Source organism: Megalops cyprinoides, chromosome 4 (assembly GCF_013368585.1).
Source record: "Megalops cyprinoides isolate fMegCyp1 chromosome 4, fMegCyp1.pri, whole genome shotgun sequence".
Lineage (NCBI taxonomy): Eukaryota > Metazoa > Chordata > Actinopteri > Elopiformes > Megalopidae > Megalops > Megalops cyprinoides.
The window spans coordinates 6,590,776-6,728,444 of record NC_050586.1 but is presented as its reverse complement, the minus strand read 5'-3'; the positions used below and the strand labels follow the sequence as shown (position 1 = coordinate 6,728,444).

At 43.1% G+C, this 137,669-nt stretch overlaps 12 protein-coding genes and 1 non-coding gene across 14 annotated transcripts; 7 read left to right on the top strand and 6 right to left on the bottom strand.

The window, feature by feature from the left end:
• The first annotated feature begins 13,133 nt into the window (after nucleotides 1-13,133).
• Nucleotides 13,134-19,539, top strand: adora2aa (adenosine A2a receptor a). The gene is made up of 2 exons (XM_036526144.1): nucleotides 13,134-13,468; nucleotides 18,474-19,539. The coding sequence occupies exons 1-2, from the start codon at nucleotides 13,134-13,136 to the stop codon at nucleotides 19,537-19,539; spliced, it is 1,401 nt and encodes a 466-aa protein (XP_036382037.1).
• Nucleotides 19,540-36,069: 16,530 nt separating this feature from the next.
• On the top strand, nucleotides 36,070-38,643 carry LOC118776068 (uncharacterized protein C22orf15). The gene is made up of 4 exons (XM_036526143.1): nucleotides 36,070-36,139; nucleotides 36,922-37,044; nucleotides 37,469-37,543; nucleotides 38,489-38,643. The coding sequence occupies exons 2-4, from the start codon at nucleotides 36,984-36,986 to the stop codon at nucleotides 38,641-38,643; spliced, it is 291 nt and encodes a 96-aa protein (XP_036382036.1). The 5' UTR covers nucleotides 36,070-36,139; nucleotides 36,922-36,983.
• A 3,674-nt stretch (nucleotides 38,644-42,317) lies between these two features.
• upb1 (ureidopropionase, beta) lies at nucleotides 42,318-57,071 on the top strand. Its single transcript, XM_036527770.1, has 10 exons — nucleotides 42,318-42,421; nucleotides 43,473-43,644; nucleotides 45,049-45,136; nucleotides 47,422-47,516; nucleotides 47,899-48,060; nucleotides 52,084-52,253; nucleotides 52,612-52,693; nucleotides 53,519-53,561; nucleotides 55,116-55,270; nucleotides 55,795-57,071. Exons 1-10 carry the CDS (start codon nucleotides 42,318-42,320, stop codon nucleotides 55,876-55,878), a joined length of 1,155 nt encoding a protein of 384 aa, XP_036383663.1. The 3' UTR covers nucleotides 55,879-57,071.
• Nucleotides 57,072-58,721: 1,650 nt separating this feature from the next.
• On the bottom strand, nucleotides 58,722-63,552 carry gucd1 (guanylyl cyclase domain containing 1). Its single transcript, XM_036527210.1, has 6 exons — nucleotides 63,270-63,552; nucleotides 62,415-62,499; nucleotides 61,710-61,875; nucleotides 60,625-60,716; nucleotides 59,921-60,162; nucleotides 58,722-59,400 (listed from the first exon to the last, which is right to left on the bottom strand). The coding sequence occupies exons 1-6, from the start codon at nucleotides 63,274-63,276 to the stop codon at nucleotides 59,309-59,311; spliced, it is 684 nt and encodes a 227-aa protein (XP_036383103.1). The 5' UTR covers nucleotides 63,277-63,552; the 3' UTR covers nucleotides 58,722-59,308.
• A 561-nt stretch (nucleotides 63,553-64,113) lies between these two features.
• snrpd3 (small nuclear ribonucleoprotein D3 polypeptide) lies at nucleotides 64,114-66,288 on the top strand. The gene is made up of 4 exons (XM_036527734.1): nucleotides 64,114-64,230; nucleotides 65,127-65,267; nucleotides 65,503-65,695; nucleotides 66,080-66,288. The coding sequence occupies exons 2-4, from the start codon at nucleotides 65,142-65,144 to the stop codon at nucleotides 66,142-66,144; spliced, it is 384 nt and encodes a 127-aa protein (XP_036383627.1). The 5' UTR covers nucleotides 64,114-64,230; nucleotides 65,127-65,141; the 3' UTR covers nucleotides 66,145-66,288.
• Nucleotides 66,289-68,507: 2,219 nt separating this feature from the next.
• Nucleotides 68,508-88,844, top strand: LOC118776262 (calcium/calmodulin-dependent protein kinase kinase 2-like). Of its 2 annotated transcripts, XM_036526454.1 has the most exons (17): nucleotides 68,508-69,025; nucleotides 75,959-76,540; nucleotides 78,586-78,633; nucleotides 79,689-79,742; nucleotides 80,237-80,288; nucleotides 80,450-80,583; nucleotides 80,780-80,816; nucleotides 81,057-81,078; nucleotides 81,190-81,278; nucleotides 81,506-81,705; nucleotides 81,922-81,975; nucleotides 82,226-82,299; nucleotides 83,007-83,094; nucleotides 83,339-83,467; nucleotides 83,754-83,857; nucleotides 84,612-84,662; nucleotides 86,122-88,844. In XM_036526454.1, the coding sequence occupies exons 2-17, from the start codon at nucleotides 76,016-76,018 to the stop codon at nucleotides 86,192-86,194; spliced, it is 1,734 nt and encodes a 577-aa protein (XP_036382347.1). In that variant the 5' UTR covers nucleotides 68,508-69,025; nucleotides 75,959-76,015; the 3' UTR covers nucleotides 86,195-88,844. The 2 variants fall into 2 exon arrangements, with proteins under 2 accessions (XP_036382347.1, XP_036382348.1); XM_036526455.1 differs by lacking the exon at nucleotides 84,612-84,662 and having other exon boundaries at nucleotides 68,509-69,025.
• Nucleotides 88,845-89,205: 361 nt separating this feature from the next.
• Nucleotides 89,206-97,865, bottom strand: p2rx4b (purinergic receptor P2X, ligand-gated ion channel, 4b). Its single transcript, XM_036526142.1, has 12 exons — nucleotides 97,723-97,865; nucleotides 96,251-96,398; nucleotides 95,511-95,582; nucleotides 94,845-94,917; nucleotides 94,296-94,392; nucleotides 92,972-93,052; nucleotides 92,671-92,812; nucleotides 91,032-91,168; nucleotides 90,552-90,645; nucleotides 89,771-89,836; nucleotides 89,369-89,519; nucleotides 89,206-89,213 (listed from the first exon to the last, which is right to left on the bottom strand). The coding sequence occupies exons 1-12, from the start codon at nucleotides 97,863-97,865 to the stop codon at nucleotides 89,206-89,208; spliced, it is 1,212 nt and encodes a 403-aa protein (XP_036382035.1).
• A 389-nt stretch (nucleotides 97,866-98,254) lies between these two features.
• Nucleotides 98,255-107,700, bottom strand: p2rx7 (purinergic receptor P2X, ligand-gated ion channel, 7). The gene is made up of 13 exons (XM_036527286.1): nucleotides 107,553-107,700; nucleotides 107,038-107,185; nucleotides 106,850-106,921; nucleotides 106,663-106,735; nucleotides 106,086-106,182; nucleotides 104,787-104,867; nucleotides 104,037-104,178; nucleotides 101,434-101,570; nucleotides 100,748-100,838; nucleotides 100,282-100,347; nucleotides 100,071-100,175; nucleotides 99,800-99,907; nucleotides 98,255-99,040 (listed from the first exon to the last, which is right to left on the bottom strand). Exons 1-13 carry the CDS (start codon nucleotides 107,669-107,671, stop codon nucleotides 98,555-98,557), a joined length of 1,725 nt encoding a protein of 574 aa, XP_036383179.1. The 5' UTR covers nucleotides 107,672-107,700; the 3' UTR covers nucleotides 98,255-98,554.
• trnai-aau lies at nucleotides 101,298-101,371 on the bottom strand. The gene has a single exon. It is a non-coding gene; the product is annotated as a tRNA-Ile (tRNA).
• Nucleotides 107,701-111,182: 3,482 nt separating the features above from the next.
• Nucleotides 111,183-112,151, top strand: LOC118776066 (taste receptor type 2 member 40-like). Its single transcript, XM_036526141.1, has one exon. The coding sequence runs from the start codon at nucleotides 111,183-111,185 to the stop codon at nucleotides 112,149-112,151; it is 969 nt and encodes a 322-aa protein (XP_036382034.1).
• Nucleotides 112,152-115,551: 3,400 nt separating this feature from the next.
• On the top strand, nucleotides 115,552-116,523 carry LOC118776065 (taste receptor type 2 member 40-like). Its single transcript, XM_036526140.1, has one exon. The coding sequence runs from the start codon at nucleotides 115,552-115,554 to the stop codon at nucleotides 116,521-116,523; it is 972 nt and encodes a 323-aa protein (XP_036382033.1).
• Nucleotides 116,524-119,226: 2,703 nt separating this feature from the next.
• gstt1a (glutathione S-transferase theta 1a) lies at nucleotides 119,227-123,201 on the bottom strand. Its single transcript, XM_036527083.1, has 5 exons — nucleotides 123,059-123,201; nucleotides 121,128-121,215; nucleotides 120,894-121,044; nucleotides 120,068-120,244; nucleotides 119,227-119,551 (listed from the first exon to the last, which is right to left on the bottom strand). Exons 1-5 carry the CDS (start codon nucleotides 123,168-123,170, stop codon nucleotides 119,351-119,353), a joined length of 729 nt encoding a protein of 242 aa, XP_036382976.1. The 5' UTR covers nucleotides 123,171-123,201; the 3' UTR covers nucleotides 119,227-119,350.
• A 2,006-nt stretch (nucleotides 123,202-125,207) lies between these two features.
• LOC118776064 (coiled-coil-helix-coiled-coil-helix domain-containing protein 10, mitochondrial-like) lies at nucleotides 125,208-128,268 on the bottom strand. Its single transcript, XM_036526138.1, has 4 exons — nucleotides 128,110-128,268; nucleotides 127,340-127,565; nucleotides 125,742-125,865; nucleotides 125,208-125,215 (listed from the first exon to the last, which is right to left on the bottom strand). The coding sequence occupies exons 1-4, from the start codon at nucleotides 128,145-128,147 to the stop codon at nucleotides 125,208-125,210; spliced, it is 396 nt and encodes a 131-aa protein (XP_036382031.1). The 5' UTR covers nucleotides 128,148-128,268.
• Nucleotides 128,269-137,669: the final 9,401 nt, after the last annotated feature.

The window sequence follows — 137,669 nt, the reverse complement described above, 5'->3', positions numbered from 1 at the left end:
AAAGTCTGTTTCAGGGTCATAAGAGAAGTTTCATTGAGTTTATGAGGAATCTTTTTGAAGTCGTTGAGTGAACAGGCCAAAAGCTCTACTGTATGTCAGACGGGGAAACCAGTCATGCTCATAAGCTTTGTCGGAGGTCACTTCTTGAGGCATTTAACTTTCAAGTTTGCAGCAATTTAATTTCTCCATTTGATTGTTGTCTGCAATTGCTGATCTATTTTTTTCTTTCTTTTTTGATAATTGAATGGTGACTGAACTAAAGAAAATAATGTTTTCCTATCTTTCTTGTTAGGGTTTTCCTATAGGGTAATCCTGAGAAAGCAAGAGATACTGTTGTCCTTGTATCTAAAACCAAAAAATAGTCCAAGCTTAGGTATCCTCACATGGCATTGGAAGGAGTGTTTGATAAGCTAAACAATATCTCTGAAAACCACTCTGTGCCCAAAATCTGGGAAGGTGATGTTTGGTCAGCATGTTCTGTCTCAGGGTTGGAGGTTCTGAATAATCATTGTTAGAGGGCTGGTTCACCAAGAAGGATTACTCCACCATCTCGCATTAAACGAAAACCGATAAAATGCTTATTACTTTAGATGCACATTGAATTCTCTGCATTGCATACATGTAAGCACATTTTTTTGCGTGTTTGTCTGGAATATTCCAAGCACAATACAAACAAAAAACAATAGCTGGTTCTAAAGAGTTTGGTGAGTCTTAGATTTCACCTTGAGAATTTACAGCATTCCAATGCCTTATACAAACATTTTTTCTAAGCTCATGAACCCAAGCTACTGAAATGTCTATACTAAAAATTGTGTTCCAGATGTGTTGAGAGAGCCTTGTTCCTGCAGTTAATGTTGTAGTGAAACAAGCGCTCCACTAAATTACACAATTATTTTATGTGTAACTTCTTCTGTGTAAAAATTTGTAGGCATCCTTTCTCTTGTTGCAGATGGATCCCAGCAACCTTGGAACCAAAATGATTCGCCACTGTGTGGGTGATATGGAACTACTTGTGGTGCAGTGCATTGCGGGATAGACTTAACCATGAAGTGCACTGCTCATTAGATTACCTGGATAGTAAAATGTCCTTTTGATAGATGAATGCATGGATGGTATCACAAACTGGTTGACCTGCAAAGCCCGCTAGGTTGTGTCAAACCTCCCACCTAGCAATTGAATGCCTTTAAAGATTGAACGGGCAACATTTTCGTTCATATTGTGTTTTTTTGAGAATTTTTTTTGTTGTTGTTGAATCACCTGGATCCATTCCCAGCATTCACAGAAGGATACCTATTATTTCCCAGATAGGAAACACAAACTAATCTTAACTCTTTTTTGGAGTGCCTCGAGACATAAAAGAATAATATTTTCTGATGGTGTGGAGACATGTGGCTTTGTCCTCAGCTAATGAGCTTTAAATGCCTTTGCAGAGGATCTCCTGATTCCTCTCTGCTACAACAACTGCACAACAATTACACAACGATTTAAAAGTGCACACAGCATTTGCTTCGACCAGGCTATGAACATGTGTTGGGCTTATGTGGGTGATTTATGTACACCTTTGAGAGGTGTGTTTTTTATTTTGTTATTTTGTGTTTTTTTTTTTTTTTTTTTTTTTTAAGAAAATATGATTCTGATACCTGCCTTTGTAATTAGATAAACAATTTATTAGTTTTATTAGTTAATTACTTATTTTTTACAGATATTTTTGCAGCATTGGCACATCTTTTTCGGTTACCAAATAAAAAAAATATATGAATTATTGCCATAGCTTTAATTTTAAATTTAAATTTGTTGTGAAATCACCCAGCTGGAATGGTCATTATAGTGCTTTCATTTATTTATTTCCAAATAAGAATAAGACTTTTAGTTGTTCTGGGTACAGAAAACCTAGGGGTGACAAAACCAACACCAATCCAAACAATTGTGGTAGATTCTCAAAATTCTGGATTGGAGGCCTAAATATTGTGCATGCAGATTGCAGTACTGGTATTGCGATGTTTGATATCATAGGGGAACTGTGGTCAGAACCTCTAATTTGATATGATTAATGAGGTAGGTGGATATGCATATGAAATGTGCATCTTACGGATGTGTAAGTCATTCCTCGTGTGCTGGGAAAATGCTGTACAAGCCGTAGCCCCAACACTGGTTTGCATCCTTTGGCATCACTGGGTTGTTTGTACTTTGCATACATGTTGAAGTCAATTACTATTTCTTTCTGAAACATGAAAAAACTCTTTCTTCCTCTGTGCTGAAGTCTGATCGCTTAAATAAGGACTGTGGTGGCTGGCTGAATTGCTAGCGCGTTATTGGTGTGTTTAAGCCATCGCAGAGAAGGAAAGGGGTCATCAGATTTTAGGCCGGAAGAGTCACTGGCTTCCATTGGTCTTACCAAGAGGTTCTGATGATCCAGTGGTGTCATCAGGGCTGACTTGGTGTCTGAGTCTTGGCCAATAGCTGTGTTTTCCAAGCAGGCAGGGAATGACCTTCAGACCTAATACATCCCTCCACAGAGCCTCATTCCGATCCTGAGGTTAGGCCCCTCTTTAAGGGCAGGGCATTGTTACCCCCCCACACACACACCGCCTTTGTTGTGTGGTCACTTTGTTCTTTTCCCACAGAAGGGCTTTTAGCAAATAAGGCTTTGTGGATGCTGGGCCACTACCTCTGAGGAGCAGCTAGGCTGTCAGAGCAGAGTTTTTTTCTTTTTTTTTTCCCTCCCTTTCTCCCCTTGGCGTTTTGTTTGACCCAGTGGGACAGGAGGAGTAAGGAGCTGGCATGTCGATTACTGCCTTATTAGCTTTGAATCACTCTGCAGAAAGCACAGGACGCCATTTTGTGTCTAATTGAGGGGTTCGACTCCCTCGGCCGTGGAAAAATGTGCGGAAAAAACAGGATTTTGTAAAGAAGCACACAGTCACCTCTGACTGCTTGCCAAGCTACATTCCCATCCATTGTTCAAGGTGGAAGGTGGAAGCTATTTTTAAACCACCTGGTTCTTGCACAATTATGAGAATCTATATTCAATATGTATTCTTTTTTTTAATTATTATTGTTCAACGGCAGCTCCTTTTTGTATGCAGTTACAGAAGGAGGAGGTCAGCATAGCTTCGGCAGGGGAGGCTTGACGGTCAGCGGTTCCTGTTTGGCTCCGTAAACCATGGACCGCTGTCTCGTAGGACAGAGCGGGTACGTTCTCTAATCGAATCGGTGTTTACCATCTTTTCACCCACCCTGTTATTTCCGGTGTCCTAACACTCAGTGTTCTGCCCTCTGTGCTCAGTGAGACTACAAGGGGTCCAGTCACTAAATCAAAACCGCATAAAACCGCTAGCCTCTGAAGCTACTTTGTTACGCCGCGTCAGCTACTAAAAATGAATGCCTGTAGGCTGTCATCACTGGGAGGTTTTTAATGTTTGGCAGCAGTTTGCACACACTTTGTTCTGTGTGCAAGTATGGTTTGGGGTTTTTTTTTTTTTGTCTCATACCATGGGCAGAATGTAACGTTGGCATATAACATGGAAACTGAGAAAATATATAGTGATAGAGGAATGTGAAACAGAGACCATCTTGAAATGATAACACTACCATCTTGAAATGATAACAGAAAAAAATGTGAATCGTGCGGATGTCAGTATCCAAGCAAAGGAGCCCTTGAGTTTGGTTGATAAACTGACATTTACCATGTCTTGCTGTACAATATAGACAGCCGACTTCCAGGAAAGTGAGAAAGCTAATGAAATAAATATTTTGTTCATCCTCTTCCAATATACCATTGTGAATGTATAAGAAAATGTAAAGCTTTTTTTTTTTACTTTGAGTTCACTACATTTTGTGTTATTCTGTGTTATAAAGGCATGAATATGACTGCAAGATTCACTGTTTAAATTATGTATTGCCTTTGTATTTTATTTCTGCTCATAATGCTTATGAATCCTTATTTTTTGTTCTTGCAGTTGTTTTTAGCCTGTATTATTTGAAAAGACATTTATTCAGCCTTGTTGCCTATTCCTATTTTTAATTAAAAAAAAGGTGTTTGCTGAATGATACAGAAAGTGGTGTGATTTTTTTTTTTTTACATCATAATGCTCAGCTGTGAAGTCATTCTTTGGTTTGTAATTGCAAATACCTCAATAATGGGATCTGCAAACAGCAATTTAATAGGTCACTCAAGGACATGTGTAGTCCACTGAATAGGCCTGTCAGTCAAACCACAAACACATAACTAGAAGGATGCAATCCTTGGCATCATAATCGATATCAAATTTATTTCGGGAATGATGCCGAAAAAAAAATAAACTCCTGTTGAACAGGACAAGAGGCTACATAAGATTTTTTGTTTGTATATTTTTTTTCCTCCTTGGTCTTAACTGTTGAATACAATCAGTGATTGTAACACTTTGGCATTCCCCTGGTCTAATTCTGGAACATGATCTATGATTTCCTGCATTGTTGGGACATGTGGGGGAGTTTGGGTTAAATCAGGATGGTGGCACTCCTCAAGGATTAGATTAGTTTTAGACGTCAGCGATTTTAATTGAGGAATTATGTTTTCTGTTTAATTCTGCCTAGGCCTGTTAACTGCTGGGGTTTTGAACACAGGGTGCCATTGTCTGAATAATTATTGACTCAGTTATACAGTGTAGAGGCGATAGATTAAGCTGAATGTGTATGGGATGATGTGAGGATGGGTACTGAAAGCCAGAGCACTTCCTTTGTCTTTGATTCTGTGGCTTAAAACTTAAAACTGTGTAAATGTGAAGGTATTTTAAAAGTGTTCAAGAATGCATTGGTTCACCGGCAGTTCACACATTACAAAAGAAAATGTACAGTGACCCCTAAATTAAAGGAATATTTGACAGAAATATGATGAAAGGACTTGTCAGCTAGCTGTCATTACACAGTCTTTTCAAACGAATTCACAGGAAGCTATACTCAGTTGAAAGGCTAAGAGCATCACATTGATGGTAATGTAACGGTTCTAGGCTCTGAAATTTGCAAACTAAAATCTCCCACGTTTTGTCATTGACATATCCAGGCCAAAGGGGGTTCAGTTACTGCGTACCATTGATAAACTCGAGCAATACAAATGTCAAAGAAATAATTGCAGTATAACTAATTGTAATGTAAGCCTGGGTGTGGCGTGCTTTCCAATAAGCATGCTTTGCTGAAGTATTCGGCCTGGAAATCGAGGTCAGCAATACTGCAAACACTGAAGTGAGCAGGCTCAGTCTGCGTGGTAAGGAAAAAGGGACCTGTGGAATGTCACCTATTAAAAATACATGACATAAATCATGAGTGTGGTTAGTCTACTGGCATAAAGGTAAGCACACGCTCATAATTTATTTTTGAGACAATTGAGCTGTGGCTAAATCGCTTTGTGAAGTTTTCTCCCGCTGACATGTATGACTAACGTGTGTTAACACGTTATGTTTGTGAATGTTAACCATCGGTTTAGAGATTACAGTATTTGGTCCTATTTAATACCGTGACTTTGGTAGCTCTGTAATACACTGTAAATATGTGCTAAACAACATAGATGTATATACAGTGTATTGCACTATTGCACTAAAGTATCCAGTGCAGATATAAATGTGTAACAATCTGTTGCACATCCTTATTTTCACCAGTTGTTTCAGTATAATGCAATAATATGTGGTTAGATATTGATAATTGTGCTTAAATGCATTTATGATCAGGGTGTGTTTAATGGGTTTGAGTTAGGGTAGTTCTAGGCAATAACCAGGAAGAAAATGCAGTTCTCTGCGCGTGTCAAGGTCATTTTTTTGTAAGGTGGGAACTATACAGTACATTAAAATGTAAATTCAGCCATGTTTTAGTCCTACGAGGCAAGTATGTAAGTGCAAAAAAAATAATTGAATTTTAATACGAGACTTCTGTTGGCGTACACGCCTTATGCACGCCGTATGTAATTATTCTTGCTGCTAATTTGCTGAAATATTTTGCACGGTGAAAATGTTCTGTCGCAGCTCTCAACAGGTGCCTCGTGACGGATTGGCTCTACAGCTCCAAAAAAAGGTAGGTACGGTTACCCGTCTAAATACAAATGGACAAAGAGAGAGTATTAGGAAGGGGCCTATTCGCAATTAAAAGGATTTTTTAAATATTTGTTTTATTATGTATTTCATGGTCCTCTTTTGTAAACTTTAGCATGGCAGCTTTCATTGCGCGTGCCTTTCCCTCAGACTATTTGATGTGCAAAATTAACCCCCTATCGTTTAGAGTTAAGATTATTTATGTACTACAGTTCAGCTGCACACAGCACACGCTCCAACACTGCACGTAAATGACCAAACATGATCTGGATGTTAATTCAATTGTCCGAGCTCTGCATCACGTCGGCAGCTGTGTCCTTCGCGTAACCAAAGTCACGTGGGCCTGCGCAACGTTTGATTGGTCGGCTGCGCTTTCCTCAAGCACTGTGGATTGCAATGCTCGAAACTTGGAAAGCGCTCCGGCAGCCGGGAGAGTATTCCTCCGAGCGCCACTGTGCCACATGTAGGCTGGCGTATGCTGGTCAGTGCGTAGCGCTGATGGACGGCGATCGCTGTTTGAAACGAGGACAACGGGAGCCATCGCAAGACGGCGCACTGACTCGGTCTTCATCAATGACTCAGACATCCGCGAAGGAAATACTGTAATTTCATCTGTTTTGCACGTACCTTATTTGCATTGACTGCATCTCAGTGACGGATTACCTACTAAAATGACTGAAGTGAAGGCTACGTGCTGTCTGGAACCGAACATGAGGCATGCAATCATTTTTCTTATGTAGTCAAACTTATAAGTGAACTGGCAACTATCAAGGCAATTTAACGGTATCTGTCACGTTTTGATTCGGCTTTTCATTTTTTTTTTCTAAACTCAGCGAACGGAGACAGAAAAACAGAAGGAACCAGCTTGTTCATATGATTAGGGACGTCTGACGTTGAACTCAACATGTAAAATATTTAATTCCTTTTTTCTGGGATGAAAATGTGAACGTTGTAGAATATTACAGTATCGCATAAACTTATTGTAAAACCTGGACGTGATTGCATTTGGATGGGTAACGGCAAATAACTTTTAACTGTTTTAAAAAGGTAAGTTGTCTCTTCTTTCAGTTCAGTACATACATATTTGGGTTGTGTCTTGACTGCTTTCAGAGGACATCCCCTGACATATTATGCTTGTTTTCCTTGAGTAGTAGCTCTACAGGTGTAATTCGCATCCGATCGAATTGTAGGCATTTATGCTATCGCAGGTCGTTGAAAGCAGATGTGGCGTGTGATAGGTACCTCAGTGTACCAGTGCACTTTACATTGTATTGGTGTTTCTGAAAGACACGATAACCCACATGCTGTTTTTTATACACAATTTCCAGATTTCTCTGTGTAACCTGCTACCGTGGAAAACACCTACAATCCGCACAGCCGTTCTTCGCAGTCGGTTACTTCAGTAGTGTGTAAGGTATTATACCTTCACTTTACAAAAATAAACTTTGGTAACCTCTAAAATAGGAAGAATGTGCAACATGTCCGACGGCATTTTACAATGGGTAAAAAAACAGTAAAATTAATGGGTCTTGTAGCCTGCTCGGTGTACGTGTACTAAGTCCGTCCTGAGGAGATCGACCAGACTGTTTGTCGATGATTTCCCAAGTCATCGGAGACTTCTCCCTACATTTTACATCGTTCTCCCTACATTTTACCTGTATCGTACTGTATTCCTAACGCTTTTAAAAATACGATAGCAACAAGGCAAACGCTTGTCTCACAAGGTAATAAACAGTCAGGGGGCAGTCATATGAATTATTTTGAATGTATCCGATTATCGCCGCCTTTAAAATCAAAAGGTCAGCATTTATTACTCTATAAATGTAATCTAGAACACTTCTCCCGCCGCCTAGTCCAAGAACAGTGGCTAGCGCCAACAGTACAAACTGCAACTTCTGTCGGAGCCCTCAGATAAGCATCATTACAGTGTATTTTACTTATTTTTATATTTTTAAATATACATTTTTAGCTGAGACGTTAAATCGTAACAATGTATAGGATATATATTAATAAAACCCGTCTTCCTTTTGCACAAGAACAGGGCAATATATCGTTGGCTCACACGTGGTTTACATATTACATGTCCTCCAGAATGGATTTTGCGAGTATACTTGGTGTTTACGTCCTGTCAGTGGCACATCCATACTGAACCGTTTTCATGTCTGTGCTGTTCCTGCGCGTTGACGTTTGTCCAGAAAAATCTTTAAGTGTATCTGTCCGGTTGGACGTAACTGCTTTTTTTTTTTTTTTTTTTTTTAGAATTTTTTTAGAAATGATGAAGAATGCACCCCATTTTTACCCAGCCAAATACCAAATGAATCAGTTCGTTAATTTACTTAAAACAAATAAATAATGAGATTCCAGTCACGAGACTGTTTTCCTTTTGAAAATGATACTTCCTTTCTCTCGGGTTCTGTAAATGATAAATATCTGGCCGGACAATGGGGTTTTAAATATAGTTAACAGAAAGACGTTTTAGTTCTCCTAACTCCCCCCAAAAAAAAAAAAAAAAATTTAATTAATTAATTAATAAAAGGAAGTGATTTTCGATTGAAAACCTGTTGAGGGCTTTCATAAACAGCGTGTCCAATAATCTTGTTCACCTCCGTGTGAATGCAGTGGTCTGCAGTATGAATCTTGAACACATCTGACCTTGTCTGATTGAGCTTTGAGGGAAGGGGGCAAAGCCTATCTGATCAAAGGTTCCAGCAAGCGTTTACACAAAACCTCAAAACAACAGTGGATTATAAACTCTGTGGAGCTGATGTTTAGGCGTTCACGGCTCTTGTTTCTCCTGCAAACAAACTTGTGAGAGTAGGGGGCTGTTTTACCCCCTGACTCGTGCCCCACACATGCAGGTGATTGACAGTTATTTAAACCTTATGCCCACAAGATGTTTCTGGGTCTGGTGACAGCAAAGGGTGAGAACTGTGGTTAAGCAATGTGAAACTATAGTGTATTCAAGCAGGGCTCACTGTAGGGCAGATAACCTGTTTTCAAATGCCCTTGTTTTTAAATCCAATTAAATATAGGCCTTATAAAAATGGCAGGTGTTACAAAAAAGATGCATCACATACTTCAAACGTGCCTCAGAAGCAAGAGACCAAATATGCATGGACACTACAGGAACAACTTATTTTGTAGGCCTACCAAAGATTCTGTCATGGTTGTGCATGCTCGCAAAGGTAGGGCTGTTTTCCCTTCACAGGTACAGGACGCTAAGGTCGTTCAGTGTCAGCCAGTCCGAACCTGGTCTTTGTGCCCTAAAGAATATTTTGTTGTCTTGGTGTTATTTAAAAGAGAGTGCCTGTTTTTTTTTTTTTTGGTATGCGTGAATCAGTGTCCCTGCAAAGACTATGCAAGACCCCTCACAAGGGCTTTCAGACTAATACAGGCGCGGGAGCAGGAGGGAGCTCAGTCGCTGCCTTGATTGATGTGAGATTGGCTCCTGGTTCCAGAGCGATGACACCTAATCACTCTGTTGCGGGGCTCTGGGTGGTGCTCCATCTCTGCAGAGTCCCGGAGGGTCTTCACACCTGTGTCCCGTCATTATCTCAGGCAATCAGCCTCGGCTGTGTAATCATAAGGTGATAGAAACAAATGTCACGTATGTCACGAGTGCATCTTCTGTGTTTTGTTTTTCTTTTATTTTTTTTTTAAAGACATGAGCTGCTGGTTCACAAGGGAAGCTTTGAACAGCCACCCCGCTTTAGTGTTTATGTACTGTTTCACAGCTGCTTCGCACCGGGCTGCTGCATCACTTCCTGTCTGAGGCTTCATGGGCGATGATTGATTCTCTCTGTTTTAATTCCGTACCGGGTGAGGTCATGTTAGGGCGCCGGTCAGAGGCCTGGGCTTCTGGATTCCTGGAGTCTGCTTCTCACACACATGTGGCATCTATTTGCTCCCCACCTGCTCCGCCCCTGGGTGATGTTGATGGGAGCTGGCAGCTGTTTATTTTCCTATGATTTAATTAAATCGGGTATTATTTATTTGATTACAGAAACCATCTTTCCTCCAGAAAGCATCTCTGAAAGGTGACACGTTTCTATGTGCCACTCTGAAATGTTCAGGGCTCAGATGCAAGATAAGTCTGACATGTAACGTATCTGACAGTTACCTACTATGGTAAAAGAAAAGGAAAAAAAAGTATGGTCAGAATGAAGCAGATGCAATCGGCTAGCGAAACAAGCTACACAGCAAAAGCAAAAACAAAAACAGCTGGATCTTGTGGTAAGTTATTGTACTACATATGAGCTATATTGTCTCCCCCCTGTCCTTTTGCTCCTGTGCTATCTCCTCAAACAACCTAGAGACAACAACTTAATCATACTGTCTTGTGATTTCTTTGGGTAGTGAGCGTATGCTGAAGACTACTGTGAGAGGATACAGTGTTACTGTATAGTGTGATTGAGCTACCTATTAATGTTTTACTCTTAAACAAAACTTTCAGTTCACTTGTGCTGCTTCGTTTTACTCCTGTAAGGAAGCCATCATCGTATGCATGATCTCGGTTGCCAGCACCCTCTTTTGGGGACAGCAGACTGAAGGCAAACTCTGCATAAACAGCTGATGTGTTTACTGTACTTGCCTCTTTAGTAGGCCCCGAAGATTTCCAGGACATTGGCATGCAGATCATGTCTGACAGTGTGCATCTGTGGGCTATTGAGTTTGTGGTGAAGTATGACTCTTTACGATGTAGGATCAGCCATGCAGTAATTCCCTTTAGGTCAAAAAAAAAACAAAACAAACAAAGTTGTCAGTAACAACAAAAACAACAAATGTCCGTGGTGATTAGCGGTTAAGAGGACCGAGCAACTGGCCGGGCTGTGTGTCTCCTTTCGCGGCGTCAGATAAACCGCCGTTTTGAGTGACAAGCGTTTGACACGCACAGCGTGTCCCCCCCATTCCTGGGAAGCTTTCGGGAGCCGTTGTATCTCACGGACATATTGATAACCAATCCTATCCCAAATGCCGGGAGTGCGGTTATCAGAACCACACAGGCACACACAGTTTAGACCCTCTTCCCTCCCAATCAGGATTCTTCAAATTTCTGGGAAAAAACGAAAAAAAAAATTTAGAAGCGTTCTCTCCCACAAGAGCGAAACATGGTCGAGCGGGAAGGCTCCTATCTTCGGATGCAGCTGCTATCTCTTAAAACCGCAAGTAGCCTCCTCAGGCGTCCCAGGGAATTCTCTGTAAATACGTCCTCTGCTCGGAAATCGCTCCGGCCACTCTCAGCTCGCCGTCGGAGCAACAGGAGGTCTTGATCTGAGTGGTGCATTCTGGGATGCGTTAAAGCCACCCCACTTCACCTCAGACTCCATGCCCCGACAACAGGGGTGTACTGGCACCTCCTCTTCGCCTGCCCATTCCTCTTTCTCTCAGTCTCTGGACATGTGGATGCCGACAAATTTGATTGCCCCAGAACAACAATGATGGTGTTTATCAAGTTGCTCCAGATAATCCTTTTTTTTTTTTTTGCAATGGGAAGGAATTCTTTCTGTGAGGAGACCTAAGATTCCCCTCTCCTTATCATGTAACCCCAGAAGAACTCTGAGAGGTTCCAGATGGTTGCAGTATCACAAGAACTGTCGCCTTATTTCTTTTAGGTGACAGCTAAATGTCGAGGTGTTCTCACTCAAGATCCGGTTGCCACAACAGGGGAATCTAGTCACCATGGGAACAGTAATCTAATTACATTACAGCTGACAGAACTTTCCCACACCAATGGCATGTTCCTCTGGAAGCAGCTCTTGATGATGGGTGTGGATGGTGGCCACATCGATGTCTGTATCGTCACTTTGGGCACCCTTTGCGTTTCCAGCCGATCTGGGTGACTGCATCTACAGAGTACAAAAGACCGCCACTAATGTAATCTCCCTTGATGTACACATGCACTGTGCCCCACAGTTGCCCCAAGTCCATTTTAATGTGGCCTGACGATTAACCCCCTCCCTTTTGTCACTTTTGAAGAGAGAGAGTTGTGGAAAACGCCCGCTCAGATGTGTACGCCGGGCAGTTCTTTTTCCGGTTCTTCACACATTCCTTGGGCAGGCACGGAGGACCCCTTTTCGGTGACCTCCATTAACCCCAGGGTCACGTGACCACCAGTGCAGTACCCTGCCTTCCAGACGAAAACAACAATCTTTAGAAGGCAAGACCTCGCCACCTGGCCAGCTGCTAACCGGATTAGGCGGGCCTCGGCAGCGCTTGAGCCGGGCCCGTAATGACAAAAAACAACACTGACAAAGCCAATAAAAGCCCAATCTTTGTTATACACCAAGGACAATATTAAATTGCTGGATCTTTCTGTGGCCCAGGGCAGCAGTGTGGCAGAGTGGTAAGGAGCAGGGTCATGCAAGCGAAAAGTTGCAAGCCCAGTTCCCAGGTGGGGTCTTGTTGTTTTACCCTTGGGCAAGGTGCTTAACCTGAATTGTCTCAGTAAATAGCTAGCTGCAAGAAGGATAGCGTGTCTTAATGTCAGCTGTATCAGTCGCTCTGCATGAAAGTGTCCATTACTCTAATGTAGTAGATCATGAGTCATTCTGAGCTGTTGAGACAATTCACTGTACAGCATCTGCTCTGTTCTTATTTACCTAAATTCGGTTTGACCTGCAGGAAGTATTGCTGTAAACTTGCATTTCTGACCCAGAGTGTGGTTTTCTGTTTGCCTTGCCTGCAGATAAGTTTTACAGTGTGATATTTTCCTTTTCATTTTTTTTTCTTTTTTTAATGCAGGATTGTGACCTCCTTGTGATTTCTGCCGGGTGCTGCTCCAGGTCCGCTGGCATCTCGTGGAAAGGGTTTTCAGTGTGGCATTGTAGGAGGGAGCCAAGGAAAGAGGACCCAACTATAGCTCCGGAGAAACATCACCCTTATCTGACATCACCTGCTTTGTGGGAGGGGCTAGAGGATAGAGGCTGTGACTTGGCGGATTTGGTGGGAGGAGCCCTCAGTTGTGATTGGGCGAGGTGTCCCCTCCCCGCATGGCATTGCTGGCTGAGCCGCAGCTATGGACGCTGAGGCGAGGCCCCATCCCTCATGCCTGGTGAGCCCGCTGCCTGCCCCACCATGCTGAGTGATGCATCTGCAGTCATCTACATCGTGCTTGAGCTGGTGATCGCCGTGCTGGCCGTGCTGGGCAACGTGCTGGTCTGCTGGGCGGTGTGCCTCAACAGCAACCTGCAGAGCATCACCAACTTCTTCGTGGTGTCGCTGGCCGTGGCCGACATTGCCGTGGGCGTGCTGGCCATCCCCTTCGCCATCACCATCAGCACGGGTTTCTGTGCCCACTTCTACGGCTGCCTCTTCATCGCCTGCTTCGTCCTGGTGCTCACCCAGAGCTCCATCTTCAGCCTCCTCGCCATCGCCATCGACCGCTACATCGCCATCAAGATCCCCCTCCGGTAAGGCAACCATGGGCATTGTGGGAATTGTAGTTCTGGCAAGGGTTCAGTTAACCCTTTAGTGCGTACGGTCACACAGATGTGATTAGCCCTTTCACGTGTACGGTCAAACCGGTGTGAACAGAACACTAGATTGGAAAAATTGTAGCTAGCATTAGTTTTGAGGAAACAGTGATTTAACATTACAAAGTATAGCAAATGCGGCAGTGAAAACTTTGAGAAGCTTAATAACGCTAACGAACCATGTAACCTAACAGGCGCAATACATAGCATAAAATAAGTCACGTACGAAAGGGTTAAAGCACTTGTAGGCATAATATGTAGTGGCAGTGTTCCTCAATCCCACTGGTTCCACTGGTGTGCCGGTTTTAATTCCAGCTGGGGTTCAGTGAATCAGGTTTGATTGAGCTGTAACTTGTAATTTAATAGTAATAATAACTGTAATTTGGATTGACATCTTTGGACACTTACCCGCTAGATTTGCCACTGGAGTTGGGACCGTGGAGATACAAGTAAAGGCATAACTCACCATGTTTTTGTTACTCTTTGTGCCTCTCAGATTAGCAGCACAGGTCACACTCAGGATGACTGATTAGGTTAATTAGCTGTTCAAGTGATTAATGGTTACAGGGAAGACATAAACAGAAGATGGGGAAATGGCATTGCAGTGCTGTGCTAATACTGTTTTATATATTTCTCTTCAAAGAGGACTTTTGTATCACTATACCTCTTGTAACAGAATCAAGCTTAGTAGCCTTTGAAATATTTAGCATCACCGGGCAGCTGCAGGATTCACGATTTATCGCTGGAAAACTAGAGTAGGGTTCGTGCCTTTGTTAAAACAGAGAATGATTAACTAATTGCCCCGTGGTCAGGGAGATGCATTTGAACATCTCTCAGCACTAAGAAGCATGTGATTTATTAGCGTTGCATGCTAGTGGAGGAATCATAATGACTACAGCAAATGTGCTGTTTTGATCTTTATCATTACCATTAATCAGAGTGGCGCAGTGTGCTTAGCGCGACCCGCAAGATGTTGAACTTTTTTTTGCTTCTATTAAGCACGGAAGAATCCCGAAGCATTATAATTCACAGTGTTCCGAGAAGGCCGGCAATTATTCACCTTGAAAGATATAGCACAGCGCCGAGGCCGGGTGCTCGGGGCCGTGGACCGCATTGCGAGCAGCGGGCGGAAGCTTCCGGCACCTGCGATCTTCGGGTGCCTGAATCGGACCCTAGCTCTATTCCGGAATGTTCCGGGGGCCTCGGCGATGCCGGCTGTCCCCTTTCTGCGGGAGACCATGGCAGTGCCAGTTACTACAGCCTCGGGTATCAGTCTGTAGTCTGTATTGATTTATGAATCTCCCAGAGGCAGCAGTGTTTGATCCTTCTGTTCACAAACAGCAAGACATCTGCTGCGTGTTCCTTTCAGCCTCTTGAACAACATTCTCCAGTGCAAAAAGGTTGACAGTCTGACCTATATATGGGAGAAGTATTTCCAGGAAGGAAGGGGTATTCACTCTGGTTTTTATTTATTTATTTTTTTTATTTTTGGGGGAACTTTAGGTTACAGGACATAACCACTGTAGTAAATGGCAAGCTAAAGTTTAGATATTCATTGGTGAGAATAGATTTTTCCCACAAGGCTGGCTCACCCAGGAACAATAAATCAGGCACTCTGTGGGACTAATAGATTAAGCAGACCACAGCTCCTCCAGCCCATGGCCAGCTCCTCGTTAAAGACGCCCGCCTCTGTACAGAGCCTCGTCGGTCTGTTGGATTGGACCGTTTAAGAGTTCACAGCAGGAGGAAGGCGACTTCCTCCTGGACGGCAGAAATCAGTCTGGAGAGGGATGTGTGGCCATGATTGCAGTAAATTGCGTCTCCAGTCGAGTAGACACTCATATTTAAGATGGTGTGAAGGTGCGTTTCCATTTCCATAGTGATGTATTTGTGTTTTTTTTTTTTTTGATAGATGTGTAATGAACTTTCCTCTCTGTTCACTGTGGCGGTTTTATTTATTTTTGAAGAGCATTATGGAAAGTGTACTGTCTAGACTGAAGGTCATTTCACATCTCCATCCTTTCTCATTTTTGCGTGTCTCTTCCACACATCCTCCTCAAAATTAAACCAAGGGCAATGCAGGGACAAAAAAAATCCCACAACTCCTGGGTCTTTTTTGCGCTCAGATAGTTTGTCCTTTTCCTTCCCTCGGATGTGTTAAAGGTTTTTGTCCACATCTCTAATTATGTATCCCCGAGGCACGGGTTTGTTTACTTAAGGGTGACCTTTGAACTTTAACATCTCGAGAATGTGGCAGAAGCCGGCCAAAACACTCAGCTGCTCTCCCACACTGACCAAAAGGCAGACTGAAAATAGATCCTCCTTCCAAACACTGACATTTAGCTTTTTTCTTGTTTATTCTTTTTATTTATTTAATTTTTCAGAAGTGCTTATTTTCCATCAATGATTCAGTGAGTAGGTACTCTTTTTAATAGGCTCTGTGAAAGTTGGTTACCTCTCAAAGCATGTCCTCCTCGGGGTATTGGACTGCTTCCCCTCTGTTGCCCATGTTTTTGCCTGTCATCCCTTTTGTCTAGTCATTACTACCGCCCACTTGAAGGCTCCCTTAGCTCTTCGCTTATCTGTGACACGACAGTGTGACACATTCAAGCACACGTGAAAGCAAGTTATTGATCTGAAAATAACATCATAAATAGAAAACACAAAGTAAAACAAAAGAGGTTAACAGGTTAACAAGATTGTCTGGTATGTGTTTGTATTTCTGACCGTGTGTATATATATATATATATATATATATATATATATATATATATATATATATATATATATATCCATGCACAGAACCATAGCAACAGTGGAGCCAGTCTCCGCTGATATGATCAACACTGTAATCTCCTTTGTTGAGTTCTGGGAAGCCGGATTCAGAAGCGAGGTTGAGGGTGGCGACGACCCATCGACAGGTGTTGATTGCACAAAGGCCTGGGGGCCTGGTGCCTGTGAGTGGGGGCATTAGCGTTGCCAAAGCCAAGGAGCAGAGGCACTAAATCCAGGGTCAAATAACCCCCACCGCCCCTGTCAGGATCCGGAAGCGGGGGTATGAGTCACCACGGCACCTTTAGCGGGCGAGTTCTCAGAGCGGGGACGATTGGCGGATTACGCCAGCGCTGCCTGGCTGCCCTCGGCCAGACGTGGGCACGCGCTCCTCTGTTTAAATTGGGTTACACAAGCTGAGATAAGCCAGAGTTCGGTCAAATCCAGCCACCTATTTAGAGCAGTCACACATATTACAGCGGCCCTCTCTCACAGTGATGTCATGGAGATATTTTTTTACCACTCACTCTCTGTTTCAGACGTTCCAGTTCCATTGTAAATATCTACATAATACAAATACATGCTACAGTGGTTTTGTCCACAAATGGAACCGCACTGTCAGAAACAGGAGGTGTGTGTATATGTATTTATTTTGGTTATACAGAGAGAGCCAGAATTTGAGTTTGAGTTTTAACCCCACTTTATCACATCTTTACAGATTCCGGGAACTGAAAAAGATTCAACCTTTTCTTCAGCTTCATCTTTCAGCAACACTTCCATACTTGAAACAGACTTAGGGATTGTGTGGTGCATGTATAAAATTGTGACAAGACACTAAATCTGACTTAACAGAACCAGCCCCCTTTTTTTATCCATATATAACCCTGCGTGTCAGGTCATTTGCTGGTTCCGTCGAAGTCAGACAGTGATGAATAAATCACCCTTGATTTCTGTTTCATCAGAGTGATGCATAAGAGGCATTAAGTAGGTGGAGAGCGTGGTGTGGTGAGAAAACAGTTGATTATCTGTCGAATCTAAGCGACGCATCTCTGCAGATTCTGAAGATCGTTTGAAGTAAAAACCACACGGAAACTGTAATAAATAAACCACATAAGAACCCTCAGTAGAACGGCTAGCCTTTTAGCCTCAGCGGAGCTCGGAGCAGGTGACTCACCAAGAGACTTTGGGACTCTTTGACTCTTCTTTGCTCCAACATTGGTCGTCTGGTCATCTGTACTCACGCCAATTGCATACTCAGTTTCATATGTGTGAGAGGCATATATCATTGGGCAGATTCCCTCCGTCTGTGGATGTGCTGTGTTAATAAGGTTCAATTGTTAATATTATTCTTAATAAGCCACATGAAATCTGGTCTGTTTTATGTATGTACTCCAACGACTCTCTTCTGTAGATTTTTCACAGAAAATTTGCTTTATACTTACTATATTGCTCTTATTTACTTTATTATTTTGCAGGATATAGGAGTATGAATGAGAGCCTTCTCATGAAAGCCTGTAATAAACTCATGAGATGTCTGCTACTGTTTAAGGATACAAGAGCGAGTGCTTGTAGGCTTTGTACAGTCGGTAAATGTCAAATGAAAATGGAGCTGTGTAATTCCCTGTTGAAAAAACCTGTAAGCACTCAAGCTGTGATCTTGACAACAACAGAGATCAGTTGTCCAAAGTGATACGATTCAGGAGCTCCTTGCCTGAATTCATGGGACAGGTTGGAGCTGCTCTCTGTCATTGCCTGGTGTTGACAGCTTAGTACGTGTGTGTCAGCTCCACTCAGCAATACACATCCTTGAAGAAATTATAGGATGTCTTCCATTGGGGAGGGAGAGGAGGGCTCGTACTGTAAAAGCCTGCTTGTCCTCAAATGCCTGCCAATAAATTCTTTAAGCTGTCCACTGGCATCCGCGCACTCGAACGTACACAGCGGAGAGTTTTCGGTTCTCAGGATGTCGGCTGTGAGTCCTTGGCCGGGAAGTCCGGGCGCACTTCACTTCATAAGTGGGAAAAAAAGAGACCTTGTGACTTTGTTTTCTAATAATAGGTTCCGCTGTCATCCCAAGAGCATGCCATATGGACTCATCGCTGAATGGAAAAAAACTCCATCCGGATTCCTCCGTCCTTTCTTATTTATTTATTTGTTTGCGTTTTCCCAGGTACAACAGCCTAGTGACAGGCCCCCGCGCCAGAGGGATCATCGCCATCTGCTGGGTGCTGTCGGTGGTGATCGGCCTGACGCCCATGCTGGGCTGGAACAAGCACACGGAGCCCACCAACAGCTCCTGCCCTGCGGGCATGATGGCCTGCCTCTTCGAGGAGGTGGTGGTCATGGACTACATGGTCTACTTCAACTTCTTCGCCTGCGTGCTGGTGCCCCTGCTGCTGATGCTGGCCATCTACCTGCGCATCTTCATGGCGGCGCGGCACCAGCTGAAGCTGATCGAGCTGAAGGCGGTGCACGGGGAGAAGTCGCGCTCCACGCTGCAGAAGGAGGTCCACGCCGCCAAGTCGCTGGCCATCATTGTGGGGCTGTTCGCCGTCTGCTGGCTGCCCCTGCACATCATCAACTGCTTCACCCTCTTCTGCCCCCGCTGCGCCCGGCCGCCGGTCTGGATCATGTACCTGGCCATCATCCTCTCGCACGCCAACTCGGTGGTCAACCCCTTCATCTACGCCTACCGCATCCGCGAGTTCCGCCACACCTTCCGCAAGATCATACAGCGCCACCTGCTGGGCCGGCCGGAGCACTTCGAGGCAGGCGGCGGGAGCACCCGCACGTCCACCCGCACCAGCATGGCGGACTCCTGCAGCACCAAGGTGAATGGCTTCGCGCTGGACTCGTATGCCGAGCACAGCAGCAACAGCAGCAGCGGTGGCGGGGGAGGGGGAGCGGCGGCCTCCGACCCCTGTGCCAGCCACAAAGCCGCCAGGGGGCCCCTGGCCAAGGGGGCAACGCCCGGCACCCCCTGCCCCCCATCAGGGTTCATCCCCAACGCTCACTTTGTGGACGTCCCCCTGACCCCCCAAATGAGGCAGCCGCTCCCGCCCCCACCCCCACCGCACGTCGCAGGACGTCCCATGCAGAACGGAGACAAGCGCCACGCCCCCCTGGCGGCAGAGGTCACGGAGGTGAAGGAGAGCAAGGAGTTCTCTCCCATCCAGGTGAAATCGCTGTTCTTCACACAGACAGGCCGCTGTCCGGAGCTCACGCAGGTGTCCTGATGGCTCAGAAAATGCCTGCCAGCGCCCTAGGCACTGCTGTATGCCTGTAGTATTTATTTACTTTGCCAATTGGAAGGAGGGACCAAAAAAAACAGTCAAGTCTACAGACATAGTGAAATTGGCAGGGTTGTCTTTTACGTTCACACCCCAGCTTGAAGGAACAGGAGGGGCGTAAAATTCACCAGACCCTCATTCCTATCTGGACATATGCCCCCCTGAGTGGGGAGAGTGAGTTGGGGGGGGGGGGGGGGGGCTGACTGAATGAATGACAGGTATGAATGTTAAGGCTCAGAGCCACTTCTTTTCAAAGTGTTTTAATCTTTCCTATGTCAGAGCTGTTTGGGTGGATCTTAATATGTGGGGCCAAAGGGTGGGGGGGGTGGCTGCAGTGGGGCCCCAGGCCAGTGTGTTATCTGTCTCATGTCAGTTAACACCCCCCCACTTCCCTCAGGAGGAATTCCAACAAAATGCTCAAGGTCTTAATTACTCCTACAGGCTACCCCCCATCAAAGGACCAACCCACACCACCAGCGGGGACACAAACCCTCACCAAAGCATCATAACGAACAGGCTGAGATGCTCTGGGATCCAGCAAATTCGCAACAGGAATGTCCATTTAATTAGCCTGTTCTATTTGACGTATTTGTAAGGGAAACGCAGTTCTGAAAGTGTGGCAGAAACGTCAGAGTGGACATTGTTGAGTGTGATTGTATGATTGTTTTATAATAATTGTGCTGTTGTTGTTGTTGTTGTTGTTGTTGTTATGGTTGTTTTTTTTTTTATTTATGTGTTGTGTCAGGTGTTGAAACGTTTAAGGGCCTGACGCAGTTCTGAATGTGATGTCACAATACTATTCTCTACCAAGCTGGTTAGCAGGTTTGGAAGGTGTTCCATTGCAGCTAAATGAGCCAATAGAGTTCATAATATCAAAGGAAAATGTGAAACTGTTGAAAGTCACTGTGCCTTTGGCTGCTCAGACAGGTAAAAGAAAGCAAATGTCAGGTAATTTTTATCAATTCTCTGATGAAAAAAGGAGGGATGTGTGGATTTCATCTGGTTGCTGTGGAAACTGGTGCACATTTCATCAAAGATTCCACGCTAATAGTGCTTATTGTACCCCTTCTTAGCTAAACCTAATTATGTTGCCATCAGCAAACTAATGTCATTTTCATTTTGTGATGAGAGGATGCTTTTTTTATGTAGGTAGGGACAAAGTCATTTTATGATAAAGGTGGAAAACTAGTCAGCTGGCTAGCCAGATAATCTAACTAAACTGCCAAGCTAGCCAGTCAGTATTAGTGGTCTACTGTGCCTAAAATACACAACTTTTGATTTCAAAGTCAGGGTAAAAAAAAAAACGGTTTTGGGGGGGGGGGGGATTATAGCTTGCTTACATTTTAGTCAATGGCAAAACACACAGAACTGCATTCAGCAAGGCCACAAATGCTTCTGTGAGACTAGTGCTGAACCGTAATGAGGAGGTCCCTAACGTGGCCTGTAGCTTACCTGTAAGAATTTTAATTATGTGCCAATTTCACCTGCCTTTCAGAGTGGTGGCTTGCGGCATAGTCGAGGAGACAGACGATTTACCTTTTAATGAACCACGTTAAAGTATGAAAGCAATGGTGTAATCTGTGGTCAGAAAACCAAAATGATAACTGAAGTGCATAAGACATAACATGATGGGGCCTGGATTTTGGATATTTGCATTCAGTAGTGTCTCTTAATTATCACAAACAGAACACGGGATCAACTATCAGTTTGCTAGACCACCTATCTGTGTTTGGCCTGGAATCTGCCATTGCATGTTAGAAGGGCAGACAGATTGCTCTCAACGCTTTGAAGAGGGGTAATAGCTCTTTCAGAAGAGAATACCTTGTCAGTAATGAAGATAGAACGTTCTGGTCAAAACACTTAAAAGTCTGTACTTTCATGTCATTGTTGCCTCTGGTTTCCTAATGACTCTATTTTTCAATCAGCACCTTCTTAAACTGAATAACTGGTCATCGTTGCTTTTGCTTTTAAGTCTATAAAACAACAAAAAAACCACAATTAATATTGATAAATTAGGTATTTTTGTTTGTGCCTCTTCAGAAATATGTTCACCCACTTCTGTGTGAGCTTATGGTGTACAGTGTTTCTCAGACTTTGGGGGGCGGGGGGGAAAGAGATGTTGTTGAATACCTCCATTTTTTCAATATAATTGTTTTTATTTAATAAAAAAAAATGTGTGTACTTGATCTTTGTCAGTTGATTACACACCTTTCTTAACTAGTAACTACTGCTACAACCATTCACTACTTGGACGAAAAAAAAATCCTGGAAGGCCCACAATGGATGTTCCTCAGAAAATGATAAGCAAAAGGCCAGAGTAGAATGCTGTCTCTCGGGGCGATGCGGTCGCATTCCGTGGCCTGGGTTTGTGTGTGACATCATCAGCTGAGAGTTCTCCTGAGCTTCTCTCCTCTTTCCCAGCCTGTCCCCAAATCACATCCCAGGTTGGTGGCACGCTGGATTTTAAAATGTGTCCCCTGAGGGTTTTGCGAATAAAACAACACTAAAATTATAAGGCTTTTTTTTTTTTTCCTTTCCCAGCCGGGCCAGAGGCCTCTGAGAGCTGTGCACGCTGCTCTTTTCGACAAAACATTGCAAACATGAACATGGCCTGGTGATATTAATCTCTCAGCTGCGTCAGGCTGTGGTAGTGCACACGGGTCCCCTTCAGTAAGGCCTGGCGTTGTTGTCTGTGCCCACAGAGCAGTGTTAAATCAGTGGCTGTATTCAGGCTCGGCGCCAGGAGAAAATACAGAGGGGTGCAATTGCAATCCACAGGGGGGCAGAGAAAGTCATATCTTAAAAAAAAAAAAACAAACATGATAAATACTATGTAGGCATTGGGATTTAAGGAGACAACTAGGGGTGCACTGAGGTCCGTCCCCTAAGCACCCCCATAGCGCCGGGCCTGACTGTATTTACATACAGAGCAGTGGCAGCCCATCCAGACACCCCAATCAGGTTAAATTACGTTACATTATTGTCAACAGACTATTGGAGGAGTTGTATGTTTTTGAAAAATCCTTTTTTCCCCTGTTTTTTTTTTTTTTTACATTTCATACAAAGCATTTTTTAAAATTTTGTGATAACATGAAAAGAATTCATCTTGTGGAATAAGACCAGCAATAAGAGTGAGACAAGCAATTTCAAAGTCATTTTTCAATAACCGTCTACTCAATACAACATACCAATGGATATAGGGTGGGGATTTAAATGTCTTTACTAGAATTCCTTGGTATTTTTTACATAGATGTTGTTGTGACTTTTGATATACTTGTATACCTGTTTGTAGAAGGCACTTATTTAAAAATCTGAAGAATGAAATTTTCTCATTCGGTGGCTATGTAGCCATACTCTTCAGTTGTATACTTAACTATATATATTTACCCTAGCCCCAGAGGCTATTGCATTGGCCTCCTCTGTCTGTATATTTGACTGTCCATTTGTGCACTGGTATACCTCAGAATCAAGCGGTCATTTAAAATCCTCACCCTAGGAGTGCTGTGTCAATGTGAGCAATGATTTGCTCCTCAGTGACAGACTAGAAATCAGCTACTGGGGTCTTCCCATTCCCTTTTGTAGCGTACGTGAAGCTGAGGGGCTTTAAAAATGCCCACTAGAGGGAGCCTGCAAAGATTTGAGTTACACGGCAGCAATGAAGGTCTGCAGTGTAAGATTGAACATGTTACATGTCACTTTGGCTAGGGTAATACAGCCTGGTTATAGCCTGGTATCAATTGTAAGCAGATGTATGACATGTACAAGCTATTGTTGTTTTGAGTAGCGGTGTGGTATAATGGTTGGAGGACTACACTCACAACCAGACTGTGTCATGTTCAGACCTTGGTTGACATGCTACTGTTATGCCATTAAGTGAGGTACTTTTCATGACATTTTGACTTTTTATCAAGGCAATTTCATTAAGATTTTCATGGCAAAAAAAAATTGAGTTAAGAAATGAAGAACATGCATTGGCTTGGCAGTTCTCCAGTAAGACTATAATCACACCTTGCAACTGAAAGAAAGCGCAGATAGTTTTTTTTCTGGGTGTTGGGTACATGATGTCCATTTCCCTCCCCCTTGCCAATGGTGTGCATGCTAATCTCTCTAATGAACACTGATCACAAGGGCCTCCAGTGGCTGTGAATTGTATCAGACCGCATTGGAACGCTGCCAAAATGCCGTTTCATTTAATTACCCAGACTACCCTGCTGCCTCTTGATTAGACGAGTCTACGCCGAAGACAAAAATGTCGAAGAGAACATTGCGCGGGGAGCTCTTAAAAGCAGACCTCCGAGCTGCATGCGGTGTGTGCACGGGGCTATAATAATAAAAAAAAAATAACAAAAGAAAAGAAGCAGGGACGCACTTGAGAAGTGAAGCATGCGTCCTCAGGAACGTCCCATATCCACGGTGACTCCGTTTAGGTTCTAGCCCCCGTGTACACCCAGAGCACCCAGAGAGTAATTTCGTCCCACGCTATTTATTCCTTTGGCAGATGCTTTTATCCAAAGCGACTTACAAGTGAGGTAGAGTACAACCCAAGCAAAAAACCATAAGGAGTCAGCAATATCAGAAGCACTGCATGACCAGGTTTCAATGGTTGGCCAGACAAGGTACAAGCTAGAGTGGCAGGGCAGTATGATTTCGTTAAAGGGCCGCGTGCCGTCTCCTTAACAGTAGAAACAGCCGGGGTTGTACTTTGTGCTTCTTGTGTCTCACCACAGTTTCTGCCTGACCGTTCGCACCTAGTGCGGAAGCCACAGCCTCTCCTGGCTGGCGTGGATGGGATGTTTTGATCCGACAGCCAGGTGGTCAGAATCTGAAACCATCAGTGTTCGCAGGGTGAGCCGGGGTGTGGCGCTGGTAGGGCAGAGGGCCGTGTTTTTCAGAGGCATCACCCCTCGTTAACTGTGAACCCCTCATTCAGGTCTGAGGGGTGCCACCAGAATGTTGTTGCGCGCGTAACAGTGCCGGGCTTGTGAAAAAATAGCTATACGTGGGAAAAGCAGTCTTTTCTCAACAGGGTTTCGTATCTCTCATCGGCTCCTGTGAAAAGCTTGGGCTGATATTCGGCTTGCACCATTAACGAGAGGAGGACAGGCTGGTCCGAGTCTTGCAAGACACGGTTCAGAGTGTTCAGTCGTGCATGTACATACTTGATATGTATCATAAAACATATTTTGACGGGAGCCTCAGGTGTCGTAAAACATATTTTGACGGCAGCTTCTCATAATCATAAAACGCGTATTGACGGAGGCCCTCCTGTAAGACTGTTCCAATGAACAATGAGTAACTGCTACTGTTTGATGAGATTCCTCCCACTCTGCGAAAACTAATACCATTGGGAAAACATACACACACACACAGACAATATCAGACAGAAAAACAATGATTACTGCCCCTACATCCCATCGAGACCATTATTCCTGCTCTTTCCGACAACACCGCAGCGGGGGGTCTCAGAATGACCCAGACAGCAATCGCAGAAAACTGCAGCTGAATAAAATCAGTGTGTTTAAGCGCTTAAGTGCTATATTTAATCCCTTGTAGAAGCGAGGATGTCAGTCGACAAACATCACGGTTGTTCTTTATTTGTCTCCTTTGGTCTTTTTTTTTTCTTTCAGGGGTTGGTAATGGATTTACATTTTGTTTCTTCCCGAGGTCTGTGCCCCTCTGAAAGCCGGGCTGTGAAAATGTTCCCTCACAGTCAAGGCTGTACGTGTTGCTGTGAGAAATATTTGTTGCCGCCGTGCAGTTCAGATTTACAGTGTTCAGTGTTGGCAATGAGAACATCAATAAAACTAATGAGTACGTAAAAAAAAATGAATGAGAACCGTCTCTCCCTGTGGTGAAGATAAAATTCCTTTGACTAACTGTCACCCAGGAGAGAAAGAGAGAAAGACTGAGAGAAAGAGAGAGGATAGAAGCTTCTCCCATCTATACCCCCCCTCCCCCAGAGCGTGTCATATACCTGTTCAAACAAGAGTTGTAGCTTCCTCTTTGGGGAAAACACACACATATAGGGTGTATAAAGTGGCATGTTATTGGTCCAGGCGGAGGGCTGTTTACGCCAGTTGTTAGGCTTAATGCATTGGAAATCAAATGAAGGTGCATTTGATGATCGCTTTTATTACGCCATTAGGTCTGTCCCTCTTGCCATTACGTCCTCCTCTGGGGGGTAAGGTCCTCTTGTAGGGCTGCAGAGCACTGCTCACTAACAGCATCACAGCCAGGTCCTCCTTGTCAAAACGGAACGAGAGCTAATGTCCATTAACCTTTAACTCGCTTTTCCAATGTCAGTCTTATCAAACAGACCTCAGGATCTGAATGTGGCATTCCCAAAGAGGCCCAGCAAAACAACAAGAAGATAAAACTAAGGGGGTGGAAGGGAGGGCGGGGGCTGGGGGACCAGATGTCCTCGCGTGTACCCTGCAACGCCATGTGATAATGTCAAACATGCACTGGCCCGGTTCCAGTTCATTGAATTTCTACTAATGCTGGCTTGTTGACCTAGGCGGGGTTTTCAGCAGGAGAACAATGAATGACACAGAGGAAGGAAAACCGCAATAAGCAAAAACAATGACTCTAATGAGATGGACCAAAATCAGAGAAAAAAAACATTCGCTTTGATTGTCCTGCCAATCAGCAGCCGCACGGGGGAGAGAAGGATTCGCAAAATACTCAGAGGAAGTTCTCGACACGTGACTTCCTCCTCAGTAAACAGGCAGGCAAGAGCGGGTTGTGTGGATGTTTGGGTGGGGCGGGGAGAGAGATGGGATGCTGACACCCCCCACCTAACCCCGCCACCCCCCCACCCAGCCGCCTGCTGTGAGAGATGAGAGGAAAAGGAGGAGCAGACCCATCCTCTTATTGTGACTACATGATTACATTCTGAGGGAATTTTATAATGGGATATTCTTGTGCCAAATTAGCATCTTGGGCCACTTGCTAACAGACTTGTTTATTTTGTGATACTTGATATTTTTTGATCTGCATCTGCCCAATTAAACAGGATATGCTAAGTGAGGCGATAGAGTAGGATTGTGACTTCTCATTGCACCAGCTGTTCCTAAATACATATTCTCTTGATATACTCTCCTTCCCTCATACCTTTTTTGTGTTATATATTTTCAGCGTTATTTCCAGATAGCGAAACTTTTTTGCAGCAGCGATTATTTTTACAGCAGCTGAACGCAGAGCCACGCACTGTTGGCCGCGCAGCGCGCAGCCCTGTTTGATGCCACTTGCGCGGAGTCCTTTAAAGTCCTCCTCAGCTGTTGTCCTGGGGGTTATTTTTACCTCCACGTTTTTTCCCATCTGCCCCCCCAAGGCGCAGCTGCACTGAGCTCCGGAGCTGCAGCGTGAGACGGCCCATTATTCCCCCACGGGAGCACATGTTCGGCATGCGCCGCAGGAAGTGGGCACGGTTACAGCTACCGGGCGGACAAGTTCCGACAGGTGCTGCTATACTTAGCGTTGTGTTTTTGTCTTTGTCTGCTTCTTTTTTGTGGTTTTCGCGGGCTCTGGTGAGATTTGTAACGGTGGTAATGCGTGCGGAATCTGGGGTGCACAGAAGTCATGTCTAACTCACGTGTTTGTGCGCTGCGTTGGTTTGGGTTGTGAGTGTGTTTTAACTCTGTGGGTGGTGATTTTTTTCATACGGATATTACATGCTACCTTGTAGAAGCAGGGAAGGAGAATGAACAGAGGGAAGAAATTAGTCTGTTCACCAATTTAACATCAGACAGTTATAAATGAGTGATGATTTCTTTCCCTGTAATCTGTGCGACTCATTTCACCCCGTAACAGAAAACCCTTATTAATCCTTCTCAGGACCACACAAACAGCTTATTTACTTTCATATAGGAGATATGTCGCTCTGCACGTAGCAGCTAGCTCGTCAAAGGCCCAAGCAAAAGGCTCCCCCTCTGTTCCCATGGAACTTCAAGAGCCATTTCTGGGGAACTCTCAGGCCCGAATGCGATGAGATGAAGTTGCACAGGAGCAATGTTCCGCCGCTCATTTGAGGGACCTGTAAAGAGGGTTCGAGAACTCCTGAGAGACTCGGCTAGCAAGGTGCTCATCCAGCTTCCAGCTTCCAGCTGAGCCCTGAGGCCCGGGTTTGAAGCTGTCAAATGTCACCTGCCAACAATGGCCAGGATCCCACGGCAGTGGAACAAATTTGCTTCGTACTGCCAAGGATAGGTTCTGGGTAGGTCAGCCAGGGGTTCCCCGTCTCCCGGCTCTCAGGCACCCTGTGAATAATCGGCTGTCTGGGAGTTGCTCAGATGAGGTCAGCAGAGCGGCGCCTATCCTCCAATTGGCACCCAATTCACTGTGATTCACTTTATGAGTTGTAATGTGAAAAATAGCTGCGGGTTGCGTGCGAGTGTGTTGGAGGATTGCATTCGTCTCGCTCCAGGTTGTCGCAGTAAGACGAGCCAGATGTGCAGTTGGCAATTCCAAAAGAGGGCTGTGAGAAGTGGAAAAAAAAACATTAAAAAGAGGACCCCTCCGACCACCCATACAGAATGCTATCATCTGCTGGACTGACACACGCAGCCCACATGCGGCAAAATATTATTGCAACCGGACTGATCGTGGTGCAATTTCACATCTGCAGCGTTCTGTCCAATAAAAACTGTCCAGTCTCTTATCACACAATTTTGAAAAACAGCATCAAATTTCTGGTGTCGGAATACAGAGATAAACAGACAAAAAGTGACAAAAAACACACACACACACACACACACACACAGAGGCATCCCTGCTTGTTGATAAGATGGCTTTTGTCTCTGAACTACGTGTAAATAAAATGCAAAAAACTGCAAATAACTGAATTTTCGTTGATTGGTTTTTGAGCGCCCAAGTCCCACGTTTGCAAAATATGGGAGTCTGGATTTGGCACTAACACTTGCCAAAACAGAAAGGTCCTTGTGGGGGCAAAAGCAGCTGTCTGGCCACCTGCTGACTGTCAAGGCCCTTTATTCCAGGGCAGAAGCACTTTGCATTCGATTTCAGGAATTAATTCAGTCCCCACAAATTATGAGGGCTTCTCAGACAGATTGAGACACGATAATAATTGCAGTGATGATAAAACAACAATGGTTAAATGAGGACTTAAAGTTCTGTGTGTGTTGCCGTAGCTTCAGAATGTAGATTATATACAAATATAATTGTTGAATTATAATAATATTATCATACAAATATATACAATATTGCAGAAATATGAAAACATCAATTCGTTCATGTACTTAAATACACACGTCCTTTAACGAAAACCAAGCACGGATCTGCTAATTGGGGATTTGGTCTGTGGTCACTGCTTTCTGGTTCAGTCTCAATCCACAATGTCAGCCACCAGTCCCACACTTTCATGCTCATCTGTAAGTGTGTAATTTAGAATTGGCAACAGAATTTTGCCCCTCTGTCAGTTTTTTTTCCTTTTCTTCCACAGCTTAACCACTGTGACTGAACTTCTGTGTAAGTCTAATTTATTCCTTCCCTTCCAAGAGAGAATACAGAAAACACGGTCAAACGCAGAGTCGACGGTTTCCGTTGAAAACGGAGGTCTTCTTTAATGACCCATTTTATTGCAGGGGAGCACAGAACATTCCTTGGATGTATCTCTTTGCCATTTTTCATGGTGTAAATCTGACCAGTTTAAGGACAGAGGAAGAAAAGAGAACAGGAAGGGGAAATGGAAAAGGGAATTCATCAGAACTGGATGGCAGGTTTATTTTCTTGCTGCAGAAGACTTAACAGAGGACCTCAAAAAAAGGGTCCAAAGGAGCCCAGAATTTACAGGTGCACTATCTTGCCTTTTTTAGGTACTGGGCTTCATATTATTTAGGCAATATTTAATTTTTATACCCTCTCTTCGATGGAATATTGTTTGCGAGGCTCATAGGCTTTGTTCTGGTGGTTATTCTGGTATATGAAAAGACAGGTAGAATGGCACTAAAGTTTTCAAATACAGAAATAAACCTGGCAGGATATAGACCAGAAATACAATGTGGGTGAATCAGATTGTTCCTTGAGTTTTTATTCCTGAGATATTACATTATAAAGGTACACACAGTCTCCTGTTTGTTGTAAAAAATAATAATGTTTAGTGGATTGATGGGGTTATACATTTATTCATAATCAACAAGTCTCCTAATTTCAAAGCTGTGGCAGGGAAGCATTAGTTGGCCACACAGTATCCTGCTTTCCTTTAGATGTGCAGAACAGCAGAATGACAGTATCTGTAGACAGATCCATCTGAGACCTGAAGTGTTGATGATACATATTTGTCACCCTAACACATTTGGAAGGTGTGCGACGTTCGTGTAATGCAAAAAAGCGGCTGCGTTTGAAAAGGTCGGAGTTTTGAAGAGCACCGAGACTTCCAATTCATCTAATGCAAAACAAACGCGCTTGCAAAACACGATGTACCTTTTTTTTTTTTTCTAGCAAATCAATGGCAGCACAAAAAAAAAACAACAGTGTTTTACAGAACGGACTGAATCTTTTTTTGTGTTGCAGAAACTTGCTGTGTGTGTAGTTTTCTCTCCAACAAACTGTACCCAGCCCAGTTACTCAAAGGACAGAATCTGCTCTCTGTTCTGATCAATGTCACAGATGGAGAACCCTTCTCTGAGTGCCCAGTAATGCCTCCTGCCTGGTTAATGTTACTCCAGTGCTTTGTACGATCTCTGTCCTGAGGGCTGGGGGTAGGGGGGAGCAATGATAATAAATAAACATACGGATGAATCCAATACCAGTAGCTAAACCAATGAAGGTGATTAAATCCTTCTTCCATGAAGCCATGTCACAGTATAATGCAATCTGCGGCCAATCGGATTTTGTCCTCATGCGCTTACACTTTGTGTCTCTGAGAAGCAGAGTTATGCTATCATTACCGAAAATGACCAAACGTCTTTGAGAGAGAGGGAGAAGCGTCCCCTGTTTATTGAAATGACCGATGCAATAATGCCATAATGGCGTTCGTTTATCTGTTGATTGAAGCTGTGATGAGTCAGTGAGTCCCTCGTCGACCACTAGTTAGATATGGAGGCATAAGGTGTGAACATAAACGCCTTCACATGAGGTCTGCAAAGTGGCATAGTGGTAAGGAGCAGGGCTCGTAACCCCAAAGGTGGCAGTTCGACTCCTGGGAGCGTGTAGGGGTGGGGTCACTGCCCTTGCCCCTTTGGACGAGGTCATTCAACCCAAATTGCCTCAGTAAATGTCCAGCTGCGTGAATGGATGACATGTAGAAACTGTAAACTATGTAGCTTACTCTGGATGAGAGCACCTGCAAAGCAAGAGTATTGCAGTATGTAATGTTACTCAGCGGTAGAACGTTTGTCCTTCCACTGCGGGAGCAAGTCTCCCTCATCCCCAGAGAACACCACACTGACGATCTGTGAAACGCCCAGCAGTGAATGAGGGTGCTACATCAACTAAAACGTGATTGACCGATTGATTGATTGATTGATTAATTGGTTGACTGATGACTGCGCAGCCTGACAGTCAGGGCACACTGCCCTGACACTTGAGTCAGTTTAGTATTAATGTAAATAGGATACAGGAGCCTTCATCTTTTACAAATTTGCAATTCATCAATTTTAATATTCCTGCCAAGCAGATCTTCCTGTTTCCAGGCTGCAGATCGCTACATTTACCCATGCTCGGTTAAATGTATTTAAGTTGTTACATATGGACCTAACATTATTACATAACTATACATGTTAATCACCTCTTTGTGGTGTTATTCGCATCATTTTAATACTGGTAACGTGGTTATTTCTTGTTGGGAAGAAATCCTTGTTTGAGTACAGGTCTCTGTTATCGTCCTAGCCCAGTGTTTTGCTGATTTCCCCATCTGGAAGGATATCTAGAATGTTTTGTCCCATTTAAAGTCAGGGTCTCTGGGAACATCTTCACAGTTTGGATGAAAATTATATTTATCCTCTCAGTGTCTGTGACCATTCTTGACTCCTTGGCTCCATGTAGACTTTCCGTCTGGTGAGGTCCCATCCTCAGAAGATCACAGACTCCTCCCAGGATTACAAAAACAGAGCCTTATGAATCTGCTTTGAAAGGCATCTTCGGGAGGGTGGTCCCCTGAAAAAAGTTCAGTACATTGTTGGCAGCTGTTTGCAGTTATCCTTTAATTTGCTCATCAAATCTGAGCAAGCTTTAGGCTTGCTGGAAGACGTCAAAAGAAGACTACTTGAAAACGACACCAAAAGCGTTTCCCAGTTGGATGCAACCACCGAGTCAATTAATCTCACAGGGATAATTTACACTGTATCTCATTGGTTCGTCTAACCAAATACTATCCATGGGGTTCACTTTTGTGTGCAACCAAAGACCCCAGATCAGAGATAAAAACCCACACTAAATTTGTCTCCCAACTTCTCTGCTCCCATGCCAGCGTCCACCCTCTAATTTGTTCTGCATATTTAATAGTTCATTGCATTAGTAAATAAATCCACATATTAATCACTTCTGTTTTGCATTAATTAATCGCATTAAATGTGTTCACTTGTGAGTTGGGAACAAACCCTCCTTTGTGTATAAATCTGTTATCAGTACAGTATTTTCCTTTTCCCAGGGATTTCAAGAACACATCCCTGTGAATGCTGAGGGTCTCCTGTCGGATGACTAAAGCAGAGACTCTTCTCTGTATGTGGTGAGTGACGACTGGCAAGGTGAATGCAGGTGGAGTGGTATAATATTTAACAGCTATTAGAACTCAGGAGGTCCAGGGGAAGCCATTACACGCGAGAAGAATTATAACGACACGCCAGTGCAGTAATCTGCATAAAGTATGGTGGTCTCTTTTTTTTAAATCAAGTTTAATACATGTGCATACATTAATGCACAGCGGTGAGGATCAAAAATTCCAAAATCCAAAATGATGGGCTGATGGAATCTTCCTTGTTGTGATGCAGCTGGGAAAGCTTGAGAGGAGACAGAGTATTTCCCAGAGAATTGTATTTCTCACTGACTCAGTGGCCCTTGATCACCGCCCACATGTATGGTGGATTCCAAAAATCCATGGCATATCAGCACATCGTCATCCAGAGAAACAGTAACTTATTGGGAGGCTTCTTCTTAAATCTCATGCTATATTACATGTAATTTAGCAGACAGTCCTGTCTAGACTAACTTCCATAGGTTACAATTTTCAGATGTTTTCCATTTATTCAGCTGGATGGTAACTAAAGCGATTCTGGGTTAAGTAACTTGCCCAAGGCAGCGGTGCCCCAGCAGCAATCAAACCAACAAGCTTTCGGTTACGAGTCCCCTGCTCCTTACCACAATGCTGCAGCCTAGCACTGAATTGTCCGTCCTGTTTATCATTAGCTGTGCACTTATTTACAGTGTTTTTCAATTGGTTAAACTCTAATTCTACAAAGTCACTTGAATGGCTGTTGTATTTTTTTCTCGTTTATTTGTATGCTGGTGGTGAATCTATCTCTTTCGGATTTATAAGTGATTCTGCTCCGTTCTGTTCAGTTCCATTTTGTTACACTCCTATCATCATACACAGTTTACAGATGTATGCTGTCGGTTCTTATATCGCGCACCAATATATTGTCTTGAGTAGCCGTAAAGTCAGCGATTGTTATCATGTCATGACATGCCTTGATGAAGCTCTAAACTCTCGTCCATTTCACTGCGTCTTGTGTTTCACATTAGCTCTGGGGGAAAAAAATCCTCCCGACAGAAAATAGCGGAGAGCCGAGGCGGAGCAGACCGTTACAAAGAGGTATTATAATGTCAGTTGAAATTCGGAGGCGCTCTGGCTACAGGGGGAGTTTATATTGCTTTATCGTGACACTTATCCGGCATTAGATCTTATCAGCCGTGAGTGGTCATGCATCTCCGCGGCCAAGAAAACGTCATTCGGCTTTGAATATTTATAAACAGTGCATAAAATATAATCCCATAATGCAGGCGAGGCCAGATGCTTTATTGACTGATTTGAAAAGTGATTTAAGAGAAATGTGATTGATATATAACTATTTATGGATAATGTGCACCGAAAACATTTGATAAAGATGCACATTCAGTTTTTTCTCCCTACAGACGCACTTATAGAATTGATTTTATCTCACCATCCACGGGACTTTCTGTTAGATACAGCTGTGTATAATTCATTTGTCACTCCTCCAAAACAATTACTGTGTATCGTTAGAGTCAACAAACATTCTAGGGAAAACACGCTACTGAGCAGGGTACACAACCCCCCCCCAGCATCACGCAAGCACGAGTCGAACGTCCTCTTGCAGCTTCGTGCGGTAAATGTGTTTTGCGCTCCCTTTGCCGTTCGGCTGCGCGCACGCAAACACCGTAAAAGCGTTGCTAAGTGTGCGCGGGGCTAAATCACACATGTGACAAGGGAGCAAAGCGGATCGGTAATGCAGTTACACCCATCTCCGTTGTCATGGCGATTGAACCAGAAAACGATCTTGGTGTCTGTTCAGAGAAAGCTTCCCGGGTGGCACGGGATAATCAGGTCAACACAATGGAAATTGGTCTCATCATCGTTATTAACCAGGCGCTAGCCGTTACCGCGGCCTCTCCTTGGGAACGCACTGTAACCGTAAACATTAAGCGGGCAAAAGCAGAACATAGTTCTGCCGTCACCCGTCGCTTGTGATAATGTGAATGTTTTAATAAAACAGTGAACATGATAATAACAATGATAAAACATGACAGCCGCAATATATTAAAACGGATAATGCATTTTTATTAGCACTCGGAAGAAATGAAGCTTCTCTTACTGGCATTTAATTTGGAAAACGGCTCAGGTGCTGGTGTACGACAGCACGTCTCAGTTTCAGGAATGGCATTAAAAAGCAGGCAGAAACAGTACCACTTCCCAAACCTTCAATTTGAAGTAGTTTGAACTTGAAATATGAGACAACACTTGCAAGTTTTCATTTACGGGCTATTGCTGATTTGGATAATTGAAACACAGTGTGACTGTTTCTGTTATTAGTTCGGCCATATTGGTCGACAGACGCCAGGGTGCATGTAGAGATGACCTCAGCACTCAAACAGCTGGTGTTGGAGAAACAATTAGTTTTTCCAATTTGTCCCAAAAGGACACAGATTAATCACATCATCAAAAAATAACTAGAAAGTTTCTAGTAGAAACATAACTGCAGATATGCTGAGTTTTAAAATTGAGTAAGGGTGAACTTTTCATCAGCAATATTTTTAACAAAACAGTAAAAAAAAAAAAAAAACGGAAACAAAAAACATAAATTCCATAACTGTTTGTATGCACAGGTAAATGTGCCTGCTTATGACTTTGTTTACATCATAAATATTAATAAACCTCAAGAGGAACGGAAGATGCATGTCAAAGAAAGGCCACACCATTATGGCCCTTGCACGAAGCAGGCGCTGTAATGCATTTCACACAATGAAAAGGTTTGGCTGTCTCCACGCAGCTAGAATTCAGAGTACTAAGTGAAGCAGTAAAAACCAGAGGACTACTCTGTCTGTGTGCCGACTCCATGGAGACAAACGAGACACAGCAAAACGGGCCTTTCTCTCTCAAAGGAAGAAAGAGAGGGAATGAATAAACAGAATGAGCTTCTTGGATTTTTTTGTTTGTATTCCTCTCTATTGCTTTTAAGAGCTGCGTAAACTATCCTGTAGATAAGTATAACGTCCTGCATATCCCACTCAACCACAAGTGTAATTTAATGGACATCCATGTCACGGTTTAAGCATTCTGCTACTCCCTGGGTTTTTAGGCGAGACCTTATTCCAACAGCAGTCTGACTTCATGTTTATGAGCAGATAATGAAAACCTCAGCCAATGTGTCTTGGGCGTGCTGTTTGTGCTCAGGGCGCTGTCCATTGTTAAGGGGCTCAGAGCGACAAAGCTTTGTCACTAAGTATGGCTGTAGTCAACAACACAGATTGAAAGCCCCCTATTGTGGCAGCGTTTGCACAGTTGGCTCATTACGTTTCTTTTTCCAAAGACGGGGCAAGTGTTGGCACCTACTTGCTGCACCGCCATTGCTCTGGAGGCGCTCAGAACATTGTTTACTCTGGAGTAACGGGAGTATGTTTGTCTCAGTGCAGTTTGGAGGTGAGTTAAAAAATTGCGTGGCTTTTGTTGTGGGCATAGCCTGACGTGTGCTTCATCATCTTTGTGAACAAATTCCAGTCTGGCTCTCGTGCTGGGTGGCCAGGCTGTGCTACTCCTCTCTCATTTCTCTGTGCCACGCAAAGCCACCCAAAGGTTTGCTTTGAAATGGCATTATGGACAGAGAACCTTTTTTCCTCTCGTGTTGGTGAACAACAGTTGTGCAGAGAATGGTTTTAGAATTAAAATTTAAAGTGAGCAATCCACAACGTGTAACAAGAATGGACTGAAATAAACTGCTGGTATAAAGGCAAAACATCTGTATTTTTGTTTTTTTTTTTCCATCCACAGAGGGTCAGTTGGAAATATTTAACACAAACTGCAGAATTATAAACTTCATCCACTGCTTGAAGGAACGATGCAATCTGGACCCTGAAGGTACGTTTCATTTGATCATTTGGTTTTTCTCTGAACATCGCTTGCAGTCTGTGCTTCTGTGTTTTATCTCCTGAACCTCAACCTAACAGAAGTTGCTGGATTTTTCCCCCTCAACAAACCACTTTTGTTGTTATTTAAATGATGTGACTTCGAAGTCAATCATAACATGGCTGACATAGCTGTAAGTAAGCAGCTGTAAGTCTTCAATATCGATGCCGCATTGGTACCAATGATCCCAAGCGGTGCCCAGCTGTATGTGTTTTACTGTGGCTTGCAGAAAGAAGGTGGGTTAGCCCCTTGATCATCTCAGGGCTACTTGGACGATTTTAACCATCCCAGACGCAGCTGCATGGTGTCACACACCATGTGTTCTCCCTGGAGTGGGAGTAGCCAGTGAATAACACCAACACTAACATCAGCTGACAGTGGTTGCGAAGCACCATCCCTCAGGTGAATGCAGACCAGATAATATAACAACACTGCCACCACCTGTGGGGAAAAAAAAGAGGCTGAATATTCGGGCCCCACCTGTGATTTGATGTTGTGTAATGAAGTAGTTGTAGCATAGCTATAAAGAAAGGTGTTCCAGGACAATCATCTATTAATTAACAAAGCGGCAAGAGGTTTTTAGAAACGGGTGTGTGGAGGAAAGTGTGACACATTTACATAAGACATACTGAGGAGGATTTTACAGACTCCACGGGTCATATATCTGCCAGTGGGAACAGCACGGTGCCTTTCCTTCCTAACTGGGTGTCCATCTACATCTTGTGTCTGTCCAGAGTGTGTCGACCTGGTGGACAAGACAGGTGAGCTGGCGAACCTGTGGGCCAGGGAGCACGCAATGGAGAGGGCCAGCAGTCTGCTGAGGGACAGGCAAAGCTACATCCTCATTCGGGTCATCAGTGAGTCTCTCTCACATCTTTTGGGTGGGGTTGTTCCTGGTGTGTCCTAGTGCCCTTGACATAAGCCGTTTCCTGTCCAAAACTGTTAAAATGCTTTATCGCAATTTGAAAAGAAAAAGCACTTAATGCACTAGTGGCCATAAATGACTTAAAATGATCCCGATGACTTTGATTATAGTACAGTTACAACTCATCAGGTTTTATTGTAAATTCAGTTGAATTAAGGACATCGGTTTGGGAACTTTGAGAATGTACTGTCATACTAAGAGCCTAACAACCCCGCAAGTATTTTTCAGGCACACGCCTAAGTTCATTTCAAATCTGTGCGCAAAGTAACATGACTCTTCATGCTAATCTGCTGTATTTATTCCTTTTGTCTCACCTTGCAAATTTTACTTGAATGTGGATTTCCATGTCATTCAAGGGGGTGATGGGATCGAGGGCCCCAAGTATGAACCTCTCCTGAGTGATCCAGGGAAGAGCCATCGTGAGCTAGCGGGTAAAGGATCAATCTCAACCAAATGAGGCTGGTGTAGACAGACTCCCTCCATCTCTGTCTTATCCCAACACATTTCTCACGGGGGAGATTGCAATCCGTTAATGGATGACTGCAGACTCAGTCGTTTCAGAGATGGGAAAACGAATAATGTAGTCCCTGCTCTAACAACTGCCACACCCAAGGGATTTTTATTCTGTCCTGACAGGATAGGGTTGATTTGGTTAAAAAAAAAACAGTGTTGTCATACTATGCACAAAATGAAAAGTGGATATTTGTGGTGCGCTTGCAATCCACGGAACTTTAGTGTTATGTTGATCTTTTTGATTCGGATTTGGAGACATAATGTGGGTGGCCCCCTACTGATCATATTGAGGACCTGCAGCACATTTTGGACTTGGAAGCTGGCTTTGGTTTGCCTGCCTGTCATTCAGAAAACAGTTGGCATTATTAAAGGCAGATTCTTTACTTTGAGAGCAATCCTGATTACAGTATTAAACAACGCTACCTGCTGATGATGTGTTTCATTAGGTAAAATTTCAGTATTTTTATTATTCAGCGTGCCTGTAAGCACAATGAGAATGACAATGGTCAGGATCAGGAATAGCCTTGAAATACTGCTCCAAATTTAAAGTGTTATACAGTATAACTGTTACTGCCTCTACGTAAATAAAAGTAACTTTTCATCATAATTATAAATGTATAACATACCATGTGCAATATGAGAAAACACAACAGAGAATTTAGTTTCAGAAGAAAATAAGCACAGTGCTCAGTTTATCATGAAGGTTTCATGTGAACAGGACACAGACACGCACACCAACACACACGTAGGTAGTAGTCTCACAGTCTGACACTTCAGGCTCACTTGCCAAACTGCTAAAAGCAGCGTGGCAGGTTAAACTCGGAATGCGGCTGGTGTCAGATGTCGACAATCTTTTCCCGCAGAGCTCCTGAAGAAGCTGTCCAACCCCCACAAAGACAGGGACAAGAAGAATCCGTTCAGGAGGGCGTGGCCACAGAGGGACGTCCCCACCAATCACACAGCCAGGAGCAAACGTGCCGCCACCCCCAAGAAGAGCGCCGCCACACTGCGGAACTGATGGCCTGCTGTGACATCACAGTACTGAAGAGTGCAGGACAACAGACTCTGAGCTCAAGATAATCAATGCCTGTGAGATCAGGCTTAAAGCAGGAACTATGGGGGTGGGAAGTAGATCCTGTGTCCTCCGCTGTCTCTGTGAGTTGAGGGTGTCACGGCGGCGATTGGCTCATTGTGCTCAGTGAATAAGGCACACAGCTTTTTGCCCTCCTGTCCCATTCCATCAATATGCATTGTCTCGCACAAAGACGATCTTGTGACCCTCTCCATAGTCCATTACTTCCTGAACAATTCATGTCATAAAAGGCTATTTCTGGCCCTGTTAAAATTTCCTGACTTCTTACATTTGTGCATTTGCTCATGTGTGACGGTGACCTATCTCAGTCTATTCCCCTCTTCAGCTAATTATTTACTGGCCCCGTTCCTTATTTTACCATGGTTGTGGTAATAATACTTTCTCTCTCATCATGTGCTGTTAGGCATCCAGAAAAACTTGACTTGTGGATTTTTGTTCTTATGAAGAATTCTTTTTCAACCTGCTGCCAAAGTGAATCAAAATCAAGTGCCTTGTTTCAAAGCCATTATTAATAAGACAAGGATAATTTATGGCTTTTCGCAGCTGAACTTTCTATTACCACTCTTCAGGGGTGACTTCATTTTCCTCACAGCTGCCATCTAGGATTTCATGAATTTCTCAACTGCTTAAGAACTGTGTCAACCAAAAACCATTCTTATTTGAATTCTGATCCTCTAACCAAAACCTGAGCCATAATCCCAACAGGATTGACACAAGGCACTGAATTTAACTTGCATGTGACTTTTGGGGATAAACCACAAAAGTGCACCTCCATTGATCCTCAATATCAGACAGAGCGTGGAGTTTAACTTGAATGGAAGATCATAAAATCCATTCTCTGCACATTTTTCCCTCCTGATCCAGCTGGAATTCTCTGTGTCTGTAGAGAGATACTTTTGTTTTTTTTTCAGCAATTTTAATTTAAAAATAACTACTACCCAGCTCCATAAGAATTTGACCAAATGAATAAATAAAACCCTCCTACACTTGGTTCAAGAGTTCATGGTATAAACAGGAAATGTTGGACCACTTAGAAATAAAAGCAGAATGAATGGCATATTTTTGTGGACGTTACACTGTAACCGTTTTTCAGGATTTATGGAAATGATTACATTGTTATTTTTCCCAATGGGTTCCTCAATAAATCCATTGACGTGAATTGTAACAGTATACTCATATATCTCCAGTGACTTATTTGCTTAAAAAAACAAATTCGACATGCCACTGACTTTGGGTTGGAGTTATAACTGTGGCATACAGGTGTAACAACTAATAGCACACAGATATAGCAAGGCTATTGTCAATCAGAGAAGTTAAAAAGTCAAAAAGGGACAAAACAAAGTCTTAGAAAGCAAAGCAAAATTACACATTCAGCTTCTTCATGCTGTTGGATTCATATAACACTGACATACAACCAAAAAACAGGACAAACATTGTTTTCACTGCCTGACTGGAAGCAAGAGTATGGCTGTTTACCGTTACATGAGATGGACTTTCTCTGAGGTCAGGTATAGGGGCTTTTTATTATTACTGTTCTGTCCTTTGTTTGAAGAGCACTAAAAAAATGGAAAGTTTGACCTTACTGTTAATGTGACTTCCACCTGCCTAATTTAAAGCTTTCAGTTACATATTGTGAAGGGATTTATGAGATAATTATTCCGAAATGATGGTGATTCGCACATTAGTAATGCAGAGAAGAGAAGAGGAGTGGAATTTTACATTATGCAGGATGTTTTGCAGAGTATCCCTGTATCCCAGGTAATCTTGGCAGCTACATTACCAGTCATTTTACATTAGTCATTTGTGCAGTTAATAGCTTAATTGTGCCCTGCAGGAACAGAAGCAGTGGTTTTGGTAATTATCGTCTCACCAGTTTGGTGTATTGACTTACAGTACCTGGTGGGCAACAGACACCTTCATCAAATGTTGAGAGGACAAGAGAGAGGAAGAGGGATGCCTGAGAATCAGTCAGTCTGTGGAAGAAGAGGAAAGAAGACATCATGTATCATTCCATCAACAGATGGGAGTTGTGTTTTAAGTTTACATAGTGGGTTCAGAAGATGACTCAAATGCACAATGTGATGATAGTATGAGTGTTATAAATTTGTGTGTTTGGCTCATCTGGAATATGGAATTTTTTTTCCCAGATGGGTTCGACTACAGAAATAAGCATTCAGGTGGCAGAGCTGAGAGGCATGATAAAGTCTCAACAGGCATGCTGTTGGTCTGCATGGCTAGTGACCTGAATCTTCACCTCATGAGCAAGAGGGATCTCTTTGTGTGCTGTGAGGAGGGCCTGCAGTTGTCAAGACAGGAATAATTGGCTACCGTCCTGGCTGTACAGCTTAGGGAACTGAGCTAAATGGATATCTTGATTTGCAAAGTGAATAGCTGGGACTACAATTTAAAACCTGCAGCAGATCATAATGCTTATATCATATCTTATGTCACATTACATTTGCATAGCAGATGCTCTTTCCCAGAGCAACTTATGTGGTGTATTTATTTTACATTTTATCCCCATACACAGGTGGACATAAACTAAGGCAATTCCAGTTAAGTGCCTTGCCCAAGGGTAGAACAGCAGGAGCCAACCTGGGAGTTGAACAGGTGACCATTGGGTTACGAGCCCTGCTCCTTACCACCACACCACGGTGATGAATGCTTCAGAGCTTAATAAATGAGTTTGGAACTGATTGTATAAAAAAAAAAAAAAAAAAAAAAAACAAGGTCAATATGAGTGCAAGACACTTTTATGCAAGACAAGACACTTTTACACAGTTATGTGTGTAGCTTGTGTTTTGTGTGTTTTTCAAATGTAGAAACCTGTCTTCTGTGAGAGCGCAAGCTTTTGGGTGTGACACTACAGCAACATTATGCCATTATAATTGTTGCAAATGTAAGAGTAAAGCTGGGTTTTACGAATGAATTGATTTAAATACATTTTCATTTATTTGTAATTTATTTATATTATTTAAATAGGTAGTACAGAGTCATTGACTTATAAATTACATTTCAAATGTAAATATTTTAAATGAGTAATGGTCTATGTGTTATTATGGTTATGTGTTATTATTATTCACCAAACGTATTCAGCCTACTTCAATATTCACTTGTGCTGTTGAACATGGAGGCGATATTAAATAAGAATACCAAAATCTTGTTTGATAATTTCTCTGTACAAGTATCAGCGTTGAAAAGGTGAGGATACAATGTTTTCACCTCCCCAAGAGGACGAAGGTCAGCACAAAAAATGTGAATAATACTTCTTGAGACCGTGCAGTATGAGATTTTCACGTAGACGTTAACATGTGATTTGGAACTTTTTTGAAAGACGAAGACTGCCGTAGAGTGCTCCTATACAACTTCGCAATGGTGACATTTTCATAGATTTGCCATAGATATTCAAGTTTATGCAACCGCGGGGAAAGGTTCGCTGGTAGATGTCCTTAACCAATAGTTAGAGGGGGAGGTAAAACTGCTGATACTGAGATGAGGTTGCACATGCCAAGACGCCCCTCCTGATTAGCCCGTGAGAGACGTACGGTTTAGCTAGCAAATCCATTTACCTCCTCCGGTAAAATCGAAGAGGTTTGGAAATGTCTGCGGCACAGTTTGAAACTTTGGAAAAGACGTTGGAAACGCATCTCCCTCCCGAAGAGCTGAAGGAAGTCAGGAGGATATTGTTCGGGAATGGCGCGAAGTAAGTAGTAACAAGAAGGTCAGTTGAACACTCCGCTCAGCGCGTGTATTGCATACACTACAAGTCCCAGAGTGCCATACGCTAAACTTGTGTCATAAATACGCCGAGATAACTGTACTATATTAAGATGGTGGTGTTATGGCTAACCTACAAGTGAACTACTAAAAGTGCTCAGAGAATCCACATAAGTAGGTCACGTACAGTAGGCCTAATTTGTTCAGTTTGCCAACTAATAGCAAAACACGTAACAATAGCAGGGAAACTATATTGAAAATAGTAGCGTTAACTCTAAAAATATAAATGAAGGCCCAGTAGCTAGCAAATTATTTGTACAGAATCAGTTTAGTTAAACTCTGATACCTTGTCGTTCTTTGTGGAGTCAATTATTTATACCAACGGACTTTGATCCGTGTCAGATCTCACAAAGGCCATTCAACTGTGTTAACCTGTGTTGTGTAGCGACAATTGGATTTACCCTGGTTGTCAGTGATTCAGGGTTGCGGAGTGCTCTCGCAGATCTCGCGTATTTGCTGTAAAATCACTTCTCTCTCAGCATGGCTAGAGTGTTTACGACTGAATAACGTCAGATATTGTATATTTTTGTTTTTATATTTTATCCAGATCAGTTTATCTTAAAATATTCGTTATCCATTTATACTGCTGGATATTTACTGAAACAATTCAGGCTGAGCACCTTGGCCAAGGACACAACAACACGGAGCTGCTTAGGAGTGGGCTCTAACCGTGTAACCTTTGAATTATAAGACCAACGCCTTGACCACTACACCACGCTGCGAGTGTCATCCCCGAGTTGAACCTGTGATAACGTTTGTTATTTACCTTGTCTGCAAGAGAGAACGGATGACCTCAAACCTCAAGAAAGAATAACCTTTGTTTCAACAACAGTTGTTTTATATTTATCAAACCAGGACCCACTTTAAAAAGCAGCAACTAAAATCGTTGCATAAAAGACACCAGCATCTCAGTTCTACCCTTTGCCAGCGCAGTGCCCGTTGCGGGGGGAGGTGAAAGTTGCTCTCCCTCGTTACAGGAAGCTGGAGCTGCCGCAGTCCGCAGTGGAGGCTGCAGCGGAGCGCAACTTCGAGCTGCAGGGGTGCGCGTTCGAGGCTGCGCGCGAACAGCTCAGGCAGCCACGCGCCGTCCGCGTGGGTCTCATCCAGAACGCCATCGTCCTGCCCACTGATGCCCCTGTTATGGAGCAGGTAGCATAAGAAGGATGGGTGGCCGCAGCCTTGATAGGAGTTTTTTTTTTTTTTATAACTGTTAGTGGGTCTGCTGTTACAGGACATGAGGGGCTTCCTGGCAGTGCGTTTAAGTCAGTGATTAAGTACCCTGAACAAGTTTAATACTCACTGAAGTATAGTTTAATATTGAATAGTTAAATAATGCTTAAGCCCAAATTTTGGTGTATTATGCTGGATTTCTGGGCATATTTCAAATGATTCACTACTGTATATGGTTGAATGGTTAGATTTAGTGCTCTGTAAAGGACAGAAGAAGGTTTATTATACAGCCCTCTGTGCTCTGTATTCTGTTAATGTGTGATCACCTGAAAGCACAGTAATGGAGACTACTGCATTCTCAAACACCAGGGTTTCTGTGGCCCATGCCAAAATGCTGGGGCGAGGTTTTTGGGGGTCTGTGACACGTGGTTGTTAGCGCACATAAAGAAGCACACAACCTGCAAAACCCCTGTTCCTCATGCCTTGAGTTCTCATGTTGTGTACAGAACGCGTTAACGTTCTCATTTTGCAACTGAAAGCAAATCCGCGGCATTTAATGTCGTGACCATGATAGAAATCAACCTATTGAATTTCACGGATGGGGGGGCCTTATTTTCTGAGCAAAAAGGAACAGTCAGATAATAGCTAATAGACAAAATGGGTAGGTAAAGAGGTAGCTGTGTTGTTGGGTTTTGTGAGGTGAGATGCACCTTGTGTGTCAGCTTGTTCCAAACAAACTCTTAGGTAACCATGTTCCCAACACCATGTAATGGCGCTTTCCAGGGGGGATGTTACCCTATCGTGATCTCGGTTTAATGGAAAATGGGAGCCCTACAGCCCTGTCCCCACGCCCTTCAGCTCGGAGACTCCGTCCTCAGCTGTCCTGTGTAATTGCTGGTTTTCAAAGCATGCAGTGGTGGTGGATGTGTTTCGTTCAAAAATGACTTGGCCAGTTCAGTCCCTCGTAAAGTAAGGTGATTCTTTCTGCTTGGACACAGTAGCATGACAGTCTTATTACGGTTTGTAGTGTGACCCGGTAAGAATGAGTGCTTTTCTCCTCTGATCTCATGAATATTCTTTGTTGTTGGAGCGTTTCATATTTGGCTCCATGGCAATGACTCAGTTATCAGTCCTGTTTGGTAGCCCAACATTTGGTTGTGAGTATAACGTTCAGTTACTCCGAACCCTGTCGTAGCGCCGATGTGGCGTCCCTGAAGGGTCTGCCAGCAGAGGCAATTTGCAGTTTTCTGTCTAAATGCAAAAGAGTGGCCTTTGATTAGCCTCTGCTGCAGTCAGACGGAGTGCGACAGAGGAGAGAGGGAGACGTGTGCGGTTATGAGGTCACTGAGATGGATGGCTCACTGCGGCATCTCCTCCGTGCAGATCTCCGCCCTGCACAGACGGGTGGCCGACATGGTGGAGGTGGCTGCCCTTTGCGGGGTGAACATTGTCTGCTTTCAGGAGGCTTGGAGTGAGTAACCCCCCCCCCCCCGTCTCTCTGTGCCTTTCCTTCGAATAAACCAATCACACGTTCGGTTTTTTCTAGTAAAGCAACATTAATTATCAGCTTGTCACACACAAATTCAGAGTTGGCATTATTCAGAAGGAATAAAAAATGACTCCCTGATTCTGTTCTTTAAGATACAGAGGCAAGGTGAAGAGCATGGTCATTCAATTAACACATAAACAGGTTATATAAAGTAACCTCCCCCCTTCCCCAAGAAGGAGATACTTTACATTCAAGCAAGACAAGGAGATTAGTCACATACATGGCTTAAATCACAGATCATCCGTTAACACAACAAACACATGAACACATTCGATAAGTTATCTCACCCCCAACCCCCCCCCCCCGCCATTTAAACATCACAGTCCAGGAGATGCCTTATGTTTTAACACCCCAAACAAGGATATGTCACACATTCAAAAGACCCAAACAAGGAAATTCTTGACATTCAAACACCACTCAAATATGTAGTTTAATTCCCATGCCATCCTGGCTCACTAAGGTAGCAGCTGGGAACATGCAGTTTCGGTGATTTCCTAGAACGTGTTCCTCTACTTTCAGATAGACCACTATGCTGCCATAGGGCTTCATCAGGCAATTAGGATGCACTTTACACTTGCTGAGCTGTACAGCCCTGCTATGAAAATTTATTCCAATCTATTTTGATCGACTATAAATAATATCATTGCTTCATTTAATATTGCCATTTTAAAAACAGCACCCTGTTTGCCAGGAATCGCTAATAATTGTATACCCTTGTTTTCAGTTGGGGGTGGGGGAGGGATGGGAACATTTCATGATCTAGTATGCATTGCCCTGGGTGTGCATCACAGCAGAATGTTTCTGTCTCCAAAAGTGGTGTCAGACACGTCCGTGTAAGCAGGCCAGATCCGTTCTCTTGTTTGCTTTGGCTTTTTGAAGACATTTTTAGCCTACCCTGACGAAATGGGGACCTGTGCTCCTCTTGCTCTGTCCCAGCAACCCCCACCCCCCCACCCCCAATCCGAACCAAAATTCCCACTGCAGAGGCCTGCAACCCCACCACCCTTGAGAAATGGAGCAGCAAGCGTGTGTGGATGCTCCGTGTCACGGCCGTCATGAAACGTCTGCTGTCTCTGGAGACGTACGGGGCTGGCTGAAGTTATGGACGTGAGAGCTATATTTCAGAGCTGATTTTATAGCCGGGGTTTGGAAGGCAGCTCTGTTTGTGAGTGTGTATTGGATGGTGAATTGTTGTTTTCTAGGGCTTAAATATCTGATGTTAACAGACAAGTGAGGTATTCTGGTGGTGAATGTGGTCAGCATGAGCAGTTTTTGATGTGTTCTTTCATCAGCACAATGTAGAATAAGTTGGACACTGTCTTTGATAAGAGTGGAACATTACTAAAATGGCAGCTACTCTTAGGGCACAGGTTAGACTAAAATGGAGATGCTCAAGATGAAATCTACATTATTACCCTAAAATACTCTCACATTTAGGTTGCTATATTGGTCCAGCCCAATCATGGAGCAGTGTTTTGTGCACGATAGTGGTGTTGCAAAAATGGAGTATAGTCAAAATGTTAAACAAGAGATAATTGAATAATTGCATCGTATATAAAAAGTAAATAGTGAGACAGAGAGACCACCAGTATGAAACCTTTATGAAATGTTAAATTGGTTTAACATCTTAAATCTGACATCCTGCCAAATACTGTACTGTTCAGACAAATTACATCTAATTCTCAGATGACATTCTCAGAAATATTTACCCAATTTGTGCTAGTTTTTGTTGGCCATAATCACATGAGGTCTGCTGTATGACAAAAACACAACTTTGGATCAGGGATCTGGAGGATGTAGGGGTGGACTGGAGTGATTTGGAGGGTTCAGGGATGGATTTGAGTTATCTGTAGGGTTCAGGGATGGATTGGAGTGATCATGGGGTTTTAGAGGTGGATTAGGGTGATCTGGTGGGTGTAGAGGTGGATTGGGGTGATCTGGGGGGTTCAGGAGTGGATTGGAGTGATCTGGAGGGTTCAGGGATGGATTGGAGTGATCATGGGGTTTTAGAGGTGGATTAGAGTGACCTGGAGTGTTCAGGGATGGATTGGAGTGATCCTGGGGTTTTAGAGGTGGATTAGGGTGATCTGGTGGGTGTAGATGTGGATAGGAGTTATCTGGGGGGTTCGGCAGGAGATTGGAGTTATCTGGGGTGTTCAGGGATGGATTGGAGTTATCTGGAGGTGGATTCACTTTGCCGCCCACAGCCATGCCCTTTGCATTCTGTACCCGGGAGAAGGCACCCTGGACAGAGTTTGCAGAGTCCGCCGAAGAGGGGCTGACCACCCGCTTCTGCCAAGAGGTGAGAGTTTAGGGTTCAAAGGGTCATGTTAGGTAGAGTACAACAATGAAAGAACATGGTGGGTGGCCTGTTCACCATTTTACAAATGAATATACTGCTTTATTATTAATGTTATGTTATTATATTGTATCATAGTTGTAATAAAGTATAATTGAATGTAGTTGTGTAATACATTATATTATTGTCATTTACCAGATACTGTTACATAGGTTACAATTTGATCCATTTATACAGCTGGATATTCACTGAGGCAGTTGTGGGTTAAGTACCTTTTCCAAGGGTACAGCCGCAGTCTTCCACCAGGGAATCGAACCAGCAACCTTAACCTTACCACTATGCTACACTGCTGCCCTTTACATAACTGTCTGCCTGTACTTTGTAGCTGGCGAAGAAGTACAACATGGTGGTGGTGTCGCCCATTCTGGAGCGGGACGAGGTCCACGGGGGCACGCTGTGGAACACGGCAGTCGTGGTCTCAAACTCGGGGACCGTGCTGGGCAAGACCCGCAAGAACCACATTCCCCGGGTGGGCGACTTCAACGAGGTTTGTGTAGTGTTGATGGCCTCAGTGTGCTGCCTTCTGTTTGCTTCAGAAACCACAGAACACTCACATACGCTGGGTGCAGCAGACGTGATGTATTTCTCTCAAGGCTGCACTGTACCAGCTTTGGCTGCTGTGAGGTGTATCTGCATTGCCAGGGCACTTGCTTAGCAGACGCTCTTCTCCTGGGTGGCTTATATAGCTTATCGCTTTCATGTTATCTATACAGCTGGATGTATACTGAGGCCATTCAGGTTAAGTACCCTTGACCAAGGGTACAACAGCAGTGGCCTTCGCTGGAATTGAACCTGCAACCTTTAAGTTATGAGCCTAGCTTCTTACCACAACAGCAGAGAGTAAGTGCAGACAACAGGTAACAGCACAGCCTTGGCTCATTCAAACCTGCTTGCATGCTAAGTGAGGTAAGGGCTTCCTTTCACTGGCAATCAGACATAGGTCGACTGATAGGCAGATCTGTAGTACAGGGCTTTCAGTATGGACTCGCTGTGTTGTAAAATGTATGGCCTGGGTTTGAAGCCAGCCATGTCGTTCACTGACAATGACTGGGAGCCCGCAGCAGCAGAGGAAATTGGCTTTGTTCCTTTGGGGACAGGGGTGCGTAGGTCAGCCAGGGCCTCCTCATTGCACCGGGTGGCGTGCGAATGTATCAGAGGATTGCACTAGCTGTGCCCTGTCTTTCTGCACAGAGGTTTCCATGGTGACGCGAGCTTAATGTACGATTGATTCCACATGAAAAATGGGAAAAACCATACAGAAAAAAAACAAACAAAAAAAAAAAAAAAATCAAATGTCCACGCATGCTGTGAGACCAGAGGGGTCAGTGACTACCCTTAGCGCTGTGCGTGCTCTGCTGCCTCCCTCCATTCATCCGGTGCCGCTTCGTGCCTGTGATGCTCTGACATAAACACACCATCTGGGAAAAGTCCGGTCCCCCGCCTTTCCAGGAAAAGCTGGCCTGCTGTGGATCACGGAATTACAGCAGCGGCAACAGCATTGGCCGCAAAGCCCCTAATTCATAAAAGATGCCAAAGGGTTAATCAAAGGTGTATGACAAAGCATAATTCCACTAATGCTGTCACTGTCAGTATTTATCTGGCCCGTGACACCAGGCTGCTGTCAGCTTATTCCTTGCCTATTCCTTTGTTGTAAATAATTTGTTGTGATGATAATTACCGTGACATCTAAAACTACCACCTGTAGATTAATTTTAGACGTATCACTATCCTGCATGAAATTGGATCTGGGGCTTATTGTAAGGCTGTTCCCGGCTTGGAGTTAATCCTGTAACCATGTGCACAACTGGCCTCTGGTTAAGGTTGTCAGACTTGATGCTCCTGTGGTTGTTTTTGAAGAGGCATGCGCCTCCTTGTGCTGTAAGTGTTAATGGCCTTTCATGTCTGTAAGGTCAGTGTTAGAGATTTGTTGGCCGTTAGCACATCTCACAACATTGAGTCCCCAGAGAGTGCTTTGGGTGATTGACAAAGCATGTCCCAACTACAGTTATAATCTATGCATGAAAGGTTGGTACATTGTGACCACACAGGTGCATTTTATACCCTGATACTGTTCAGATTGCCTTATGCGCCCGCCCTCTTGGTCGAGATAATTTTCTTCTTTACCTTCTCAGTCCTTTGTATTATTAGAGCATTTGTCAATCACTTGTTTTTAATTTTAACAAATACATGCCAGGTATTACTTTCTCTCACACTAAAAACAGGATTTAATTAAATTTTGTGATTGCTTAACTCCCCACACTGTTTGCAAAGAATGAAATTAAAGCTTCAATATTTTAATTGTGAGTGGAAGTTAATAAAGTTAATAAATTACTTTCCCTCACATACTAACAGGATTTATTGAATTAATTTTTGTGATTCCTGAACCCCCCATACTGTGTTTGGGAAGAATGAAATTAAAACTTTACTGTTTAATTATGAGTCACAGTTAATGACAAATGTTGTCTGAATACCGCCTTTTGTGATATTTGTATTTTGAAACTCTTAATTGTTGTCCAGCACAAACTCCCATTCATTCATGGCACTACAAAAGAGATCAAAAGAGACTGACTCCGGACATGTGGTCTGGGAATCTAATGAGGATTTCCTGTGTCACTCATGCTTGTTTTATTCCAGTTTGAGAAAAACATGCTGTCTAAATTGTGCAGAGAAGTAATTGTTTCTATTTAAAATACCATTATGGCAATCTGCTGTGAGCCAGATTCTCTCAGGCACTGAACAGGTTATCAGGTCTTCACAAACCAGATGGCCTTGCAGTGAATATGATGTGTATCTCCTTCGGATGGACAGTCTTGTGTAGACAGCAACATAATCGATGACCTGTACATTTTTGTCCTGTTTGGATTGAATATACAGGTCATGGTGAGTTATGTAAGTGTACAACTCAGAAATGATGGAAGAACGCAGTATACAATCAAATGAATAGTGTCCTCTTCAGCCTTTGAATAGTAAGTAGTCATGGTCCTCGGTTCCAGACTGATGACCCATTAAAGGTAATAGTTTGAAGCGGTCTTGCTTTTTTTAGACAGAGAGGGGGAGAAAGGCGCAAGAATTGTGTTTTATTGAGTGTGGCCGCATCTACAATGAACAATGGGAAAAGCCCTTATTAAGATGCCTGCGCTGCCTGTTTTTCCATAAATATATTTATTTCAGCCTTCAGCCTAACTAACTATGACAAATCCATGATGCCCTGTTCTTGAACTCACAACTTCACCTCACAAAACACAGAGTTTTCTGCCAGGCCAACGAGACCCTTGTCAATATAGCAAGGCCTCCCGTATCCTTTATGAACACGACACAGTTCTAATTGGACCATTCAGAGCCGTCCTCTTCTCTTCCGCCCCGACCGTGCATTCATTTGTTCATACAATGACACACAGCTCCTGGTCACAGTACCGCAGTTATTACCGAGTGTTCTGGATGCAAATCAAAGACCCTGAAACCCTGAGAGAGATGGCTAAAAAAAAAGTTTGTATGTATCCAATGATCCGTATGTGATTCTTACTGTATTGTACATGTACATGTTTTTCACTGAGATATTTTTATCTCATGCTACATGACAATACATTTGGAATGATAAATTTATGAACACATAAATCCTATGTGCTGACCACTTTTATTGCTCTACACTGATATGTATCAGTCAACAATTACGGTATGGCTATTTTTGAGACTAGCATGAGAAAGGCTCACTATGCCATATTTTGTTATAGAAAATGTGTGTGCATTTGTGTGTGTGTGTGTGCATGCACATGCTCATTATTGTGTGGTTGATATGTCCAAATTCTGGACATCCGTCATCAATGCGTACTAAATAGAATAAAACATTGGTGTTGTCTTGGTTGTAGTTATCGCCCCCACACTCTGTATAAATTCCGCTTCTTCCCAGCTCAATGATAACTTTGGCAGTGCCTGTCGTAAATATTTCTGATGAATAAGGTACCTCACTTTGACAGCGTCCACGCGACACTGAGAAATAGGCAAGCGAGCATTTCTCAAACTCGCAGCTGCAAAACATTTATTTTCCTCCTATCAGCTGTAGTGCCATTTGTAGACTTTCTGACATTTAGTGATCATCCTTCAAGTGCCAAAGATTGCAAGCTCGTGCCTTTATTTTGATTAATTTGCCAATACTTAGGTAAAATGACATAGAAGATTTACACAAAGGCCTCCATTCAATCTAACCACAATGATGATGTCTGAATGTAACTTGCTTTTGTTTTATCTGCTTTACACCAGTAGTATAACATCTGCAGTGGATCTAACTACCCTCCCCCCATGAAAAAAAACATTACAGTTAATTAAATTTATTCACAAAGATAAGGATAAATGGCAACGTACACTGCATATACTGAATAGAGGCCTTAGTTTTATTCCTTATTTATTCCCAAGGTTAGAGGGCAGGAAGATGGTCATGTACGTGATTACTGACATGTAATCTTTCTCGTGATGCCAGTATCAGCCCGTGTTATTTCTCACGTCTGCAAAACAGTCCACCTACTACATGGAGGGAAACACGGGTCACCGAGTGTTCCAGACCCAATTCGGCAAGATCGCGGTCAACATCTGCTACGGGCGCCATCACCCCCTCAACTGGTTCATGTACAGCATGAACGGAGCCGAGATCATCTTCAACCCCTCTGCCACCGTGGGAGAGCTCAGGTGGGCAAACTGCATTTCTCAGCGATGATCATATTCATGGAAATGAGTGTGTCATTCCTAAACGTTTCATCTAGATTATTCGAAAATCCACATGAATAAACATCCTGTTTATGTCAGCTGCGTGTCTGCAACTTTTGAAAAATTCATGCTTCGGCTGAATTGTTTGTTTTCAAAATTTACCCTCGTGACAGTAACGTACGTGCTGAAAGCCTGGGCATATGTGTGATATACTGAGAGAGAGAACATTCAGACTAAGTAATTTCAGCACTGTGCTTTGACAGTACTGAGTTTGGGAGTGGACCCTGGCTCGCGGGGGCTAATTTGGCTAATTTGTGGTCGCGTGTGGTTGACTTTGCAGTGAACCCATGTGGCCCATCGAGGCGAGGAACGCAGCCATTGCCAACCACTGCTTCACCTGCGCCATCAACCGGGTTGGAATGGTGGGTAGGGGCTCGGTGCTGGGACCAGGCCCAAACCCCCCCCCCCCCCCCCCCGGCGCTGTTTTAGTCCTCCTCCACAGATCTCTGACACAGTCCCTGGCATGGTCCGGTTCCTGGCTTCCCTCAAAGGGCTGCAAATATGCATATTTTGCATCTGGGAAAGTCATTTTAAGATAACGAAGACTCCCAATCATATCCTTAAATAGACATGAAGGGTAGCCCTGTGAGAAAATAAAACCCGGGGAAAATGTTTTGTTGGACAGACCAAGCATTTATGAATGAGATTTGTAAGGGCCACTGACTTGTTGTGTGCTTAGTATGTCCAGCTGAAGGCTCTCCCAGCGTAAATGCAAAACATAAAAATTAGGTCCATAAAATTAGTTCCACGTTATGCTCAGCTGCTACAGTAGTCAAATGAAGTTAGTACTCTTCAAGTTCCATTCTAAAGCAACCCTGCAAAGGACTAACTCAAAATGTTTAGCAAAACAGCAAAACAAAACTGAGTTCTTGTGTGACCCTACCATGGAGGTAGCCATTAGGCAGTGATTCTTTTCTGGCAGACGGCAAAGTAATTGTGAGAATATGGAAGATGAAAAAGGTGCAGTTGTGAATATAAGGAGGAATTAGGAAATGAATGTAGAATGCTGCATTCAATACTGCCCTCTGCTGCTCTCTCTATCATATGGTCTTCTGCCTTTGCCAGGTCAAATCATCTTTCAGAACCAGTTTAATCCAGGAAGGAAATGCCACAAAGGTCACAGTGAAATGAGTGTAGAAATGCATTCCTTATGAATTTTGTTCTTATATGCCTTGTTCTATCGTCAGGAACATTTCAAGAATGAGTTCACCTCTGGGGATGGTAAGAAAGGTAAGCGTTGCCTGACACAGTCAGGTATTCCATAGTTATGCATGAACAACAACAGTCTGTAATATGAAGCATTTTCATGTTTTGCCCATCTCTCGAAAGCACCATCACCTCACCTGTGGAGCACCTTTCTAAACATCCACACAGCAGACAGTGCAAGACAGCTGGAAGCAGTAGATATTTCTACACATCTCAAGAATTTACTGCTGTTAAAGGCCATGATATGCATAAAAGCAGTAATAGAACAACAAATTCATCCCATTACCTTTTGTAATGTTTGCCATTGAATGATAAAATGAGTTCATAAGCTTAATGTTTGGAGTGGATATGTAATAACAGCAGTCCAAACAGTTAGTATTCTGGATAAAATAGTTTAGGAATACTAGCAAAATATTACATCAGGACCCTGTTAAAATATCATCACTAAACCTCAAGTTCTTCCACTTTTTTTACTTTCTCTTTCTTGACCCTCTGTTAATACATCAACTACAAAAGACAAAAGCACTATGCACTAGCACTATGCTTCTACACGTGATTCATGTGTGCACTTCAGACATTTACTGAAGCAATTCAGGTTTAGTGCCCTCACTAAAGCACACAACAGATGACCTTGGGAATCCAAGCTCATTTCCTTGACTGCAGTGGCCCTGCCTACATTTTTAGCATAAGGCTGCGAGTTAAAAAGTTGGCCAGGAGACGAACAGATTGGTCCGTTCATCGATGAGAGAGCACGGGCCATTCCCGGACAGGGAGTAGCCCCGGGAGCCAATCAGGACGCGCCGTACCGGGTGTTGGCTGTCAGGAATATCCCCCCTGTCTGTCTGCTGTTTACTTATTGATGGCGACTCTCTCGGTGCTTGAAACAAGGTGGATGCCAGCTCCTGTCTCACCCTCCCCCAGCCCCCCAATCACCGTCGCCACCACCACCTGTGACAACAGGTGTCATGCTGTTGAAAACAACATCGGCTCAGCCCACACAGGGCTCATTACCATTGCATAAGGCGGAGTGTAGAACATGCAGCCTACAGCTATAGAGTTACATTTCCGGGGAATCTGTGCAGCTATACCCACTACCGCACACCACAACTGTGGGAAGGACTTATGAATACTGTGGGGTTCAAATATCTTTTCCAGGAGTCAGTGCAGGAGATTTACAGAACAGGAAATGCAGCCTCATGTACAATTTTAAGTCTGTTCAACACTGCCAGGATGTAATTTCCATATGACAAAAAATCTGAAAATGTGTAAATACATCATACATTTATTTCATAATCCTCCTTGAACTTGAGAATCATACTGAGTAGTTTATCCATGAATCATACTTTAAGACAGATGACAGGGATATATCTGGCTGTTAGGATATGCAGAACAGCACAGCTGCCTGCCCACAAAGAAATGTAGTGATTGTTGATAATTTACAATTTAAAAACACGTACAGAGTAAAAAATTTTATATCACCATTCCTAAACTTCTGCCTTCTTGAAGGGGGTTGTTGCTGTCTGGAGCTACACGTGGATCTACGAGAACCTTGTGACCTCTCGTCTCGGTTTCTTGCAGCTCACAACGACTTCGGCTACTTCTACGGCTCCAGCTATGTGGCCGCGCCAGACGGCAGCCGTTCCCCGGGCCTCTCCAGAACCCATGACGGACTTCTGGTGGCGGAACTGGACCTGAACCTGAACCGGCAGATCAGTGACAAGTGGAGCTTCAAGGTTAGCAGTCGCTTGTTTTTCCATTGCGGTTGCTGCGCCGGAGGTTGACTTTGCTGTGGTACGACCTGGTCACGGTACAGCATCCCTGCTGTGCTTTTTTTGTCCTTTCAAAAAACATGGTCTGTCTATTTTGGGCACGTAACAGATGAACTGTACACATTTGCACATGAGCGCTGTATTAGGCTAAAATCTATTACCACAGGAGACCCGTCTGGGTTTTCATAACATTTTCTACCTCATCTTGCACTCCATTCTGGTGCTCAGTGTATTTCAGACATTGAATGACCACAACTTGACCAGAGTTGTATTCATAGGTTTTGAATGCATTATTTGGGTTTGACCACAACCCACCTGGTCCAATTGTGGCAATTCGGCAATCAGTTACAGGTCACTCGGACTAAATGAATGTAACGACTGATCTGAACAGGGAGCGGATGTGGAGCTAGTGATGTCTGGGTGATGCTGCGTCTCTCAGCCTCAGCTGTAGGTTCCACTGACTTGCCTTCTCTGTGCACGCTTTGCAGATGACAGGGAGGTACGACATGTACGCTCAGGAACTCGCCGAAGCCGTCCGGCATGACTTCAAACCCAACATTGTGACGGAGTAACAGTTCATTATCGCGCTTTAGTGCAGCCGGTGTCCCAACAGACCACAGAATGGGGAAAAGTGTCTGGAGAACAGGAATGGCTGCATAGACTGTTCTTCCTCTGACTGAAATTGACATGAATATTTTTCATAGGTTTATATAATAATGCAGAAGTTGCACCCCCCCCCCCCCCCCACACACACACACACACACACACACACACACAGGCAATGAACAAAACCACTCTTGCCAAAGCAATGTACATAACATACTTCTTTATTGATTACATAAATGTAATTTCATATTTCATAAAAATAAAGTTTACCATTTTAAAACATCCCTTGTGTGCTTAACAAAAATGCACAAGCTGGAATCGTTTGAAAGTAAACAACACCACTAGATTATTATGGGGGAAAAAAAGAATTTCATCTCAGTTAAACTCAACATTGAATAATACTTCATTATGGATGGCATTTAAAAAAATGTAGTGCAATACCTTTACCCATGGTATCTTATTTCTTTTGAAGAACTGCAGCACTGTAAACAGCATGAAATTATGTCCACAAAATGCAGTTTTTAAAAGGGGCCTTATCAGATGATTAAAGGTTTTTAAACAGCAGTAGTGGTCTTCCTCATCCAGAAGCTTTTATGTTTTGTCTACAGTTTGCATGTATCTTGTGTTTGTTGCGAACCACACGGGTTGAAACCATTCCTAACTGATCATATGAGCTGATGCTAACGCATTAGCCTCCTACATCAATACGTACAAGTAGTCTTCCAGGTATTTAATGTGTTCCTTAGTTGACCTGATCTGACCCTGGCCAGCAAAGATCATGAATGGTGCATACTGTGGTAAAAAGCTTTCCTACTAGTGACATTTAAAAATGATGGCCACCACCTCCAGACGAATATGATACTGCAAGTGTCGATACCACCAAAATACAACCAGTTATTTTCCTAGCTTTCTGTTGTAATACTAAGCCCTGGAATAAGTCCCAAACCTATTTGCAAGTCTGCAGCCTGCACCCAGACACTTGCATCAGCCTTGAACTTATTGCATGTGAACAAACACCACATTTAAGACATTCATTTTTAACCAACATTGGCAATATGCATCTATTATATTCAGGTTTTATTTTAATTTATACAACATGAATATAATGACAGCAATCTGATACTTTAATGGATGAATATGAATTTGATAGTGTTTAGCTTTCATCTAGAAAACCACTATAAATATTGATTTTTTTGTTTTTATTCCTTACAATTCTAAATCTGATACATGTGTGGGAATTTAATTACAGCCATGATAATTACGTTTGGCAATTCTAGAATCAGTTAGGAAAAAATATGGAATTGTGAAGTGAAATAAAAGTTAACTGTAACAAAAGAAAAATAAACCACGCCAAAAGAACATGTAAAAAGGTATTTCAGGTTACTGTTAGGTTTTAGCTGCTTCTCAGGCATAGCGCAATGTGTAGGGAGTTCAGTGCTGGTGGATGCTCAATGGAAACGAAAGCCTGGGCAATACAGAGAGCTTGACTTCTACATTCATTATTGCAGACGGACAATAGATGACGGGTCATAGCACGTCCAGGTTAGAGTGGTGTTTCAAAAACCCAGTCCTGAGGACCCACTTTGTCCTCCCGTTTTAGTTCCAGCTGAACATTGTTTTTTTTTTTTCTTAATTTTTGGGCTTTGCTGAGCCATAAACTGAATATTATGTGGCATCTCTACATCTGATGCACTTGCAAACTCTCAGCGAAATGCACAAGCTGTTAGAGGTATGTTCGTGCCAGTGTACAGATAAATTAAAGCTGATTATTGAATCCATTTTGCTTGTGTGTGGCCCTTAGACATATTCAGTGCAGCTGCCTCAATCGAGATTAATTAGTTGTTCAATTACTCGTTCCCAGCCCCATTGACGAACTAATTAGTCTTAGCCGAATACCTGTATGTATTACTAATTTCCTGTAGGGTGCTCAGATGGATTCATTTGCATCCCTCTGTTAAAATAAACACACTGTCAACAACCTGTGTCTGTAACCAAGAGCAGTCAGCTAATATGCGCAATTGATAAGTGATGTCCGGTCCACATCAGCGGTCAGCCTGATCAAACCTATTAACCAGCTCGATCACCTGGAACAAAACTGAGCCCGCATTCTGGATGGCCACATCTAGGCTTGAGAAACGCTGGGCCTAACTCCTATCATACTTGCACTGCCACAGATACATACAGTAAGCTGTAGTAGTGACTTGTATTTTTGAGACAATTTCATCGGCGTGCAACAGTGCTGAGTTTCATGCTTATCACCAGTGTCTTATCTGCAGCTTGTAAGAATTACTGATTCAGCATCAGCATCTACTGAATGTTTTTTGTTTTAAGCGGAAAACACTGTTGAGTCCTTGATGACCGGGTTTGCCCTTTCCCTTTTCATTTATGCACCATAACAGACATTCAGCACTGAGGGATGGACATGTGTCCTGGGTCCACTGCCGTGCAAGTGTGATGATGTGTCTGTGAGAGGTATTGTCCTGTTCTGAGTACAGGGTGCCCATTTTTTTTCTTTTACTTAAGCTGCAAGTCCAGGTATATTGCATTGAAAGACCACCGATAGCTCTGACCTTGATTTCTTAACAGTTGTCTCAAGGGAAAAGACTTCAAGTATGGTACCTGAGGCATTGAACAAACTACAGCTCCCTCTTTTCCTAAAGTTATTAGAATCATCCTGGTGAATACCCAAAGAACGCAATGAGTCGAAAAGACTCGTTTCCGGAAAATAAAAGCAGCACAGATAGCCCATGTTACCATTTTACAGAACTGCATCAAGAATAGTTCACACCCCCCCCCCCCCCCCCCCCCCCCATCATTAATACAAATAAAATCATTCAGGACACAAACCCATGATGGATGTGCCTCACACCTGCCACCTGCTTCCAGGAAAGCGATGACAAAGTTTTGCCATAGAGAGTCAATAAGCATTGTTCCTTCCCCACATCTATGGCCGTTCCTTATACTAATTAATGTGCAGGGAAAGGACGTCTACATCTGGTACACATCACACTTTGCATTGTCAGTTAATGGTTTCCACTAATTAAACACTTACAAACATATAATAAAAAAAATCTCAATGATGACAATTCTGTCACGTCCGCCTTTTTTTTTGTCCTACATTCAGTTCATTCACAAAACAAAGTTTGCTTTAACCTTTCGATCTGTTATCCCTTAATTTCACCTAAACAACATGGCTTGTGTTTGAAGGGGAAACAGGAGAGGTGAGGAATTGCACAGTGACGTGTTCCCGGTGTCTGCCCACCGTGACGGGGACAGCCGAAGGAGGATCACGCTACCTGGCCGTAACGTCTGTGGGTCCGCTGCCGTGGGCCGACTGCCGCTCTGTCACAGTGAAGATGGGGAGGTCTGACGTGGAACTGGGGCGTTCCCGCAAAATCAGCTCTCCTTGTAGACGAAAAGAATGTCCTCGTCTGTCCCGTAGCTCATTCGCGCCTCCTCAAAGTTACTGACGCTGGTGGAGCACACCCCTGTCAAACATAAAAGGACCTGTGAAAAGGGCCTTGTGATAAAATGAAATAACCTGCTGGGTGGCAGTACTCTTTAACTTTGTTATTGCTATTTTATTCCTTTTCATCCAGCTTTTAGTGCTAACCAATTATGCATTTAAGATCATCACCACCACCATGACAACTGCTGAACCTAGGGCATCGAAGGTGGAGCAATAGGGGGGATCCAGCCTGACCTGTTCACCCCTATCCCTGGCACAATGAAGCCAATCTGTTCTGCTGATATGGACTCATGGTCAATGTCAGCAAATGACATGACAGGTGTTGAACCCAGGTCATAGGGCTCAGACTTTGCCATTTGAGCCACCTAGGAGCCCCCCAGTGCTGTCTAGCTTTATGAAACTGGACACTGCATGAATATGGGCTGAGGTCACCAAGTGTTATGAACCGTGTAATGTGCAAAGATCAGATATGTCAAGTATCTTGTTTTCCCCGTGATGCAAGGCCAGCGAGTCTTGGGCAGGGGGATTGAACTACTCACGGTCGGAGTAGGCGGGGTTGTTGTAGAAGATGCACCCGGTGCTGCGGTTGAAGCCGACCACCACCACGAAGTGGCCCTGGTACTCCGGTTTCCTGCAGAAGCACTTCTGACCCACGGGGAGGAAGCAGCAGTACTTTACGGGGGTCGAGCAGTGCTCGCACACCAGCACCACGGCGTTGACCAGCACAATGGCCACATGCCCCTGATCCAAGTGGTTCTGAATCTCCTGGATAGTCACAGAGCTTGGGAAAGGGAGGAGGAAGAAGAGGGCAGGACGGTCACGAAACAATGCCTTTTTAAACGACATCTATTTAAGATGATTATTACATTTTAAAGAATTTCAAAATACATGAGATGACCACACCTGACATTAATTTCAACATGCATGCAATTTAGTCTCCATCTTTCAGGGTGAGTTACCTGGGAAAGGCTGTCTTTGCTTTGGGTGAGGATAAGAGCCACACACCTCCTCAAACTTCCCTTTCTGGACAACCAAAATTTGGAGTGGCTACAGAGCAGGTCTGTTAAGTAACCTATTCAGATCCTCATATACTTAGTTCATTGTGCATTATTCATTGTTGGACCGAATGTAGGTGCCCTTGTAACAGTAAGAAGGGTATAGGATAGAAATTCATTTTATCTTTTCATCTCTTACTATAAAATTAAACAGGACAACAACAGGAGAAAGGAAAACGGTGCCATACCATTTCTTGACCACCACTCCCTTGCTCTCAGCTTTCAGAAAGAGTTCATTAACTCTGTCCTCTTCCGTATCAAAATGCTTTTTGTAGAATGACTAAAAAAAGAAGGATAAATGGTTAGATTGCATTTCCAACTGACAGACAACATGGATGTTTCATCCCCTGCAGTTAAAAGTACAAGCTGCAAAAACTGCATACTGCTAAGAACACACTGACCTCCAAAACTGTAAAGTCGTCACGACTGTTTTTAGGTGTGGAGCTGAGCTTCTGTCTTGATGAAAGTTAAAATAAAGCCCAACTTCTCTAATATTACAGTTATGCCCGTTTCAGTCTGTCTTCATCTCAGTAGGGCCAATTCAAACAGACCCCCATGTCAATCCTGACACAAAATGGATATAACAAATCATCAGAGTTCTTCACTGCTGTTTAAAATGACTACTTTAAAATACCCAAAAGTCTACATGCATGTCACGCAGGAATATTCTGAGTTGGTAAACACAGGCGTAATATTAATCTTTCTATCAATCAATCTCGGGATTGCTCTTACCGATAGTCAATGATACACTGCATCACATTTTTAAAGATAGGCTGTGAAGGCTTTGCGTTATTAAACTGCTCAGCAGACATGCTTACACCTTAGCTTACATTTCATTTATTGCACACTCGTGACATTTAGAAGAGCAGGTTAAGTATTTTGTTAAAGGTCACAACCCCAGTGTCACATCCAGGCAGTGTCCTTATTTGCTGTCATGGTAACCAATGATGGAAGCAAACTGAGATCTACCAAATTATCACGCACCTCAAATAGCTAGTGAGCTGTGTATTTGGGAAGGGTCACTGAGGGTCTTATCTGCAACCTCCCAGGGCACAGGGGTTGAATTAGGGGATGTGTATTCTCAAGATAAAGGGCATCAAAATGAAAAAATGCCACAATGCCCCAGGATCTTTGCACCCTCTGTAACCACTGCTCCACCAGCACAGCTCTGGTGCTGCAACTATGATTCAAGCCCATAACCTGCTGGTTATGGGCCTCATTCCACTCCCACTATACCACACCTGTCACCCTAGGTGTGCCCAGAAACGGCTACCTGGTTCCTGAAGCCCTTGTCCACGCCCAGAGTCTGTGTGCAGAAGCAGTGTTTGACTCCAAGATGAGACATGAGGTAGGCCAGGTCGATTGTCCAAACGCTCTCTGTCAACTTCAGTTCCCAGCATGCATTCTGGAAGTCCTCTTCACTCACTGGGTGAAGGTACCTGCAAAGGACAATCCAGGGTGATCAAAACCGTCTACAAATTACCATTTCCAGGTCTTGGACAAAAGGGACTACTACTACTACTTCTACTACTACTACTAATACTTATGATAATAATAACAATAATAATAATAATAATAATAATAATAATAATAGTTATATTTTAAAAATCTATGTTTGACAACAAAATTAATCTGAAGTACCTGAATGGCATAGAATACCCAAACAATATTCACCCAGCACAAAGACCAAATATTCTTGCACTTTGAGACTATAATCCCAACTTTCTGAGAATCATGATTTAGACCAATGGTGTGCAATCTTTAGCAGCTACTTCTGAGAAGAAACACCGAAATCCACCCAGCAACAGAAAAGACGCCAATACCAGTTTGATGGGGACAGTCTTGGTTAATTAACCAGCTGTCAGTTGTCAAGATGACCGTTAAACCGCATATTAAATTGTGTCGTAAAGGTAGTGAGTGATGGTTTGTGCATTTTTCATTTGTCTCGCTAAGTGTGAGGAAGGCGGCTCTCACTTACTTGAGGACCATTCTGGAACACGCCAATCCACAGTCCCAGTGGTACAACTGTCGGATGACAGGTACGTTCAACAGAACGACATCATCTGTCGAAGTCAAGAAAGCACGAAAATCGTTAAAATGACCAAAGCTGCCGCTGAGACATCTTGAACCTTCTTTATGAAAGACGGTCGGACACGCTAAAATGTCATACGGGGGAACTGCAGACATCGTTCCGACACCGTGCTTCCTACCAAGCTACAATATTCTAAAATGTGTTGGAATATTGTCGTGTGAATTTATAGCTATAAGTGTATGACTTCAGAGAGGATTGGAATATGCTCGGGTACCTACTAAGGTTACAGTCTTTGGCAATCCGCAACGTGTTGCGCTTGTTTATTTTAGCTAGCGACCTAACCAGAATGCAAGCGTAGTCACGCAGCTGTCACCTATTTAAGTTGGCTAGCTAGGTAGCTAGTTGAACAGCTGACAACGTTATTAACTGCATTTAGTCAGTTTGTAACGAGCTAAATCGTATGGGTACAGCTAACCAGTGGCCAACTAGCAAGTTGGTTCGCTAGCTGGCTAGCAAGAGAATAGTGGGTATACAACAAGACGTGTATATATTATCTAGATCACCCACCGGCAAGATTTGACATCCTTAACTGCCTACCTGTCCATATACATTGATTAAATCCTGGTTGGCTAGCTACAGTTGCAACTTAGCAACTGCAAATTAGCAGGTTAGCTCGTTAGCTTGTAATGAAGACTGGTTTTCCTGGAATATTTTAATTGTTTCACTGCTCACTAAACAACTGGAAAATCTATCTAGGTGGCTAGCTAAGTCAATGTTGATTCAATCAGTCTGGAGTCCTACCTGTCATTCTGTGGTGTTTTTGCTGGTCGTTTGTTTAATCCTGGTCAACCTTCTAGTTTTCCCCGCTAATTCCGTAGAGTACCTCATGAAGTCTATGGGCGAAAGAGCTGGTCGGCTTGTAAACGAGCTACATCGTCTGTCCTTGTTGATTGGTCACAAATCCCATTTTCATTGTCACAAACTGTACAGCAGCTGTTTTCTGCTTCTTGTAACTGGGGTGACTAGCCAGCTACTAATGTTGTCCTCTGCGAGAATATGCGCAACTTCCTCTTTCGAAGGTGAATTTCGGCAACACTGCCCCCAAACAGAAATCTGGTTGAACGACCTCGCCCCATTATGGGCGTGTTTGGCAGCTCACAGAGAATTTTTCAAGGTCTGCAAATAATTAAATAAAATGATCATGATTCGAGATTTCGGTCAGGGAGCACAATTACATCGACCACAACATCTGAGAAAGGGGTTCCTGTTTCTTTTACGACCACTCTGTAAAACGTTCATTCACATCTAGCTAGCATACCAGCTTATGTTACCCTATCTGCATTAGATTTCCGTTTATTCAGCGAGGAACACTAGCTAGCTAGCAAGCAGCTAGCACCACAACGGAAAACAATTCACAGGATTTGTTTGACATGGCCTTGATTGAATACCTTTCGTGGCCAGATTATTTATACATAACTTGCTAGGTAATCAAGGAGTGGATTTTTGGCCACCCAACTTTTCAACACTGTGCAGACCCCTGCTCATATTCTCTAAGATTCAGACAGGATCCAGTAGAGAAAAACACCAATCCCAGAATGCACCGGTTCATGTCGGAAGCACTTCTTCACTTCCGCCGCGACGAGTGCATTGTGGGTGGCGGAAAATACGCTTTTGTGGACGAGTTTGCACGCTATTCCGCCGACTTGATAGCAGTGGCTTCTTTGCCATAAGATAGCTAACCCATCCTGTGAAGTCGCCAGGGGTAAGAACTGTGCTGAATATATAATGTGGTGTAATATTTTTATCAGACAGCAGTGGATCGCTAGATTCATATTATGATGGTCGCTCCTACCGGCGGAACTGTTGCTAGCTAAGTGATGGTGGCTACTACGGTTTTACAGGCTGTGCATGTAGCCAGCTAGCTATCAATCTACCCTAGTGTCGTTAACATTTACGTATTTTTTTCATTACCCGGCATCACATCTGTGATGCTCAGAACGATTTGTTGAATTCAGTCTTACATGAGCTCGTTAGATTGCTTAGCTACTCAAAACTTCGCGCATATTACATATTGCATATTGCGTCTGTGCCCGTCTCGGGGCCAGAAAGCCTGTGTTTGAATGCTATACAGGACTCCATTCCTGCAAAACAACTGCCAAAACCTTTATTCATTTAGGCAGTTGTCTGCGTCCACAGGCCAATCGTTTCACGGGTTGCATGGATACCTCGGTATAATGTACATATTCGAAGTGGTTATTTGTATTCCGTTTCATTAAGTAACTTTGGGAAATCGGCAAGCATCCCATTAAATCGGAGATTTACAAAGCGTTTCCACCAGCTATGCAACTTATCTCAACAGGAAGGAAAGCGTTAAAAACAAAGACGATGAAAATGTTTTAGATTTAATAGAGTTGTGCAGACTCTGCAGAGTTACCCACATTCTTGCAAACAACCGACCCACGTCTTATCATATGAGGCCGCGTCAGTATGCTCCCTAACCGCTTGTGAAAACGAATAAAGTCTGAAATTTATCAGCACTTAAATTGACACTTGCCTGAAAGCTACTTTTTTGTAAATTTAAGTAGAAAATGCCTTTCTATGCGCGCTGAACTGCAAATTTACCCACCCGTGTCCTATTGCTCTCTCCTCTTTCTTTAGAATTGCCTGTGAAAAATGTCCATCGGCGTGCCAATCAAAGTCCTCCACGAGGCAGAGGGACACATAGTGACCTGTGAAACCAACACAGGCGAAGTGTACAGAGGGAAACTGATAGAGGCAGAGGACAACATGAACTGCCAGGTGTTGTGGCCGCACACCATTACGAGTTACTTATATAAACATCAGTAATATTTAACCTGTCTGTCTGATGCATTGTATCAAAGGTGTGCTTCAGCATCATTTTAATTTGTCTTGAGAGTTTGGGTATGCGGTAGATTTGCATAGATTAAAATAGACTAAGTGCAAGTTTTTGTCACTGATAGATAATCTGTTCGTGTTGTGTTTTTTAAGCAAAACCCTTTTTTTTTCTTCCAAGATGTCGAACATCACAGTCACATACAGAGATGGACGCGTGGCCCAGCTCGAGCAGGTCTACATCCGGGGAAGCAAGATCCGTTTCCTGATCTTGCCAGACATGCTGAAGAATGCACCCATGCTAAAGAGCATGAAGAACAAAAACCAGGGATCTGGAGCAGGAAGGGGCAAAGCAGCCATTCTCAAAGCGCAAGGTAAGTTCTCACCTGTGCTGCAAATCAGATTGTCAGGTTCCTCTCTTGAAAGGTTGATGCTGTATGTTGGCTGTAGCTGTTTGGATGTGGTGTGGACTTGTCTGGACCAGTTTTTGATAAGTGGTGAAGCAGATCATAATGTTATTTTGCAAATGTGGAAGTACAGAAAGACTTGAATCTCCCTGCCTTTCACAGTGAATATTGGTGATCAAGTGACCTTGAAAACTTTCCAGCACATGGCCATATGTTGCTAGGATACATTAGTTTCAATACAGATATTAGTTTTGGTTGTCTGTTTTGTCTTTTTTTCCTTTGCCAACAGAACTTTTGCCTACCTGTACATAACATGTTGCATAGTAATTATTTCTGTTTCCTTCCTTGTAGTGGCTGCAAGAGGGCGTGGACGTGGAGGCATTGGACGAGGAAATATTTTCCAGAAAAGACGATAGTTTTTACATTTGAACCCTTTCCATTGTACAGCTGTCTAAAACCCCCTCTCTTGCAAGGAAGAGGACATTCGTTTAGAGTATCAGGTGAAAGTCTTTGAATTTAGGCTAAGCAGCCAGTCATGTTTTATAACAGATTTGAATTTGTTTTGACGTCTCAATAAATTTGTTTCTTATACAAACTTGCATTTTGCTTAAGCTGTGTCATTTGACAGTGTATTACTACTGTATTTGCATAGATGCTGGAATGCATATATCCTCCAGTATGCTGCTTTGTGTCTGGGTTTGTATGTTAATGAGAAGACAGCCAGAGTTTTGGATCCCTTACTATTGAAGTATGTAAAATAAGTGTGTATGCCTTTGTGAGCATGCCAGCAAAGTAAACACAAAGTATGTTCTGCTATCACAAGAGGCAAGAACTTGACCTGTCAACCCAGGAAATAAGTGAACAAGGTAAATGGCACAGTGGTGGATCTCTTGGACTTTGAGTCAATCATCTACTTCAGGGCTGTAAAGTAATTAAATATATTACTATTATTATAAGTAATATTATATTTGCTTAGCTAACGCCCATACCCAAGGTAACCTGTATAGTGCATACTGTACATTTCACCTTTTAATTGAGCTGGATATGTGCTTGAGCAATTCAGCTTAAGTATCCTGCTGAAGGGTACAACAGCAGTGCTTCACCTGGGAGTCATACCTGTGCATTATCTAAGCAGCACATCATGCTGTGACTCTCACATTTACATATACACTCCAGCTTTCAAGAAGAGGACATTTACATTTGATGGTTTGGGAATTTTTAACCCCAGTCTGAATGAATTTAATGAACAAATGCATATTAGAAAATTGAGAGCACAGAAAGTGATGGTAAAATGATATTAAATACCAAAATCTAAACCTAAATTAAATCTACCCAGTTATGTGGATGGAATGGATTTGTAGACTAGTGTTTTTGGGCAGCAATGTGGCGTCATGGTAAGGAACCAGGCTTGTAACTGAAAGGTTGCTGGTTTGATGCCCTTCTGGGGTGTTGCTGTTGTACTCTTGGGTAAGGTCCTTAAATGAAATTTGCCTTAGTAAATACCCTGCTGTATGAATGGATAACGTGAAACAATGGAAAAAAATGTCATCCTATGTCACTCTGGAGACGATCATCTACTAAGCAACTAAACATAAATGTAAATCTTTTAAGATGTGAGCGTGGCAAACTGCTTAAGCAGCAGGCCTTAACTCAAACTCAAAATTTTGCCAGTTTGATTCCCAGTGGGTGACTGTTGTTGTACCGTTGGATAAGGTAATTACCTCAATAAATATCCAATTGTGTTAGTGGATCACGTTAGTAGAGCACAATAATAGTTGCTGCGGATAAGAAAGGGCTATTTCTAGTAGGCACATGCTTGTGTGTCATTTATGGTCTTAATCCATGGCCATCTTAGTACTACGTTTTCTAAAAAGGTGGCGTACGACACTACATTCGTGGAGATAGCAAAGTAAGTTCCGCAAAGCACCTGGCAAGGCACGCTGAACAGTCTCAGGTCTGCGCCTAACCCCTCGCAACTGAGTAATGTTTTATACGTGAACCACGCGATGGCGATATTGAGCCACAAACCATGCCTTTCCGTTTTTGGTTTCACATTTGACAATTCTGTCTCCCGAATAACTGACAAGTTTTATACAGGGACTTTTTGATTTTTTCATCGTAGCAAAACTCGCGGCCAAGATAAACGCTATGCTGTCTAAAAAGCAAAAGTACTTGAATTGTGGGCTGGGAAGCATATTGTTTTCGTTCTGTTTTTTTTAATTAGTTTTTAATCACTAAATCTGTGATTCAACGATCGTCTGTCGTTGAAAATTGCAATTTAAATTGCCTTAACACTGAAAGCGCTAATGGAACTATGGAATCCTGTCGTGCAGAAAAACCGTTTGTGTACATAATGTTTAGACAAGCAGGCCTACTTAACCCATTTTTTATGATGTATTGTTTTTCAAATGTAAGTTTACACATCATTTAAATGTCTGTTTGAACGAATCTTATGACTGTCACTATAAAATACACCTTTGGGGCTTGGAAGCATTTGAGGTAGCTTACAACCTCTAGTTTCTCCTTTTTTTTACAGTCAGTCATACAGAATTGTTATTCAGTAAGGTATAGACGAGGAATAATGATAATTAACGTTTTCTGTATTTGGCTGCTACTGACACTCATATTCACAAACTATAATTTATAATATTCAGTAATTTAACAGTGTGATTTTATTTTTATTCTACACTGTATAACACACACACACACACACGCACACAATTGTCATTATAATTTTAAAATGATCTTACCGGTCTGGTCAGATGGAACCCCCTGACAGAGTAAAAGACAAACGCTTATAAAAACCCGCATTCTGCTCCGATTGCGCTGGTGATCGTGGTATTTCAGGTGCGACACTTCGGAAAATGTAAAGTGTAAAGTTTCGCATCAGGTAAGGAAGTGTCATCGCGTTTACATGGGAGGGGAACGCAATTTGACTAATTTTAGCTGCGATAGCAAGTTTGCAGATGTGACGAACTTGGTCGCGTCAATGTGCTTTTAGCTTTCCGGTTGAAAATTGTGGACATATTTGCCCCGGGAGGTGTGCTAGCCCTGGGTGCGGTCCCGTGTCTTACAATACTGAAGACAATCCCTGCAGACCCGAACGCCCCCGGGTTACGGGAGGGTGATCTGCCGTTTGGTTTGCTGGATTGGTCCTCTCGGAGGTTTTCGCCACCTATCAGAGCTGCGCTCCCCTCCATTCTGACTGAATGCAGCTGAATATGCGGGGAAATACGCCGTGAGAGAACTGGCCTGTGAGGTGAGGGAACCACATCACTATCATCGCTAAACGGAAAGGTAAGAATACGATAATCTGCGCGTCTGTCGCTGCAAATAACCCGTGTTTTCTGATTTTGTTTTCTTGTAAATTGTTCTCAGAACAGACACTATTTTGATAACGGCTCTTCCGTGGGAAGACGGAGCCAGCTAGCTAACAGCTAACATCGAGGCTCAGGCTGGCATGTCTTCTCCTGAGAATGTATAAATTGCCAAATATTATTTCACATGTCGCTAACGTTAGCTTGGTAAGCAGCGCACACTTGCACAGTGTTGGACTTTTAAGACATTTAAGACTTGGATAGCCGTTAGACATAGCTATTTGACTAGCTAACTCGCTATATGTAATATGACTGTACTTAAATATTCATGTCATATAATACATATTCATGTGTATGTGTGTATGAGAGAAGGCGAGTGATGCACTACATGACATGGAGATGCAAGTATATACCTTCCTGTTAATGTTTCAGATCAGACCAGGTAGCGGATCATATTAACGCAGTAAAAATAATGTTTTATAACGCAACCCTTTTGGCGCATGGAAATAACCACATCTGGTTTGTCAGAGCAGTCTCACACCGTGGCTTGTGTTTTGCGTGTGGGTTTTGTATTATTAATAATGTACTGACCGCTTTATACTCCTTTGACGGTAAACAGATTTCCATATGAAAGCGCACAGATAAACCAAGGGACACCAACAATTTGCATCTCACACGGATTGTTTTGGTGCGCTAAGTGTACTACGGCGACACAAAAGTCCGTTGGGTCCTAAGGTCCCGAATGTTTCTGTTACACTGACAGAACCAGGTCAAACGAAAGCGCTCCTTTCTCCGGAAGGGTCCGAAGTGCCCTACGAAATGGTGCTCTTGGGCAGTCGCGTACACGTAGTGGTGAATTAGGCACAGGGTTATTTAAGCGTTTTTTTTTGCTGTTCTGTTCTGAGACCCAAATGCGTTTATCTGAAATTAATGACGCGTAATGAATGGTCTCGGGGTACAGCTAAATGACGAGATCAAGGGCAATGTGGCCCGCGCTGGATGTGTTCATTTTGTGCTCTCTGACTTACATTATTTACTAACATTATCAGAACATACACGCCTGTACCATTTGAATCGATTTGTTTAAGGTCTCCTATCAAATTTCCTGACTAGATAAAAGGGTTACCGTGTCATATTTTAATGTTGACAGGCTACAGTGTAATTCCTATGTGATTATCAGCGCCCTTTTGCCCTTTGATCTTATGGAATAGAAGCCTCTTTCAGATGGTGGTCATAGCTGCGCATAAGGTTTTTTGATTTAAAATTGTTAGATAGGACAACCTTGTAAAATGTAAAAGTTAGACTTTTGGGGAAAAAATTCAATCATGTCAGTATATGTAAGATAAAGTATTAAAAATAAAGGACATTTAGTTACCAAACTTGATGAGGCTTAGCTAAAAATAGTCTATACTTTGTTTTAACCCAAGCTGTACATTAAAGTCATATGTTCTCTGTTATAAATAGTTCATTTTTACATAATGCTTTTATCTCCATAAGCGAGCTTGTCTATACTGATCCTTTACAAATTACAGTACTAGTCAAACCATGTTCTTAGCTCATGATCCAATTCCCCAAAATGGCAATAAATAACTCTAAAACCGCTAGCTGGTCAGTTACCAAGTAAAACTCTGGATGCAGGTTGAATTCAACAGTGCTGTTACCGAAATGCTAATTTACATAACAGCCAAATTGCCTTTGAGATCCCCATAGGGAATTTGATGTTGGTTGACTGTTGGTTTGATTATACAAGATGTAAGATGCACAAAATCAGTACAGACCCAGTATTGTGTTTTCTTTGGTGTCACAGCAGTCCTGAAAGGTTTGAAAGATGCATCTTACTCTGCTTAAAATAGCATGATAGCTAGCTAGATTAGCCAGGTAAAGTGGAAACATATCTTTACTCATAGTTTTATGTTAAACCTGTATAGCTAGTTAGGTAGCTAGTTGTATTTTCCTGCATACTTGTTTATAACAACTTTGCTACTTGTGGACAGTGTACTGTAGGGCCTACCTTTAGCTAGTTTTTGCTAGCTAGCCGCTTGCTTCTCTTGTAATATAATTTAGCTACCTGCCTACACCCGACAGGCATAAGGGGGTTCACTAGGATCCCTGTCATTATACCGCCTTTCATGTGCACATGGTGTTATAATAATTTATTTATTTATTAAACCAGATCAATCTTTTGAGGAAAAGAATTAGTCGTCAACTAAAGTGTTTCTTGATTATTTTGTCCCATGAATCAATTAATCACTACAGCTCGATTAAAAAAACAAAGGGAATTAAGTTTCTTTATTTTTTACATCACAGTTGGAAAGTCAATATAACAGTTGGTGTCCAAGACCTGCCAGAGAGAAGTCACTCCTTCTGAATGCAGTGTCCACACCAGTAACAGGAAAATAACAGGTCCTCTCCCTCAGTAGGAGATGAAACATACCTTCTATACATGGCCCCACCCCCTCTCTCGGCCATGAAATATTTCCCTATATTAGTATTTTTTTTTATCAACTGGTTTTGCTCAGCTGGGTTCCCATGCCCCAGAGAACCTTGTGGCAAAACAGAGGCCATCTCTCCGCATGGACACTGGTAATGCCTTGATAGCAAGCAACGCATATGGCCAGTCATTAAAGCTTCCCATAGCAAATCCTCTGGCCGATTATGGAGTTAGACTGTTTGTTGAATGTGGAGCAGCAAAGCTATGCTGGGGAGAGGCACCTTTGCTTGATTCCTCCTCGCTGTGGTGTTTTGGGGACTGTGTTTCTCTACAACGCCCAGGTTCCTTGTTTTCGTTTTGTATTGTTGTCCCCGCCCCGCCCCCTCCCCCCACAACGCACACATGCATCGTAAAACACCTCCAGAAAAGGTTAGACCATGTGACCATGTTTTTACAATCACGGGCATCTGGAACAAGATGGGCTGAGAGCATGCTAACAGCTGTGCCTTTCTAGGGCAAGGCATTGGTTTCCTTCTGAGACCCAGTATTAACCAATGAGAGATCAGGGAGGTCCAGGGGTTTAGTGCAGAGTGGTGAGCTCTTCAGCTGACACGAGAAAGCCACTGTTAACTGGCCTGGGCTTCCTCCGTTATGCAGGGTGGTGATGCTCCATGCTCTGGGGCTTGTGCGCACCACTTCATGGTGAGATGGATCTCACCAGTTGAAGAATGTGCGTGTGTGTGTGCGCATGTGTGTGTGTGTGTGTGGTGTGTGTGTGTGTGTACGTAAACATCAACAAAGAAACTAGGTCGCGTTTAGGGCACACATTGGGTGCAGATTAAAATTCCATACTTCCATTTGCTGGAGTGCTTGGCAGTATCTTCGCAGTATCCTCCAGCTTTTCAGCACGACGCAGTAGTCAGTGTGGGTGTGCTGTCCTGTGGGATTTGTATCGGAGATCACACGGCATTCAGGAAACTGAAGGACAGTTTTGAGAAAGTGCAGCCTGAGGGGGGTGTGTGTGGGGGGGTTGGGGGGAGTGGGGGTGCGGGGGCACTATGGTACAGTAATGGCTCTCTCAGCCTATCCAAACAGACCATCCTGGCTGTTTATATCTGTCCAACAGGAGCCAGCAGGCAGATAGGAATCAGTGTCGGCGTCTGGACAGCTCCTAAAATGGACTCCGTGAGAGTACCAGGCCCGCGCTGGCTCGGCCTGAGTCCTCCCGTGCTTACTATCGCGCAAGGTCACAGCCGCGAGTAGGAACAGACGGCTCCTGGTGTGGAGACAGAATGTTGACACCATGTTATGACACAAGAACTTATGAATTTTAAGCACCTCATTTTCTATTGGATGCCTTCAGTTTGCCTGCCACCCCCCCCACCACCACCACCCCGCTGAAATAGAAGGAAAAGTGTCAATTTATGTCTTGCTGAAAAATCTGGAGATTTTACTTTTTCTTTTTTGTACAAAGTAGTCGTAGATAGCAGCGGTACCATGTAATACCTATTAGCTTTCCTTCCAGAGGAAATTGATTACATAACACATTTTATTATACATTATAGCTATCACAACATTGACTGTCTAAAACCAATTAACAGTCTTAATACACTAGGCCCTTGATTCACTTTTCCCTTGATGATTCTAACTAATGGCAATGGAGCTTAGTCCTTAACATTTAGCAAAGAATTAAAGGCTGTTTTCATTTTTTACATCAGCACACAAATTCTTTTCAGTTAATTTCAGTGATCATCAATCTCATCAAACAGAATTAAGTGTAACGTTCACAAAAAAATCTACCGCTTGCTTAAATTTGTTACTCAAAGTTAAAGACAAAGCAGTTACCTTGAATGTGCCCCTCTGTCTTAGTGAAATGCTACATCAGAAATATGCCCAGTGCAAGAAGTTCTGATATCTCCATCTTTCTTTGGAGGAATGTATGTATGCTAAGGCAGTTACATGTTGAAGTGGTCATTCGGCTTGTGTGCCTCGTTTGCGCTTCTCGGTTCAGAAGTGTATTAATTATTACACTGAGCTGCTGTAACTTGTTTATTACAGTCATGGTTATTTTTAGTTAAACTGCAGTGGTCGTTTGTGCTGTCCAGAAGTATCTTTAACCTCCCTTGTGTTCTTCACGTCTGGTCCTAATGTCTGCATAGCGCCGTCCTAAGACGTGACATCCACATGTCACAGCTTACAGAGCCAGGGGGCAGCCAGCGACATGACCCTCATGGGATCCATGGAACTGCAGTCTGAATCAGTCAGGCTTTTTTCGTGTGGTTTCTCTATGCACTGCACACGACTGTACAGATACAGAACAGTAGGTGCAAATCTTTTTTTTGTTTTTTTTTTAATTCTGCCTATGCTGTATAAAGGTAAGTTTTTGAAAGTGGGATGAGACTGAGATTTTAGCTTGTGCGCACGTCCTCACGGGCCCCCCCGTCCAAATTCCAGGCCCACCGCCGCCTCTGCCCCCACGCTGGTATCATCCATCTGTTTCTGAAATGGTCTCTCAGGAGACCAGGCCCGCCTCCTCCTGAAAGGCGAAGATACGACAGCGGCAAAAAAAAAAAAAAAAGAAAACCCACCGTGGGTCAGGCAGGCCCACGTTGCATTTGGGTGCCCTCCTTCTGCCTCGCAGAAAGGAATGTGTCCTATTTTTCGCCAGCTACATAACTCCGTCTTGGGAGAGCGGCCCAGAACTGTTCCAGAACAAGGCTGAGTGCTGGATCGGGGAGTGCTGGTTTTTTTACCCATTAAAGGCGAGGAGGAGGCGGAGGAGGAGGAGGAGGAGGAAGAGGAGGAGGAGGAGGGCGTGGGCCGGGGCCAGTCTGCTCGGGTACGAAACGGCTCGGTTGAGGTTAAACTCTCCCCCGGAGCTGGCTCCTTTTGCGCGAGGGACAGAGTCCTCAGAGCACTAGCCGAGGTGCGTCTGAGGAGAGAGCTGAACACCCCCGGTGCACTGCGGCACACAGTGACACGGCAGCTCCCACTCAGGAGTGTAGGAGGCTGGGAGAGAGAGAGAGAGAAGGAGAGAGGAGAGAGAGGGAGAAAGGGAGAAAGAGACAGTGGATTGGCATTATGTATAGGCGGGAGGAAATGCCAAAGTGGTTTTTAATGGCACTCGTGAATCGCAGAGGGTACAGGCAGTGGGTGGGTCCTCCCACACAAGCTGCCCCTTCTACCTGCCACATACAAATTAGCCTGCCCTTTTTTTACATCAGCATCACGAGTCCTCCCCCTGCTGCAGATCTTCCTCATACCGAGATTATTCTCTTAATTATGTTTCTAAAACAGAAAGAAATAATATTTTTTAGGAAATAATACAAAAGTAACGTCTCTAACAGCTTGGGGAGAAATCTTAAGGTTCACTGTACTGTAAAATCCAGAGGAAAAAAAGCAAAGCCAGGAAACTGCTTTTTTTTTTTTGTTTTTAGTGCACTGAGGGTAGCTTTGCGTCTGACGAGCTCCTGACAGAGACGGAGAGGTTATGGGGCACTCTCTAATTGGCCCAGTCTTTCCTTGCCAGGGGCACAAAGTAAAAACTGGCACAGTGTGCTGCCTGCTGGTAAGATGGACGTACTGCCAAACGCTGAACATTTGTTTTACGAAATCTCTTTCTTCTGAAGATATTAGCAGATGCACAAGAGAATTGCTCTGACAAAAATAGAATTGTAGTACTTTGAAAGGGAGTGTTTTTTCCCGCTGTGCTTGTATTTTAACAGAGCTTGGAGGGTTTTTTTTTACCCATGCATAAGTTGCACTGACATCCTGTTTAGTTTGTAAAATGTCCAGTAGAAATGTGTCTGTGTTCAGGGTTGAGTCCTGCAATGAGCAGTGTTCATCCCTGACTGCAGCTGCATGTACTGTTGACTGCATAGGAATGCTTTGGATAGAGTCATTTTCCTGAGGCGCTTGGCTGCCCAGCGGCCTGCTCATTTGGGACATAGTTTACATTAGCTTGGTTCACCTCGTGTCAAAGGGCAAAACTTAAAAGAAGGATGAGCTAGATCTGACACAGCATGTCTCTGCGGTGAGGCTGAATTGCATTAAAGATTCATTCACTAGAATTATACTGGCTCCCCTCGGCTTGCTGTAGGGATCGCAGTGGAAGCGGAAATCATCTGAAGGTGCGAGGAAAGTGAACGCAAGACAAACCAATGACACAACTGGAAAAATAAAACCAAGCAATAAGTAGATAAGGAATGATGAACAGAGGAAATGGGAGAATTTTTGGATGCCTTTCAGCTTTCAGTTTGTTTAGCTTGGTGTCTGCGAGCAGTTTTCATCCACCAGGCCTAGCTGGTAAACTCCGTAACATTTGGTGAAGCTAGCTGTCCAAAATAATATTGGCTGAAACGTAGCGGCGGTGGTGGTTTGTACTGCAAGGCAGAGTGGAGCTGATGAGAGGGGACTTTGACCTGTAGGTGAGTATGCCTTTGGTGTTTGCAGTGGGATCCATGTTCCTCTCTCTCCTCACAGCCGAGAAACCTGAGATTCTGATGGAGGAGAGGTCTGGGGGCCTTCGGGACGGACGCCATGTCGTCATGTGTCTCCGCCCTGCCCTCTGCTAAGCCTCCGCCCGCCTGCGGCTATGCCCTGTGCCCGCCCCCAGCCACGCAGCCACGCCCACCGCACCGTCAGCACCCGCCGCCGCTGCTGCCCTCCGTGCTGAACCTGCCCCCAGCGGTCATGGAGTCCCTCATCGTGGTCACGGAGTACGAGCCCAGTGGGCCCGGCGAGGAGGTGGAGGACATGGACAGCTCCGACACCCCCGAGCCGGCCACGTCCCCCATGCACGAACGCCTGTCCCACGCAGGGAGCCCCGAGGCCCTCTTCCCCGAGTCCCGAGAGAGCCGGGCCCGGCTCAACCTGTCGGACCGCAAGCTGTCCCTCCAGGAGCGGACCCACACCGCCTCCTCGCCCTGCGGCTCCCCCGGCCTCAACGGGCGCTACATCTACCCCTCCCTGCCCTACTCCCCCATCACCTCCCCCCACGCCTCCCCCCGCCTCCCACGCCGGCCCACCGTGGAGTCGCACAGGGTCTCCATCACCGACCTGCAGGTAGGTCCTCCCCTGCCACACCACTGCTCTGCAGGGCAAGCCCCTTGTGTGTTAAGCCAAAACACCAGTCCCCTAAATTTGTGAAGCACGGCAGCCTGGACTAGTTCTTCTGTAAAGGCCAGTTTCTGCTCTAGTCTTTCTGTAAGGACCCTTTGTTTACACTATTCTTTCTGTAAGGGGCCTATTTCTATGCTACTCTTTCTGTAATGGCCCTTTTTTGCTCTATACCTTGTGTAAGATTCATTTTATACAACATTCCCTCTGTAAGGCCATTTTAAGCAACAGTACTTCTGTCAGGGCCTTTTTCTACAGTAATGCTACTGTAAGGGCCTTTTTTTCTGTCTATGCTCCTAATTCAACAGTTGCATCACTGCTTACATATTTCCCTCAGGTTTTAAAAAGTGTTTTTTCACTGCAAACATTTAAATTGGAAATGTAAAAGAAATTAATGAATATTTAATAGAAATTTTAAGTTTTAATGGCCTTGATGTATCAGGATGTTGTAACACAGGGAATTTATTATGAATGATGATTTAAAACTTGCATGCTTGTTCTGCAAGTTTATTTTTTTCCTTCCAAATTGTTCCAAAGACCCTCTCACATTATTCTGTGAACCAGGGCCCTGGTTGAAATCCCTTGATGTGAATATTGTTTTTTAATCTTTAACAGCTCGTCAAGGGAGATAGGTATAAACTATTCTCTGAAGACATTAACTAGTTTATGATATATTAATGCAATCCATTAATAGGCAAAACATGTCTCTCTCACCCAATCAATAATATGGCTACTGATTATCAAAGAGTGAGGGAATGCTTCAAAGGTAAGGTCAGGTGGCTAGATGATCCCTTTTCTTGCTGTCCTGCAGTAGTTTGTTGGCAAGATGCTTTTTGTCCCTTGACACAAGTAGATGATGTAGAATAGACTGCTTACAGGTTGTATGTTTCTCTTTAGAAATATAGATTCTGTAGCATTGACTAGACTAGAAAGGACAGCCTGGTAAATGTTTTGGGCTAGATTAGAAAAAATGTGATGGTGTAGGAATCAAGCTGGATTTAGTAAAAAGCCGGAGGTGGAATTTCAAAACTGCGCCTTATAAATTAGCCTGAGATGAAGGGAGGTGGGGGTGTCATGAAATCAGTTGTATTTTAATATGATTAGTATATGTTTGTGTAATTTGGTTGATGCTGTAACAATAATAACCCATTAGAATCTACTCTGTAAAATTATAAAGAGTACATATATACATTCATCTGTACTGAAGTACTTTGAATGTACTGTTTTATAGCTTAAATACTGTATGTTTAAAACATGGGGCATCTTGCCATGTTGGCATCTTGCCATTTGGATATTGATCATCAGTAGAATTTAGACATTTTCTGGTGAAGTGGAAGTGCACCACTGCGGCAGAGTAATGTCACTGCCAGGGTTCTATAAACTGAGGTTATAAGATAACACTTCACGGAAATAAGATGTAAAATAATGAGAAAAATGAAGATAACCAAAGTTTTGCTTCCGTATTGTGGCTACTGTGCAGCAGTAGATTTGCGTCTTTTGGAAAATTCCAGCTCCTGGCTTCCTTTGATAAGATCAGCACCCGTTTGTAGGTCTAACCCCTTTGATGTTTAACAGCCCTCCTTGGAGGTTTTGCTGTTAAGCTCTCGCTGTATTTGTCTAATTATTTGTTTTGTTTATAAGGCTTGCCTACTTTCGCTGTTTACTTTTTGTCCTATTTTTTCTTGGCACTTTGTCATTTACCTTGTACAATTTTTATTGAATTGCATAGATGTTTTGACAAGTGCACTTACACTCACACATAAAACGAAAGTTGTCAGAAAGTAAACACGAACAAGTTGGCAAGTGAAAGGCCAGTAGAGTAATTATGTATGATTATATTTAGGGTATGAGGAGCTTCATTTGTAAGTGATTTTCTTTTTCTGTAAATGCCATGATAAGGACAAGTGATGTTTGTGTCCCAGAATTGGAATAACCTGTTGTATTAATACCAAATTCGGTGTTCCGGGGCTTTGTCCTTTTTGTCTTAATAGGACTGTGTGCAGCTCAACCAGTACAAGCTGAAAGATGAGATTGGAAAGGTAAAGAGAATCTAAAACTGATTTTTATCTACTTTATCTACTTATGTGTAACAGCTCTCATCCACAGTTGTCTGCATAGAAGTGATCAAAACTGAGGAAGATCAATAATTTCTTTGCGATCTTTCCCACATAGTCCATTTCTGAAAATCTGATTTAAGATGGGAAAAAAGTATGTTCCAACTTTTAAGAGAATGGTAGATTAAAAAAGTGTTGTAATTGCTTGCAATAGAAGAGCTTCATCTGTGTGCCCCTGCTGTGTTTCTGCCTCTGTTCTCTTCAGTCAGTGGGAAATCGTTAAAGCTTCTGAAAAGATTTTCCCCCGAAAGGTTGTTTGTATATCCGTGGAATAGACTGCAAGCAGCAAGCAGCCTCCCTGCTATACCTCCAATCTGTCCACTCCACTGGGACCTGTGTGTGCGTGTGTGTGTGTGTGTGTGTGTGTGTCTGTGAGAGAGAGGGGCCGGGTGAAAAAGAGAGCAGCTGTGTGTGTGTCTGTGTGCGTTTGTGTGTGTGTGCGCGCGCGCGTGTGTGTGTATGTGTGTCTGTGTGCATGCATGCGTGTGTGTGTATGTGTGTGCGCGCGCGCGTGTGTGTTTGTGACAGAGAGGGGGGCCGGGTGAAAGAGTGCGGGCGTGTCTGTGTGGGGGTCGGTGAGGAGGAAGTGCTACCTTCCCACAGTGCAGCAGTCTAAGTGTGTCAGTGTGCCGTGTGTGTGGTTTCCTGTCAGAGAAATAATTCATATGCTATATCAATATATTAATATGATTTGGCAGACCTTAATCAAAATGGGCAGCAAATGCACATCGGTACAGACAGGATTTCTTCACCTGTCAAGGAGCTTTGAGCAGATATGGGTGTAAAATGAGCTCGTTGTCCCACGTCCCCCTTGTGTCCCCGCCCCCCCTCCTGCTCTCCCCTGCATCGGGGGACGGAGAGAAGGGACAGCGCCCCCTCTCAGGTGCTATGGCACCGCACTTCCCTGCTGGACAGGGTGGAATTATGGGACAGCTGCAGCTCATCTTCGGCTCACTGTGTGTCTCCTGTTTCCCGACAAGGGCTCCTATGGAGTCGTCAAGCTGGCGTACAACGAGGACGACAACACGTATTATGTGAGTATCGCCGATGCCCCGCCCCTCTGGTCAGGGGGAAAAACAGGCAAACGTTGGGCGATTTAGATGAACATTGGATTTCACCCGATGAATATCGGATTTCATACAAAGAGCGCTGCAGTCAGGCTAAATAAAGGGTAATAAACTAACACATACTGATTGCGCGTTCAGAAGACAGAATGTGTTTTACTTAGATCTGGCTGTCTTTGTCTCCTGAATGCTTAGAAAAGAAATAGGGCAGCGTGCTGTTAGAGGAGAGAGGGGCAGGAATAATGGAGCGGGAATCGAGCGGAGTGTCGCATTACAGAATTATCTGGTCTCCCGAGCGCCGCAGTGGATGCAGGGGCAGGGAGGCGCTGGGAAGGGTTAGGGTTAGGAGCTCCTCAGGGCCTGGCGGTCCATCTCGCAGACTGCGGTGAGAGAGAGAGGGGCTGGGGAGAGGGTAGCATGTGCGCTCTGACAGACGGAGACTCTGTGCCTCTTCTCTCCCGCAGGCAATGAAAGTGCTGTCGAAGAAGAAGCTGATGAGGCAGGCTGGCTTCCCGCGTAAGTGCCGCGCGGGCCCTAGAGCCAGCCCCCCGAGCCGTCCACATCGTGCACCCATCCAGTGAAACCTTAGAGCACAAATAGTACACAGTGACTGTCCCATGATTTTGGTAAAGGGGGTTCCGTAATCTCACCCAACCACCCCCCCCGTTCTCCTGCAGGGCGACCCCCGCCTCGAGGTGCCAAGGTGGACTCCGAGGGCCCCCCCCAGCCCAAGGGACCCTTGGAGCGAGTGTACCAGGAGATCGCCATCCTGAAGAAGCTGGACCACCCCAACGTGGTGAAGCTAGTGGAGGTAACTGGGAGACGTTAGCAGCCGTTAGTGTTAGCAGCCGTTAGTGTTAGCGGCACTAGCAGACTACTTTACTCGGTGTAAAGAAGACTGAACACAGGCTGGTATTAAGGCATCAGTGGACTCAGTGTTGAAGGGTCCTTGTGTTGCCTCTGCGTGAATTCTCGCCCATCCCGTTTCTCCTCTTCCCCGTGTCCAGGTGCTGGACGATCCCAGCGAGGACCATCTGTACATGGGTACGAGTGCCAGGAGCCCCCCATCCAAACAGCCAACTTCTGCTGGCAGGACATCTGTTCATCCTGTCTGACACACACACACACACACACACACACACTGCTCAAATCTTTATCCTGCGTGACGTATTTGCAACCAATATGAACATGGCCGGCACAAAACTGCATGCTCAGTCTAGTTTTGAATGATTGTGTCCACAGTTTGATTGCAGTTCTGTTTTAAACATTCTCTCTCTTTTGCAGTTTTCGAGCTGGTCAAACAAGGGTGAGTAAATACCTTAAGTGCCTAATAATCAGTGCTTACATGTATGGTGGACCGTCCCCTAGTCGGGGCTGAGTTGAACTGGCTCTCTCTCTGTGTGTGGCATCCCCTCAGGGCGGTGATGGAGGTCCCGACAGATAAACCGCTGACCGAAGACCAGGCCCGATTCTACTTCCAGGACCTTCTGAGAGGAATCGAGTTCTGTGAGTTGACAGCTCTCCTCGCTCTTGAAATAAAAGAAGGATATGATAAACCACCTCCCCTCTCAGAAGCTATGCCTTCTCCTCAGTGTCCCCCCATGCCTTGATAATTGACTTACAATGCCAAAATTAGCCCTAACCCTCATTAAGTCAAAATTGTGCCATTTGCTATTAACCGTTTAAATAGTGGAGGAAATATGTATGCATATATGTTTGTTTTTTATTTTCAGTGCATTATCAGAAGATAATTCATCGAGACATTAAGCCTTCCAACCTCTTGGTGGGGGAAGACGGTCACATTAAAATTGCTGACTTTGGGGTCAGTAACCAGTTCGAGGGCACGGACGCGCTACTGACGAGTACTGTGGGGACCCCGGCCTTCCTCGCACCCGAGACCCTTTCGGAGACCAGGAAAAACTTCTCTGGCAAGGTGATTGAATGCATTTCGCCCCCTGGAGGTTTCATTTAGAAGTGCAACTAAAGGATTGAGCCCGTTGGGTTGTGAGTAAAAGATTTGAAACGGTTGAAGCATCATGACTGCAGGGTTATCTAGGAGCTGCTCTATCGCTGTAACTATGAAACATGCTGAAGAAGGCTTAAAAAACCAAAATATGATGTCATGAATTTTTTTTTTCTTCTTTTTCAGGCTCTGGATGTGTGGGCAATGGGAGTGACTCTGTATTGTTTTGTATTTGGAGTGGTAAATTTACCTATCATGTACTTCTTTGCACAATAACAGAAATTACAATGTAACTTATTGAGTTTAGGCCTCACACCACAATGTATTAGATCAGATACCAAAAAACCAGCAGATAAGAGAATGTTCCTGCCCCCTCTTGACCTTGAAAGATTCACAGTATACACAGTTAGCACATCAGAGAGACACACTCCGGTGAGCCGTTTCACACCTTTTACGCCTGGGTATGTCACTGTCGCCTCTGTCCCCGCAGTGTCCCTTCATGGACGAACGTATCCTCAGTCTCCACCAGAAGATCAAGACCCAGCCAGTGGAGCTGCCAGAGCAGTGAGCTGCGCGCGCGCGCACACACACGCGCACACACGCACACACCCCTACACACACACACACACACGCACACACCCCTACACACACACACACACACACGCACACACCCCTACACACACACACACACACACACACACACACAGAGTAACTACACCTACATGCATATACACACACACACACACACACGCACACACCCCTACACGCACACACCCCTACACACACACACACACACACACACACACACACACAGAGTAACTACACCTACATGCATATACACACACACACACACACACACGCACACACCCCTACACGCACACACCCCTACACACACACACACACACACACACAATACTGTGCACACATGCACGCGTGCACATACAAACAGGCATGTGCATACAAACAAGCATGCATGCACACTCGCACACACACACACCCACTGTACATACACATATATGCATACACACACACACACACTCACACAGAGTAACTACACCTACATGCATATACACACACATACACAAAACATACATATGCATACATGTGTACACACACACACACATACATACAGTACAGACACACATATTAGCATGTACTGCATTCAGGTTTGCATCTTGGGGTGCTTATAACCTTTGCTGGCAGTTTGAATCTCACTGCTGTGCCATGGTGACGTGGCAGCACATGTGACGCTTGTGCTCCCCTGTTTGCAGCGTCGATGTGTCTGAGGACCTAAAGGACCTGCTCTTAAAGATGCTGGACAAGAATCCGGAAACCAGAATCACAGTGCCACAAATCAAGGTCTGCCTTCGAGTCTGTGTGCTTCATCTGTGAAATTCTGTCTTTCTCTTCTTGTATGTTTACGTGCTAAGCTCTAAAAAATACAGTAGGCTCAGGACTCATAGTCCCTGGAAGGGTCAGTAAAGGAGACCTGCTGGATGCCTGTGTGGGGGAAGGTGCTTTGTGCAGGGGGTGTGAGAACAGAAGCGTGATTGCATGTCCGTGCACGGCATTCAGGCGGTTATCTGCGTGGTCTCTTTCCCAGGTGCACCCGTGGGTGACGAGGCACGGCGCGGAGCCCCTCCCCTCGGAGGATGAGAACTGCACCCTGATCGAGGTGACGGAGGAGGAGGTGGAGAATTCGGTCAAGCACATCCCCAGCCTGGCCACGGTGGTGAGCGAACGGAGCAAGCCGCTCGCAGTGTCACACAGCACACAGTCAGAGATGATTAGCATTAGCCGCTATTAGCCTATGCTGTCCTATTTATGCTGTGCCTTTCTGCATAGCTCGTACAGTGCATTGAGGCTTGTATCATTTTTTTTTTTTACTGCTGAAATGCAGAACACTGCACCTCCATGCTCAATTCTTCTGATGTATGTGGTCCTGAAGCAGCTGAGTTGAGTCTCCACGTGCTTCTTCCTCTTCCTCTTCGTCCTCCTCTTCCTCTTCCTGGCTCTAGATCCTGGTGAAGACCATGCTGCGCAAACGTTCTTTTGGGAACCCCTTTGACTGGGGCAGGAGGGAGATGGAGAGGTGCCCCTCTGCTCCAGGAACCATTCTGACGTAAGTCACTTCCTCTGAACATGTCCGCCCCCGAAATACCAAAACGGGCAATACTGAACACCAGCCTCCCCTGCCACCTCAGGGTTCTTCGTCCCACAGCCTCAATTAATGTTTGCCTCGTAAATGTCAACAACCTTAAAGTGGAGTGTACCAGTATAGTATACTCTACTTTAAGGTCTTTAACACTGACAGTATAGTATAACAGGAAGCTCTGATGTGTTATGCTCTAAGATCAGAGGTGGAAAACCCCGGCTTCAGAGAGTAAAAGTCCTACCATGTATTTGTTCTAGCCATTCACTAAACAAGGTGATTTCATTAATTAGCTCCTCTACCTGGCTGAAGAGTTGTGCTAATTCAATTCAGCTGGTGTAGTGCATGGGTGGAACAAATACGTGGGAGGACTTGTACTTTCTGAAGCCGGAGTTTTCCACCTCTGTCTAAGGTCCAGATTCAGTCCAACAGCCATGGCCCTTTGTCCTTAATTTTGAGTTAGGAATGTAAGCAAGTGTTCATTTTTTACATTTTTTTTAAACATGGTTACCCTCTACCAGGGACTCAGTGGTCACTGACATTAACAAAAATTGTGTGAGAATGAAAAATGAATAAAATGTAACAGTTGCTTAAATTCATTACGCAGTGTTGGGGACAGAGGGTCATAGTGGTTAGGTTTAGTCATGGTCAGTAACTGTGAATATGCATGTTACTCTACATGATGAGTGTATCTCACTGTTCCTCTTCCGTTCCCACCTTCCAGCAAAGGCAGGGCAGGGATTGGAAAATACTGCTTCATTCATAGTAATCAAAGGTAAAGGATTGTTACTGCTAGTCTCTGCCTGCCTCTAACGAACTTGTCAGTCCCGGAAACGAAAATCCAAGTGGCACCTGCAATGAGGTGCATCTGTGAAGTGTGATCTAACAGACAGAGGGACAGTTTTCAGGACGTTTTTTTTTTTTTTCGTCCTGCCGTTGCATGCATCTCTGGAAACACGATGGGATTCACGTGGCTCATACCCTCCTGCCTGTCGGGGCTGGGTGCAACGCTCGTATTCACAGCAAAACTCTTCAAAACTTGGTCTACGGCTTAACTCATTTCATAAGAACCTTTAGATCCTTTCTCTGCCGCACTGCATTCATTTAGCTGTTGCTGAAGCTTTTGTTTTACTTCCTTTGGCTATTGTCTTCATGTCACTGAACTCTTCCTCCGGCTTGTCTCTATTCACACTGAAACAACGGTGGGCTGCTTGCCTTTGGTGAACATCGTGCCATGCTCTGTGACAACTCTTTTGTCGGCAGCGCTGTATAAATAAACTTGATTGATTGATTGATTGCGGGCTTTAGTAAGAGCTAAATGAAACTAAGTGTGTGAGTGCTGTGCCGTCGTGAGCAAGACAGACCTCTATTGAACTAGCGTTGAGTAGGTGACAAAAAAAAAAACACCTCAAAAGTAAAAAAAAAAAAAAACGAATTAAACAAGCTGTCACGATTCGATGTAGATGCGAGCCAGTTGTTCAAAGTTAGCGGAGCGTAGCCACTGAAGGCTCTGTGGATCCCCCTTCCTGTCACATTTGGCTCACACTTCCCTCCCATCAGCGAACGGTGCCGGTCGCCTTGACGACACGTCACCGCGGACCCACTCCCCGTCCCGGCAGCGTGCATGAGTGTGTCTGCCAGGTGCATGAGCCTGCCGGACGGAGCCGGTTCCGACCCGGCTCGGGCGCGGCTTGCGAGAGGCATGATGGGAGGACCGCAGCAGACTCCTCCTGCGTTAGCTGTGCACTCAGCCTGATTTCAGAGCATGCAGCATTGTAGCTTCCCTTCCCCCATCCCCCCCCCCCGCACCCCCCACCCCCCCAATCCCTCCAAGGACACACCGGTGAACTAGTTTTGTGACCTCATATCTCTGACCTGATTGCGCAACTAACGGTCGGCTAGAGTTTTGCCTTGGCTCTAGTTTGCATCTTGATTTCAGTGAAGAAAAAAAGGTACATTTGCAAAATAATAGATTAAAAAAAAAACACAGCTAAGCGCAGGCACACATGACAGTGAACTGCATTGCATATGCACCTGTCACTCTGACTTGGCATAACCTCCCACCTGCCTGTCAAGGAAGCCGCAGCCTCAATTAATTAAAAAAAAATGAGGAACAGTAATGGCGAAGAAGGTCATTTCTGTTTGCTGCCAACCTCCCCTTGCACCATAAAGCCACTGTGCGACAGCTCCCATCTCATGGAATTCTGCTGAATTTTCTTCCTTCTGTCGTCTAGGAAACAGGAGAGCGGGGACAACATGAGGAACATGGACTTGCCTTTCGTAGGGGAGGACGAGGTGCTGTCCTGATCTGCTGCCGGAAGAAGGGGGAGGGAGCGGTCAGCAAGCCGTCCCCCCTTTTTTTTTTCCCCCCCAGATTTATCGTGGAGGGGGAAAGGCCCTCCGACATTTTGGAGGGAAGGGGTGTCCCCCGCACCTCTGTGATGCATGGCGCTGTGGTGTGAGAGGGGCGTCCGCCCCCCCCCGCCCGGGGATCACCTGTCTGCACCCCTGTCATGCATGCCTGTCTGCTGTGAAGCATGCGCCGACCGCAAACCCGCCACCACCCTCATCATCTGTGCCAACTCCACCAGATATTATACATTTTTTTTCTACTCTCCTGTAACCCAGAGGCTCCCCCCTGCTTGTTTTGACCAAAAGACACCCCCCCCCCCATCCCCCCACCCCCTCCGCGGTTGGGTGCAGGGAAGGAACGTCGTTAACGGTGATGGGAGGCCATGTTGGCCACACCTCCGAACAGCTGGTTTCACGACGGCTTTACCGCAACGCCTTCAGTGGAGCCAATTTTTGTAACATATTCAACATTTGAAAAAAAAGGGACTATTATTGATTGCACAGTGTACAGCGGCATATCATAGGGGTTGGGGGGGGAGGGTTACTTATGCATTTTACATGTAATATTAATGAGATAGTAATTTAATGGAAATTGTTGTCCATATTCAAATATCACGTAGTGTAGTATTGAAAAATGAGTTGTTGAAATATTTTTTTTTCTATATCCATGAAGCACACCAATTTCTTGTAACAGTAAGGAATCCCTGTAGGGGTGTGTCTATACAATGGTTTAAATATCACTGGTTAGTACGCCGTAAGATTGTTTTCAAACAGCGTTTCGCAAAAATAGTTTGTTTTGCTTATTGACATGCAATGGAGTGTTGTGCTGACCTCTTGACCTCAAAAAGCCTGTTTATATATAAGAGACAAAGCATGCGGTGTGGTCTCAGGGCTTTTATTTTTCGATGGGCGATGCACTGCAGGTGAGATGGATATCGTGGAAGTGTCCGGTGTCGTAAAACGAAACAGTGGTGCCCAGTCAGGAAGAGCACACCCTTGGTTGAACCGAACCCTTTCTGTAAGGCATTATATAATTATGAATGATAAATTACGGGAAAGTCCAAGTTTCAGTACGCCGTAATAGAGGATAATAGAGAACGGTTTGATCTAGTGTCCAGCATAGCATGTCTTAGTCTGGAGGGACCACGCTTCCATTTAGGGCAACTCAGTACATGGGTATACAGAGCTGATACACACACTATGCAGACAATGGAAAAATGTTGCATCTGGGCAGACGTGAGAAAAAAAAATTTTGGTTCATAACACAGTTCATTTAGTGATGAGTTAATGCTGGCAGGACTGGGTACCCTCGGACTGACGCTATGATTCTCACTCCCTTGCTTTGTGCACTCTAGATCCAGTCAGTGCTAGGTAGTCACAGTTATAGGACAATTCAGCAGTATATAAATCAGTATGTCATAAAATAAATGCTTCCACATATTTGTCATTTCAAGTATGTGTAAAATCTCGTAGAGAAAGGAAAGGGTTTGAGAGAAGTAACTAATTTCACCTTTTTCAAGCTAGTTCAAGTTACTCTGAGCACATATCAAGTAGCTCTCTAAATTATAAACAGTCTTTCAAACGTATTACTATGCATAAGGAAATGTACTCTTTGGTGCAATGCTCCTTCCTCCCCCTTTTGTTTTATTTTTTCTTATTGACCCTGGAAAAAGCCTGGTAAGTTCCCACGTGTGAAAACTCATCAGCAGAATTCACAAATTTTGTGAACATCTTCAATCAGGTGTGTATTGTGTAGTGAAATACCTACCGATGAAAATGAATGAACGAACCATATAAGACCATGTACAAAAGTGAAACTAATGGGGGAAAAAAAAACACAACATGAATGGGTGTATTAATTTGTAACAGTATTTGTAATGACAACATCTTGCAAATACCTGGAAGTGTATTTGCCAATTCACATGGAGACAAAAAAACACTTAAAATTTCATGTGTTAACAAAGGATGTTCTTTCTTTCAAGTCACACAATTTTCAGAAATTACCTTTAAATTCAAATCATTAAAGACAGGAGAACAACATCACACACGAGACAAAACAATGCCTTTGCAATGCCAATGCACCTCGGTCTCAGGCTACAACCTTGTCACTTATCGAACCGAAGCGGCAAATGTAATGTCAAATTTAAATATCGTCCAAAGGAATTATGGGAAGGGTTATGAGCATGTGCAGGGACTCTTTAGTGACCAGCATCCAGAGCAACACTTCAACAGGAGGGCTTGACTGCAGGGTGCCCGTGTGAGCACCCAACCCACGTGACTGTAAAATACCTGTATTTCTACCTGTGTACTTACTCTTATATCTCTTTTTGTAACGCCCTTAAACCCATTCTTAACAGGAGAGCTATGACTACATTTGCCAACCCTCATATCTCATAGCTTACTCCTTTTCAGCGTAGTAATAAACTTTAGAGTAACTGGGTATATGAATACACTACCCGACTGCATGCTGACATATATAAGCACTAAATACACTAAGTTTTGGTGTAGTTCTGTGGAAGCCAATGGGTGAGTGAGCTTGTGGTTTATTACCCTCTGCATATTGTATCCAGTTGATTGTTTCAATAAACATTACAGTTGCCTTTAAGTGAGTCGAGAGGTGTTGGTCATTCGGAGTATTGTGTGGTTAAAATGGGGTTGGAACTATTTCGTTTTATTGGGGTTAGCATCTACTAAGCAAATATAAGTTGTCATTCATTGGGAGAGTTTTTTTTCATTTTGTCTTGTTTTTTATTATGTGAGTGGAATCGTGAAGCCACACAGTAGGCCTGATGATTTTTTGATTGGATGGAGTTGGGACTGAAGGAGTCAAACTTGTGGGTGGAGCCCAGAATTGGAAGGTGGGGGTTCAAGGATCCAGGATAGGCTCTTTGGATCCCTTTTCTCATTGGATGTGTGGAAACTTCTCTTCAGTTGATGTATTTTACTGGGTACCATACATGGTTCCTTCAGAGAGCTTTTTGACAAAAAAAACATGAGCAAAATTATTTACATCTTCCCAAGGTGTCCAATAATAATAATGTAATAGTGGTGTGCAATAATGTAATAATCATCTGTGGAGATTACTAAAGCAGATGATTATTACATTCAACAATAACCCATCAGCCGGACTAGCAAAGGAGAGGGTGGCATTCGACAGTCCCTCACAACACATCTCACTCACCGTATCTTCCTTTTCATCCACATATATGAATTTATGTTTGCTGTAGTAGTCTCTTTTTGTCAGGAAAGTCAGGACGACCCAATCACAGACAGCATTCACCTAATGAGGAAAAAACTGCCGTCAGTGCACATCACATGACTGACCTAAAGATCCTAAAGACTTGTACTAGCCTTCAAGGGACTTAAGAAGTCCTTCAGTTTAAAACACAGCATTCAAAAGACTCAGGCTGACATCTCTACAGGAAAGGGAGCATCCTGGCTGAAGGCCAGCATTCTGTTGGTTAAAGAAGTACAAGTTGTGGCATGACATCACTTCCTGGCTTAAATGGTAGCTCCATTTTTAGTACTCACCAAGCTGAGAAAGGAAAGTGCTGCGCCAATGTTCACCAGTGTGGGCACCATGTCGAATTTACCAGCCTTCAGCCCAGAAAAAGGAGGGATTTTTTTTTACTAGTTTGTTTGTTTTTTTTTGTTAAACATATTTGGTTTAAACAGCTGTTCTCCATAAAACCCTGAATTAAAATTAAAAGCTCCTGATGTCTCCACAGAGGTTTTGTCTTCCATTGTGATGTGACCTATTTGGTTGATCTTGAGAGCACTTTGGCTTAAAATCTGCTCAAACATCTGGCAACACTGTTTATGTGTGTGCATTTCCAACTGTGCTATTTGATGTGGATTAGGAGGCAGTTCAATCTATCACACAGCTTTTAGCCATAGTGATTAAAAAAGAATGATTACATTTAGGGTCACTTCCCTTTTTCATTATTAATACAACCTTTTTTTCCTTATTTCTTAAAAGTGACACAAAGAAGTGATACATTATGAAAGCTTTGTGGTAGATTGAACACCCTCCTCCCACTCCTGGATTCAGAGCCAGGAAGTCACCTGAAGGGAAAGTCAATAAATGTAAACCTTCCAAGATTCCATTAAAATGACTCCTGGATTCAGCTCAAAAGTATGAAGGTGTTCTGAGAGGAAATGCAGCATAGCACTGATCAGAGAAGAGTTGAGTTTTGTTGATTAATTTTTTTAAATTTCCCTCAGGTGATTTGGTGGTTTTCATTGACTCCAGGGGTATGTGTAGAGAAATTTTCTTTATATACATTTATATTAAATTCACATAACGACTCACCTTGCCAAAAACGATAACATCAAAGCGGATCCCGTAAGCTTTGATGAGTGTTCTTGTGTCTGTATCATCACAATCTTTATAATACTTGGCAAACCTGTTGGGAGGGGGGGACACGTCTTAACTCTAGTTAAATCCTCAGCTCCACACCCTTGTGGAATATATTTAACAGGGATGGAAAACTCATTCAATAGGACGGGACTGACTGTATAAACTGTACCTCACGTGAGCCACAGAGCACTACGACTAATAAATATAGGCAATGACTTGTGTCGATAGCAATCACAAAAATCATTTGAATGAATCGCTGGCTACAAGCCACAAAACACCAAGCACAGGTCTCCATCCAGAGGTAAGTTTCATGGTTCAGATCAGCTTCTTCTCAGGGGAAGGTTTCAGAGGGGCACTACAACACCTGCAGTGGACCACAGGACTCGTTGTTTCATCACTGGATTTCGATGATGGCACCAGTCACCTGCGTACCTGAAGTTGTACCCGGGGGCCACGTTGTTGTCGGGGTTCTTGTTGTCCAGCCTGCGGAAGGTGTATTTGGGGATGCACTTCTTCTCCGACAGGTCCAGGTCACAGCTCCAGTCGATCAGGATCCCCATCACACCGCCCTGGGAAGATAAAAGGACGTGCCTGTAAGCAAGCGTGCATGTGCAACTGTATGCCCTAGTGTGTGCCAGCATGCCTGTGTGCATGCCTGCATGTGTGTATGCATGTATGGCTGCATGCATGGGTATGTGCATGTGTGCATATGTACCTGCACATGTGCATGCATGCCTCTGTCTGTGGATGTGTCTCTGTGTTATTTCATTACAGGGTGCACTGCTCTGGCAAACTCTGGCAAACGCTGGCTTGGCAACATGCATTGTCCACAGTGTAATTAATGTAATTTCATGTAATTTCAATTAGTTGAAAGTCCGCTGGAAGTCCACTTATCACATGCGGGAGGCGAAAACTTTGATTGGGCATAAAATTATGTACACTGCATGACAGCATTGAAAGTGCCAGTTCAGCAAATCTCAGGTTCAGAGCTAGAAAGGTCCTGCAGGTGCCACATTTATGGGATTGGTTGTTTGTTATTTGTGTTATGTTCCTGTTTTAACCAATTATTCCCTTTCATGAAAGTAATCAGCCAGCACAGCTCTCCGGGACAAGGAGAGGACACATTTATGGATTAAGGTCTCACAAATCCTCTTTATCACGCCAGATTGCTCTCAATCGGACAAGATAACTGATCATTTGAGTAGAGGAGAGTATAAAGCCAATGAGTACGGCTGATCTAATTGCGAGTATAGGGCCAGTTAAGGTTCAGAAATCCAGTGGTATGAGGATTATAGTTCATACAGTCATAGGTTTACATCCAGATCTCTATGGCATTACAGAGAAGGTTATGTGCAGGTCAACAGTTTACTCAACCTACTCTCAATGCATTCTGGTCTACAAAACAAATCTCCAGTTAGTCAGTGGATATTTTCTGCATCAGTTAGCTTGTCTACTTAGATTACTAAGTACAATATTCACAAATATTGCAAGACAATATTTTCACTGGCTAGGCTTCATAAGTCAAGTGAATCGGTTTGTCAGTTTGCTACACTATTTTGATTTAACTTGGCGTGGAATCATAACTGAATCATAAAATTTTCAATGAAGCTAAAAGCCAGACTTGCCCTCTGAGGCAGTCTGCAGATACAGCTTGGCACCAAGGTGAGATGAGAATCAGAATGGCTTTTCCTACATTCTATACTCTGAAAGACCACAAGCTCTGCACGCTTTGAAACACACCCTGCAGAACTGTGTCTCTGTGGAGGTCTCTGTGCAGGTAACACTTCACTTGTAATTTGCTACAGAAGGCTCATGCAAATATTTTTTTTCTGTAAGCAACAGACCTTGCGCATAGTGATAATGACAAAAAAGAGCATGTGTTCTGGACTGACTCTTTGAGGACTGTTTTACCCGACCATGTTTTTTTTTTTTTTTTTTTTATTCTTTGCAGCAGAGAGCTTCACTATTCTCCTGTGTCCTTCCTATGAAATAAGTAATCTCTCTGCGTTCTGTCAGTCATGAGAGGGGTCAGGGAAGGTGGGAGGAGATCAGTAAAGAGGCCAGAACTGACGTTAACGGCCATGGTCTGGAAGTCCTCGCCGGCCTCCGTGACGATGTCTTTGAGACGGAAGATGGGGCAGTGGGGGTTGGTGACGCGGTCGAAGGTGCAGCGTTTCAGGTAGGAGGAATTAATATGGGGCAGGATGTTCCGTCTGAGTGAGAGAGAAAAGAGAGTCCTCCGTTTTAATGAGCTCACACAGCGGCCTTCAATGCCCTGTTTCGATGAGCACAAACCGTAACACTTCATCTCATTCATTCCGATGGAAAGCGGTTCAGCTCTCAGCCAGAGGAAACGAAGACACGCTGCTTACTTGTTGAAGTTGAATTTGGGGTATCGGATGCTGTTTTTTATGAGAACGGTGAAATTTTCAGCTCCTGCTAGCAATGCGGGCCTGTGGTGGTGAGAGAGGACGTTATTTAAGAACAGCAAACAGACCAGCACAGCCGACAAGAAAGAAAACTCACACACTTCCACACTGTTAAAGCTCCAAACTATTTCTTGTGTATTTTACATTTACATTTACATTTACTCATTTAGCAGAAGCTTTTATCCAAAGACACTTTTATCCAAATTACAATACAAGGAATACATTCAAGCTACAGTATGAAAGGAGGCCTTGTAGTAGGCGCGAAGTGCTAAGGGAGCTGTAAGGGATAAAGCAAGACAACGCAGACAGAAAGGTGAACCGATAAGTGCTATAAGATAAAGTGCAACACAATAAGGTGAGGGTTAGAAATGTTAGTATGTTAGGCGAGAAGGTGAGTTCGGAAGAGGTGAGTCATCAAGAGATTCGTGAAGATAGAGAGGGACGCCCCTGCTCTTATAGGCTTTGGTAGCTCGTTCCACCAACGGGGAACTGCCTGCTAGAACTGCCATGGGCTGTATTTAGCCCATGTGGTGGTCAGCATTTGCCAGCTGTCTTTAATTCAGTTGTGCTCAGCTGTTCTTGGAGCAGAACAATAAGTGTGCCAGTTTATCTTGTCACACACACACACACACACACACAAACACACTACCATGAGTTACCATTGTTACTGTACATACAAAGCAGATGTGATGTCAGTGTGTTAAAGTAATACCTGCAAAGGTCTGTTGCATTGACCGAAATGGTGCCCAGGATTTTTTGGGGTTTTCTTTTCAGTCCTACACCTTTAATTTGTGGTCTGTCAGGAATCCTATGACTTAACTATGTTATCATATTTAATTGGGTGATTGAATGGGAAGTACACTGATATATCATAATTCCAGTTAAACTACTCAGCAAATGATGACCAAAGCTGTCTTCATTTGTCTACTATAAATAATGGGACAGTAGAGGCTAGAGAAAGAGAAAAGAGTCATACAGTGACCCCTAGTGTTAAAACTTGAAAACTATTATATCTGTCCAGGTTATTGGTTCAGTATTTCATTGGCTTAAACCACTGTGCCAATCATAGTTTTTTTTTGGAGAAGGGCTCCTTTGATATGAAACACACATTATTTCCAGAAATACAATATTTTGATTTACATCCACAAATCCACATGCATTTGCACTGTTTTTTAACAACATTTTCACAGCTGTGGAGCACCTTAATATACCTTTTGAATTAAGTTTTTTTTTTTCATAACTGTGCAGTATATAATCACTCACTTACTTGGGCAGGTTTGTGTCTATTTCCAACGGGCACCAAGCCACCACTTCACACGTCTTGATAGTGTCTGAATAATTCACACACTTTCCTGTTTGGATTCCTTACGAAGAAGTCACACATCAGACAATGAAATGTTGGACCAAACATTTATTTCTCTGCTGTTTAGCATTAGAAATATGCAGAGCACAGGATCCACGGTAAGAATTTTTTGGGTTTAAGTCTGCCCAATGATAGTAAATTACCAAATTAAGAAGAAAGTGCAGCCAAATAACGATGCATGAGCAATGGTACATAGAGGACACAACTGACCATATTGGAACATATTGCATTAGCCTTTTAGACAGTGCTGTGATAAGTTATAGCTTTGAATAATACTACATGCTTCAATAATTTCACTATTGTGGTTCATTCGTGCAATACGACAATACAACATAGGCCACACAAGTAAAGGGATCTGGATAGGGTAGCCAAAAATGAATTAATGACGATGCTAACACAGCAGAAAGTGCATGTGTGATATTGGTGCGATTGAAAGGGCAAACTTTGACCCACCGTTGCCGCGGGGGTTACTGAACCCAGCGGTGCAGTCGCTGTCTGAAGTGCAAATGGTGGACGGGTTTGGGAGCTAAACAAAGAACAGAGACAAAATGACCTCAGGCTTATTGAGCTGCTAAATCATTCACCCAGTGTATTGACTGAACAACTGATCCTGCAGTCAGTCAATTTAATAATTTAGCAAAATATCAAATAAACAGCTTACTCACACGGTACCACTCTCTGGTATAAATACCATAATGTGTGTCATTCTTTAAAATTAGTGAGGCCTTCACTGTCATGCACGATACTGTATGTTAACTGGGCACCACTATCTGGTATAAAATACTATAATGCATGTCATTCTTTCAGATTCCTGAAGCATTCCCTGTAATGAGTGACTGCATGCAAAAATGTGCTTAGATGCAGCAACTCTCTAAGAATGAATACCTCACTTCAACCAATGCAACCTTAAAGTCGCATCCCAGTCACATTATGCTGGATTATTATGCATTTAGTGACTTCTCACGGTCACAATGAACAGGTTAAAATCAGCACAGAATGAATACGTATGTGACAGAAATGATAGAACTGCCTATCATAGAGGCTGCTGGTAAACTGGAACGCTTTGATACGAGTTATAAAATATGGTGTTGTTATGGCTTCTTACTGCAGGTGTCCTACCTCAGGGCAGGTCGTCTGTGTTTGGTTAGGGGTGACGATCATGTTTGTCAGAACGAAGAAAGAACTCTCCATCTGTCAAAACAGAGTAAAAATACAAGGCTTCGGAAGATGTTTCACTTCACAACATGTCTGTGTCATTTCCTGTGAGGATTCTGAGAGATTTTCAAGGGGTTAGATTCACTGTGATCGCAATGTGACCTGTCTTCCCCAAATCAGAAAACTAATAAAAATCAAATTTTATTTTTTCATTATTTGTAAAATATATTTCATTGATGTCCTTGACTGCAAAAGTCATATTGTTCTGCATGAAAAGGAAAAAAAATATTTTTCGGTCTGAATTCAGGTCAAACGCTGAATTCACACTATCTTGACTTTAGCCACACTTCAAGGAGAATTTCCATCAGATTGACTCTGCCTGTGGATTTCGCTGAACTGTAAATTGTGGAATACATTCAGCGTTTGTCATCTGAATGAAATCATCATAATACATGGCATTTGATCAAATTAATGTGTTCAGGATTTTGGATGGAACGAAGAAAAATATCAATACAAGCTTTCCAGGGCCCCCTCTCTCTCTCTCTCTCTCCAAGAACCCCAGGGAAACATGTTGAAATCAGACCAAGCTATGCCATTGGCTGGTCTGGTCACCGCTTTTGCCCAACCCTGGTTACCAGGAAGCCAGCACTGAACAGGAAGATGGGGTGTTGAGAGTGACCCCAGGAGTCCCGCACTCCAGGTACCTGAGGTGGGATGATGTAATCGGCCACGTCCATCACCTGGACACCCAGGTCAGAGGTGTTGGCCAAGGCGGTGCCCTTCACCTTTGTGGTGACAGAGCTGATGACAGAATCGGTGTCCTGGTAACCCTGCTGGATCACACATACGTACCTGGCAGGTGAGGCAAGACATGGGACATTTAAGCAACAGTTCAGATCTAGGTTTTTTTTTTTACTTTATTATTTGATTTCATTTGATCTAATTGTTAGATAAGGGAAAATATAACATTGACAGTTTGTACAATGTATTGTTCAGATGCACATATTATAATTTTCTTGACTAGTTCCTAATAACAGTTTGCCTTTTTTGGTTTACATATAAAGAAAAAAGAAACACGAAAAAAAGGCCTGATTGAGAGTCAATCAGCTGTTTGCTACATTTAACAACCACACAAATTAAATTTATACATTATTAGATTACTGTAAATATCGTTGTGTACTAATCTACCTTTTCTGTTAGATTTTCCACGCACATGCATGAGTTTCTGGATGTTCATATAAAGTATTCCACAGGTGTGCACCTTTAGAGCACGTGCTGTCTAACCCAGAGATTTTACATAACATTTTTATCATTTGCATTATTGGGATTATTGGCAATTGGCATTTACTCTGCGTTTACCACTTTAGGGCCCTTAATAAATGCAACGCTCGTCTCTCTCTCAAGGCAGTATGTTCCAACATCAGGAACGAGGTCATTCTATACGCTGTACAGACCAGCACTCGGAGACAATAATAACGCTTTGACTACTTTTTCAGCAGCTGGACAATGCACAAAACTACAAGCTTTTAATGCAGCAAAGCTTCTAAAACATAGTAAGTCTCTGTCCCGTCTTAAAACTCCGTGTCGCTTTGGGATAAATACGGCTGGTGTAGTGTCTGTTGCTGTCTGTCCTTTGCACTTGTAATCCAGGTCCTCTAAAGTCGACCTGAACAAATAAATATGTTATTGATAAAGTTTATTAATATAGCCTAGAAATGTATTATTAGTAGTAATAATTTAACTTATTAAAAATACTATTATTATTATTATTGTTATTATTATTATTAAATGTTCACGTTCAACTTTCATTTACTGTTCGTTGTTTAACTTTGCCTAATGATCCCTATTAACTACATTTTCAAGCAGATTTTTTGCAAACTTTCAACATCATTAGTAATGTAATGTAATGAATGACAGAACGATCCGGGGAACATTGTGTTGTGTTGTGATACACAGCTATATGTATCATCTCTGGCGACCTGTATCCAATTATTTGTCCTTGACTTTAAAATGCAAATTGCTCTAATTTTGTTCATCGTTGCGGTGAACTGTTTGTGAAGAAAAAAGTAACATCGTACTCATTTGATGTTTACCGGCTTCCGAATCATCTAAATTGCCCCAATACACCAGCAAAAACTATTTGTAAGGACTGCCTTTGTTTGCATGCGCAACTCACCCAATCACGTAACTGACGATGGATGCCTGAATAAGTCTGTTGATTGTTCCCACGCACTTGTTTTGGATCACCAGAACTCTGGCTGTTTCGTATTCGAAGAAACACTTACAAAACGAGCTGCAGCACCCGTTACCACGAGCCATGTCGGTGGCAACCCCCGTGCAGCTTTCAAAATGACAGGTGAGACAACTTCCAAATACTTAAAGGCGTCCCTCCGCCGTTATCTCTGCAGCTCTTAACGGCATGAGTTGCGTATTAAAATGAACTTCTCGCTCTCGCTCCTCACAATGTTTTTAACGGTCATTTGCTCCTTTGCAAACTCCAGTATTTACGCTTGAAACCACAGCATTGCACGTTGACACACAACACCGCACACGTTAATCAAGAATACTGATTTCCAAGCCTTTATTACAAAACAATACTGACTGTATAAAAACGGTGGCAAATAATACAAGTGGTAACGGCACATAAAATGACATTCAAGGGACTATGATAATGTTTTATAACCCATGAAAACTCTGATGGAAACAGTAAGGAGCCAAGTGGTTTTGTTTAAATCGTTTTTAGTTACTGAATAATAAAATGCACACAGTAACACGGGAAAGTTAGAAACAATAAAACACTGAAGGGAAAAAAAAACATGTTAAAATGTTAAGACTGCAGACTGGGCCAAGACAGCACATACAGATCAAGGTACAAAAATGTTACTTAATGCCACTATTTGCCTTTCAAAATAATAATACTGCTCAAGAGAAACAGTGACGGAGGCCTCCAGAAAGCTCCGTACCCCCTAAACCCAACGGGGGTCACTGTCGCCAGCGTTTGCCGGTTCTTAAACATTTGTCTCAGCACTAGAGTTGCAGGACAGTGAACTGATTGGCGGCAGGCCTCTGTAGCACCCGTCCTGGCTGGGGTACTGCTCTCTGATTCGCTGAACGCAGCAGCTGGGGATGACCGGATAGGCCCCCGCCGGCGGGACCCCGATGCGCCAGTCGATGTAGAGGCGGTAGGCGCAGTGGCGGAGTGGGCGGGCGGGGTCCCCTTTGGGGAGGTCCAGGAGAGGCTCCCGGTACAGCAGCGCCGTCTCCAGGACGGGGCGGCTCAGAAGGAGCCGGGGGAAGAGGGCGGAGGCGGTGATGCACTTCCCACGGGCACGCCGGCAGCACAGCTGCTCCTGGGGGGTGGAGCGGGGGGGACACCGCCCGCAGAGGCACCAGGTCGGAGGGTCTGCCTCGGCAACCTCCCGCAACTCAGTCGTGCCACGCCCGGGGGGGCTCTGTACAACGCCCCCCAAAACCCGCATGCTCAGAACGCCGTCCTGAGAACAGGGGAAAAATACACACACCCTTCCTAAAACAAACGACCTGACATCCACTGCAACACAGCAACAAAAAAAGAATAAACCCAGGAGTGGTTTTGGTTGGCCAAAGTGGTGTGGAATTGGCTGGTTCAGTCTATTCAGGTTCACAATAACCAGCTAAAGGATACAACTATACAAGTGATTTCCTTTTCAGAGGAAATGTGTCCAGGGACTGAGGAAATAAATGTTTCTGTTTGATGACTGGAGAAATAACCAGCAAACTGTGCCAACTGTGCAACAGAGCTAATAGTCATGGCTTCAAAAAATAAACACTCACAGTTTCACTCATCAAACATATCTGCAGGAAATACTCCTGGCTCGGGGGTTTGTATTAGACCTGAGAATGCTACTGTTTTGGAGTTGGGTCCTAAAATTCCATTTATTAAAAATGATGGGTCAAAGATTGCTGGATAGTGGTCTATCTGGGCAACAAGTGAATGGTTGAACATCTGTGACATCATCTAACATTACATTATTGTTATTTAGCAGACACACTTATCCAGAGTGACTTACATAGGTTACAATTTTATCCAGTTATACAGCGGGACAGCAAAAAACTTGTGTCCTCTGCAGAAGAACTCAAGATTGCCTTTCTGTGTCCAGCACTGTACGTCTGATGACAGGTGTTAATGTGACGGTCATGCACTGTCATGCCTTTTTCACCGGTATGCAAAAGACACTAAATGAGCAACGGATCAGACACCAGTCATGTCTTACCATCCGGGGGTGGAGAGAGATGGGCTTCGCCTCCTGTAATCTCTTCTTCCTTGGTCGTTTTACCACTCTCACGTGATCCTCGTCCACAAAGGAGACACAAAGCAGGCACTGGGCAGAGAAGAACAGCACCACTGTCTGACGGCTCACCTCACATTTACATACAGGGTTCAGATACGGCCTCACATTTGCGTTGATGCAAATGAATGATGGTTTGATGGACACACCGCTGTAACCCCCCCCCCCAATCCCCTCCGAATGAACGCTCTCGTACCTGCTTCCTGTCCCGCACAGACTCGAATTTCCTCTCCGAGTAGTTCTGCCGGGCCTCTTGGGAGTAGCAGCTGGTGGTTATGAGCCAGTCGATGAACACCGTGGTCTGGAGGGAGACACCGTTCACGTCGTTAGCATCAGCATTAGCGTTGGCGTCGCATACTTCCTGTTCGACACATGGGCCACTTCAAAGCAAAGACCACCATACTCACCAAAGCGTAGTAAGACAGAGTTGATCCAATATAGATGACCAGCTGGATTATGCTGAATTTTCCTGCCTTCAGAGAGACAAAGAAAATAGCTAAAGAGCAGTCCTCTGCCTTATGCAGACCTGCTTGACCTTTAAACTTCGATCAAAGTTATTAGATAATGTTATTTTGCAGGAATGCTTTTTATGATGAATTTCTTTATTTAAATAAACATTTTTAATTACATAAAAAAGAAATTGATAAATGTATTTTTTTCTCATTTTTAATGTGCATGCAGTGGAAAATTTAGCTAAATATTTAATTCAAGATCATCCAAAGCATTGATTGAACACAGTATGGTTACATACACTGAATATCAATGACTCACTTTTGCAAAGTGACGACACTCATTGCAATGGAAACGGGGAAGAACATCTGATTCTGTGACAGTTCTCATTTCATACACGACACACACAAGAGTCACACTAACCTTTCCGAACACCATCACGTCAAACCTGATCCCAAACGCTTTAAACAAAGTCCTCTCATCCACTCCATTCTCTCTGTAATACTTTGCAAACCTGTCAAGACAAGCCCTCTATTACTGTCACTCTTGGTCCTAATGAGCATGTTTTTATCTTGAATACCTCACAGTCACAAGTGCTCTTAAGAAGTGGCCACATAGGACAAGAAAGTTGTTAACCATTCTTACAATGGACAAATCAGAGAGAACTTTATTGTGAAGCACATCAAAAACATTCATAAACTCTCAGGTCAGCAGCCAGGTTCACTTTCCTTTAAAAAAATTTTTTGTTGGCATTTAGAAGATGCTATTATCCAGAGCAACTTACATTGGCTATGGTGTTTTTACAGTGTTATCTATTTATACAGCTGCTTATTTACTGAAGCAACTGTGGGTTAAGTACCTTGCCCAGGGGTACAGCAGCAGTGCCCCAGTGGGGAATTGCACTGGAAACCTTTCAGTTACGAGCCCTGCTCCTTAACCACTAAGCTACACTGCCACCCCAAGAAAAGATCACTGGCCCGTACGGGGATCGAACCCGCGACCTTGGCGTTATTAGCACCACGCTCTAACCAACTGAGCTAACCGGCCACATTTGAGCACAGGTGTGAAAATGCGGGCCTCCTCCGACCCCAGCGCTCTCCTTCTCTCACCTTAAGTTAAGCCCTGGGTACAGGGTGCGGTTGCTCTCCTTCTCATCCAGCCGGCGGAATGAGTAGGTGGGCAGACACCTGTGAAAGAGCCGGTCCAGGTCACAGTCCCACTTTATCTGGATCCCAATGACTCCCCCCTGTGGCGAGAGAGAAGTACTGCAACATGCTGTACTGGTCACCAAAATTATTACACCATTTACTCATTTAGTTAGCTCTTATCCAGGGAAATAGACATAGCTTGTATTTTGCATTTACATTTAGTGGCTTAGCAGAAGCTTTGGTCCTAAATGGCTTATACGGCAAGAGTACAACAGTGCTATGTAAAACAAAGGTACAACAGACCACATGCAACCACGTGTTAATCCATTACACAGAGCTGCGATACCTGGTGCTGTTGTGAATGCTTAAGTGCCACAACAAATGTGCAAATACACCATTAATTCAAAGAATCCGGGAATCGTCTGAGCTATGAACAGGTTAGGGATCCAAAACGTGAAGAGGTGGGTTTTCAGTCAGTGGTGGAGGATGGCCAACAGCTCCGCCCAAAGATTTTACACACTGTTTGTACAGCTGGATGTTCACAGAAGCACCTTATCTAAAGTACCTCAACAGCACAACAGTCCTTTCCCCACCTGCCATCTTTGAGTTACAGCTTAAGCCCTAACCACCAGGCCACACTCCTACTGTAATCAGGTGATTAGCAGGGAGTCACAGTGAGCCAAACTCAAGTTCTGTTACAATCAGGGTTTCTCCTCTAAATTCACACTGTAAAGGTTCTTAAGTCTGGTATGAATAAGGATAGGGAGTTTTTTGCTTTTAATGGTAACAGCTGCAAAGGAGGAATATGTTTGCAAGATGCCTTGCATTGCATTTAGAAAAAAAGGCTTTACCTTTGATCATATTGTAAACAATACTCAGGGGGCCCTTTTACAGACGAAGCCAGGAAAACAGCAGGTACACTTTTGTGCAAAAGTCTTCAAAATTTCACGCTCTTCTGCTCTGTTTCATAAGGAAACAAAACCTTTGTGCACATTTTAGCCTTGTTCCCCTTTCTTATCTGAAGCATTCTTGCTTCTTAAGACCTGATTTGAAGAGTGACATTCGTTCCCCTGAGGCGTGACTGACACCTGAGCCTTCTGCCAGTTCTGCTGTCAGTTCAACAGCTGGTTTACTCTCTGCTCCTTAAGGATGTTCATCCTCCTTCGATGGCTTTTTGGGGCTTTCCACTCCTGGGTTTGTCAATTACAGATGATGACCCTCTGCACTTTGTTGATTTTGACCGTTACACTCAATAGGCCAGATCCACTATTCATGTATACACACATTTTTGTGTGTGTAGCGTGCATACAATCCAAATGATGAACATTTTGCCATTCATCAATTTCGTCATACCTTGAACTTGTTCCTACATATGAACGAATCTCACGTCTGCTCCAGACCACTCGAACCACATACACAAGCACACAAATATACTACATAATCTAATCTGTAAATTTATACTGCAATTAATTAACCTGCCTAATTATAACTGCAAACCTTTCTATACTGTGGGTAACAGAGGTTACATGTTATAAGTTTGATTCTGTAAACACCAAACTCAGCTATGGGTGCATAGCTTTCTATGGGTGCAATCTAAAATACAAAGGAAAAGTCCCACACCATTATTGTCAAAATCCAACCAAAAGAAATAAAGTAAATGCAGTTGAAGTGTACACATTCACATTAGCAAATGTTTCGGTCAAATGACCTTCATCAGAGTTGCTCTCTATTAGACATTGTCATGTGCTGAAACCTAATGACCTTGCTGGCAGATAACATGGGAGGTTGCATAAATCCACATACACGCACTCGCTTGGTGATATAGCGCAATAGTGGTGTGCTAAAAGGCTGGTGGACATGTTTGGACATAGCAGACATGCTTTTGTACCCAACAGATGTGTTTTGCACGATGACACTGGCCTGCTTTGTCCTGCACAATATTGCCTTGAACGATGGCATTCATTTGCCATCAGATGACCCTATGCCAGAATCTCTCCAGGGAATAATTTTCACACTTGCATTGAATTAACTAAGCATCTCTGAGTAAAAATACGAATTACACATATCCATGCACCTTTTTATCCCCAGCATACATCTGTGTACTCCCACACACTTTCTATAAGTCAGATATAAATTTCATTGTTTGTCAAGATAAAGGCAAACTATTTGATATTTTTCTTGCTTCCACTTCTGCCAGAACTGTTCACATCTCTGAATCAGAGAAAATACTTGTGACTAAGAAGTCAGAATGTCCTTATATAGGATTGTTGAGGCGTTTACTTATGCTGACCAGAGATAATGTGCATGAGCATCTAATTTAAGACCAGTTGGCATTCATCAGCGTACAAACAAGGGTAAGAACAATATTTTAGCGTTTACGCACAATTCATGAATCTTATATGGATTTTTCATTCACCTTTCCCAAGAACAAAATGCAACCATTTCTACAAACATTTTGATGAATGAGGCCCAGTGTTTTCTCTTTAGGGATCTCTTGGTAGAGACAAAGGAGATCCCACTGAGTAAAAAGTTTTGAGATGTTGTCATATTAGGAAAACCCCCACCTCCACTGCTAAGTCGGAGAAGTTCTCTTTGGCCTCCTGCACGATGTCGCCCAGGCGGAAGATGGGACAGAAAGGGTCGGTGAGTCTGTTGAAGGTGCACCTCTTGAGGTAAGTGTCCGTCATTTCGGGTAGAATGTTCCTCCTGGCCAAAACATACGCCTCCATCAGTGTTAGCAATTCTGCCCCTGTTTTTTTTTTCCTACACCATAGTGAGGACATTTAACATTTATACCTTATATGGTAATTATGACAGAGCCCCAAAAGAAAACAGACATGCAAAGATGATGGAACTCAAATGTACAATTATATTAATACACAAATATGGTCTATTCAAGGGGATGCTATTTGGGGGAATTGTTACAAATAAAACCTAAACGATTTACAAAAGGAACATCCCGGACCTCTTTAAAGGTTGTCTCACAAGTTTAGGCTTATATGGAAATATAATTTTCAATCTTTTTTGCAGAGTTGAACTCTGGAAGAGAGCTGCAGTCCTTAGGAAAAGGTAGGTATTTTTCAGCAGCCAGCAGACCACCACCCATTTCCTTTTGATCAAGTCATACCTGACGTTGGCAATTTGCATGTATTTAAGTTTAGAGCATCATATCAACATAGACAAACAAGATGTGTATATATATAATTTTTTTTGTCTGAGCATTTATTTGAATTCTAACTTATTACTTTTACCCTTTTGATTCAAAACAAATACGACAAGTCTGATGTCACAAGGGATAACATAAGAAATCTGACCTTATATAGCCGAAGGCTGGGAATCGGATGTTGTTCTTGATAAGTACAGTGAAGTTCTCTGCAGATGCCAAAAGAGCAGGCCTTGGAGGGAGAACCTTCATGTTAATGTTGTGGAACATTGCAGGAAACCATCTCTGAATCTGCACGGTCCTCATCAAAGTTTTTCCCTCACAGGGCCTGATCCAATCTAACCACAATGTCCTCAACTAACATCAGCAAGGGTTATTTTTTCTGTTCATTTCTTATACAACATTCCTGTCATTTAATTTCTGTCAACTGCAAAAATCATAAAATCTTGTTAGAATTTCTTACTAAAAGAGAAAGACAAACAGCACGAGCCATACTTGCACCATGCATTCCTCTGTTTTCTCTAAGAGCCAAGCATTTGCATTGCAACTTGGAAATATGCCAAAATATTTCTGGGATCTTTTGCATTTTGTAAGCTGTTCCACATATTTATCATGGCATTCCACAGAAATAAAAACTGAATTGCTATTTCTGCCATGCAACTTGCGAATTTCATGTGTCCATTTCAGTGGGGTACCCGCAACGCTTGTCTAAGTAAATAATCTAAAATGGTGTGTAGGTCGAACAGGGATTGCATATACTTCTACCAATAGGGAAATGAAACTGTATTTATAACCCAGAAAGGTTATGCCCTTTAAAATGAAAGAACAACTAGACTAATAGTTTCATAACATCTGATGCTGCATTTTCAAGGCGATAATTTTACAATGTCTAATTTCTAATAAAAATAATGGCTACAAAGAGGTGATTCCTAGCGACATCTCTAAGTACAAAAGAAATGCCCAAATACAGACAGCTTGAGTCATGTAAAAAAAGAAACCCTCCCCTCATGTTGCTAAGATACAAGGGATTGTTTGTTATTTGAGGCCTGTTGTGACACTTGCCAGCTAAGTTCCCCAAAATTTGACCAGTGACCTGAATAGACTGATTCCACACACATACTGAGCTACTCAAAAACCTGTTTGTCTGTCTGTCAGAGTAAGGAGATTCAGTTTATGCATCATACAAAAATAAATGAAAGAAAAAAGCAACCCAAATACAACCGAATGTCAACTCAAGATAGATTAAGACAGTGTGTGTCCTTTGTTAAGACAAGGGGACATCTGCAGACCAACTCCATCCTCATTTATAACAGGAATGGAGTAACTCATGGGATGTTATCATCCTAACCTATTGAGGTGGTTATCCCACTCCTATATACACTGGTCCACAGTGAGGTGTGGAAATTCATCACTGACCTAAGTCCTATGGACCAAAGAGGTGTACCCATACCTGTGGGGCTTTTTCTTGTTCTCAATAGGACACCACGCGGACACTTCACAGGTTTTCCTTGTTTGGTCGTACTTCACACAGGTTCCCGTTTGAACTCCTGCAAAAGAAGCAAATCCATTACAAAAATGACGTCAAATTAAAACTGCGGATGCACACTGAAAATAACTGATGGGCACCTTTAGTGCCTTATTCATTTTCACTGGATACATGCCGGCCTTATGCATGGATCCTATTGGGCAGCTAAGAGCAGGCTCAGCGTTACAGAGGTGCTTAGGAGTGCATTGCACCCCCAGAAGGACCTCAGTGCACCCCTAGTTGTCTCCTTATATGTGATGTCTACATAGTTTTTCTGACTTTTTGTGCACCACCGTGGATTGGAGTTGCACCCCTCTGTATTTTCTCCAGACACTAAGCCTGCCTCAAGCCTGGCTAAGAGTTAACCAGATAAGAGTCGACCATCATACATCAGCATGTCGGGTACACATTCCACACATCCCTGTCGCTGAGTTCTCAGTGGCCCATAGCTGCAGGACTGTACTCACATCTTCACAGTCTGAGGAGGAACCAGTTACAGTACCGTGGCTGCGCTGGTCCCACACGCCCTTCTCACAGTCTTTATCCGTGCGGCACACTTTCCCATACAGTGGCTCCTGTAATTCACAGGCACTTCAGTGATTGGCTGCCAGCAGTGACGACATCACGTGTCATTGTGAAGATTGTGACATCATCGCTTGAGGGGTTTATATTCTGGCCCACTGTCTTACCTCTGGGCATTTCCCTTGTTTTTGTTTCTTTGTGACCAAAACGTTGGTCACCACAAAGAAAGAGTTCTTGTCCTGAAAAGAAAATTTTCTTAATGAATGCCAGCCCTTAAGAATTGCTTACCACGGCACACATCTGTCATTAAACAGTACACACAGCTTTGACACTCGTGTGTCACCTTAGAGTTTACCTGGGATATTCCACTGTGGTCCACCACGTCCCACAGCATCTCCCCAACTTCAGGCACGTTCGTCAGCGCGACCCCCTTAACCTTCGTAGTAACGGAGCTGACCACCAGGTCATATTCCTGATACTCCTTATTCCAGAACATCATGATGCTGTGAAGTGATTTAGTAAATACATTATTTACGAAAATTAACAAAAACACATCCCTGTAACTCAACAAATATGTAATATACATTAGTGCATGAAGTAACCTCAAACTTTTTGCCATAATACCTATACCTACAACCCAACTGTAAGCAATCTAAAAGCTTTTTTTTTCTATGAGGAAATGGGGACGCGAATGCAGTTACTATCATTTACGTGCTAATAAGTTTTGTTTGCACAGTGATTATGTTCGGATTCGTTCTTTGTTACATATTTTTCGAACTAGACGCACTGCATTGTTGATTTGGTACAATGTGTGGGAGTGCACCACGCACCAGCTGACAGTCAAGACGGGAATTAAAATCACCGACTTACCATATAAACATCAAAATGACCCCGTTTAGAGTCCATTTCAGCGAGCCGAGCCTAACACTCTGTATTCTGACAAGTTTATTAGTTTCATATTCACAGATGTCGCTCAGATTGCACGGCATAGTAGTAAATATTTGACGGGGCGAGGAAATCTCCGCTCGCCTTTCTGTCCACCCCTTCTGCCTCCCTGTGCAATCTGAGTCTCCGTCCCGAGTCACATGGCTCGAGGAGGTTCCAAGTGCACGACCCGCGCGACTGGCCAGACTCTCCGTTCCGCTACAAGTACATTGTTTACGTGGATGCGAGCCTTGTTAATGTCGTAAAATATAACCGTTTAACCAAATATAACCATTTCAATTACGTTACATCCACATATACGCGTAAGATTTACATATGAAAGCTACTCTCCCGATTTAAAAAGACAGCATAAAAGTGGAAATAGCAAACTCTTTCGAAAACTGCCCTGCAGCGTAATTTTCGATTCCCACACGCACTGGCGCTGTCACAAAGGTCTCTTTCATTGAGGGTATTCGGAAAGAACTGTGCAAGAATTGTCACCGCATCTGGATGAGGCATTGAGTCAAGCCCCTTGTGCTGCCTTGTAACGCTAAAAGCTTAATTCGGTTTTGCGCAATACGGCAGATGGTTTGGCACGGTCCAGGGGCTAGCAGCAGGGTGGAGCAGAGGACTAGCGTGGCATAGCCTCGGCCTTTTCGTGTGCATCCTCTGTGAAGGAGCCTAACTTCATCAGTGTATTCTGAACAGCGATGTCGAATACTGTCCGAAGCTAAATGTATTTGTTTTGGTCCCTTCTTATAATTATTGCGGGACTGCGCACACTCTAGACTATGACGTGAGTCACCCATCAGAAGAGTACTTGCCAACATCACAGGTGTAGAAATGGTAGACAAAGATGATGAGTTACTCCGATATATGTAAAGCTGATACAGGCTGTAGACCGCATGCTGACATTAGGAACAAATATATGCACTGTACATTCCCCAGTGAATGAGCTAAGCACACTAATACGCCATTCATCATGCCACACAATAATGTACAAGCCGTTTCATCGTTTTGTCCTCTAGGTGGCGGTACATCCCTTAGCCTGGACAAGGCTATAGGTTGTAGTGTTACAGATGTGGTTTGTTGAAAGTTATATGCTCCGTTATAAGCACCCTGCATTTGAACCTCTCAAACAAGTTTGAGACATAGACGGGTATTGATGAAAAGTAAGTAAATGTTCAATTGGGCCTCGAAAAAAAAAGCTGCCCCAAATGTGCTCAAACGAGCACATACGTACATATACATTTCGAGAGACAACTACCTGTTTAGTGACATAGACACACTTCCAATGGCACGTGTCTTTAAGCAAGTTAAATTTAGAAACGTTAGACAAAGATCAATATTCAATCAACAGCTCTATCAAACTAAATTGGGAGTTCAGCTGCAAAGAAAACCAGCAAATATGGTGTGCCTCCAGGACCAGCATTGGTTAACACTGACATATTCATGAGGGTAGCATTTTACTGGGATGTTTCACAGAAAGTAACTAACTAGCTAACTAGTGTCAACTAGTTGTTTGTAGCACTACTAGTTAGTAACTGACTAAAAGGTTTTGGTCTTATCAGTGATTCGGTAAGGTCCATTAAGAGGTTAATTAGGAAATAATATTTTAGATATTTGACAATATAACCTTAGTTATTGCACAGAATGAACTGGATGATGCCAGCCCTGTTATAGACAGGAATGCAAGAGGAGTTTGCAAGTTAAATTATTTTAAATAGATAACAATGAAAAAGCACAGAAGTTTGATTTAAATAAGCTCATTTGGATGAATGGAAAACAAAAAAAGAAAACATCTCATATTTGAATAGTGAAATACTTCAAACCATCTTGAGGCAAGAAAGTAGGGCCAATTTCCATGTGGTTGAAAAAGTCAGTACTTCTCAGAAATAAATGATCAAATCTCAGCTTATGTATAAGGAGAAATGGAAATGAAATGCTGTGTACTCGGAACAGGATGCAGGTAAACAAATGATCTTCTTTGCATGTCTGTGCAGGACGATCTGGCCAGTGAAATCTTTTGAACATCAAACAGATATTTACTCTCTCCTGTGTGCTTTCACCACCTGAGTTGACAATTTGCTGAGGCACGGTCATCTACCGAAAATCATTTCATATTGTTATTGCCAAAACACCTACCCACAGTCAAATGACGATGAGAGGAAAATTAAAACAATTCTACAAAATGCTAATGCACAAAAAAATCACATGAAAACTATATACCAATGCATGTCACCAGATAACTGCAAAGAAGAGGGATGCACCTTGCAGGGAAACACTGGAAAGACAGACACTAAAATGGAGGAAATTACCATCAAAAACAAGGACTGTCCAGCAGATGAGCGACTCCATTTTGGTTTAAATATATTTTGATATGGTCTGGCTGCTATTAAACACATGGCTGGCATTGTGTTACTTACATGCATAGATGACGCCTCTCTCCAGGGAAACATGCATTTTTGATGTAACCTCCCTTTTCATAGTTCACTCTTATTTACTGAAGCAACACAGGTTACAACAAGGCTACAACAGCAGTTCCTTACCTGGGAATCAAACCTGTTACCTTTGGCATACAAGCACAGCTCATTAGCCACTATACTGTACCACGCCATCGTGCAGTTGACATGGAGCTAGGCCTCATAGGCGAAGCTAAAACATCCTAAAGTACTGGGAGGGAGATGACAGGCCTGGACATTGGGGTATTGTGGGAAACAGTGGAAGCCCCTAAGAGGGTCCTGATGGCAGCTGTGGAGGTATATTACAGTTTTTAGCATCACAGTTGTTAACAGATGCTCTTGTCCACAGCAGCTTGCATAGCTTACAATTTTACATGTTATCCATTTACACAGTTGATTATTTATTGAGACAATTTAGGTAAAATACCCTGCCCAAGAGTACAACAGCAGCGTCCAGACAAGGAATTGAACCAGCAGCATTTGATTTACAAGCCCTATTGAAACAGACTAAGCACTGAGCTATGGAGAGTCAGACAGTGTGCCTGAACAGAAGAGAGTTCCTTCCCGATGTCAAAATGAATGCCTGTCAATCAATGTCAAATGCGAAGCATTAATGAGACAGTGAAATGTTTAGAGAGAAGGATCCAAAGTGAAAAGCAGTGTGCTATGGGGGCACAAACTGTGAGTGAAATTTGATCGAGGGCAGTATCTATTTTTATCGTTCTGGAGGAAGAACATGGTGAAAGGCTGAAAGGATAGAATCTTCAAATTCTGAAGGCAGAAGCCGTATTGCAGGGTTTATGTCTTAAATATCAACTCTCCACACAATGTCTGTTTAATGAGTGTTTTACATATCTGCTAGACAATAATGGCTTTCGTGATTTTACATAACTATAACTCATTTGTGTTTTCAAATTCAAATTTCCAAAAATATCATCCACTCAAAGCAATTAGAATGGTCTCTCATGTAAATGTGGCTAGGAATATGTCACTCGCCTATTGGCATTTGCATGGGCAGAGCAGCCATGCTCTCTATAAGACGGCATATGGTTTTCATTTTGTAGAGCGTCGTTAAAGAATACTGTGGTGTCTTTTTCTGTCCCGGGGGTTTGCTATGGATTCTAACTTGCATGTTGTTGAGTTGTGTGGCACGGGTATTGTGGTGGCAGCAGGAATCGCGTGCAATGTTTTCAATCTGGCCGTGACTGTCGCACACCAGCTAAAGGTGGGAATTTTTCAGACCGTGGGCCTCATCATCTTCTGCATCTCCCTCAGCAACGTGCTTCTGGAGATCTCCATGTTTGGTATGGTGGTCATGCTGTGGTTGACGACGCCTTGCTGGACAGGGGAATTGCTGCTTCTCAAAGTCGCCATCGCCACCTGGATACAGAGCAGCAGCATGAGCTTCTGGTCCATCGCCTGGCTGAGCGTGTTCTACTGCGTGAAGGTTGTCCGAGTCTCCGGCACTCTCCTCGTCAAACTCAAGAGGAACATCTCCTCGCTCATCAACGCGGCCCTCATGCTGACCCCTCTGTGCTCATTCCTGATGTCCGCCCCCTTGCTCCTCCTTCAGGCACCGCCATTCAACGGCACGGCCGCTCAAGAGAACAAAAACTCCACCTGCCTCATTAGAAGACCCGTCTTTCCCTCCTGGGTTGAGGAAGACGTCTACGTCCTTTGCCTGTTGTGCTTTCTGTGCCCTGTCCCTCTCATGGTCATGCTGCCAACCTCCCTCAGGCTGGTGGTCCATCTGTGCCAGCACACCCAGGCCATGAGGAGGAACGAGACCGGATTCCAGAGCGCCGACTCCTACCTGCTGGTGTGCAAGCTGACCGTGTCCCTGGTGGCAGTCTACAAGACCACGCTGGCCATCTTCTCCTTTTTCTTCATCGACCAAATGTTCACGAGATACCTCCAGTACAATTTCATTTCACTGAGTTGCTCTTTCTATTGCATAGTGACAGGAATTCTTTTGACAGTGTCCAACAGGTATCTGAAAGAGAAGCTCCAGGTTCTGTTCTGCTGGAGAAACCCCCCCAAAGCTGTTCCCTCCACCCAGAGTGGGGACACAGGACTGGTCTGACACAAGCTTGCAGTTTGTTTCAGGATCTCCCCTTTTGTGAGCCTGTATGATCAGGCATCACCTGTAGTGGAAATATCAAAGAACAGCTGCTGTTCTGACATTTTATTATTGTAATGCTGCACTGAATCTCTGTAGATTTAATCTTCTTTTGAAAAAAAAAAAAAATCAATCCCATCATTTGGCACTTTGATATTTCTATAACATGACCTAAGTCTAATAAATGAACAAATATTTCAAGACAGGTATCTGAATATTTGGATTAATCAACTTCAGTTCTCAATCTCATAAGCAGCCAGTAATGCATTTTAACCTTGTTTGGAACTTCAGATTTGAGAGAACATAGTACCTTTAGGAAATAATATAGTACATGTATGGTAGACAAGCTACTACAAATATAGATGAATCTCGTATTTAATAGAAAAATTTGACCCATGATTCACTTTTTCAATTACAATATTACATGCACTACATACTATACATAACATTTCACCGTTTATGCGTCTGGAATAAAAAACATTTGTATTTGACATGATGCCAATCTCTTGCCTCATTTAAAACTATATTGATATGTAGACTTTTGTGGCAATTTAATAAAATCAATCTTTACCATTTTAAAATTTAAATGAATAAAAAAAAAAAAAAACCCACATGGTATCCTTTCGGATTCTATATCTGGGTGGATGGCTTAAATAGAGCCAAGACTGAAACTGTATTTCTTTGGATTGTACTGAGAAGTAAAATTTTGTTTTTGAAAAATGGAATTGCATCATTTATCATTGTGTCCCTAAGTATGCTGCCTGGGGACCGAGGCAAAGTGTGAATAGGTGAATTTTGGGTGGACAGTGGAAGATCATACGCTTATTCGGGGGTAGCAGTGTGACAGAGCTAAGGAGCAGGGCTCATAGCTGAAAGGTTGCAGGTTGCAGATTCCCTGCTGGGCCACTGCTGCTGTAACCTGGGCAAGGTACCCAACCCACAATTACTTCAGTAAATATCCAGCTGCATAAATGGATGAAACTAACCTATGTAAGTCTCTCTGGATGAGAGCATCTGGTAAATAACGATAATGTACTATAATGGACCAGAATTGTACCAGAATATAATGCTGTAGAACAGAGAAAGGGCCTTGAGCTTTTAGACCAGGTTACCTGTCCACACATGCTGTGGAATAGTAACATGTAGTTGTAGTAAAACTAAAAGTGAAAGTTTTCAATCATAAACATATCTCCTAGCCATAGTTATCTTTAAATAAAACCACAACAGCCACTCATGGAAAATATTTTACAAAAAATAGTATTGACTCCAAAACAAGGTCTCTTTCCTCACAACATAACATTTCCAGATGATTTTGACTTTTGTTGCTGTTAGAGAAGCTTATTTGTTTTGAACAAATTTTTTCATTATTCAAAAAAAAAAAAAAAATTAAAGTCATACAAATTGACTATAAATCAAAGGAACTGTGATAGAGCTGGCCGATGTTCTTCAGTCTACACATAAAATAACAGAAGGAGTAATACTTACCAAAATCAGTAATTTATTTAAAAACCCAAACAAAGAAAAAACCCAAGGCACTCAGCCCCATGTACAAATAGCAGCACAGACAAACTGAGCCTCTCCCTGCCCTGCAGCCACACCTGTATTTAGTAAGGCCTCAATCAGTCAGGTGTGGCTCGTTATCCAATCAGCTGGTTCCCTTACAACTTGCCAACAGGTGCACATAATTAACCAATTATTGACACACAATTGACAATGAGTGGCTCAATTAACAATTTACAATTAGCATCTAGTCCTTAGGGCTGCGTTTCTCAAACCTCTCCTGGTGGCCCACTGTCCTGCGTATCTTCTACCTATCCTTGCTGCTTGATTAAATCAGGTGTGCTCAGCTAATCAAAAGTGCCACTGATGAGTTCAGTCAGGTAGGTAGAGCAAGAATAGACAGAAGAAGGACAGTGGATTGAGAAACACTGCCCTAGGGAGAGGTGGTGAAGGCTCTCCTTCACAGGAACCTTCAAATGCGTTGTTTACATTTCATTTATTGGCATTTGACTCTACCTAAAATGCTACCCCCTTCACAGTTCCTCAGACCCTGCAACTCCCCTGGTCAGCAAAACTATGGTGGAAGATGGAATTGCAAGCATAGCGAGGACAGTGTCTTTCAAAGCCAGCTGAGAACATGTAGATATGCTGCTGTATGTAGATGTTGGGAGATACCAACACTTGGCTTTGAAGTGGACTGGAAGTGGAGCTGCTCAGATGACCATGGTGATGCTCATTGGTGCCTGGCAACCGCGAGGTTCCCTCTCTGAACTGGCTTCACTTCATAAATTAAAGCTGAATATAAGAGGCAATGCAGCATTCATACACAATAAAACACATCGATCCCTCACCCCCAGCAGCACCTTAATACATTTTCAAGATGACCTAACATATTAATGATCAAACCAAGAATGTCAATGCCTTATACAGTAACTACAGCAGTTGTGTAAATACTCACTATTATCTGCACCAACATGTGTAAACAAACATCCCAAGCAATAACACCAACACATGATTTTCAGGTAAATATTTAAATGCACTCTTTCACATAATTACACATTGCCTGTGTGAAAACTTTACCCACACAAAAATATCTACAAGACTAAACAGCTGTACTAATCTGTACTAAAGTTTCCTATTAGCAAAATGACTACAGGCCTAACCAATTCCTTGGGACCTGACCACGATAACAATTCAGGTGTGCGGCCTGAATACGGCACAGTGCATACATTACATTATTAGCATTTAGCAAACACTCTCATCCAGAGCGACGTACATAGATTACAATTTTTACATGTTACCCATTTATACAGCTGGATATTTACGGAGGCGATTCTGGGTAAGGTACCTTGGCTCAAGGGTACAGCAGCATTGCCCCAGTGGCGAACTGATTTCGGTTATGAATCTTGCTCCTTACGCTATGCTACACTGCCGCCCTGCCACTTATTAGGCTAGATGCTGAAGTTTCTGAGCTAAGGGAACTCTACTGTCAAACAGCCTCTTCCATTCAGGGCCAAAAGTTGACACTCAGAACAGATGGCACCTAAGTCACAATTTTCCATACAGGCAGGACCACAATGTCAACAGTGTCTGTGCTTTTCATATTGTCAGTGTACCGTAGAGACTGTCGTGTCATCCTGCTGTAGACTCTGATTTCAGTAATATAAATAAATGAATAAATAAATAAGCAGACTAAGTTACAGCCCATTGCGATTTCACGTCTCAATTTAAGTTTGTGCCTCATGAACTTGGGAAAATGCCCAACTTGTGTCCAGATATTTGCATGGAGCTAACCTCTGTGTGTCTTGCAGCCCTAGTGCCAGGTGTAGGACTGGACATTCATCACCTTGCTCATATTTAAACTATGGATTTTGGAGTAGGTACCACTGAGCTGTGTTGCACGGCTGCACTGTTCGCAACAGGGATCCTGTGGAATGTCTTCAACCTGACCATCAGCGTCCTGCACTGGCTGAAGGCTGGGCAGCCTGTGGACCACATCATCTCCTGTATCTCCATCAGCAACGTGCTGCTGGAGCTCTCCATGTTCACTTTTCTGGTCCTGTTATGGGCAGACGTCATGTTTTCCGAGGAATATTTCCCCATCTTCAAGGTTATGACTTTTATCTGGATACACTCAAACAACATGAGCTTCTGGTCCGTCGCATGGCTAAGCGTGTTCTACTATGTGAAGGTGGTCGGAACCTCCGGCGCTCTCTTCGTCAGACTGAGGAGGAACATCTCCTCGCTCGTCAACGCGGCCCTCTGGCTGACCGTCCTCTGCTCGTTTTTGGTGTGTTTCCCCCTCCTTTTCCTTCAGCTGCCTTCTTTCAACGGTACTGCTAACAACGACACCCAACATTCAATCAGCGACAACCAGATCCTTCACTTTCCCCACTGGATCGACAACAACGTCTACGTTATCATCCTTATGTGCGTCCTCTGCCTTGTCCCCCTGCTGGTCATGGTCCCCTGCTCCCTCAGGCTGGTGGTCCATCTGTGCCAGCACACCCAGGCAATGAGGAGGAACGAGACTGGATTCCAGAGCGCCGACTCCTACCTGCTGGTGTGCAAGCTGACCGTGTGCCTGCTGGTGGTCTACATGTCAACAGTGAGCGTTGTTTTGGCTTTTCTTATCGGGTGGTCCCCAGGCAAGTTTAAATTTGTCGTGTACGTTTGGAGTTTGTCCTTTTTCTGCCTGGCAACTAGTGTTCTTCTGACGTTTTCAAACAAGCAGACGAAAGAGAAGATTTTGTCTCTTTGTTGCTGCTGGAGAGCTGCTCGGAATTCTCCAGATTCTCGGGAGGTTCGGTCTGAGACAGTAGCAGCACAGAATTAAGCATAAGTCGCCACTGAGACCACTTATGTTATACTACTTTTTAAACTCTTTACACAACAATTTGTGCAAATCTTCTGTATGAAAATCCAAAGATAGTGTCAAGAGACGTAAATATGTTTTTCTGGTCACATTTTTGTTTTCAGCTGATAAACTTTCTGAGCTAAAAAATTAAGGTCTGACAGGTGGCGGTTTAAATATTTTTGTTGTTAAGGTTTTTCTTTTCTGTTTCTTGGAATCTATGTTTCTTAGAATATGTGTCCTTACATAACCCTTCACAAGAGTGTCTGATTTCTTTCAGATTTTAACATTTGTTGGCAAAAGACTGTAATGAGACTGATGTGTGCAAAATACTGTCCTTTACCCTAGGTACAAGGTTACACCCAAGATACCTGCAAAATGTGTGTTTTTTTTTTAAATGCAAATACTCAAAGCATGCAGTCCTTCATGTTACATTTGACACAGTCATCACGTATGAATGGGAGATGGGAGCTAATTGTTGGAGATGGCTATAGTTCTCCAGCCAAATCCAAACATGTTAACTATGGTCACTAATACCATTGCCCCTAGTGACTAATTCAATTTTCATAAGAAGATCCTTGGATTCTTGCTTTTCAACATTCACTTGTTGAAATATTAGTCAACCATTATGTCTTAATTGTACTCTTGACCATACTTCACCCCCCCCCCCCAGTCCTTTGTCTTGGTCTTGTGATTGACTGGAAGCTTTATGTAACTTGAAAATTTTTCTCCGGGTTTTGAATCAACTGTCAATCTTTGTAATTGGAATTAGACTGATTGACAGCTGGGTAAGATGAAATAAAAATATCTGTCCTAAGAGAGAACAGATATCAAGCATTATTCTATTGCAAAGTCTGGTCTGTATGCCTATGACAGAACTGGAACAAGCAGAAAATGTTTAATGTTTAATAATCCCTTGCCTTGCGCTGCTGTGAATAACCATTTAATCTTACTTGGCACCTTCAGGTAATCATTATATCTCCTTTCCATTCCCAAGGCAATGCTGTCTGCATGCTTAACACTTTGATGTGTTACGAAAATAAAGAAAAAATATGTAGGAACTTGAATATGCTTATCCATTCAAGTTACTCTAATCACATAAGTGGAAAAGTACTTAGTGTGCTTCAAGGGTTTAGAAATTGATAACCAGCAGTGCTCTTTGGAGACAGGGGTGGAAGAGTTAACCATTTTGTTTTATCCAAATTATGCCTTGTGCTTTGCATTATTAAGTTATCCTTAAGTAAGGTCCTGCCACTTTCTCCAAAGTAACATGTAAGCATGTATACAGCAGCTTGGCTGAACCCTAATGAAAGAAATTTGGTATTTAACATTAATCTTTTGGCTCTACATGATTTAAGATCAAACTGACATTAAGGGGTAGCTCCCCCCAGGCCCAGTAAACCCAAATAGGACATAAACAATGATATTTCCTGCTCTGCATCTTTACTGTATGTGACTGGCACTCAAAGGAAGGTGAAATAAAAGGGAAATAGTACATTTTTAACCTTTGTAATGAGATTTTTGCGGTGGACAACCCCATAGTCGCAAATTGGCAGGAGTTGGCTTGAAAGCACCTTTATCCTGATCGACTCACATAGTTACATACAGGAGTGTAGACCTCTGTCTTAACAAGGATACAATACAGTATTTATAGCTAAGCAAGGATACAATGCTTCAGAATAGATCTAAGAATTCACTTTGATTCAGTGTAATACGACTCAGTCTGATACATTTTGATACAATATGATTCAATATACCCTTAAAATTATTCTGTGCTTTTAAGGAAATGTAGAGTATCTACATTTTAGTTCATTATATGCCATGGACATAGCACTCAAGATAACAAGATAGCTAGGACTATTAAGCTTTCGTTCAACCTAAATTGCTGAATTAACATGGATAAAAATAAATTTAAAAAAAGCAATGGTATGCATTGCTTTTCACATCCAATGAGGACACAGCAATATTGTTGTGTTTGTTTCAATGTATCAATATGAATCGATATATGATTACAGCAATGTTTACATATGCTGATGTTGTTTATTTATCTGTTGACGTAGCTGAATGTTTTATGGAAGCAGTTCAGGTTCTGTGCCTTAACTAAGCATACAACGGCAGCACATTTGGAATTTGAACCCGAGTTACCTAGCTAGCTAATCACAAACACATTATAGCTGCAGACAGTTTGATTCAAGTCAATTTATTTCAGTGTAACGCATGGAAAAAAATAACACAAATGTTATGAGTCAAAACATAACGTTGTGTGAGCTACATGGATGTTGTGACTATGGAAGTAATTTTGAGCCACATCAACATAACAGCCATTGCCACATCCCATACAAAAAATAAGACATTGAGAATATATTTTAAAGAATATATTTTTGAGTTCAATCAGTATATTGAAAGTATTGCCATTTTGGTATATTTCAATACATTTCATCTTTGCATTATTATATGTTAAATATATTTGCTATATATTCTTGGTCTGAACAACATATTTGCATTAGTGTGGCATAGTGGTAAGGAGCGGGGCTTGTAACCACAAGGTTGCTGGTTTAATTCCCTGCCGGGGCACTGCTGTTGGACCCCTGACCAAGGTACTTAATCCACAGTTGCCTCATTAAATATCCAGCTATATAGATGGATAAAACTGTAACCTATCTGGATAAAAGTGTCTGATAATGTAATGTAATAATGGTGATAGTGCAATGTAATATTTTGTAATATGTGACAAAATATTTCATTTTCATACGGAATTTTTACATAGCGAGATAGATGGAGGGACGGAGGGAGGGGGGAGCTCAGCCCGTCAGTTGAACAGTTTCTGGATCCTGGGTTTGAGGAACTCCAGCATGCCGTTGTCTTTGAAGGTCTGGGGCAGGTTGCCCACGTTCATGATGACGTCGTGAGCCTCATCAAAGAGAGCCGTACCCAGCTCCTTCTTCACGCGCTCCCTCCAGGCACTCAGGTTCGGTCTGTCTTTGAACACGTCCACGCCAACGCCGACGGGCTGCAACGCACCCAGAGAGAGTAACAAATGCGCCTCGTTCTCTCACACACATACACACACACACACACACAGACACACACACACACACACACACACATAAACACACGCACACACACTTACACACACACACACACACATAAACACACAGACACACACACACACACACACACATAAACACACACTCACACACACAACCTGACAGACACGCACACAGTGACAGTAACAAACACAATTTCTGTATCTATCAAGCCCTGAGAGCTAAAAGCTGTCTTAGGACATCATGCTCACGCGCAGGAAAGCCTACAGTGCAGTGTGGTCTGTTCTAACAACCCATTACACACTTTTCACATTAGCATCACCCTAGAACCCATTTTTTCAATGTCTCCTGCATTTTTATCTTTGTCTGACTCCCAAAACTATCTTTCTTTTCTGCCTGAAATATCCCTGCTACATAGCCCTGTGTCACATGACCTATCCCTGTGTCACATGATCAGTGTTCACTGAGCCGTGCTGTACCTGCATGACTTCCACAATGGCCACCAGGTCGGCCAGGGAGATCTGATCTCCAGCCACAAAAGGCCTGTCCTGCAGGAACTTGTCTTCGAAGAGCTTCAGAGACATATTGAGATCTTCCATGGCAGAGTCCATTTTCTCCTTGGGTACCTCTGCCCCAGTGAGGATGGGAATCATGGCCTGATAAAGCACTGTGTTACTCAATATCTACTCAAACACACACACAGCATAGCACAACTGACTTAAAACACACTTGGCTGGCTGTTCCTTTTTTTGTTTGCTATCTTGTGCAATGAGCCTTCCATATCTGCAATCAAATGGATCGATAAGATTGGGTAATGTGTCCTCTGATATAACAAACTGTGTTATCATAACTACTGAACATTAATTTAACTGTCTGGCATTTGAATACCTCCACATTGACAATAATGTATCCAGTGTTTTACCAATATTTGCTGAAATGTTTTTAGCCAGTGGCCAACCATAATCTACTAGTGACATATTTAATCCTTATGTTTCCACAAACAATAAGTGGCTTCTCATATAAGTATTAACACTGGCTCATCCTTGTTTCCAAACACTGAAACAAGATTTTATATTTACTGTATACTGAGCACATATATTAGATTACATTATAAAGCAGTAGATTACACATTCCGCAGTACGTAAACACATATCTGAACATAAATGTGCATGGTAATTTGCTCAAGACAAAAAAAAAACCTGTGGCACAAATTCCACTGGTGTCTGCTGTTATGAAAGCAAACTAAAGCAGGAAAACAAAACAAACACATAGAGAGCAAAAACTTCACACAAAGAAATACCTTACCTTGAACCAAAAGACCTTTGAACCATGAGTCCTCAGTGCTGAGTGCTGCCACGCCAGATACTCATTCACACGGGCACGTCTCTGTAGGTCAGCTGGGTACCAATGGTCCGGGGTCTTGAACTTCTCAGCCATGTATTTGAGGATTGCAACGCTACAAAACAAGAGAGTCATGTGAATTACAACGGCTTTCATAACTGCCATGATAAAATTCTTAATCTGTGTGTTTCCACACACCTCTCAGTGAGAATGAAATCTCCGTCTTTCATCACAGGGACTTTTCTCATGATGCTGATCTTGCCAAACTCCTCGCCATACTGCTCTCCTGAAGGGGAAAGTAGAGTTTAACATTACCTATGACGCTCTGCCTTCATCTGCTCCAAGCAAGACAAAGTCAAACAGAACTGAAAACAGGGGACTGGGGGAGTTCACATCTGTCTCAGATCCTGCACCGCTTAGAATCACACACAGTTTCAAGTAGACATATGACGTTTCATAGACATAATCCACAAGTTCACATTTATGGCTATGACTGAAAATATGTACAAGTATGTGTCTTGCTCTGCCTCATTCCCTGTGTTGCAGATTAAACAAGAGTTTAATCGTGTTTGACAGCTGGCTTCCAAACTCTGTTGAAGCAAACATATACATGGCATTGGTTGATATGCCATACATCAAAGCATTCTAATTATGATCGGGTCAATCCTAATCAGAGGAAACAAATAATCTATTTACAGAGAATCAATTTACAGAGAAAAAGTGCTATATGTCAGATGGAACTGTGGGTAATGCCGTCCAAGAACAAAAGTTCCAAATCAGAAAGGGTGACTTGTAAAACAGTTCCGAAATCTATAACCTCTTAGATACAAATTGAAAGCATTACACAGGCCCCACCAGGGAATGGCCTGACCCACTGAACCATATAAACCACAGGTCATGAGGTTATCAGGCCTGTCCACTCATTACTGATGGCAAAGGGACCACAGGATGGAAAACAGACACGCACTGATGAACTTGCTCACCCTGTTTAGACGCCGCACGAGCCAATCAAACGGGGCCATTCCATAATGATGATGTCATCCATTACATACCACACTCGCACGCGAAGGATTAAGAAAACGTTTTAAACGTTTTTAAGTGGCCCATTGCACAACATAATTAAGATCTTTTAAAACGATTCCTTTTAAAAACTGACTGCCCATATTTCCCTTCCGCAGACTCAGCTATGCAATACAACCTTCCGAAGTTTAAAGTTCACATCTGCCTGTTTTAGACCAACATTGGCAGAGTTATCTAATGTAGGTAATGATTATAAACCACAGTTATGAGTTTAAAATGTTGCATTAACTTGCGTTTTGAGGTGAATTAAAATGTAATTTACACTCCTCTCTCCCTTGAGGTAAAATGAGAACACTGCCAGGTCCCCCCTCACACACATACATGTTAGCTACGCGAAAATTTCTGCCTAGAAAAATTCTACATATGTTTAGATTTCAAGTTAGGAGGGAAGGAAATTGTTAACATGCATGATTTACATATCTTTAAGTATCTGGTAGCATCCAACAACTGAATAAACTAAACTGAGTGTAAAGTACTACTCACGACATCATATTCATCTACTGTAGTTTAAAATCTAAATGTACTGTATGCTGCGAGAATGTCGTGCGTATTGCGGTGTTGTGCGCAGTTCTAGCCAGTAATTACGCTTTTGAAGAAACAACTTAATTGAAACGTGCAGATTAGTGTGATTATCGTGTTGTCGATGTGCTCGTGGTAAAATATAGTCTACGTGTAAAGTATAGCCCGTCTGATACGATTTCCCTCTTAAAAATAATTGTGCAAATTCATACTAAGAAATATAAGCCTTTATTGAACTTTTATAATGAATATTGCTGACAATTATTTTGATCCCTAAACCGTATGAATCCTTGCAATTCAATCCCGCCTTCCTGGGTGCAATACAAATTTCAACTCGGACTGGCGTCAACTTCGGCCAACAACAACTTGAACTGCTGAGAAGTTCTGTGGACGAAAGGTTATTCTCTATACAGCTTCACCAACTAAATGCTTTTAAGGCGTATATACTGTATCTGTTTGTTTTACCAAACAAAGCTCGCAAGCAAAATGCATAATAACTGTGCAGCCCAGCGTTTCTTATGGTTGCTTACCTGCAGCTAGGTGGATTTTCTTGAATTCAAACGCAATGTTGTTTTTCTTGGCGAATATGAAGACGGACCGACATGGTTGAGAGTGCAGGTCAAGGAACAGTTCGAGCGGCATTTTGGAGCAGAAGTTGCACGCACAACTTGAACAGACGGAAAGATCAACTTGGCTCGTATCTGCTGTTTATGATCCTATACTCAGGAAAAGCCCCTCCTTCCAAAATGTAGATTAAATATTGACTTTTTGTGCATGCAACCGTTGTCAGTAGGTCTGACGTTTCATTAGCTGATGGACATATTAACTTGGTTGCAGAATTCATGAGAATTTTTAAAGAAATGCCCACACTGATTTCACCACGCACATTTGCACGGAAAAACAATTTCGTTCGCTGATCAGGAAAGAACAGCTTCGGTGTTCCAGCTGTTGAGAAGAGACAGTCATTTCTGTAGTTTAAAATGTTGCTTCTGTGTGAATTACAGGATGGTAGGCCTAAGGAATGTGATGAGAAGCTTGGTCAAAGAAAGGAAAGTTCCTGGATGTATCTTCTATGATAAGGTGGTTGGTCAAGGATGAGAGATTTACTGGATGTATATTTTTCTTCTGTAATGGAAAAACTGCCCTTTTCTATCATGTAATGAGCAATTTTGAGTGCATCTAGAAGGAATAACTATGTTTCATTTTAGTTCCATGCCTACCTAGGTGCGTGATTCCATTGTGATATATAAGACAACATTGTAATCTGCTTTGGAGAGAGTCATCTGATTTGTGTAGTCTGGTGTGTCTCCCAAGTGTTCCCAAAACATACATTTTCTTTTAACTCAAGGGTCTGACAGTTTGTTCCACAGTACAAGGAATGTGGGATATTACTCAACACCTTATGTGTTCTACAGTTAAAGGACAAGTACTCCAGAACATCTGTTCTTCATAATTCAGTGATAAATAGCTGACTATTTGTGAAGCCACCATTCCCTGAAATTTAAGGGATCGTGATATTTGAGAAAGCACATACAGTAACAGTTAACATTTCCAGCACAGCTGTATGGAACTAGTCCTTTCAAACAAAGCAACTAATTAATGATGCTAATGAGATCAAGACAAATACCATGAAATCATACTAAGAACAATGAAAATAAGCTCTGATTTTAGCACGGTGCATTAATGCATAAACCACTTGTCTGAAATTTATGATCAAACTAAGGTACAATTAATTCAAGTTAATTCAGTGGTGGAGGAAAAATAAGGCCTACTTTCAATCAGACTCCCATGCTTTTTGAGAAAAGAATTTAAACAAGAATGTTTTTTCATACTTTCAAACTATATTTGGTTAATTTCAGTGACCATCAAACCCAATATGTTGTAGAAAGAGTCACTGCTACATACTCCTAACTCAATGCACATTGTGTTTATACTGAGTAGGTGCCAAAGTCATTATTGACAATACCACCGTTCAAGCCTAGTCCTGAAGGTCTGTTCCTGAAACTCTTTCATAAAGCAAACCGCAGAAATTACAGTAGCGGCACACTTCCTGTTATAGAGGACAAGATGTGGTGTATGAGTTCTAACAGATTCACTAGTTTTTTCTAAGATTAGACTGGTCTTCAACTGAAAAAGAATCCTTATGAAGTTGAATCTGTGGACAGGTGTTACCTTTTTTTTGAAAATTTTATTTCACAACAATATATTACAGATTTCATATCAAGAATCTACAAATTAACAGGAACCTGTCATTACAACAGATGGAGTTTTTGGTTTACAATCAAGAGCATGTCTTAAAACGTTCAGCATTATTTAATGGTGATGTCTTCTGTGACAATCTTTATCAAACCAACAATGTCACACCTACAATGAAAAAAAAATGCAATTAGTGCTGTAAAATGACCAATTACTCACTCTGCTACCAATAATTAATTAAAGTAATCAATACAAGTAAAAGGCATTAAATGTTCAGCTGTAGCTCCTGCGTCACCCTGTTATCAGCATGATATCCTGTGTGCTTGTGCAATGCAATCCTCCAACATACTTGCACCCAGCGAACGTTTTTTTCCACACTACCAACAGTATTAAGTGTATGTGTGGATACACATATGTGTATGTGTATCCCCCGCTGATGTCATCTGAATAACTCATGGGCACCTGATGAGCCACTAGAGGGTGCTATTCAGCTGTGTGACAAAAGAGACCCTCATTTAACTAACTAACTGGAGCCAGTCGTGTTCAACCAGTGCAGACCCCTGGTCATTGTTAGAAAATGGCCCAGACTCAAAATGACAATGTCTTGAGCTGTAGGACTCAGCCTGCCTTAGCCAGCTGAGCCGCTCAAGTGCCTCTGTTATTGGTGTTTTAACCCTTTCGCATGTGACTTATTTTACGCTATGCAGCGTGCGTGCCACATTACATGGTTCGTTACATTTTCATTAGCGTTATTAAGCTTCTCGTAGTTTTCACCGCTGCATTTGCTATACTAACATAGTAACATTAAATCACTGTTTCCTCAAGGCTAACGTTAGCTAGAATTTTTCCAATTTAGTCACACCAGTTTGACCGTACGTGCAAAAGGGTTAATGTAGAATTCAGCTGGAATTTGATCGGCCATATGTTGTTCCTGAGCGTCACTAAAGTAGTCTTTAGTGTTACATGGAGTACTAATTGACACGCTCAGCAGTGATCAGAACAAACGGAGAACCTTACCATTTGAGTACTTGCACTGCTTGAGGGCTTCATTGAAGCTCTCACACAGGTGGAGGTCATTCTGGGTGGTAGCGCAGTCCAGGAACTGCCTCACCTGGTAGAGGCAGGGGTCTGTGGAAGCTTCCTGGGGAGGGGGTGGGCACCAAAGCAACATCAGTCTCTGATCCTGTCGCCTGTAACCCACCATCTGTCACCTGTCCCTATACCAATCGGCTCTGAATTTTCTCTTCGTTTCAGTACAGGAGACCCTTGAAGTTTCCATAGGATATATTGTATAGTTTCCCTGTGAAAGTGCAAATCCAAAACTACAGTCTGTATCAATAAAGATTTATTCTTAAATAAAGATTATTATTATTATTATTATTATTATTATTATTAATACATTTATTTATATCAGGGACCATGTACAAAATACATTAATCTCAAAAAACAGGAAAGATGCTTTGTACCAGATTTAGCTACTAGCTAATTTCCATCTGTAGTCCCTGGGCAGGATTTGATCCTGACACAATACAACCACATTTTCAGTTTAAAAATGCAATAAACACGTTATGAATAAATATATATGTTTATATAATAATGCTATAATGCATGTGTAATGGGTCAAATAAATGCAGGAGACGCTGAGATGGCATTTTGTGGGCTGGGAGCAAAGGAGAAAAGTCAGAAACAAGGTCTGCAACCTGTCTTTGAAAACCTGAAATGGTGAATCACAGATCTGCAGTTGGCAAGGGTCACCTGCATAAGCTGTACCTGTGTCCTCAAGACCCATCATGGTGCTGTTCATATTTTAACACACATAATGATAATGAATTTAATATATGTAGCATCGTTCATCCCTTTAAGCAGAGTTCAGACTGCTGTTTTAGTGAAGATGGTGGGGGTAGCTCACCTAAGTCATTGCTAATGTGTACAGCACCCATGTGGGTGAAATATAGGATGCTAAAACAGGATGCTAAAGCTTCTTACTACATATCTATGCTTTCCTGCTAAAAAACACAACACCAGAAATTGGTTCTAAACTAAAACTAAACTCCTCTTCTGCTGACAGTAAATCTACAGCAAAGAAGGAGAGTGCTTTTGAGAGTCCAGGACGCAGCGGGACCACATAATCCAAGCAAGACTGGAAAGTACTCGACTTAATGCGCACTCTGCTTTGCGAACATGTTCTGGACAATTGTGTAATCACCTCTCAGGCTGTTACCTCATTTACCACACAACCAAGACAGTGCTGTCTGTTAGGTAACCCAGGAACTCAGAGTTCTTGTAGATCCATTCTGATGTTGTTTTTGGATTCAGTCACCATTTGTCCTCAGCTTCAGCTCACAGTAAAAAAATAACAGTGTTACTTTCTTTCTATACAACCAGAGTTCTGCAAGTTCTGCAATCACCAAATTGAGGACATTATGTTCTTATGAGAAAAAAGGAATGCTTCAGTATCCTTTCTGTGTTATACGGTAGGGAAAAAAATCCAGGCCTTTGTCTTTTGATCAAAACCTGCCAACAGATACCATGTATCCATGGCAACTCCATCCAACTCCCAACACCTCCATCCCACTCCCACGCCATCCTATTCTATACCTCCCGACTGGCCTCACCTGATATGCAGGTTTGGGTGACTCAGGGGTGCTGGTGCTACCTTCACTGAGAGCCCCAGTGATGGCATGGCCTAGCACATGCCCCACGGTGGAGCCGGCGGCCACACCGGCTGCCGTGCTGGCCATCTGCACCATGAGGCCTGGCTCTTTGGGCTGGACTGGGGCAGGTGGCAGGGCTGCAGGCGTGGAGTGAGCTGGGGCAGAGGAGTGAGAGGGGTTTGGGTGGCTGGAACACACCAACATCAAGATCACAGCAATTACAAGTCAGGGAAATAGCAGTGGCTCACAATAAAACACTGTACTAGGACTGTGAATCAACTGAGGGTTTGTGTGTGCAGGGTTTTTTTTTTTTTTTTGCTATTAAATGAGATTCCTGATAAACCTGTAAACACAAAGCAAATTTAGGAACATTGTTATATAACACATTTTAATAACAGAAAATAATTGTTTTCAGATAAAACCCCATATGGTAATTTTAATTTGCTAAATTAATTTCAGTTGAAGAATAATTAATACAAAGTTATTTTTATTATTTCATCATCGCTGTTCGCTAGTTAAATCTGTCTCCTGACTTTTTGCATCATGCAATTCGGTTCATCAAAATTATGAAGTGGGCTACACAATGGGCTAGTTTAATTAATTTCCATCTCTACTGGAAACTGCCCAAAAAAATGAAAACAGATTCATAAGCAGGTAATGCGCATATATTGCACTGGCAGCCTAGTGAATCTAAATTGACGGAGTGCAAATGGGAAAAAATACTTATTTACCTTGCTGCTGGAGAGGGTCTGCGGCTTCCTCGTGCCATTCCGTTAGCCGTTTGTTAACCTGCCGCGGGAAACCTATGAAATGTAGCTGAACACGGGCTTTGGAAACAGGTTTATCGTCACCGTTGTCCTGACGCTATACGACTGGCCATTAAACACAAACGTGTGATTGACCTTATCCAAAAAGATCATCCGACGGCGCAAACACGTCAGCAGCGCATGTTTTTTCTCTTATGTATCACGCACTTTTGTGGCAAGACGTTAACATTATATTTTCCAATGATTTAGTTATTGTTGTGTAGAATGACGTCATAATTCGTCCTTCTTGGTCTAAAATAATTTCAAGCGAATAAATTGTTAACATTCAAAGGTAACAAAAACATTCCAGACGTTTCCACAACCAACGTCAGCACCGTCCAGAGCAATGGGATTAGAGACTGACAGGACACGATTAGGAATTAATTTAAAGTCGGCTGTCTGAACGGAGAGAGATCACCTCGGCGCACTTATTCAGAACTAACCAGACGACACGCATTCTAAATTTCCTCCCATCCTGCTTTTTTCAGTAACTAACTTGATCACATGGAAATATTTTTTAACCGTGGTAATGTACTTCGGTGCATTAAGTTGTAAAGCAGGAAATCCTCGAGTCAAAATGACAATTACACGCGTTTTCGGTTACTACCACCACTTGGTGGCGCTTAGAGAACGCCACATTATACTAAAATTGGCGCGTGAACTTGATGTAGAAACGTTTGCGGGTTCATGTAAAAACCCACAAGATGCACGATACAAATTGCATTCATTTATAGGTCGTTGTGTTTTGGCTTTTGGTTGTGCTGTTTTCTGTTTGTTTAGGTTGACACATGCAAGCGCATTCAAAAGACAAACTTCTTTTTAAACTGTCAAGCCGGATGCTCAAAAACAGTTTTGCGGCTTTCACAGTAGATTTACAGTTTTTTTAGTTTAAATCAGCATTTTTCAAGTGAGCCTTGACTTAATAAACAAACAGCTGGAAACAAACCCTTAAGACATAATAGACAACATTTACTTTAATTGCACTTTGACACTAGGCTCTAGTCGTTGAAATGTTTTATTACTGTAAAATGTATTCACTGTTCAGTCTGTAACACTGGTTGTTACGGCAGGTTGTCATATGTTCCGATGTAGTACTGGTTTTCATTTGGCCTTGTTATATGCACTTTGTATCTTGGCTTTGTAAATTGATCTGGATAATGGTGTCAGCCACATCAATCACGGTGAGATGTACAGTATGTCAATATATTGCATGTGCACAACTGATTTTGCACATGCAATACACTGACATACTGTACATCTCACCGTGATTGTCAAAGTGCACGACCACCAAAAAACTACAACAACAAAAACAAACAAAAAAATTTTTCAGGCCTATTTTCCACAGCAGAGAGTGTTCTTTGTGCACGACAAAAAGAAAGAAAGAAAAAACATGTGCATGAAAATATCTGAGAGACAGACCCATTCCAACAGTGAACAACAGTGTCAGTGAACATCCTTCTTACATTGTACATCACAGTAATGTCACTTGTGACATGGATGGTGAAGTGTAGCAGCACACTCTATGCCAATCCGCCAATTGGCATAGCTGTTTTTAAAGAGCTTATAAGGGTCTTATGTAGCTTGCATGTAGGACTAGTCCTGTGATATCCTATGGTGTCATGGTGTAGTGGAGAGGAGAAGGGTTCCTCACTGAAAGGTTGCTGGATCGATTCCCTGCTGGGACACTGCTGCTGTACCCTTGGGCACAGAACTTAACCTGAGCAAATTTTCAGCTGTATAAATGGAAAAAAAAAACTGTGACCTATGTAGGGCGCTCTGGATAAGGACGTCTGCTAAATGACAGCAACGTGGTGTATTCCTCGAAGCTGGTACCAGAATTAGAGAGATGATAATGCGACATACAGGCTTCTCCAGAGAAAGAGGATACCTGGAGCATGTTCCAGGAAACACTTTACAACTTGTGGCTGGCAAGAGGAAGTAAAAAAAAAAACCTTTAGAGCTGTTCAGATGAAATATGCTTGACAGGCAGTCACAAATGTTTGCCTTTCCTGAAATAATAATAGTCAGAGGACTGTTCCCTGTGTGTGCGTGCCATTGTCTTCCCATTAAGACTCCCCAAGAGCAGAGGCATTCCCATGTAAGCAGACAGATTTATTTCACTGTGGGAGATTCTTTGACCTCGACCATTGTCTCTTTTCCGAGCTGTCTGTAATTATGAAACAGAGCAATTACGGGGATGGACAATCAAAGCCCTGCTCTGGTTTTGCCCAGGGGAGAATGTGGGGGAAATGCAGGCACCGTGGAACTGCATGGAAATTTGTGCCCAAAGTGATTTTGTGGTTTATGGTTAGCATTCCCAAAGAGAGATGACTCAATGGGAAGTCCTTTCGAGTTTGGAGCCGGGTTGCAACGGCAAAAGAAGGGGGCTGATGTGAGCTGCTTGGTTGAGTGGTTTAGCCTGGCCTGACACTGTTGCTCATTCAGCTCGAATGGATGCACTTCTAATCTGTTGTGCTGGAGGTCACTCTGGATAAGAGCGTTAGCTAAATGAATGTGATTTAATGTAATGTCATGTAATGAGTGGTCCAAAGAAATAAACATATGGGCCATCATTTCTGTTAAAGATCACATCCTGCTTGTTTGAACAATCATGTTATTGCCTTGGTCGAACAAAAGCATTCAAAGTTGTCTCTGCAAAGGCAATGGAGTACTTCTGTTGAAGATTTTCAGAAAATGCACCAAGTGCAAGGCAAAGAACAGCCTCACACAAAGTTTACATTTTACATTTAGTCTCATTGAGAGTGACTTACAAGCAATTTCTCAAAGTTGCGTGTTAGCATTTAGCACCATTGACATCTGACCCTGCCTCTGGGCTGATGCGTTGAGTGATGTAGTACACCTGACCTCACTGTCTGTGCCACGGCAACAATGACAACACTTCCTGCTGGGGGCCTGGAGAGGTACTCCAATTAGTTATCAGACTCTACAGGTTCATTTAGGTGAGAGACAGGAAGGCAAGACAAAGCAGAGGACATCGCCCTGTCAAAATGTCAGCGAACCCCGCTCGGGGGTGATGATTACAGACAGACGTGGAGAATTGAAACCCTACTCACCTCATCACTGGATTTTTCCATGGACAGAGAACTGTGGGTATCAATTGTGGTACAACCCATCGTCTCCAACGAAATGAGAAGTTTATCCTTAGAAATATTCTTATTCTCTTAGAATGAAAAACAAGAACAACATTCAAAGGCAGAAAGGGTAAAAAAAAACTGACTCAAACATAAAAACCTCCACATTCTGAAACCATGAAAGGAAAACACATGAAAACACTCATTGCTGTTCATTGCCACCCGATTTTCATGTCCTTGTGTCGTACCTGCAGAAAGAGGATGGTCTTAGTGTCCACTTCAGCACTCAGCATTGTGCACAAGTTTCTAGAAGCAACCACATCACTCGACTGGCTATTCCATCATGTCAGAACCACTTGTCTACAACACCAGTGTTCAGATGGCCACAGATTGTGTGTGTGTGTGTGTGTGTGTGTACTGTGTGTACTGTGTGTACTGTGTGTGTGTGTGTGTGTGTGTGTGTGCGTGTGTGTGGGGAGTGCATGTATGTGGGGGGGGAAGCAGGATTGGTGCACTGATCTGGAAGACAGTAGAGGAGATCTCTAAATAATCATAACAATAATCATAACCATGACAAAGTCTCCACCTACCCCCTTTTTGTCATGACAGAGAGACCGGCTTCAGCTGAAAGCTGCTCGAAGCCCGCCACCCCGCCTCACAAAAGCCTGGGGTCTTTTCCCTGGCCCTTTGTTGTGGTCAGTGGCACGCGGGGTTACTCGGGGTCGCTCCGGGGTAGGGGCTGGGGGATAATTGCTTCCTCGAGGGCAGGCTTTTATGTCTCTGGCCCAGGCCCTTTAATGAAGCCGCCGGGGTTGGGTTGCACAGCGTCCGTGACGGGACCGGGCTCGGGGTCTGGTTTGCATTTGGGAAGGCATGTGGGTTCTCTTTAATAAAGGGAGCTGACACTGGCATAAAACTGCCGCGCGAGCTGGAATGTGCTCTTTACCGACCTTAATTGAAGGTGTCCCTCTCTAGAATTAGCAACCACCCCCCCCCCCATCCCGCTCCAACCTGCATCTCCACACCCAAAAAAAGGAGCATGTTGGTTGAGGAGAATGCCAGTGCGCTTTGTATAACTTTTATATGATGCATTAGGCAGGCCAATAACCCCAGGGCCCGTATTGATCCCTGTTGGCTGGGAAGGTTATAGCTTTGTTATTTCTTCGCAGCATCCTGGCTTCTTGAAAGTTTACAGTGGCTGAGATGAGAAATAGCTTCTTCAAGTGTTTGGGAGATCCCCCCTCCACCCCCTGCTATTTCCATTATACACAAAAAATAAGCCCTTCAGTCATCACACTGTTTGTTTTTTACAATTATAGCTGAAGTGAGGGATACTGAAATAAAAGAAGAAACAATTACAGGAACTTAATTAGGATTTTGCGAGTTTTGTTGATGTGGCCTCCGGATATTGCAAGCAGTTCAAATTTTTAATGAATGGTGCTTCACTTATTCCCCCCACCACAGCCTTCCTGTGCAATGTCACCCTCTTTGAAGATTTCGGGACGTGTGTCTTGCCAAACGTATACATGCCTTGATTTATTTCTCCTAGCAATATGCAACACAATCCCACATTGTTATTTCAAAGGTGACCCGAGACAAAGGGCCTCCCTCAGTAAATGAATAAAGGGTTCAGGGTTGTCTGATTAGATTATGAAGTCTGAAACAAAGACACCCGGAGGAATAATGACTTTGGGCTTTGAGGACATATATTCAGCCCCTCACCACGTTGATGACCTCACCGGCGAATAATGATCCCATGGATTGGAGCCAGTCAAAAGCGTTTAGCTGAACTCTTCAACACACACACGCACACACACACATACACACACACACACACACACACACACACACACACACACACACACACACACACACACACACACACTCATACACCTCAAAGTCTTCAAGGTCAGTCAGTTAATGGCATTGCATCCAAGCAACAAATGCTAACTTGACAGTTATATTAAAAATAGTCACGTCTAATTGCGGTTAGTAGGGGCCGAAGTGGTAAAAATCTTCAAGGCAGGAACAGACTTATTACTGAAAACACTGGGACTGAAGGTTATAGGATTACAGGGTTATAGCATATTTCAGCGGCTGAGTGGTAGCTTGAAATAGTGGTTAGAGGCCTTGGACTTGTAATCTGGGTGTTACAGGATCAAACTTCATTTGAGGCACGGTTGTTGTACCAGCGAGTAAAGGCCGGTGCGCACACTTCAATTTTAGCCCCGATTTAGCTCTCTTAATTATGCTTTCAAGCTCACCAGGAGTGTGTGCCACGATTCTTGGAGAAATCTGGCACAAGGAGATCCTTGGAGAAATAAGGCGTGAGGAGCTTTGAGCAAGTATCCAACAGTGAAGACAACATGTAAAAAGCATTATGTTATGTAAGCTGTCAAGCGTAAGGATTTCTGCTAAACAAACAAGCAGCTTTCACAACCTGGAATTGCACCACAAAATATTTTTGACATGTAACTATTTGATCTTATGATTTTAGGTTTGATGCCATATATTAAAATGCATCAGTCTTATACATAATAAAATTCACTCATGTTTGGAAACATTCACGTATGCCATATGTTGAATTAAAAACAGAAATGGAGTACTACAGCACAATAAAAGCTTCCAAATTATTAAGTGGTTTTCTGTGATAAAAGTGGTTTTTTGCATCACAAATATATTTTCTGCTTGACGTAATGTTGTTGGATAATTTGATCCCTTGATCCAAATCGCCTGATTGCACAGCCAATCAGGGAAAAGAAACAAGATTCGTCCTGACAACCAAATCCGTACTCTCGGATTTTACCCTTAACAATGCTATTAAACAGCAGAGGATTTTTAGGACACGACCCGTTTCTCAGAACATCTATGGTGTATGAGATCATGAACGCATACACATATTTTCTATATAAAAACAACATCTGCGGCATGTATTCACTCTGTCCCGAAAGGGCCCTAAAAGTTCACAGTGCTTGATTTTTACACAGATGAAGTCACACTTGAAAAATGTCATACTAGAATTTATGATGGGATTTGGCCAATTTGTGGTGTTGTGGAAACAAACCTTGCATGGTGTGATAAGACACCTCCTCACATTTCAGATAATATTATTTGTCACAGGATGTATGTAATGACTCAACTGTGTTAGTAATCTGTGAATGCCATCTTGGGTAAAACAGGTACAAATGTGGAGACCACCTGACCAACTTACCTCTCTCATAGGTATGCTAACCTGCACGAGTCCAACCTCTCTCTCTTCATTAGGTGATCTTTTTACGTTGATTGTTTTTTTTTTAATTTTATTTTTTTAGGTCTGTGACATGGAAATTGTGATTCAGTCGATTGTGGTTACATGCTCCAGCAATCATTCAAAACAATCCCGGGGGTGAACGCCATGCGGAGGGGTTTAAATCAGAACCAGCTGAGAGGGCCTAAGGAGCCAGGCACCAGCCTGCCTCTGTGCACCGGGTATCAGATGAAACGGTAATAAAGTAATGCCAGCTAAGTCACGGGCCTTGGTGCGGCTTTCAAGGCATTCTGATTGAATCCAGCGCTTTCACAACACGACAAACTGCTGGCTGGGACGATTCTCATCGTGGATTTTTACAGGCACAGACTGTTTTTCAGTGCAGGCTCTTTGCCTGCCAATAGCATGATTAACATTAACTTGGACAAACACATTAATTCAAATGTTTTTTTTTGTTGTAAACAAATAATGGTAAATTTGGGCTGGGAGGTGAATACACTCTCTCAACCAACTCAATGACAGTAATGGTGATGATATCTGTACAAGCCTTTTGGTTGGTTCAAACAAATCAGTGACTGACAGTGCAAAAGTAACAACACTGACTATATCATAAATGTAAATACAAAGTCTGAATACTGTCACGTTGATTAAAGTAGGAAAATAGATATCTCAGAGAGGAAATCCGTTGCAGATGTGTATTGTTATTTCTTTTATAGCAATGATTAAAAACCTAAATGTATTCTAGGAGTTACTCACATTGAGGTCAGTGTGAAGAAGACTAGCTCTAACAAGAGTTCGACAGGTAATGTACAGCAGCAGTGTGGTGAAGTGATAAGGCACAGACCTCATTGCCACGAAAGGCTCAATTCCCTGCTGGTACACTGCTGTTGTATTCTTGGGTAAGGATAATTACCTCAGCGAATATCCAGCTGTATAAATGAATAAAACTGTAACATATGTAGGTTGCTCTGGATAAAAGCGTGCGCTAAATGATAATAATGTAATATGATGATGTAAAGTTGAAAAGATAAAGCCCTGGACATTTGGAGGTGACCATGACTCTGACAAATCTGTCCCACAATGCAGAGTATAAACAACAGCCCCTCATTAGACTTTAAAAATTGCTGAACAAGCACCGTCCCCCCCGTCCCCCCCAGCTGTGTGTGAACAATTAAAGCTCTCTGTTACTGTTTGACTCATTTGGGGAAAATCCACCCCCTGGGTTTTCCCTCCTGCACCCCCCCCCCCCGCCCAATCCACCCACAATTCCTGTGCAGGTGTGTAAGAGTCCCGGCAGCTGCTGGTGAGTGAGTGCGTTGGCGACGCACCTGTCTTTGAGAACGGCTATCCGTCACACTGCTCTGCAGTCCTTACACGGAATGGCTGTCCTCCACGGTCTGCGGTCAGCGCAGAAAAACTAGGTCAGCCCCCGCGGCTGCGTGTGTTTGCGGTCACTAGGTTTAATATCAGTCCCAAACTCAATAAATACATCCTTCCTAAGAGGAACTGATAATGGATTGTTGGCTCAGTGGGGGGAAAAAAAAAAAATCAAGGGCCGAACTTCTTCACCTCCCTAACGGAATAAAAAGCCAACAAAGCTCTCTCGGCTTTGACATCTGACAGGGCCTCTGTGGGAAAGGTAAATAAACCATGACGTCCAGGTGTTGATACCTGCCGATGGGAAGAGGAGGAGCTTCATTCACGTTAGGGTGACAATCACGGCCGAGTGTGTGATCCTGTTAAGATGGGTGGTCTGAGAACACCGGGGGGGGCCTTGGGGGTCACAATCCGAGCACTATGGCTAGTCATGGCAATGCCCCAATGCAGGAAGACAGCGAATCAAAGGGTGAGTCCACAGGCATCTGTAAACGAACTCTCAGGCAAGTGAGAACCGTATATCTGCTTTCTGGGTTTGTTCTCCCGCTCTCTCTGCACCTGGCTCTTTAAAATCCACGTTTCAAAGGCTTATGAATCACGTACTTATGCGAGACAGCCTCCCACACACACACACACACACCCCCACTTCTTTTCAGGGCTCACAGGTCTTTATTGTGGCTCTCTCTCTGAGGAGGAGAGAATTTCCCCGCGGAAAAGCCAGCCTGGTGAGTCTTAAAATCTGCCAGCAATTAAACAAAATGACATTCACGTTGGCAGCACTGTTATTTTCTGACCAGGCTGCAAGTGAACTTAACTTGGCTTTAAGGGAAAGCTCGATCACCGGGGCTGAGGGACGTGTATTACCAACATTCATTGGTAATTTTGCTCAATGGAGCCACTGACGTTCATAAGTTGATAACTCATACTATTGAGCTCCACCGAACACTCACCTTGAGAACAGAAGGTTCATCTGTGACCCAGTGCGCAGACTAAGCCTGGATATCCAGCTCAACGGGGCCAGAAAGTAGCTCACAGGAACAACGGAGGAAACACAGCAGCTGCAATGGCAGTCTCTGGACACAGATATGTCATACATTGCATTGGGACCAAGGAGACAAGGGGATGATAAGTGACACACACCAGAGAGCACGTTAACTGGAGGGGAAATTCCTCATTATTCTCCCGTGTTTGTTTGGGTGATATCAACTGTGGCTCTGTACGTAAAAGAAGCTGGGGCATATACATGCCTGCTGCTTTGCCCAAGTCACCACATGATGGTGCTATTAATTTTTTTTTTTTAGTTTATTCATGCGCGAAATCCCTGACGAATTTACATAAAAAGGTCATTTCAGAACACTGACGATGCAAAACAAGAGACCAAACGGTCCTGGGACTCATCAGCTGTCTGATCCAGACAGAACTGCACGGTGGCTTCCCTGCTTTGGTCAGCCTGGGGCTGGCTTCATCTCTGGAGCTTCTCTGGGTCTGACACAGTGACCTCCGGAAGTCCCTTATCTTGGATTTTTGCGGGGACTGCTCTCCACATGTCCTCTTCGCCTGCCGATGGCATGCTACCTCAGTTAGGCCAAAAGCATACACATTAATGTTAATTAATGTTAATGTTGTACATTAATGTTCATTTTCTGTTTCAGACAAATAATGTTAAATTCAATGAGCTGTTGAATATTACTTTACATTATATTATCGTCATTTAGCAGACGTCCCTATCCACTCTCATCCACTGTGTCTTACACAGGTTACAGTCCATT

What these genes read in the sequence shown, in the direction of transcription:
- adora2aa (XM_036526144.1), top strand. Translation starts at nt 13,134, where the DNA reads ATGCTGAGTGATGCATCTGCAGTCATCTACATCGTGCTTGAGCTGGTG. An exon ending in GCCATCAAGATCCCCCTCCG is followed by an intron (nt 13,469 to 18,473) that starts GTAAGGCAACCA and finishes GCGTTTTCCCAG; the next exon opens with GTACAACAGCCTAGTGACAG.
- LOC118776068 (XM_036526143.1), top strand. Translation starts at nt 36,984, where the DNA reads ATGGAGAGGGCCAGCAGTCTGCTGAGGGACAGGCAAAGCTACATCCTC. An exon ending in CATCCTCATTCGGGTCATCA is followed by an intron (nt 37,045 to 37,468) that starts GTGAGTCTCTCT and finishes ATGTCATTCAAG; the next exon opens with GGGGTGATGGGATCGAGGGC. An exon ending in GAGCCATCGTGAGCTAGCGG is followed by an intron (nt 37,544 to 38,488) that starts GTAAAGGATCAA and finishes CTTTTCCCGCAG; the next exon opens with AGCTCCTGAAGAAGCTGTCC.
- upb1 (XM_036527770.1), top strand. Translation starts at nt 42,318, where the DNA reads ATGTCTGCGGCACAGTTTGAAACTTTGGAAAAGACGTTGGAAACGCAT. An exon ending in CTGCTTTCAGGAGGCTTGGA is followed by an intron (nt 45,137 to 47,421) that starts GTGAGTAACCCC and finishes TGCCGCCCACAG; the next exon opens with CCATGCCCTTTGCATTCTGT. An exon ending in CTCTGGGGATGGTAAGAAAG is followed by an intron (nt 53,562 to 55,115) that starts GTAAGCGTTGCC and finishes GGTTTCTTGCAG; the next exon opens with CTCACAACGACTTCGGCTAC.
- gucd1 (XM_036527210.1), bottom strand. An exon ending in GGAGTGGTGGTCAAGAAATG is followed by an intron (nt 60,163 to 60,624) that starts GTATGGCACCGT and finishes CCCTTTCCCAAG; the next exon opens with CTCTGTGACTATCCAGGAGA. An exon ending in CAACCCCGCCTACTCCGACC is followed by an intron (nt 59,401 to 59,920) that starts GTGAGTAGTTCA and finishes TATGTTTGACAG; the next exon opens with GGGTGTGCTCCACCAGCGTC.
- snrpd3 (XM_036527734.1), top strand. Translation starts at nt 65,142, where the DNA reads ATGTCCATCGGCGTGCCAATCAAAGTCCTCCACGAGGCAGAGGGACAC. An exon ending in AGGACAACATGAACTGCCAG is followed by an intron (nt 65,268 to 65,502) that starts GTGTTGTGGCCG and finishes TTTTCTTCCAAG; the next exon opens with ATGTCGAACATCACAGTCAC. An exon ending in AGCCATTCTCAAAGCGCAAG is followed by an intron (nt 65,696 to 66,079) that starts GTAAGTTCTCAC and finishes CCTTCCTTGTAG; the next exon opens with TGGCTGCAAGAGGGCGTGGA.
- LOC118776262 (XM_036526454.1), top strand. Translation starts at nt 76,016, where the DNA reads ATGTCGTCATGTGTCTCCGCCCTGCCCTCTGCTAAGCCTCCGCCCGCC. An exon ending in TGAAAGATGAGATTGGAAAG is followed by an intron (nt 78,634 to 79,688) that starts GTAAAGAGAATC and finishes TTTCCCGACAAG; the next exon opens with GGCTCCTATGGAGTCGTCAA. An exon ending in TTCATTCATAGTAATCAAAG is followed by an intron (nt 84,663 to 86,121) that starts GTAAAGGATTGT and finishes TCTGTCGTCTAG; the next exon opens with GAAACAGGAGAGCGGGGACA.
- p2rx4b (XM_036526142.1), bottom strand. Translation starts at nt 97,865, where the DNA reads ATGGCTCGTGGTAACGGGTGCTGCAGCTCGTTTTGTAAGTGTTTCTTC. An exon ending in CCCAAATTCAACTTCAACAA is followed by an intron (nt 92,813 to 92,971) that starts GTAAGCAGCGTG and finishes TCTCTCACTCAG; the next exon opens with ACGGAACATCCTGCCCCATA. An exon ending in TCCAGACCATGGCCGTTAAC is followed by an intron (nt 91,169 to 92,670) that starts GTCAGTTCTGGC and finishes TTATCTTCCCAG; the next exon opens with GGCGGTGTGATGGGGATCCT.
- p2rx7 (XM_036527286.1), bottom strand. Translation starts at nt 107,671, where the DNA reads ATGCCGTGCAATCTGAGCGACATCTGTGAATATGAAACTAATAAACTT. An exon ending in GTGGGACCAGCGCAGCCACG is followed by an intron (nt 106,183 to 106,662) that starts GTACTGTAACTG and finishes CTTCTTTTGCAG; the next exon opens with GAGTTCAAACGGGAACCTGT. An exon ending in AACAAGAAAAAGCCCCACAG is followed by an intron (nt 104,868 to 106,085) that starts GTATGGGTACAC and finishes TCTCCCTCCAAG; the next exon opens with GCCTGCTCTTTTGGCATCTG.
- LOC118776066 (XM_036526141.1), top strand. Translation starts at nt 111,183, where the DNA reads ATGGATTCTAACTTGCATGTTGTTGAGTTGTGTGGCACGGGTATTGTG.
- LOC118776065 (XM_036526140.1), top strand. Translation starts at nt 115,552, where the DNA reads ATGGATTTTGGAGTAGGTACCACTGAGCTGTGTTGCACGGCTGCACTG.
- gstt1a (XM_036527083.1), bottom strand. Translation starts at nt 123,170, where the DNA reads ATGCCGCTCGAACTGTTCCTTGACCTGCACTCTCAACCATGTCGGTCC. An exon ending in GAAAATCCACCTAGCTGCAG is followed by an intron (nt 121,216 to 123,058) that starts GTAAGCAACCAT and finishes TTTCCCCTTCAG; the next exon opens with GAGAGCAGTATGGCGAGGAG. An exon ending in CAAAGGTCTTTTGGTTCAAG is followed by an intron (nt 120,245 to 120,893) that starts GTAAGGTATTTC and finishes GTGCTTTATCAG; the next exon opens with GCCATGATTCCCATCCTCAC.
- LOC118776064 (XM_036526138.1), bottom strand. Translation starts at nt 128,147, where the DNA reads ATGGCACGAGGAAGCCGCAGACCCTCTCCAGCAGCAAG. An exon ending in AGACCCTCTCCAGCAGCAAG is followed by an intron (nt 127,566 to 128,109) that starts GTAAATAAGTAT and finishes GGTGTGTTCCAG; the next exon opens with CCACCCAAACCCCTCTCACT. An exon ending in CACCCAAACCTGCATATCAG is followed by an intron (nt 125,866 to 127,339) that starts GTGAGGCCAGTC and finishes CCCCCTCCCCAG; the next exon opens with GAAGCTTCCACAGACCCCTG.